This window comes from Mus musculus, chromosome 1 (genome assembly GCF_000001635.26).
Source record: "Mus musculus strain C57BL/6J chromosome 1, GRCm38.p6 C57BL/6J".
Taxonomy (NCBI): Eukaryota; Metazoa; Chordata; class Mammalia; order Rodentia; family Muridae; genus Mus; species Mus musculus.
Window position 1 is genome coordinate 29,326,020 of NC_000067.6, and position 144,179 is coordinate 29,470,198.

A 144,179-nucleotide genomic window follows, 5' to 3' on the forward strand; every position below is an offset into this window, starting at 1 on the left:
AAAGCTTTATTTTTATAGGAGGAAGGTCTTTTAAGGATTATCCTTTCGAATCTAGGCCCTCTTAAAATTAGATCGAAGCAAACTCTGGTCCGGTAGTATAATTCAGATACAATAAGTCACTGTTTGTTATCTGGGAACAACTACTTATCTTCAAGGATCCAAATGAATTGGGCAACTCCTTTTCTCTGGTTGTATGATTCAACGTACATAGTGCTTGCCTTTAGTGCTCAAACTGGTTAAATTACACATGGTCCGCTGTCCTTAGTTTTGCACCATGGTCCTGAAAAATCTATTATATTGGTTTCTATGAAATTGGGGCTGCACCTTCACCAGTGACCTTTCCTGGCCTTTCACAGTGAACTTCTTCAGCAATTCTTCATGGCTCCTTAATGCCTTCAAAAGCAGTGCTATATGTGGGACTCTTAGACATTGCCAATTTGGTTTTGACCTTGAGTAGCAGTATTGACCCCTTATATATCATAGGTTCTGTATACAGACACTAAAGATAATACTTTCCTGATGATTTGCCCTCAGGGATGCATGTGCTGATAACTTTTTGTCAACACAAGTCAAATTAGATTAATCTGGGAAAAGGAAATTTCATCCTACAATGTACCTCCATAAGATTGCTATGTAGTCTTGTCTATGAATAACTTTTCTTCATTAATGACCTGGGAGGTCCCAACCTGCCAATTATTGTGTCACTTCTGGGCATCATATATGGGCTCTCTAAACAACCAGGTTTAAATTCCTTCCTTGTGTTGGGTGTGAACAACGCACTTTCATGCTGGACTGCGATCTTGATATGCAAAGCAAATAAACCTTTTCCTCCCTAAGTTGCTTTTGTTTCTGGTTCTTCATCACAATGATAGAAAATCAAATTAGAACAATGTTGTTCTCTTTTTAATCACTGGCAACCATTCAACTCTCATGAGTCAGAGATCATTTTCCCTGTAAAGCACCAAGCTTTCCTTTCCACAATTTCAATTTAAATATATCAAATAAACTGTTACAACAGAATCTTTGAGAGATTTCCAATCCTCCTTTGGAATCTCCACAAGCAAGGCCTCCATGGCCTATATTTATCTCAGATTTTCTCTCTCAGGAATCTACAGAACAGCTCATTAAGCTTAAAGAACTTCCAGCACAAAGTTCCAAAGACTTTCTCTGTGAGACCATAACCCTATGTTAAAAATCAATCAGATACATCAAAGAAAAACTGTCCACTAGATGCCAATGTCTGTCTCGAGGTTGGTTTCTATTGCAATGACTTTGAGCAGAACAGGCTTATTTGGCTTACACTTACAGGTCACAATGTCATTGAGGAAAGTCAGAGCAGACAGCTGTAAAGAGGAGCTGAAGTAGATGTCACAAAGCAACTTTATATACTGGCTGATCAAGCTAACAGTTCTTGACTACAATAGGACACATCTACATAGGGATGGCACTGTTCTCACCAGGTTCAGCCCTATGATATTAATAAACAGTCAAAAAAATACCCAACAACTATAGACACAGGCCAATCTAAAGAGGCAAATATCTCAATTGAGATGTTTTTTTCTCCCTCAGAATGCTTGATTTTGTGCGAAGTTGACAAAACTAGATAGACAATATGTTTTAAGATATATTTCAGAATAAAACCATTACAAGTTATCGTGTTGGTTCATAGTTAGTAATATAAATGTTGAAGAAAACCTCCCATGCTTTTGTTTCCTTTAGAGGTGTAAGCATGTCTTCTGTCTACCTTAATTCCCAGGATATGTTCAGGTAAATAGAGCATTTATTAAGATCTTAGTACTTAAAAAAAAACACATTTAGGACTAGAAAATCATACTTTATCAGGACTTTGTCTCTCATACTTTTCATTAATATGATTAACTTTTGTTGCTATCTTAAAAATAGTTTATAATCCATCTGCATAGTTATATAATACATATGCTGAAATTTAATTTGAAGCTAATTGTTTGTGCTTGCCAGTATGTATTAGCATAAAAATTTGAAACATTATAATGATCTTATCTTAAAATATTATCTTGATTGATGATATTCCACAATGTTGTAATGGCTTCTAATGGCATATGACTTTAACTTAATTATCTTGTCATTTATAATGCCATCCAAACCATACAAAGAAGTATTAACTGAAATCAGTGTATCACATAAACTTATTTGCACATCTCTTACATATGCATTAACCTTTCATAGTCAGTGATGGTTTAAAATGGATGCAAGATGTAAAACTATAGTAAAATGGAGGAAAAAAATCTTACCTCAACTAGTATCAATCCTCTTGTCTCTTGTTGATAACTCTCTCACGGCATCCTTAGAAGATCTAGTTTCACATGGTGCATTTTCTTATGCCATCAGGAATCCAGAAGCTAGGTAAATTCCATACAATGCTTTGAAATGGTTTCCCAGGTATAAGCACCCAAGGAACGTCCTGAAAGACAATACAGACGTCCTGGGCTTGTGGAGTGGATCACTTGGTGAATTTTGGAATAGTGCAGAACCAGTAGGACTGAATACGGGGACACAAAGTTATATTTGTTCCATCATCCATTCACACTGTCAACTTCAATAACCATACTTTTTCCATCATTAATGTAAAAGCTATGCTTTTAGGAGTTTACAATGAAAAGTGAGAACTATTTGTAGGCAAATCTTAAGTAGTTGAGCACATTATAAGTTATATAACCAATGGGTTAACTCTTTTATTAAAAATAAAACTGTACCCCAACACTAACTAATATAAAAGAGACCTCTCCCTCACATGTACTGTCTAAAAGAGAGAGAGAAAGATCATTGACTATTGAACATTATCCATTGTTGATTTTTAAAATGTTACTGAGTGTCTATTATAATTATCCTAGTTTCAAATAGATGAAGTTTTTTGGGTTTTGTTTTGGTTTTTGTTTTTGTTTTTTGGTTTTTGTTTTGTTTTGTTTTGTTTTGTTTTGTTTTAAATTAAATGACAAATTGAGCATATGGTAGTTAGCTTCAATGTCAACTTGACACAACATATTCATTCTAAGAGTGTTTCAATTGAGGCTTGCCAAGATCAGGGTGACTTACCAGCATGTCAGTGGGGAGTTGTCTTCATTGTTGATTGATGTGGGAATTGCCTTGCCTACTGTGAATAGCACCATCCCTGGGCAAGTGGTCCCCAGCAGCATAAGAATGTATTAGCTGAAGTGCATTGGAGAATGGGCCAGCAAGCCTCATTCTTCCATTGTGTCTGGCATGCTTCCTTGGCTGTGAATTCATGTTCCCTTGATGATGAGCTCTGCCAGTAATTGTAAGTCAAAGAAATATTTCCCTTTCTTTCTCCAAGTTGCTGTTGGTTAGTATTTCACCAATGTTAATGAAAGGAAACTAGAATGTCATAATATTTATTTAAAATATTGTTTGATGCTATAATGTAAAATTAAATGTATGAATCCCCACTAAAGTTAAAAGAGAACTATACAATGATTATACCTATTATAAAGGTGATTTGCTTTATAGCAGTTATTATTTAAGAATATTTTTTCTAGTTTTCATTGTTTCCACTAGTTTCTAGCTTCTACTTCAGTCCAGGTGATGCTTAGGATGTTGATGACTGCATGCTTAACATCTAAAAAAATAAGCCTACTGGACATTTATCTTCTTATCATAGTTTAGAAAGAAATAGCATGACAAGAATCCTATAAACAAAGTGAATTTCTGGTAAACATGTGTAATAGTTAAAAAGCAGAAATTCAGGTAGCATAATGTAACAATATTTAGCTCCTCTATTCATCACTATGTAATTTAATATACATAATATATAGTCAGAATTTCAATGTGTGGCTGATCACACTCAGTGAAAATAAATTTATATGATATCATAAATTCTGAAAACATTTGAGTCTTCCAATGTTCTCTTCCTGTCCAGCTTCCATCACAATGTTCACATGCACACTTATGCCACTCACAAGCTTAACATGTACTTTGCTTTCTATCCCTGGATCTACACTCAATCATTCCTTGTCAGTCATCTGTGTTACTGGTACTTTTTCTGCACACAGCCATTTGTCACCGCTTCAGTCACATGCACGTGCCATTCTGTCTTAAATGGACTGTGACACAGTTGGCAAATCAATGGGATTCCCTCCGGCTCCTCATTTCTCAGAAAGCCTGACATAAAACATATCTACTCAAGGTGGACTCACTCACTGACTGCCTTCAGAAAATAAATGGCATGCAATTGAAAGCTACAGAAGTAGCCTTGGCTGATAGGTTGTTCATCATCAACAGAACTTATTTTTACAGAAGGTTCAGAAGTTAGAGTTTGGAAGCAAAGCTCTGTCAAACAGTTTGGTTTTTGTTTGTTTGTTTGTTTGTTTGTTTGTTTTTTGTTTTTTTTTCAGCATGTTTACCTCTAAGTCTTAAGCATTGTTCATTTGCATGGTGACGAAGTAAAATGCTGCATAGCTTTCCTCACAAGGAAGGAATATTCTTAAAATAATAATTTTCATTTGGACTTGAATGCTTGTGAGCATTCAAGAAACAGGAATTATCTGTAGCCCTTGTGCCTGTGCATGTGGTTGTTCAGTTACTTCTCATGTCTGGGTGTATACTAGACTTGCTCTGAAAGTCCTAAGATTCTCTCCTCCATCACTGCACCCCTTGTAGATACTTTCAGAATGAGTAGGTTATAATACACATCTCTTTGAAAGCTTTTTTTTTTTTTCCTGAAGGAAGCATTTCACCTGACTGAAGGTACTTGATGGTTCTATGAGCTCTTAACATTTAATAACTCAGTTTTAGACCAAGACCCCTTTGTTTAGACCTTGAAAGGAGAGTGAGATGCAACGGAATGAGGAAGAATTTGGAAGTAGTATAATTGAGAGATTAATGAAAATTTACCTTTGATCAAGTGATGATTCTACCTAAACTTTCTAGATGACTTCTCAACAGCAAAACCTAATTACACGAGGTCTGCCACAGCCTGTTTTAGAAAATGACCAGTCAAATGCCTTTTACTTGCAAAGAAATTGCACCATATGCCATATCTGTGTGATGGTATTTCACCTCAGCACTGATTCCGGCCATAACTTCCAGAACACTCCATCATAAGAAATAGCTATATACCCTGATCATGTGGTAACAATTCTAGAGCTGACCCCCCCTTTATTTCAGTGACACACAGAAAGCAGTCAGAACAGTCAGAGGCTGCACTTTACTCTCTGAATCATATTAAAATATATATAGAAGTAGAACATGTTCTTATGTTACACTGAGAAATGATCAATAAAAAATCTCTGGGGCTGGAGAAACGGGTTAAGAACACTGAGTGCTCTTCCAGAGGCTCTAAGTTCAATTCCCAACAACCACATGGTAGCTCATAGTGATGTGTAATGGGATCTGATGCCCTTTTCTGGTATGTCTGAAGAGAGCTACAGTGTACTCATATATATTAAATAAATATTTTTTTTAAAAAAGAATCTCTGCTGATTAACTTTAGCCTAGTTTCAGTTCATAAAATGTATGCACACAGACTATAATTATAATGGTTGAAAAAAATGAATAAGAGTTTTAGAAAGAAGTAAAATGTATTAAAACTCAACTGATTTCAATGATTAGATTGGCTATTATATATATATATATATATATATATATATATATATATATATATATTTACTATTTACTATCATTTACTATTGTAAAGTAGTTAAAAGCCAATGAATTGGTGGTATTTTTCCAAGAAGTCAGGCATGTAAATAATAGATTTATTCAAAATGTAAATAATTTTAAAATTATCATGTAAACTTTAGAAATCATATCAGAGGCCCTAACACTGCGGAGAACTCACATAATCTGCTCTCTCTTTTGTTACTACTTATCACATTGCAAAATATAGATTTACAGCAGAAAATGAAAAGACACAAGAAACTATGTCTTGACGAGATTTGGCACTACTCCTGCTGTTGAGGTGCATGGAAACCGTAAACTATATTTTCTCAGAAACCTTTTATACAGGATGACTAAGAGGGCGGTTTTGCCATAAAAACAAGCTGTGCTTTTAAAAATTTGTGTTATGAGTCACTCACAAAGGCTCACAACTGCATAATTAGCTTTAATTGACCAGCTTGCATCTTCCAGGGAAACAGCAAGGCCCACTGTCCCAGATATTAAACACACACCTGCAACCTAAAGTTAGCATAAACTTGAACAGCCTTGTTTTAAGGTCTTAGGTATCAAAGATATTATTGATGCTTTAAGGTCCAGGTATTATTTGCCAGGATTCAGTATAGGTTCAATTTGTTGTCTGTAATTTTTCAAATACAGTTTGGCAATATAAGTGATTATATACCATTAGAAAACAATATTACATGATGATGAACTGAAACAAGATGGTTTGCCAAACCATTGTATATTATATAAAACAATAAAAAGCTTAAATTGTGCATTGAAACTTGGAATATATCTCATAAATAAGTAGACCAAAGAAAGGCAAATTTGTGTTTCAAATTTGTTGTTTTTATCAATTCATTGTTTTTATTGTTTTTTGTGGTTTTTTTGTTTGTTTGTTTGTTTTATTGGTTATTTTCAAAAGTTATCTCCTTTCCTCATTTCCCCTCTGCAATCCCCCATTCCATTCCAGGGGAACCCTGTTTCTATGAGTCAGCTCTCTACACCCACCCACTCTGGCCTGTCTCTCCTAGCATTTCTCTACACTGGGGCATTGAGTTTCCACAGGACCTATGGCCTCTCTTCCCATTGATGCCAGATAAGGTCATTCTCTGCTACATAATCATCTGGAGCCATGAGTCTCTCCATGTGTACTCTTTGGTTGGTGGTTTAGAACAATTCATTGTGAAGGGCCCACACAGGATTCCCCACGGGATCCTAAGACCTCTGGTGAGTGGAACACAGCACCTGCCCCAATCCAATCACGAGGAACCTGAGACTGCGGCACATAGGGAAGCAGACTGCCTGGGCCTGACCCGGGACAAAAGCCCCTTCCTCTCCACTCCAGCCCAGGGCTTCCTGGCCAGCGGGGTTGCCTGACACCCGCAAGGGCCCACACAGGATTCCCCACGGGATCCTAAGACCTCTGGTGAGTGGAACACAACTTCTGCCAGGAGTCCGGTTCGAACACCAGATATCTGGGTACCTTCCCTGCAAGAAGAGAGCTTTCCTGCAGAGAATACTCTACCCACTAAAACCAAGGAGAGTGCTACCGTCCCAGGTCTGCTTATAGAGGCTAACAGAGTCACATGAAGTACAAGCTCTTAACAGAGACAACTATAACAGCTAGCTTCAGAGATTACCAGATGGCGAAAGGCAAACATAAGAATCCTACTAACAGAAATCAAGACCACTCACCATCATCAGAACACAGCACTCCCACCCCACCTAGTCCTGGGCACCCCAACACAACCGAAAATCTAGACCCAGATTTAAAAACATTTTTCATGATGATGATAGAGGACATCAAGAAGGACTTTCATAAGTCACTTAAAGAATTACAGGAGAGCACTGCTAAAGAGTTACAGGCCCTTAAAGAAAAGCAGGAAAACACAGCCAAACAGGTAGAAGTCCTTAAAGAAAAACAGGAAAACACATCCAAACAGGTAATGGAAATGAACAAAACCATACTAGAACTAAAAAGGGAAGTAGACACAGTAAAGAAAACCCAAAGCGAGGCAACGCTGGAGATAGAAACCCTAGGAAAGAGATCTGGAACCATAGATGCGAGCATCAGCAACAGAATACAAGAAATGGAAGAGAGAATCTCAGGTGCAGAAGATTCCATAGAGAACATCGACACAACAGTCAAAGAAAATACAAAATGCAAAAGGATCCTAACTCAAAACATCCAGGAAATCCAGGACACAATGAGAAGACCAAACCTACAGATAATAGGAATTGATGAGAATGAAGATTTTCAACTTAAAGGGCCAGCTAATATCTTCAACAAAATAATTGAAGAAAACTTCCCAAACATAAAGAAAGAGATGCCCATGATCATACAAGAAGCCTACAGAACTCCAAATAGACTGGACCAGAAAAGAAATTCCTCCCGACACATAATAATCAGAACAACAAATGCACTAAATAAAGATAGAATATTAAAAGCAGTAAGGGAGAAAGGTCAAGTAACATATAAAGGAAGGCCTATCAGAATTACACCAGACTTTTCACCAGAGACTATGAAAGCCAGAAGAGCCTGGACAGATGTTATACAGACACTAAGAGAACACAAATGCCAGCCCAGGCTACTATACTCGGCCAAACTCTCAATTACCATAGATGGAGAAACCAAAGTATTCCACGACAAAACCAAATTCACGCAATATCTTTCCACGAATCCAGCCCTTCAAAAGTTAATAACAGAAAAGAAGCAATATAAGGATGGAAATCATGCCCTAGAACAAGCAAGAAAGTAATCGCTCAACAAACCAAAAAGAAGACAGCCACAAGAACAGAATGCCAACTCTAACAACAAAAATAAAAGGAAGCAACAATTACTTTTCCTTAATATCTCTTAATATTAATGGACTCAATTCCCCAATAAAAAGACATAGACTAACAGAATGGCTACACAAACAGGACCCAACATTCTGCTGCTTACAGGAAACCCATCTCAGGGAAAAAGACAGACACTACCTCAGAGTGAAAGGCTGGAAAACAATTTTCCAAGCAAATGGTCTGAAGAAACAAGCTGGAGTAGCCATTCTAATATCGGATAAAATCAACTTCCAACCCAAAGTTATCAAAAAAGACAAGGAGGGACACTTCATACTCATCAAAGGTAAAATCCTCCAAGAGGAACTCTCAATTCTGAATATCTACGCTCCAAATGCAAGGGCAGCCACATTCATTAAAGACATTTTAGTAAAGCTCAAAGCACACATTGCACCTCACACAATAATAGTGGGAGACTTCAACACACTACTTTCATCAAAGGACAGATCGTGGAAACAGAAACTAAACAGGGACACAGTGAAACTAACAGAAGTTATGAAAAAAATGGACCTAACAGATATCTACAGAACATTTTATCCTAAAACAAAAGGATATACCTTCTTCTCAGCACCTCACGGGACCTTCTCCAAAATTGACCATATACTTGGTCACAAAACAGGCCTCAACAGATACAAAGATATTGAAATTGTCCCATGTATCCTATCGGACCACCATGGCCTAAGACTGATCTTCAATAACAACATAAATAATGGAAAGCCAACATTCACGTGGAAACTGAACAACACTCTTCTCAATGATACCTTGGTCAAGGAAGGAATAAAGAAAGAAATTAAAGACTTTTTAGAGTTTAATGAAAATGAAGCCACAACGTACCCAAACCTTTGGGACACAATGAAAGCATTTCTAAGAGGGAAACTCATAGCTCTGAGTGCCTCCAAGAAGAAACGGGAGAGAGCACATACTAGCAGCTTGACAACACATCTAAAAGCTCTAGAAAAAAAGGAAGCAAATTCACCCAAGAGGAGTAGACGGCAGGAAATAATCAAACTCAGGGGTGAAATCAACCAAGTGGAAACAAGAAGAACTATTCAAAGAATTAACCAAACGAGGAGTTGGTTCTTTGAGAAAATCAACAAGATAGATAAACCCTTAGCTAGACTTACTAAAGGGCACAGGGACAAAATCCTAATTAACAAAATCAGAAATGAAAAGGGAGACATAACAACAGATCCTGAAGAAATCCAAAACACCATCAGATCCTTCTACAAAAGGTTATACTCAACAAAACTGGAAAACCTGGACGAAATGGACAAATTTCTGGACAGATACCAGGTACCAAAGTTGAGTCAGGATCAAGTTGACCATCTGAACAGTCCCATATCACCTAAAGAAATAGAAGCAGTTATTAATAGTCTCTCAGCCAAAAAAAGCCCAGGACCAGACGGGTTTAGTGCAGAGTTCTATCAGACCTTCAAAGAAGATCTAATTCCAGTTCTGCACAAACTATTTCACAAAATAGAAGTTGAAGGTACTCTACCCAACTCATATTATGAAGCCACTATTACTCTGATACCTAAACCACAGAAAGATTCAACAAAGATAGAGTACTTCAGACCAATTTCTCTTATGAATATCGATGCAAAAATCCTCAATAAAATTCTTGCTAACCGAATCCAAGAACATATTAAAGCAATCATCCATCCTGACCAAGTAGGTTTTATTCCAGGAATGCAGGGATGGTTTAATATACGAAAATCCATCAATGTAATCCATTATATAAACAAACTCAAAGACAAAAACCACATGATCATCTCGTTAGATGCAGAAAAAGCATTTGACAAGATTCAACACCCATTCATGATAAAAGTTTTGGAAAGATCAGGAATTCAAGGCCCATACCTAAACATGATAAAAGCAATCTACAGCAAACCAGTAGCCAACATCAAAGTAAATGGTGAGAAGCTGGAAGCAATCCCACTAAAATCAGGGACTAGAAAAGGCTGCCCACTTTCTCCCTACCTTTTCAACATAGTACTTGAAGTATTAGCCAGAGCAATTCAACAACAAAAGGAGATCAAGGGGATACAAATTGGGAAAGAGGAAGTCAAAATATCACTTTTTGCAGATGATATGATAGTATATATAAGTGACCCTAAAAATTCTACCAGAGAACTCCTAAACCTGATAAGCAGCTTCGGTGAAGTAGCTGGATATAAAATAAACTCAAACAAGTCAATGGCCTTTCTCTACACAAAGAATAAACAGGCTGAGAAAGAAATTAGGGAAACAACACCCTTCTCAATAGTCACAAATAGTATAAAATATCTTGGCGTAACTCTAACTAAGGAAGTGAAAGATCTGTATGATAAAAACTTCAAATCTCTGAAGAAAGAAATTAAAGAAGATCTCAGAAGATGGAAAGATCTCCCATGCTCATGGATTGGCAGGATCAACATTGTAAAAATGGCTATCTTGCCAAAAGCAATCTACAGATTCAATGCAATCCCCATCAAAATTCCAACTCAATTCTTCAACGAATTAGAAGGAGCAATTTGCAAATTCATCTGGAATAACAAAAAACCTAGGATAGCAAAAACTCTTCTCAAGGATAAAGGAACCTCTGGTGGAATCACCATGCCTGACCTAAAGCTTTACTACAGAGCAATTGTGATAAAAACTGCATGGTACTGGTATAGAAACAGACAAGTAGACCAATGGAATAGAATTGAAGACCCAGAAATGAACCCACACACCTATGGTCACTTGATCTTCGACAAGGGAGCTAAAACCATCCAGTGGAAGAAAGACAGCATTTTCAACAATTGGTGCTGGCACAACTGGTTGTTATCATGTAGAAGAATGCGAATCAATCCATACTTATCTCCTTGTACTAAGGTCAAATCTAAGTGGATCAAAGAACTTCACATAAAACCAGAGACACTGAAACTTATAGAGGAGAAAGTGGGGAAAAGCCTTGAAGATATGGGCACAGGGGAAAAATTCCTGAACAGAACAGCAATGGCATGTGCTGCAAGATCGAGAATTGACAAATGGGACCTAATGAAACTCCAAAGTTTCTGCAAGGCAAAAGACACCGTCAATAAGACAAAAAGACCACCAACAGATTGGGAAAGTATCTTTACCTATCCTAAATAAGATAGGGGTGCTAATATCCAACATATATAAAGAACTCAAGAAGGTGGACTTCAGAAAATCGAACAACCCCATTAAAAAATGGGGCTCAGAACTGAACAAAGAATTCTCACCTGAGGAATACCGAATGGCAGAGAAGCACCTGAAAAAATGTTCAACATCCTTAATCATCAGGGAAATGCAAATCAAAACAACCCTGAGATTCCACCTCACACCAGTCAGAATGGCTAAGATCAAAAATTCCGGTGACAGCAGATGCTGGCGTGGATGTGGAGAAAGAGGAACACTCCTCCATTGTTGGTGGGATTGCAGGCTTGTACAACCACTCTGGAAATCAATCTGGCGGTTCCTCAGAATATTGGACATAGTACTACCGGAGGATTCAGCAATACCTCTCCTGGGCATTTATCCAGAAGATGCCCCAACTGGTAAGAAGGACACATGCTCCACTATGTTCATAGCAGCCCTATTTATAATAGCCAGAAGCTGGAAAGAACCCAGATGCCCTTCAACCGAGGAATGGATACAGAAAATGTGGTACATCTACACAATGGAGTACTACTCAGCTATTAAAAAGAATGAATTTATGAAATTCCTAGCCAAATGGATGGACCTGGAGGGCATCATCCTGAGTGAGGTAACCCATTCACAAAGGAACTCACACAATATGTACTCACTGATAAGTGGATATTAGCCCCAAACCTAGGATTTCCAAGATATAAGGTACAATTTGCTAAACACATGAAACTCAAGAAGAATGAAGACTGAAGTGTGGACACTATGCCACTCCTTAGAATTGGGAACAAAATACCCATGGAAGGAGTTACAGAGACAAAGTTTGGAGCTGAAATGAAAGGATGGACCATGTAGAGACTGCCATATCCAGGGATCCACCCCATAATCAGCATCCAAACGCTGATACCATTGCATACCCTAGCAAGATTTTATTGAAAGGACCCAGATGTAGCTATCTCTTGTGAGACTATGCAGGAGCCTAGCAAACACAGAAGTGGATACTCACAGTCAGCTAATGGATGGATCACAGTGCTCCCAATGGAGGAGCTAGAGAAAGAACCCAAGGAGCTAAAGGGATATGCAACCCTATAGGCGGAACAACATTATGAACTAACCAGTACCCCGTAGCTCTTGACTCTAGCTGCATATGTAACAAAAGATGGCCTAATCGGCCATCACTGGAAAGAGAGGCCCATTGGACACGTAAACTTTGTATGCCCCAGTACAGGGGAACGCCAGGGCCAAAAAGGGGGAGTGGGTGGGTAGGGGAGTGTGGGTGGGTGGGTATGGGGGACTTTTGGTATAGCATTGGAAATGTAAATGAGCTAAATACCTAATAAAAAATGGGGAAAAAAAGAACAATTCATTGTTAAAAGGGAAAAGAAAAACATGAAATGTTAATGGCTTTGAGAAAGGAAAAAAGAGTAAAGTATAGAATTGGGCTAACTCTACTGAATGATTAATCATCCTGTCAGATAAGATGGTCTCAATTTCTCAATGAAGCGTCACATCTATCTTGTTAGCAGTCTACTCATTTCATAGGAGATATCTCTAAACAAACCAGTATGGCACTTTCTCAGTCTGTCCTTGAACTTACTATGTCTATAACTTTAAATTACTTTTCAAAGTACTATATTTACTTCTGATTAATTTATAGCATTATGATGTTGAATACATACAAGAAAGCATCCAGTCAGGAGACTTTGCAAGTAAGCAAATATTTTGTAACCATAAGCCTGTTTTCTTCTATATATATATATATATATATCACTATTCCAAATTAAACAATGGGATTGATTTTGTATTTTCGTTTTTGAATAGTAAAATAGAAAATTAAGAGTGATAATTCCTGGCGATGGTAGCACACACCTTTAGAATAGTAGAATGAACCAATTTGTGTCAAGAACAGTTTTCATTCGTTTATAACTAAATAAAATTATGCATGTAATATTGGCATATGAGACATCTAAATTTTATCCAAAAAGAGGTTGCAAAAAAGGTTATTTTAAATGTATGCTAATATAAAAAGAATAGATCTGATTTTTCCCATTGAAAACTCAATGTCAGTGTTTGAGAACAACCAGTGCTCTCCCTCTTGATATTGTAAGCACTGTGAATTATTCATTTCAGAGTTACAATAATCTAATCCTTACAGTGTACATAGTGCAGCTTGCAACATCTAAAGCCCTTTTTTTCTGAAAGATACAGTGGTTACTGGTTTCAAAGTCTTGCTAATCTGCTAAACAACTTCAATTTTGCATGCCAGATTTGGCTCCCATGACTTTTGTACCCTTCCTCCTACAAGATGGATTATGCTCAGTGAGCAGCACTTAGCAGTCCCTGAAGTAAGGTGAGTTGAAAATTTAAAACTGTGAGGCTCTACTTTTTCTCCAGCTCCCAAGCCTCTGTCCATGTGGACTCAACCCAATTCCTCTCTGGCCTTCTTCTCATAAATATTACTGTAATCTCTGTCAATGGAAAATAACACAGTGATGCCTTCTCAGCTTTGACGTTCTTGAATGCTGGGATTATTCAGAATTCAAAGAACTTTCTCAATGTGCCCAGACAGAGAAAAGAAAATAATTCTATTGTGCAGCAAAGAACAAAAGAAACAAAAGACAACAGAAAAAATATTTCACAGTAAATACTCTGTCCACAGGGAATTTCAAATCTTTCACTATTTTGGTTTTCTAATATAGATGTTATTATAATTACATCACATATTAACATTGCTTGTAAGCCATGTGTATTAGTGAAATTTAGGATGAAATTTTAAGCTGGATAAAATGACATTATGCATGACTGTTCAAATTAATGTAGAGAAAGAACATGCATATTTTCCAGTGTGGATAAAATTCTATCTAATTTTCTCATGCTCATGTGACTTACTTAAACTGTAAAATGAGAAGCTGTTAAAATAGCCATTCAATCTCATAACTTAGAGGTTAACTCTACTCTATACAGCTTTATAGCTTATTTTAATATGTATGTGTTTATATATTTTATTTAATAGCAATTAATACACTGTTTTATTAATTTACCAGCTAAGTTAATAATTTGTAAGAACTGAACAAAACTTTTTTTTTTCAGCAGAGTTGCCTGAGTTAAAAACTTGTATGAAACTGAAAGATAAATGGCCCAGAGATATATTACTCTTACAGAGAAACAGACCACATACATGTACCCACACATGCACACACAAACACACACACATTCACACATATACATGCATGCACAAGGACACAGATGCACAATACATGCATGCATAAGCACACTCAATTAGAAATTTAAAAAAATCTTTAAAAATGTATGTACAAAGTTAAAGTTTTGAAACGAAGCTCAGTGGAAAAATCCACATGCACTCCCCTGAGTTCCAATCCTAACCCCATTAAAAAATTACAAGTAGAGGACTGCCTGGTCTGTCCTCAGTGAGAGAAGATTCATCTAACCTTCGAGAGACTCGAGGCCCCAGGGAGTGTGGAGATCTGGTGGGACAGGAGTGGGGTAGTGGGGATGTCCTCTGTCCTCTTGGAGACAGGGGAGGGACAATGAGATGGGGAAGACCAGAGGGCAGACCAGGAGTGGAATGGTGAGTGAACTGTGATAAAAGATTAAGCAACAATAATAACAATGATAACAATGATAATAATAATAATAATAACTTACAAAAATTACAAAAAAGTAGAAGGAAGGAAGGTTGGTGAGATGAAAGGAGTGGAGGAAGGAATCACGGAGAGAAAAAGGAAGAAAAGAAAAAAGGGTGGATCAAGGCTAATGTATCCACAAGGAAAACAACAGTATAAATGTGAACACACACACTTAGGAGACTAATTCAGTTCAAGAGTTACAAACCTGCATATTTTATCATTTGTGTTTCTGAGAATCAATGGACCACTCATCCAGGGAGTACTTAGTGGTATAAAAGGAATGCTAAAGGGAGAGGGCAGAGATTTCTATCTCCTCCGTTCTGGATTTAATCCCTGAAAAAGGAGTAAAGACAATCTGACAAGCTGGAAGATTTAAACCTCTGCATTTGTAGCAGCATGGCTTTTCCTTTTGTGGATCCTAGTCCTCTCCTCTGGGTTCTTCCATCTGTTTAAAGCTTTTGTGTGTAAGACAGAAAGAATGAATTATAATTTTTGCATTCCAGTCCCCACCCCGCTCTGAGAGAGATAATGGTGTATTGTTTGTTTCCTTGCTGCTTTAATAACTCAGTGAAGTCATGCTCCCTACCTATTGATAGTTGCTAATCAGAAAATCTGTGCATGAAATTAGGGCTTCACTTAGAGGCTGGGTGTAATATTTCAAATCAATTTAAAAGTATTAAAGGTAATCAATGATTGATTGATTTTAATTATATCTCAAAGGTTCGGTTAAATCTGTTGATTAAATCGATTCGTGGCAATGTCTTCAGCTCTGAGTACATAGCTAAAACTTTAAACTTGACATATTAGCTAGACATCAGGCAAACTCATTTAAAGATGCAGTGCACAGAATAGTAATGGAAAGTAAGTCCATTGTTTATGTTTTTTCTAAATAACCTACATTTGTTTTATTGAATAATCTCTACATATAATTTATTACTTAGATTTCAATATTCACAGATACTCTCACTTAAAATCTTATTAAGAATATTTGATGAAATATATTTATCTGTGATACATTACAGACTTATATTTCTTTTCTATAACACAACGATGTTGCTGAATAAAATGACACTAATCTAGATTTTAATTCATTTTTCTTGGCTTATAAAGTTAAATCATTGTGTTACATTAAATTGTCCATTTAAATAATTAATTCTAAAATTGCGTGAAGCAAATCTATTTGTTTCCTTGCAGTTATTATATTTTTAACATATGATAGCTTGGAAAAGGGTATTATTTTTAATCTATAATAGTTCTGGGTAACAAAATTAGGATGACATACAAAATGAGCACAACTTGAGAAAAGACTTGTTGATCCACACCAATAAGCAACTGCATTTGCTTTCATGTTTTAGCCTTTTGAAATGAATTTTGGAATTCAGTCACATTTTTCAATTTTTCTTATTCCAAGAATCATTGTAGAAAAGAGAGGTTTACAGATGGTTGATTTTTGAAGTTTAAGAAAATCCATGAAGCAGTATTGCATGTTATAAATGTTGTGTGAAAACACAAGAGAGCCTTCAGTGGATTTTTTCATTTTTGGTCCCTCTTAGGAAAAAAAAAATGGAGAGTTCCCAAAACAATTTTCAGCTTAAAAAAGACTTGCACCAGATTGAATATTGTTCTCATTGTTAACATTAGCCAAAGTACATAGATAAATTACTTTGATCATTTTCAAAGAATTGGAGATAAATGTAGAAGCTTTATTTTTTTAATAAACATAGAGCTTTCATGTCATTTGTTATTTTTTTACCTGTATATAAACACATGTTCATCTTTCATAGTTTATTCCTGAGAGATCACTGGACAGAAACAGCCTATATATGCAGGATGTTTTATCCAAAAAAATACTCTTATAGATGCAATTTAGTTTGTTAAATTTTCAAAGATTTTTTCTTAAAGTATTTAATTTTAACAAAGTAAGTTAATTTCTTTGTCAGTCTATTTATCCTTTGTGTAGAGAAAGGCCATTGATTTGCTGGAGTTAATTTTATATCAAGCTACTTCACTGAAGTTGTTTATCAGGTTTAGGAGTTCTTTGGTGGAATTTTGGGGTCACTTATGTATACTATCATATCTGTAAATAGTGATATGTTGACTTCTTCCTTTCCAATTTCTATCGCATTGATCTCCTTTGTTGGCTAATTGCTCTCACTAGGACTTCAAGTACTATATTGAATAGATAGGGAGAAAGTGGGTAGCCTTGTCTAGTCCCTGATTTTAGTGGGATTGCTTCAAGTAGTCTCTCCATTTAGTTTAATGTTGGCTACTGCTTTGCTTTTTCTTGCTTTGATTATGTTTAGTTATGGACTTTGAATACCTGACCTTTGCAAGACTTTTAGCATGAATAGGTGCTGGACTTTGTCAAATGCTTTCTCAGCATCTAATGAGGTGATCATGTGGCTTTTTTCTTTCAGTTTGTTTATATAGTGGATTGCATTGATGAATTTCTATATATTCCAACATATAATAAGGACAAATGCTTCACAATGTTCACAGCAGCCTTATTTATGATAGTCAGAAGTTGGAAAGAACCCAGATGTCCCTCAACAGCAGAATGGATACAGAAAATGTGGTACATTTACACGATTGAGTACTACACAGCTATTAAAAACAATGAATTTATGAAATTCTTAGACAAATGGATGGATCTAAAGGATATCATCCTGAGTGAAGTATTCCACTCTCACATGAACTCATATGATATGCACTCACAGATAAGTAAATATTAGCCCAGAAGCTTGGAATACCCAAGATACAATTCACAAAACACATGAAACTCAAGAAGAAGGAAGACCAAAGTGTGGATACTTCGATGCTTCTTAGAAGGGGGAACAAAATTCCCATGGAAGGAGTTACAGCGACAAAGTGTGAAGCAGAGACTGAAGGAATGACCATCCAGAGACTGCCCTACCTGGGATTCCGACCCATAAACAACCACCAAAACCAGACATTATTGTGTATGCCAACAAGAGCTTGCTGACAGGAGCCTAATATAGCTGTCTTTTGAGAGGATCTGCCATTACCTGACAAATACAGAAGTGAATGCTCACAGCCATCCATTGGATGGTACACAGGATCCACAAAGAAGGAGCTAGAGAAAGTACCTAAGGAGCTGAAGGCGTTTGCAGTCCCATAGGAGGAACAAAAATATGAACTAACCAGTACCTCCATAGCTCCCTGGGACTAAACCACCAACAAAAGTTCTACATGGTGAGACTCATGGCTTTAGTTGCAAATGTAGCAGAGGATGGCCTAGTCGGTCATCAATGGAAGGAGCATCCCTTGGTCCTGTGAAAGTTCTATGCCCCAGTACAGGGGAATGCCAAGACCAGGAATTGGGAGTGAGTGGGTTGGGGAGAAGTGGGAAGGTGTAGGGGATAGAGGTTTTCAGGAAAGAAATTAGAAAGGGGAATAACATTTGAAATGTAAATAAAGAAAATATCTAATATAAAAATTAAAAAAAGAAAGTAAGTTAATAATCACACATCTTCTATGCTTTAAATTATTTTGATAATTTTTATTATACTATAACATCAGTCAAATACAGTTGATATTTATCTCTATCAGCAGCACAACCCAATGTTCTAACGATTCATATCATCCTAAGGACCATTTCCTTGTGAAGATATGACATGAAGTGAGAAGTCTAAGCACACTTTGATTATGCAACAGATATGGATTCACACAAGCATATGCATATATCCATATATGTGAAAACTAGAAAAGAAATATGTGCTTCTGTTCTGGAGCTATTTATAAACATTCATAGTTAAACAAACAAAAAAAAAATGGGTGCTTTGCAAATACTGCCTGCAATTGCTTTAGACTGCAAGCATTTATGAAATATGTGTGTGAAGATAGAAATAATACCATCTTTTAAAACTAATAAAGATAGTGGGCTTGATATAAAATGGCCTAATGCCATTGTTTGGGTGATAATAATTTCAAATGTGTAATGCTCAATTCTATAACAATGCTTGTATGTATAAATGTTGAAGAAATCTTTTAGAAAATTGTTTGCTATCAGTAGCTGTCTTATCTCTAATAAAATAGTTAACCACAATTGCTCTTTCATATCAAGTTAACAAGGTATCTATGAATACCAGTAAATCAAAGACTTGTTTAAAAGATAAATGTAAAGTGTTTTATGAAGTTTGTTTCCTGTTAGATAGTGCTTAAGCCATTAAAAGCAAGTAGTAAAACATGCATCATGTTGGATGATAAGGCTCATGTTGAAGATGATTTAGCTGTTGTTGATATATTCTGTGTGCAGCTATAGCTATTATTTTGAATTTCCAAGGAAGGATATTTTTGTCAAGAACAGTGAACAAAACGGTAATAATAGTTTATTCACATTTTTTGTAAAAATAATTTATAATCACCGGTTTTCAATATAAATGTGTTCATTTCATTTTTATACTAAACATTATGTTGTGAATGTGTTATTCACTAAAACTTTGATGAAAATTAAAGACAAAATGTAGAAAGTAGAAAAACTATTCACTGTAAAACCACATTGTCACTATATGAATACCATATGATGGGAAGGGGTTTGCAAAATGGTAAACATGTTTCAATTTATTGTTTAAGTATTCTATCCTCAGGGACAAGTAGGGAACAGTCCCATAAGCTGATTTGATTTTCATTCAACCGTAAAGAGAATAAGAAGACAAAGAACTAGAGAAGAAAGAGAGGAGGGAGAAAAGGAAGGAAAGGAGGGCTGTGACTTATTTATATCTCTACTTTTAGATATTATCAAAAAGTAAAAATCTAGCATTTCTAGTCAGGCTAGTCCAGACATTTGCCAGATGTTGATATCTTCTGTTTGACAGGATCTCAGGCTCATGGGGACTTTGGGCCATTTTTTTTAACAACTTGCTGTAAGATAGCTACATTTCTGTTCAAATGTTCTACTTCTCACAGGCAAAAAGCAAAATCCCTCAGCCTGATCTTCTCTCTCCAGGTATCAAGCCTTTAATCTGGTTAACTGGCAAAAGCCTTATCAAGGACCAAGCCTTGCAGGTCAGTTCCCCTGATTTAAGTTTCTGGCCTTGTCTGCCCTTTTAGAACAAGAAAATCTCCCTGGGTCTAACTGCTGTGTGTAATACTAAGAATAAAACTATGCCCTCCATACTTGTATGAGCTTGAAACAAAAACTCACAAGAGACAAATGTGATCAGTATGAATATAAGTATGGATTTGTATACAGACATAATTGAATACAGATACAGAAAAGAAATATGGGGATAATGCTGGTGCTATGATTTTTTAAAAGTAGGTAATTTTAAGAAACTGGAGATGTCAGTTTATTCTCTGATGTCCAGTACAGCTTTTAAAGTTCACAAGTATATCATAGAAGACATGTTTAACAAAAGAAAACAGAGAGAGTCTCATGGGAAGGAAGGAGCTCTCTCATGGCCAGACAGAAATATAAGTAGACTCAAAATAAATGGCATGCTACCCACAGACTTACTTTCTGCTTGGCACCGTGCTGCATCTGGTGGAGAGTTATATAGGACGAGTTTGGGATGCTTAAACAAAGATAGCAAGAATAATTCATAATTCAGGGTCGTGTTTCAGAGGTTCTTAGCAAGATAAAATCAGCTATATAATTTCCAAATACAACTTTTTTGTTCACTCTGAGGACTCCGAATAATGGTAGGATGTTAAGTTGAGCCATCCTATTTATAAATTCTTGTACAGAGTACCACTAGGCAGAGACAAATTGCAGAAATATTAGAGTAATCGTATTCCCCACACAATACCGAGGAGGAGTGCATGAAAGAGTGTGTGACACACTCACTCAGCATCCACTGATACTAATCTACAGACAAGTTTGCACTGAGAGGAGGGGGAAAGAAAAGTTTGAGGAATGGGTTATCAATAGACATGATAAAAAATTGATATATTCGTTGAGAGACTCTGACATCATCAATAATTGCACCTTAAAGAGTGTTAAGCATTTATTCCTTCTGAAGTACAAACTTTAAAAAATGCAACTATTTTTCTCAGCCAAGTTTATTATGCAACCCCAACTGCTACAATTGTTATTCATGCCTGCTACATGATACAGATATGGAAAGTACACTAAGACCTATTTAAAGGTATCACTTTTTATGTAGATTGATTTAAATGCCTGTTAGAAAAATGTATGATTTAGTGGAATGGGTTTTAAAATATACAATATTAATTAAACAACAGTTTTAAGGAGGAGGATTTGTTATGGTATGTAGAGCACTTGCCCAGTATGTGGCATGAATTCAACAAACACTACAAAAAAAAAAAAAAAACCCACACATACACATACACACACACACACACACACACACACACACACACACACACAGAGAGAGAGAGAGAGAGAGAGAGAGAGAGACAGAGACAGAGACAGAGACAGAGACACAGAGACAGAGACACAGAGACAGAGACACAGAGACAGAGGTCGGGAGAGACCACAAAGATTTGTTGCATCACAGGGAATTTTAATATTATGAGGACCCATATTTGCTTCTCAGTGATTTTGGTTGGAAATTCAGGTGTAAAACACACACATATTAGATTTTGATGCTAACAGCATGCTGAGTCAAAGGATCTCAATTAAATATGGAACATCTACAACTGTAAAGGTAACATTAATGACTAATAGGAGGGATAGCAACTGCACATTCATCAGTGCAGTTGGAAGGAATCTAAGATATTCAGCAGTGAACAGCAATCCTGGAAATGTTTTCATGTAAGCATGCACCATCTAAGAGCAATTTTACCCTTCCAAATTTATATAGAAGAAACAACTGGGTGAATATAATTTTTAAGCCTTCCCAGACAAAATTTCAAAATTACCTAAAAAAAAAGTCATTCTGTTTTATCTGTAGAAATATAAGAGTCTCACAAGGAATATCATGAAACACAAAGAGTCTATAAATTAGACCTTCCATAGTTGAAGGCAAAGTCGAGGTCAGATTTTGAATTGAAGTTAATTTTGTATTATATGATCATTCTCCTTTAAGTGTACTATTTGGAGTTTACATAATAACTTATAACATAGCAAGCCACACATGTTAGATGAACATGTGTAGTCTGGCTATTAAAATGACTATCTTTTTACTTTTCCATATTCTCATTTAATTAGACTATTTTGCTCTCATCTAAAAAAAATTAATTGAACTATAGCTTAAAACTCTTCTGCTTTGTGTCTTGGTTTTCTGTAGATGTGACGAAATGCTCTAACAAAAGCAATTTGAAGGAAAATGACTTTAACTTGTGTCACAGTTTAATGTTGCAGTCTGTGATTGTTTGTAGCAGAATTTTAATCTAGTAACATGGCTGTTTGGATAAGGAATGACATCCAAAGAACTTCTAGGTCTTGAATACAGACATATGCTATGGCATCCCTTAGTAAACACCTTAAATCCCAAACAATGAAGGTAAATTTAGTTTCTAAAAGGAAGCAGGCATGAGTGTGTCTTTTTTTACTTTAGTATCCCCATTAAGATAAGTCCCCAAAGATGACAAATCAACCCCCCAGCTGACTCTAGATCTCATCAGTTGAGGATTGTGGTAAATTACCACATACTGACAATTTTAAGTAGAATAATTCTTTATTTTATTTAATATTGGGAAACCAATTACTCTTATTCAATATCCATCACTGATGCCTCTGTATCAATATGTAACTTTTGGTGACTATTGTCCTTTCCTTGATACACTGTCACTGTATCTATTCATATAAGGCTATTTTGTACCTGCTTGTTCATTAGTCAACAGATAACTTTCCATGCATCTCAACAAGCATACCCCAAATAAGCATATCATAAGGAACTACCAAGTACGTGTTGTTTAAAAATATTTATTTTTATTTATAAGTAGGAGAAAACATGTATAAACCATCTTGATTATTTGCAATTTCCACAAAATAGAAATAAATTTAGTTGCAGTGTAAACAGTTTGTTTTGCAACAATAGAAAAGCTCAAAGAATAAGCTGAGAATCCAACTTGGTTACAGGGATGGAATTCAGCTGGAAAATGCAGCAAAATGTCCTCAAAGAATGGATGAAGTTCAGACTTCAGTTTTGTTTAAAATATCATACAGATAACCACAGGTTAGTGTCTGCAAAAGTATGTAAGCTTCAGATTTTACTACATGTCATCTTATAATATGACATTTCTTTTATGTGTTTAGGTGAAGATTTTGAAGGCAGGCATTCCATAGAATGCATGTGGTGGTCAGAGAATAATATGTGAGTATTAGTCCATGCCTTCTTGTGTGTGGGTTTCAGGAAGCAAACTCTGTGGTCAATTTTTAGTTTCACATGCCCTTAGAGCTAATATACTTTACTACCTAAACCTTTTATTGTAATGATCCTTGGATACAAGATTGTTGTTTGTTTCTTTGTTTGCTGGCTTGCTTGCTTTTATTCATTCATTTATTTCAGTGCTCAAATAGTTCTATGACCTTATTTCCTTAAACTCTAGAATATGGTATTCTGTGTTCTCTTTTTCTTAACTTTGTAAAATTTAAAAAATAAAATTCATGCTCTCATTACAAAATTAGCTCATGTTCATTTTTAGTAGCACAAAAAAGAAAAGAAAAGAAAAGAAAAGAAAAGAGCAACAAAAACAGAATGACAAAAAATATTCCAAATCTTACTGAAAAATACTCACGAGTAAAGGTAGTGCATAACAAAATAATTAAGCAAAACTGTACTATATCTCACAGGTTTAAAATGGTAGCTTGAAATATGTTTCCCTTAGAAGGTGTGATGCCCAAGAACATAGCCAGTCTAGAGCAATGCTATCAGGTTGATCTTCTGGAACCACAGTGAGAGAACTATCCTCAAGAATTTGACTTGGTTGATATTTTCTCTCTCTCTCTCTCTCTCTCTCTCTCTCTCTCTCTCTCTCTCTCTCTCTCTCTCCTCCCTCCCTCCCTCCCTCCCTCCCTCCCTCCCTTCCTTCCTTCCTTCCTTCCTTCCTTCCTTCCTTCCTTCCTTCCTTCCTTTCTCTCTCTCATTCTCTCTTTTTCTCTTTCTTTCTTTCTTTCTTTCTTTCTTTCTTTCTTTCTTTCTTTCTTTCTTTCTTTCTTTCTTTCTTTCTTTCTCTTTCTTTGATTCTTTCTTTCTTTCCATCTGTCTTCCTTCCTTCTTTCCTTCCTAGCTTCCTTCATTTCTTCCTTCTTTCCTTTTTTCCTTTCTTTCTAAGGATGAGTTTTTTTCCTCTTTAAAAATGTATTTATGTATGCTCTAATTTCCTGTATACCTCCAGGCCAGAAAAGGGCATGCGATCCCATTATAGATGCTTGTGAGCCACCAAATGGTTGCTGGGAGATGAATTTGTATCCCATGGCAGTACTCTGAATCTCTAAACCCCACTCAAGCCCCAATATTGTTTTTCTACAATGGTTTTTAGTTCACTTTTCCCCAAATTCATATGTGACAAATTCTAAATGATATTTAGGAGTTTATTTATTTATTTATTTATTTATTTTTGCAGTGGATCTGAAAACGCTAGGAAATATTCTCTACAGACAAAATCTCCACAGTTGAACAGTTTCTACCTGTTTAGACAGACTTGCTCCATTGCTTCTTCCACATTTTGGTAGATATTGAGGCCCAATGATCAATGCCCAAAATACTGATGACTACATATCATTAGGCAATGCAAATGTATGCTAAACATAGTCCCCAGTCATATGATTTTATGGGCTCTCTGTTTAAAGTCTGGGGTACAGGTTTCAGGTCATTGCTAACTTCATTTATCCATGACCTGTGAATAAAAGTTGTGGTGCATTCAAAAATATATGTGGTCATTTCAACATGTTCTGTAGGATAACCCAGAGCAATGAAAATGAACATTGCATTGGATTGTTCCATTCTGCAGTCTTTCAGGTGTTATATATCAAATACTTATGGATCTTGTTTTATTTGCCTATATGTATATATTTCAGAATATTCTAGGGCCTGAAAATTCTATTTGCTACTTTCAGTGCTCTTTAGTGTTAGTCACTCCCCCCTCTATTCTTTTTTTTTAATTATTATTAGATATTTTCTTTATTTACATTTCAAATATTTTCCCCTTTTCTAGATTCCCCTCCAAAAATCCCCTATCCCCTCTCCCCTCCCCCAGCTCCCCAACCTACCCACTTCCATTCCTGGTCCTGGCATTCCCCTATACTGGGGCATAGAGCCTTCATAGGACCAAGGGCCTCTCCTCCCATTGATGAATGACTGGGCCATCCTCTGCTACATATATAGCTAGAGCCACAAGTTCCACCATGTCCTTTCTTTGATTGGTAGTATAGTTCCAAGGAGCTCTGGAGTTACTGGTTAGTTCATATTGATGTTCCTCCTATGAGGCTTCAGTCCCCTTCAGCTCCCTGGGTACTTCTCTGACTCCTTCATTGGGGACCCTGTTCTCTGTCCAATGGATGACTGTGAGCATCTAATTCTGTATTTGCCAGGCACTGGCAGATCCTCTCAGGAGACAGCCATATCTGACTCCTGTCATCAGGATCTTGTTGGCATCTGCCTAGTGACTGGGTTGGTGGTTGTTTATGCTGTGGATCCCCAAGTGCAGCAGTCTATTTGCCATTTGCCATTTTCAGTGATCTTTAGCGTTAGTCACTTCTCCCAGTATTCTTTCTACTTCTTTGACTTTACATCCCTTGCCACATTCAACCAACATCAAAGAAGATTCCTTTCTGTAGTAGATGAAAATCAATACAGTAACCCACCATCATCAATACATAGAAAATAAGAGCCAGGGAGTACTCAGGAAGTAATGGGCTATCCATATACTACTTTCCTCCAAGGCATAGTGATTATCAGAAAGATTGTTAGAGTCAGAGGTAGAGTATGTTTGCAGGATTTGCATGATCTGCCAGCACTGTTGCACACACAAATTCATAGAAGCTGTAACTATATGAGATTTGAAGAGGACCATAGTAGCCCAAAGCACCCATGGAAATTTGAATGCTTGCGATCTCTAACTTCTAGCTGAGGAGGGCTTGGCAAGTGGGAACTGCTGGCTGGGAACAACTGAGTTTTCTTCAGGGATGTACACACTGTGAGGTGACCCATGCTCCAATAGATGGGCCCACACTCATGCACATACAGACAACATTAAATGTATTTAATGAGAAAATAAAAGAAAATGAAAATGCACGTAAAATTGTCAGGGAAATATTGATAATGATGGAGAGGTATTTGAGGGTAAGTATACTTGCTACAAACATGTTATGTTCGTTTACAATTATTAAATAAAATAATATATAAAAGAAGCTGACCTGAAATTGAGTAAAACTGTTTTAAAAAAGTGATTTTTTTTAACCTTGTAGAGACCTAGCAGGTTGACTTTAACAATACTTAAACAAATTGCAAAATAAATCCTGAAGTTTTCAATTAAAGATTTAAACATTTAGTAATAATACTTCTGTGTTTTCTGTTAAAGTTTGTCTGTTTCTGATTATAAACATTTAGATGCAATTCTCCTTGTGGTTTTGCTTCTGAAGATAAAGATTCAAATGAGACAGTCTTTAAATATTCATTATGTCTTTACCCTGACAATGATATCTCAAACGCATCCTCATTTCTTATAATCACATTGAACTAAGAAGAGATTAATTGACATAATGCTTGTATCTATCATTTTTATGCCTTCAATAGATAAAACATTCACTTTCCTGAGCTCTACAGTTTCAGTTAATTAAATCATTCTTTTTCTCATTGTACACACTATTCTGTCTGGGCAGCAAAATAATCATGTTCACAATTTGCCAGGAGATGACCTCTTTCAAAGCTTATTACTATTCAGTTGTTCACTGTAAGCACTGTAAGTAAATATCATTATGTGTGAAATGTTAACAATTGATCATGTTTTTTAGGGTAAAGGAAAATAATTAAGAAGAAAATTAAAATTGACATAAATGCAGCATTACAAAATGGAACTATGTAATCTAGGATTTCTATGTATTTCATAGATTTATGTTTCAAACCCATTTCTCTGCCATTCATAAGCTGTGTAAAAATTATGTTTTCATTATTTAGATGCCATTACTAGAGTCATAAAGAATATTTTCTTTAGATAAACCACAACAGATTGTTATTTCTAGTAGATATGTTCTTTTAATATAAAGTTATATTATAAAACATATTAAGGACATAGGCAACCCAATAAAATAATCACTAAATTTATATATTTTTTGTATCTAGTCTTATTTCAACATGCTATGCTGTATTGGGTCTATATTAAATTATTACAATGACGTCTATTACTATGTACAATTTGTATGTTCTAATAAATAACTCACCAAGTTCATTTTAAAGTGATGTATATGCCTAGATTTTAAATATATCATTTATACAAGTAGCCATTATAACTTGAGACAAATCTATTCCAGGCAACTATTAATTAAAAGATTTAATAACAGATTCCAAACTTCTTTTATTTTTAAGCCTTATCAATAGAAAATTATGCCTATATATTTCAAAGAGTATGTATTTCTGTAAATTATACCTGTGAGTAGTGAGTTCAAATGTTTGGCATTTTTACAATTAATACATCTGATTTATGAATGCAATAAAATTATTTTTGCATGGCTTTATCCATACTGACTAAAAAGTTTAGTTTCAACTTCATATTGGTTTTGAGACTTGATTGATAGGACTGATCAACATGAAAAATATACCTGGATGGGATTACTTGTGTTTAACTTAATATTCAGTTTTTTTTCTGTCATATCAATTCTATATAGTAGTGATCAAAATTTGGTATATAAAAAGGCAGGCACTACTTCAAGCTTACTCTTTTCTGTGGTTCCTTTTTTATGCCACAAGTGCTTCTATCCCCTGCTTCTACAGAATTTTATTGTTCTTCGGGATAAAAATATCACTTTATGCCTTGAAGTACTTACCTATATTTTTGACAATGAATATTTTTGAAATATCTAGAAGAAATTACTGGTAGTCTACTATATTAGTCCATTTTTACTGAGGTTATAAAATGTTCATGTCTGAATACTTTATAAAGAAAAGAAAAATAGTAATTTTTGACAGTTCTTCAGGTACAACATGGATCTAGAATTTTGGTAATGTACCCATTGCTGTAGAATTTTGTTTTGTTTTGTTTTGTTTTGTTTTCAGAAATACAAAGGAAAATGACATCTTATATAAGGAACCAGACACTTAATGAGTTCACATGCAAAACATTTTTTCTTTATTACAAAACCAACCAACCAACCAAAACCAACCAACCAACCAACCAACCAACCAAACAAACAAACAAACAAACAAACATATAATCACTATCTGGGCTTTAGTTTCTTTCTCCAGGTTCATGCAGTGAGTCTCCGCATTGAGCATTGTGAATGATAGACAGGAAATTAAAGGCACCTTTCCTCCCCAAAATATTTTAGCTCATGCTGTTTGTCACAGCAACAGAGAAGGAAACAAGGAGAGGTTATAAATATCAAATAGGTAAGATCTGAAGCAATGCTACTATAATTAAACTGTAACTGATCAATATATTGAAAAGTTTTGATAGAGAAAGCAATGATTCTTCAGAAAAACTTAGCCAATACTTTTCAAATATCTGAAGAAAAATGACTGGTGAAGGCTAGAGTGTGGATTTCCTGTGGGAAGTCAAAGGGAAGGTGGAGCCATCATCGTGGACAAGGTCCTTGAGACATATTCTTGGCAATGCAAGAGACAGGCACAGAAATGGAAGTGACTTGTTGGATAAGAGTGAACTTGGTCAGCAACACAGGGTGAAATGAAAAGGGTAGATATAAGAGAGCATTAAAATTTTGTTTTAAGTCAAGAGGAAATAAATCACTGTGGCATGAAGGGACAACATAGGACTCGTATGTTTCTTTGGGTTAAGTTCCTGCTATGCTCTGACACATTTCACTCTTAGTCAGCCTGTTGCCATGCCCTTGGCCCAGTGTACATATTTGAGGATCAGGGCCATGTACTTTTTCCCTCTGAATTTATAAATCCTCTTCTAACCATGGACCAAGGAAAAGAATTAGCAAGGTAATTCCTGGGAGAACATTTGAGAACACTGGAATGAACTTCAGCTGATGAGAAATTGTCCCATTTGCTTGAATGGATTTGTGATGTAAGATAAGCTCTGTGAATATTTATCTGTTCTGCATATTATCTTTGAGTGTTCAAAATGTAACAAGTTCCGAAGGCCTTGTGACTGAGACATTTTCCTGTTTGCTAGGATACAAGTAAAGTTTTACTCTAGTCTCAGACAGATCGTTCTAAATAAAGGATAATGTGAGCCTCAAGGAATTTTATTTTCTTAACTTGGTCCAATAGACAATTTCCTGAGCATTTTCTAATGAAAGTGAGGAGGATAAACTACCTTCAAACTATTAAAGCCTTAGAGCTATGGAGAAATCATTAGTTTTATAAAGCTATAAAATGCTTCCTTTGCTTCCTACCTTTCAGCCTGACATTGCTAATGATCTAGAATCAATTTTCTACATACCTTTTCATTGTTCAATTCATAAAACCAAACACAGCATACATAACATATAAAACTTCATCACATTTCAACACAGAGAAACATGAAAATATGTGAGTTCATGCAGCACTCTTATATCCATTTTGTTTGTGGATATCAGACTTACTGTATATGAATTCCAGCACTAATTATTAAAGTATGCATTAAATAATTCATGTTTCATTAATAATGTACCATAAAAACAGCATATAAAGTAATATGTGGTATATTTATTGTGGCACTCGAGAGACTTATCTCCAGGCTACAGGCTAATTTAAAATATGATATTTCTTATCGTATATTCTGGCCTATTTCCTGAAAACAGCTTTATATTCTATTCATGACCTAGCTTTAACTTGGCTCCTCTGAATTTTTTCTGTTCTTTCTTAACGCCTTAAGGGAGTATGGAGCGATATACACAGAGATCATTTCTGCATAATCATTGCACATTATTAAGGCATGTTGAAATAATAAAATTTAGCATTTTTTTATATGAAGGGAAAAAAGGCATCCTGCATCTTTTCTGCCATTTCCAATTTCAGACTGGAAAACCTCCCTTCTAGTTCTTTTTACTTTTTAAAAATTTTAACAATGAAATTTGAACAGAGTGTGTTGTACATTTCAGTTGCAGAAATTGAGAGGCTTGTGTGTTCTCTAGGCATTTGAGGTTCCTCTTCAACATACACTGGGCTTTCCTTTGACCTGCCTTCACCATACCCTCAAGACATGGTCTCATAGTCACACTAGAGTATATCACACACAGGCATTCTGGACTGTATGCTGCCAGCAGGACATAAGCTGCCGACTCAGCACTATCGTATTCCAGCAATCTAGATGACCTGTAAGTTTAGCTTTCCCTAAGATGCCAAATGACCTCTGCTGAAAAATCAATTTCCTCTCAATCTTCTCCAAGACAAACAAAATCCTTGTTTCCTTAACTCTCATTCTTACATTTTTAACACCAATATATTTCAAAAAATAGTCCAAACCACTTCACCTCTCTATTAGAATTGTTATATAGGATATGTTTAGAAAATTCATTGTGATTTCTCTGAGAGAGAGAGAGAGAGAGAGAGAGAGAGAGAGAGAGAGAGAGAGAGAGAGAGCTCTTTCTACAATAGTCTCGACATGTTTATTGCAATCTTGAAACACACAAAATATAGTAGCATAAATGACAAACTATTATGTTAGATATTTTATTCCCATATTAAGGATAAGTGGTTTCATCTCTTCTATGTTATGTTTATAAATTAGTTTTTCTACATATCCCAAACTATACTCAAACTTGTTAAATAAATACCTACAGTTGCTGGGAATACAGAAATTCACAATGAATCCCCGCTATCATTGATATCCAAGAGTGTGAGAAGCACAAATCTCTAGTCCTCTACCTAACTGTAGGTAGATTTTGTAATAGACGCTAAATATTGGATGTTGATGAAAATATTTGATATGGTCCCAGTAGAACCTTCTAAAATTCATACATTCAAGTTTCAGCCTCCAAGTTACTTCTTTTGGAAGGAAAATAATTGGGAAGTAAGATAGTCATATGGTCACTGAACACTTCCTGAATGTGTTCAGTGCCCTAATAAATGGCAACAGAGGGATAGTGTTCATCCCTCCTGCCATGTGAGCTTGTACTAAAAACCTAGCCACCTATAAAATGGGAGGTTGATTTACAAAGATTTTTCAAATATGCCAATACCTTTAACTTTGACTCTTGGACATTGAAAACTGGATAAGATCAATCTCATTGATACAGAGAGCATACAAACCTTGTTTAAATGAAAAAAGGAAGATTTGTTAAAAGTTGATGCCATAAAGCCTTAGAAGTATGCATACACACTTATAAGCAGGGAACTTTACTTCAGATATATATTTTTTCAATTATTTCAGAGAGAAGATACATTTTTTCAGCCTGGAATTGTTTTATTTTATATTTATCGTTATTCTCTTTAAATATAAAGAAATTTTGTTGGTTTTGTTCAATCAAATAATAAAGGTAAGCATTATCTGAAACAAAATCATCCAAAATCATCCTGGCTGTATGTTATTTGATAAGTACTACACATTTAATCAGCCTCAGAAACTCTCAGATGAAGGGATGAACATCTAAATGATATTACTGTATGTACAACCCCTGACCTAGACAATCTCTAATGAAATTTCAGAAAAATAAAAAGGATTTGGAACTTAGTATATTTTATTAAAATATATTAGAAGAAAAATCATTGATTTTTGACTTTTATTATTAGGGAAATTGTCGTTTCTAGTAAGCTTTACTCTGAGTGTCTTTTATTCTTTCTTTTACATAAAATGGACCAAAATCCATTAGGTTTGATTTTAATGATTTGAAGCTAAACACACACACACACACACACACAAACACACACACACACACACACACACACACACACACACACACACCACACACACACAGACTCTATTTAATATATAATTCTTACCAGTTATTGTATTGCTTTTGGAATTATTTAATACAGAACTGGGGTTTCTAGCCCACCTTTGACCATTTAGTTCCCAGATAAAAAGATATACACAATATTTATATTTACAATAAGCTTTAAAGAGAACAAGAGCTGGGAAGATACCTATGGTATTAGAAATTACCTTCCTATCCATAACCCCAATTTATTACTTATAATGTTTTATCTGAGCTGTGCCTCATTCTAATTGGCCAATCCTCATGGCCGTGTTTACGTGGTTCACCTAACTCATGGTGGCTTCTCCTTACTTCATCATCGTCTCTCCTTGTGGTGCTCCTCCAACCCCCAAACCTGGGAATCTTAAATCTCACCATTGTCTCTTCTTCTCAGCTATTGGCTGTTGGCATCTTTATTTACCATTCAGAAATAGCTTGGTGGCAGTGTCAAATAGTGTCACTTGGGTCTGTGTGAAGCCTCCAGGTCTTAGGAGCCCACACTTGGCATTACAATAGAAAGGAAGACTAAACCTCAACTCATGACCCATTAGTGTATTATACAATAACAAATTAAGTCAACTCAGTTATTTTAAAGACTCATATATTAAAGAACTTTTGTAGTATGGAATATGTAGATATATATGTTTTCACTGGATATTAGGGTAACTTGCAGATTATTGTAAATGGAAGTAAACATCCTATGCATTCTCTAAAATAGACTAAGAATCCAGCTATATTATTATAAGCCAAACAACTAGATTGGGCAGGTGTGGAGAAAGTCTAACTTATTTTCCAATCATAATGCTTCCTTTTACTTGATATTCCAATGGTCCATCTCCCCTCATAGTGACCTCCTCCCCCTCTGTTTCGTTTCTTCTGCCCTCTTCCCTGAACCTGCAAACCCTCTCATTCAATCTTCACATTCACCTTTCTCCCTCTGCTACCCAATCACACACTCTCGCCTTTTATTGAATTAAATTGGCAGCAAGATTTACACAGCATCACTTAGTGTATGTGAGAATCTGCTAATGAGGCAACTAGATACTGAAAACCAGTACTTAGCATTAGAAAAAAGCAGCATCAACCCAACCCATTGCAGGTTATAATGAAACTATTTCAAGAATGGCCATCTCTTTATACATATTTCAAGAAACCAGTAGTTATTTAGTCCACAAGGCTGGATATCTCAGCACATTTTAACTATATGCGTGAATACTGAAGAAGTAGAGTAAGATCAGAGAAGGAATGAATTTGCCAGTGGCTGTGAAAGAAAGTATGCAAATAGTAATCATTTCCTTATTCCATGTCTTCTTTATAAGACCACACCAGAAGTTGTGATTCACATTTAAGGTTGATGATTCCATTTCGAAAGTCCTGGACGTAGGTTGACTCATCCCACTTCATATAATTCAATTAAGAATAATTCCTCCCAGGAATACTTGTGTTTAAGTAATTCAGGATGTAGTCAAGTTGGCAACTAAGAATAGCCACAACAAGTCTACTCCTTGTCAACTTGTCACATATCTTACATGTTTAATTTCCAAGAACAAACAATCACCAATTGACAATTATGCCCAATGTGATTTGCCTATCCCATGTGCAGCCACATATGCATTATGTCATTTAGAAAAGGTGGAAATATTCTTTAATAGATATTATTTTCTCAAAATTGAAAATAGAACCATACTGATGTTATGTTGTATGATAAAGAAATTGTAAAATGAAAACCTGAATATATGAACAAACTAATTTTTAACAAATTCTGACAGAAACACTCATGTTGATTATAATTCTCATTTCTACAACTGGTATATGTGACCTTAATTGATATTTATAACTAGCATGCACAACACCTCATTCTGTATGTCTAGCCTCAACAAGCAGTTCAGAAGGTCTTTTTCTTTTCCCAGAGGAGAGTCCCATACCTCTATTCCTAATAAGCTTTAGTCCTTTGTCAATCTGCCTAGATTACACTGGTGTAATTTGTTATTGAATTTAATCACAGGATATGACATGAAGAGACCTGGAAAGAATCTCCTGTGTTCCAGACACAATTTTTCTTGTATCTATTGTTGAGAAGCAATACTCTGCTTGGTAGTCTAGCACCCTTCCTAATACTGTTATGCCTTTCTTTTATTAAACTGTTTCATTAGGTATTTTCTTTACTTACATTTCAAATGTTATCCCCTTTCTTAGTTTCCCCTCTGAAAAGCCCCTATCCCCTATCCCTTCCCCCCTCCCCCTGCTCCCCAGCCCACCCACTCTCATTCCTGGTCCTGGCATTCCTCTATACTGGGGCATAGAGCCTTCTGTTATCCCTTTCTTAACCTGTTTTCTTAATTGGTATCAAGAACCTGAAGCAACCAGGAAAAGTCTGAACTTCCAGTTTATTAGAATGCTTGCTGTGTCTCCTAGCATGAACACTAGAACTCTGAAACCAAAATTTCTGAGCCAGAAGACATTATGCTCACAGAATCAAGAATAAAAAAAATTTCCCAGTGGATCAATGGGGATGATAGGGAGGAAGACCATTCTCTTTTCCATTACTTGATTCCTGAACCTATGGATATTGGTTGCAGGAGAAAATATGGAATATGTTTGACACCGATTCAAAACCATAAACCCTCTTTTAGAGAACCATACACCACCCTCCAGGCTACTGCCACCTAACTGGTACTGTAATCATTTCATAAACATGATATCCCATCATTCTATCAGGTAAGCTGCTTCAAGATAGTGAAGAACTTGGTAGGATCAGTGCATCATATGACCATGAGCCAAATTTTGCAGTTCTTTAGCTGTGAAGTTAGTGCGTTTGTCAGCAACAATACTTCGGAATATCAGGAGAGTGGATAAAGCATTCTGTAATCCTACATGTGAAAGTTTTGACAGAACCATTAAATGAAGGAAAGACAAGAACCATTTGACATCAGATTTGGTTATACAGTATTCAGAGTTTTCATTTCTGGGTTTCCATCGTTGCTTTGTGAAGGTAATACCATAATATACCCTTGCTGCTTCTCTTTTGGAACAGTAGTGTGTGTGTGTGTGTGTGTGTGTGTGTGTGTGTGTGTGTGTGTGTGCATATAGTAATATGCACACATAACCATAAACACACAATGGAGAAAAGCATGGGGGAAAGCAGACAAGCAAGATGCTGAAGGGGTAGCTGAGAGATTTATATCTGATTCACAGGCAACAGAGAGAAAAAGAGAGTCAGACAGAGACAGAGACAGAGTGACAGCGAGGGAGAGAGTTGCATTTATGTGTGAGAGGGTGTGGGAGAAAAAGAGAAAGTGTGTGTGAGTGTGTATGAAAGAGAGTGAGAGAAAGTGAAAGATACAGAGGATTGGCATTGTAAAGGCTTTTGAAATGCCTATGATACACACACGCACACACACACACACACACACACACACACACATACACAAACTCTCTCTCTCTCTCACACACACACACACACACACACACGTGTGCGCGCACACACACACACATACACACACACACGCACAGAGTGTAATTTATGTTTGAAGTATGTGATCTGTTCTTTGTTCTTGCTTTTAAATGGGAAACCAATTAAGAGACTGCCTTGAGACTAAAAGAGACATAGTCTTTGAAGTAGCCTTGAAACTATCAAAGACTATAGAGACTTTTGAAGTTGATCTAAATGCATTTTGTGTTGTGAAACGTTTAGAATCCAGTAAGTGCCAGGGAGTGGAACATGGTCATTTAAATGAGAGTGGAACACATAGGCTCATGCATTTAAAAGTTAAGTTACTGCTTAGTAGACCTGCTTGGAAATAATTGTGATGTGTGGCTTTATACAAAGACTTGTAGCAATTTTGGTGGATGTGTACAGCTGGAAGTGGGATTTGAAGGTTCAAAAACCCATGAAAGGCCTAGTCTGTCTTCTCTCTCTCTCTCTCTCTCTCTCTCTCTCACACACACACACACACACACACACACACACACACACACACACACACACATACACACAATCTGTCTCTTTCTATGCCTGTAGCCCATGATTCCCATATCAGATATAAACCTCACAGCTACTGCTTCAGTATCATGCTTGTTTGCTTTATGCCCTGATGATCATACATTCTCTTAAGTTATAAATGAGTCCACAATTAAGTCTTATTTTATAAGAGTTGCCTTTATCAAAGAGACACCACACAGCAATTGAAGAGGAACTAAGATGTGTGTGTACATATAGATGATATATATCTCATATAGTGATAAATACATCATATGTACATGTATATCTTAAGATATGTGTATAATATTTAGAGATAATATATCTGATTTTTTATCATAATGTGTGTTTTTGCTATACTTTCCAAAAATAATTGCAATTTTAAAGGATTCTCTATCTCTTGTATTTATCAGTGTAAAGTTCCCAGGAGAAAGAACATTTTAAGTATTCCCAGGATGGTTAGGCTTTTAATAGGTACATGACTTGACCACATCTTGAATTATCCCAACACTATCATTAACTTGTGACGTTTTCCTTCTGAAAAGAAGAGCAAAAGGTAATGCTACACATGATGACCGTATAGATCATGTCCCAGACCACTTATCTAGCTTTAAAATGTTTAACAAATCTCCCTAGCAAACTTTCTAATAAGTTAGAACATTTTCCTAAATATTCTTCTACAAAATACTGAAAGCAAAAAGGTAAATGTACTGAAAACTCATGGACTGCAGTACCATGGTAGCAATCACTTATATGATATTTGACTTTCACTGATGTCTTAAGGTTAAGCTTTTTCACAAAGCAACAATTGAATATGAACTGGAAATTGGAATGAGTTGCATGACACCAGACAAGAGAGTTTCCAAAGAAGACTATAATTTATTAATAGTATACCTTATATCTACAGTTAGACAACAACATCTATGAGCAGGGTCTAGGCAATAAAGCACAGGTTTCCACAACAGACTAAGATGCTAAACAGCAACAACACAAACAGTGACCAAGCTAATTAATCTTAAACCCATACAGTTTTAAAAAACAAAATATGCAGTTTTATTAATATGTTTAATTTGCTTTCTGAAGTAAAATATGCTGTTTTAAATCTCAGTAAAATGTAATTCTGTGTAAAAATAATAAAAGGATATATCTGAGACACTGTGATTGAAGATATAGAATTTTTAAATCAAAGGAAGTAATAAGCATATTTCTGTTCTTAATAGGTGAATAGCAATATATCTAAATATATTGTGATACAATAATATGCATTTGCTTTAGCAATATAATTATTTAATATTAATACTGTTATGTTATTAGTTGTTTTGCTGTGACAGGGCATAATACAGTTTCAGTTTTCAGCATCTAAGGCTGTAAGTAACGGCAAGGTTTGTCAAGCTCTTCACTAGGAATTTGCAAATTCCAGTCAAGCAATTGTGGGGCTGAGTACAGATTTTCACAGATGTTTTCTATATATTTTGGCTGTCTCTGAAAGGACTAAGGAGTAAGACATACCACTTTCTATAGAAGAAATACAAGCAAATATCAGGTTAGAGCAAGGGATATTTTGAGGCAGAGATAGAGCATAAGGTAAAGTGGAAACCTTGGAGGGGAAAGAATTCATTATTTGCATGATTATTATGCCTATCATTTGTACTGCTTGCTGCTGATGGCCTCACACATCTAAGTGAGGAAATTACATTTGTGCTGTGTCTTTCTCTTGCAAGTTCCAGGTTCAGGGGCTAGAAAAAGGAACTACACACAACACCTCCCACAGATTCAAATGTACAGGGGAGGGAGCAGTTATTTTTAAACTAAGGGCACACACAATATAAATAAAATACGAAGGAACTGTGGAAATGCAAGAGATTAGTCACCATATCTTCCTTATTGCAAGAAGGGAGAATTTGGATGATTAAATTTACTCTAAGTTCTTGAGGTGTTCCAAAGAGCAAACAGGAAGTAGTTCTAGAAGATGAATTTGCAGAGTAATGAAAACTGTTAGTACAATTGCAATATATTGTGTACTAGAGTATATGGGTGTTAGAAGTTAAAAGTATATTTTGTCTTGGTACTAGAATAAAACAATTATGCAAAATATAACACCTTGTAGTTATGGGTGACAGTGTAGTAAAAGAACTGAGCATCTATGCCTTCCACAAGAGTATTCCATACTCTCTTTTCTCTACAAAAAGTAACTCTGGCTGTGCTAAGTAACAATGAATTAGTGCAAGGGAATCTTTTATAATATAGATTCATTAATCAGGGCTAAATATATAGACGCATAGTAAGGCAATGTTGCCTAAATAGAAGGAAAACACTAAAAAAAATAAAATATACATTTAAAATCGAATAAAATTTAAGGATTCAACAGTTTTTAAGTTGGATGAGAACTAAACTGTACAATTCATAAAAAAATTACTTAATGGACTTTTCACATGGGAGTAAGTTATTTTTCCAGGATATGATAAAATTAGTCTGTTAGATTTTACCATAATCATAGTCATCACAGGCCGAAGAATGCAGACACCTTTGAAAACAAAGAAGGTATTTGCAATACTGAATAATGATAGATTGTTTAACTAAATATGAAGCAAGAGGAAGTTATGAAGCATGTACCACCAGAAGAAATCCTAGGAGGTGGATGAAGGAAGAAAATAGGTTTCTCGCCAAGAGCTCCTTCTAAAAGGTGTCTTGTGGTACCTATTGACTTTCCCAGCATTGATTGCAAGACATAACTGCATCCTCTCATCAATAGGTATTTGATATCATATCTTAAAATCTCTCATCAATCGTATTAATTTTATAGCCCAGCAGCTTAATCAGCAGCTACTCTACTTCACTCTGAAATAAACTCAGAACTGCTAGGTGCTGGTGGTATATAATCTTTTTATATGAGTAAATTTTATTGTCATTTATATTTTTATTTTTGTTTCCTCTGATTTTATTTATGCTTTTTTTTTAGCTTGAGAATTTTATACAGACACATGATATGCTATAATCAAACACTCCATCATTTCTTCCCCATCAATTTCTTTGCTTTCACAATCACTACTTTCCATGCCAATTCCATGTATTTTGTTTGTTTGTTCATTTTAACTCATTGAGCCTTCTTTGTTACTTTGTTCCCTAAATTCATGGTTGTAAGATTGTCCACTTGAGTGTAAGTAGCTGCAAGGGGCCTTGTTCCTCAAGAAAACCCATTGTGCTTTCCCCAGTGGCGACCAATTGACAATCACTTCTTCACTTCTCTGATAGACAGGCAACTTCCTAATCTTCTTTCCCATCCATGCTGGAATTTTGGCTAGCATTATTTTGCATAGGTCTTATCATGAAATCACAATTGTCATGATTTCACATGCAGAGTGATGTTGTCTGAGCCCCAAATAACTATTTTACAAAAGACTCTCACTACTTTTATAGATAAATACATCTATACATGGATAGATAGATGATAGGTAGTTAGGTAGATAGATAGATAGATAGATAGATAGATAGATAGATAGATAGAAAAAAATATAGAGGTAGATGCTAGATAGATATATGTAGATAGATAGATAGATAGATAGATAGGTAGGTAGGTAGGTAGGTAGTAGATATATGATAGGTAAATGAGAGAAGAGAAGCCAAAACTATAAAAGCTGAAAATTTCTATTGTATAAACCAGCAATTCCTCCCCTGGGTATTTATTAAATTCTTGATGAAAACATATCACAGAGACACTTCCATGGGTATTTACATTGCAGCACTCTTCACAAGAGATTTGTGTGGTTAAAAACAACTTAAGCTTTAAATAAGCTATGGGTGAATGAAGAAGAATAGACAGATAATAGACATCTTCCAATAAAGAAGTTGAAGCAGCTGGAGATGGTTATTAAGTATATTAAATGGAGTCTTAGAAAAATAATTTACATTATTTCCTTCATGGTTATTAGATTTTACTTATGCATACATGTATATTTATATGACTTGAATAGAAAAGCAAATCTGAGCTGGGCGGTGGTGGCGCATGCCTTTAATCCCAGCACTTGGGAGGCAGAGGCAGGCGGATCTCTGATTTCAAGGCCAGCCTGGTCTACAAAGTGAGTTCCAGGACAGCCAGGATTATACAGAGAAACCCTGTCTTGAAAAAACAAAAAACAAAAAAAAACAAAAAAAAAAACAAAAACAAAAACAAAAAAACAAAAAACAAAAAAAAAAAACAAAAAAACAAAAAAACAAACAAACAAACAAACAAAAAGCAAATCTGTGTATGGAAACCAAGTAGACTAATGAAGAGTAGAATGTGAAAAAAAGAAAGGTGTCTAGGACATTGAGAATATGTTCAATCTACAATATAGTCTTGAATGAAAATTTTCTTACATAAAACAGTGCAATATGCAATAAAAGTACACCAGGGCATTTCTTACAAATCATTTGCAAACTTAAATTCAAAGACAAGAACATTATTGACTCTGCTTCCTCATCTACAATTACAATGGCCACTGATTGTGTTCAATGGGAAGACATTAAGATGAATCTTAGTGGTTAGTGCATAACATTTAATCGGTATGACATTGTAAGGTTAATTTATCTCTGCATGGCCCTCATAGGTTATTGTGCTTGGAACATCAGCCAAACCTTATAAAGTTACTTTTAAAAGACAGAGTGTAGGCTTCAACCAATTACATGTTGACAGCTGTAAATTCAGAACAGTATTTTCTTAGTTAAGAACTTTAAAAATCAGTGCAAATGCTTCAGAATATAGAGGGAATGTGTTTGACAGTAGTCAGATAGCTATCGAAAACAGTTGGCTCTTATAGGAAAAAAAAAACAAATAATAAATTCAGTCATTTTAAAATAGAAACATTAGAATAGTATACTGTTGCAGTCTTCGAAGTCGTTTTTTGTGTCTGCTTGCTCGTATATTTTTATACAGGTTCATGTTATGTAGCTCAATGTGGCCTCAAACTCATAATCCTTTTGTATTACTTTCTGGAATATTTAGGCTACAAATGTGTTCTTTAAAACCCAATTTATATTTGGTGATCTTAAGTTAAAATTGCCTACTCATAGGCTGGAAATATGGATAACTCCTTAAGAGCACCTGCTGCTTTTCTTGGAGAACAGAGATTGATTCCCTGGGTCCATCTGAGGTGGCTGAAAACTGCCAAAAATCCCAAGTATGAGTGATCTAACACAATCTTCTGGTATCTATGGACACCAACACTCATGCAGATCCTCAGAGGATACAATGTGTTGTTGTAAGGAAGGGATAAAATACAATAAAAACAACAAGAAGAAACTATATTGTATTAGATGCATTCCAGAAAACTGCTATAAAAGCTTTGCATATTCTCTTATGTATGCTTGTTTTCTAAAAGTCACTGTGTAGAAAAAAGAGTTGTGGACTTGTGTTTTAGAATATGTGTGTCGTCATTGTCATCTCCATTATAAAGATGAGAAAATCTATTGGTCACTCTATGATTGTAACAGAGTGATGATAATCTACCAACTTTGTGGTTTACAGGGTATGAATATGTAGTTTTACACTTTAAAGTATCATATACTTTGTAATTGCCTCTTTATATCCATTTGGTCTACCTTAATAGAGATCCAATAATATCAGTAACAGAAGTATATGGAAATTAAAAATTTTGAACATCATTAAAACAACAAGAGCAAAACCATATCCTTCATGGTACTAGGGAAGCTAGTTCTTATATAGGAGGTTGTCTAGTTAGTTACAGCTCATGGACTCTTCTTTCAAAATTGCATGGTGACTTCATATATAACTACAACTTTAACAAACTAGCATTATCTAATTCCTAACAATATTCTAAATAGATATTGTTATATCCACAGACAGATGGCTTCTTCACTCCTCTTTAAGGAAATTTTCCTTTGTAACAGATGAAGATAATTTTAGAAAATTGTGATTGATCAAAATACCGAGGTTATGAAGCTCAGTCCAAATGGATGATCAATAAAGCACTCCAATTTCCAAGGCTCAGGGAACATTGTATAAAGAAGGTAGAGACTCGAGCCCCGGGCTTCCTTGCCAGCAGAGTCTTGCCCAACACCCGCAAGGGCCCACACGGGACTCCCCACGGGATCCTAAGACCGATGGTGAGTGGAACACAGCGCCTGCCCCAATCCAATTGCGCGGAACTTGAGACTGCGGTACATAGGGAAGCAGGCTACCCGGGCCTGATCTGGGGCACAAGTCCCTTCCGCTTTACTCGAGCCCCGGGCTTCCTTGCCAGCAGAATCTTGCCCAACACCCGCAAGGGCCCACACGGGACTCCCCACGGGAACCTAAGACCTCTGGTGAGTGGAACACAGCGCCTGCCCCAATCCAATCGCGCGGAACTTGAGACTGCGGTACATAGGGAAACAGGCTACCCGGGCCTGATCTGGGGCACAAGTCCCTTCCGCTCAACTCGAGACTCGAGCCCCGGGCTACCTTGCTAGCAGAGTCTTGCCCAACACCCGCAAGGGCCCACACGGGACTCCCCACGGGACCCTAAGACCTCCGGTGAGTGGAACACAGCGCCTGCCCCAATCCAATCGCGCTGAACTTGAGACTGCGGTACATAGGGAAGCAGGCTACCCGGGCTTGATCTGGGGCACAAACCCCTTCCACTCCACTCGAGCCCCGGGCTACCTTGCCAGCTGAGTCGCCTGACACCCGCAAGGGCCCACACAGGATTCCACACGGGATACTAAGACCTCTAGTGAGTGGAACACAACTTCTGCCAGGAGTCTGGTTCGAACACCAGATATCTGGGTACCTGCCTTGCAAGAAGAGAGCTTGCCTGCAGAGAATACTCTGCCCACTGAAACTAAGGAGAGTGCTACCCTCCAGGTCTGCTCATAGAGGCTAACAGAGTCACCTGAAGAACAAGCTCTTAACAGTGACAACTAAAACAGCTAGCTTCAGAGATTACCAGATGGCGAAAGGCAAACGTAAGAATCCTACTAACAGAAATCAAGACCACTCACCATCATCAGAACGCAGCACTCCCACCCCACCTAGTCCTGGGCACCCCAACACAACCGAAAATCTAGACCCAGACTTAAAAACATTTCTCATGATGATGATGGAGGACATCAAGAAGGACTTTCATAAGTCACTTAAACAATTACAGGAGAGCACTGCTAAAGAGTTACAGGCCCTTAAAGAAAAGCAGGAAAACACAGCCAAACAGGTAGAAATCATTAAAGAAAAACAGGAAAACACATCCAAACAGGTGATGGAAATGAACAAAACCATACTAGAACTACAAGGGGAAGTAGACACAATAAAGAAAACCCAAAGCGAGGCAACGCTGGAGATAGAAACCCTAGGAAAGAGATCTGGAACCATAGATGCGAGCATCAGCAACAGAATACAAGAAATGGAAGAGAGAATCTCAGGTGCAGAAGATTCCATAGAGAACATCGACACAACAGTCAAAGAAAATACAAAATGCAAAAGGATCCTAACTCAAAACATCCAGGTAATCCAGGACACAATGAGAAGACCAAACCTACGGATAATAGGAATTGATGAGAATGAAGATTTTCAACTTAAAGGGCCAGCTAATATCTTCAACAAAATAATAGAAGAAAACTTCCCAAACATAAAAAAAGAGATGCCCATGATCATACAAGAAGCCTACAGAACTCCAAATAGACTGGACCAGAAAAGAAATTCCTCCCGACACATAATAATCAGAACAACAAATGCACTAAATAAAGATAGAATATTAAAAGCAGTAAGGGAGAAAGTCAAGTAACATATAAAGGAAGGCCTATCAGAATTACACCAGACTTTTCACCAGAGACTATGAAAGCCAGAAGAGCCTGGACAGATGTTATACAGACACTAAGAGAACACAAATGCCAGCCCAGGCTACTATACCCGGCCAAACTCTCAATTACCATAGATGGAGAAACCAAAGTATTCCACGACAAAACCAAATTCACACAATATCTTTCCACGAATCCAGCCCTTCAAAGGATAATAACAGAAAAGAAGCAATACAAGGACGGAAATCACGCCCTAGAACAACTAAGAAAGTAATCATTCAACAAACCAAAAAGAAGACAGCCACAAGAACAGAATGCCAACTCTAACAACAAAAATAAAAGGAAGCAACAATTACTTTTCCTTAATATCTCTTAATATCAATGGACTCAATTCCCCAATAAAAAGACATAGACTAACAGACTGGCTACACAAACAGGACCCAACATTCTGCTGATTACAGGAAACCCATCTCAGGGAAAAAGACAGACACTACCTCAGAGTGAAAGGCTGGAAAACAATTTTCCAAGCAAATGGACTGAAGAAACAAGCTGGAGTAGCCATTTTAATATCGGATAAAATCGACTTCCAACCCAAAGTTATCAAAAAAGACAAGGAGGGACACTTCATACTCATCAAAGGTAAAATCCTCCAAGAGGAACTCTCAATTCTGAATATCTACGCACCAAATGCAAGGGCAGCCACATTCATTAGAGACACTTTAGTAAAGCTCAAAGCATACATTGCACCTCACACAATAATAGTGGGAGACTTCAACACACCACTTTCTTCACAGGACAGATCGTGGAAACAGAAACTAAACAGGGACACAGTGAAACTAACAGAAGTTATGAAACAAATGGACCTGACAGATATCTACAGAACATTTTATCCTAAAACAAAAGGATATACCTTCTTCTCAGCACCTCACGGGACCTTCTCCAAAATTGACCATATAATTGGTCACAAAACAGGCCTCAACAGATACAAAGATATTGAAATTGTCCCATGTATCCTATCGGACCACCATGGCCTAAGACTGATCTTCAATAACAACATAAATAATGGAAAGCCAACATTCACGTGGAAACTGAACAACACTCTTCTCAATGATACCTTGGTCAAGGAAGGAATAAAGAAAGAAATTAAAGACTTTTTAGAGTTTAATGAAAATGAAGCCACAACGTACCCAAACCTATGGGACACAATGAAAGCATTTCTAAGAGGGAAACTCATAGCTCTGAGTGCCTCCAAGAAGAAACGGGAGACAGCACATACTAGCAGCTTGACAACACATCTAAAAGCCCTAGAAAAAAAGGAAGCAAATTCACCCAAGAGGAGTAGACGGCAGGAAATAATCAAACTCAGGGGTGAAATCAACCAAGTGGAAACAAGAAGAACTATTCAAAGAATTAACCAAACGAGGAGTTGGTTCTTTGAGAAAATCAACAAGATAGATAAACCCTTAGCTAGACTCACTAAAGGGCACAGGGACAAAATCCTAATTAACAAAATCAGAAATGAAAAGGGAGACATAACAACAGATCCTGAAGAAATCCAAAACACCATCAGATCCTTCTACAAAAGGCTATACTCAACAAAACTGGAAAACCTGGATGAAATGGATAAATTTCTGGACAGATACCAGGTACCAAAGTTGAATCAGGATCAAGTTGACCATCTAAACAGTCCCATATCACCTAAAGAAATAGAAGCAGTTATTAATAGTCTCCCAACCAAAAAAAGCCCAGGACCAGATGGGTTTAGTGCAGAGTTCTATCAGACCTTCAAAGAAGATCTAATTCCAATTCTGCACAAACTATTTCACAAAATAGAAGTAGAAGGTACTCTACCCAACTCATTTTATGAAGCCACTATTACTCTGATACCTAAACCACAGAAAGATCCAACAAAGATAGAGAACTTCAGACCAATTTCTCTTATGAATATCGATGCAAAAATCCTCAATAAAATTCTCGCTAACCGAATCCAAGAACACATTAAAGCAATCATCCATCCTGACCAAGTAGGTTTTATTCCAGGGATGCAGGGATGGTTTAATATACGAAAATCCATCAATGTAATCCATTATATAAACAAACTCAAAGACAAAAACCACATGATCATCTCGTTAGATGCAGAAAAAGCATTTGACAAGATCCAACACCCATTCATGATAAGAGTTTTGGAAAGATCAGGAATTCAAGGCCCATACCTAAACATGATAAAAGCAATCTACAGCAAACCAGTAGCCAACATCAAAGTAAATGGAGAGAAGCTGGAAGCAATCCCACTAAAATCAGGGACTAGACAAGGCTGCCCACTTTCTCCCTACCTTTTCAACATAGTACTTGAAGTATTAGCCAGAGCAATTCGACAACAAAAGGAGATCAAGGGGATACAAATTGGAAAAGAGGAAGTCAAAATATCACTTTTTGCAGATGATATGATAGTATATATAAGTGACCCTAAAAATTCTACCAAAGAACTCCTAAACCTGATAAACAGCTTCGGTGAAGTAGCTGGATATAAAATAAACTCAAACAAGTCAATGGCCTTTCTCTATACAAAGAATAAACAGGCTGAGAAAGAAATTAGGGAAACAACACCTTTCTCAATAGTCACAAATAATATAAAATATCTTGGCGTGACTCTAACTAAGGAAGTGAAAGATCTGTATGATAAAAACTTCAAATCTCTGAAGAAAGAAATTAAGGAAGATCTCAGAAGATGGAAAGATCTCCCATGCTCATGGATTGGCAGGATCAACATTGTAAAAATGGCTATCTTGCCAAAAGCAATTTACAGATTCAATGCAATCCCCATCAAAATTCCAACTCAATTCTTCAACGAATTGGAAGGAGCAATTTGCAAATTTGTCTGGAATAACAAAAAACCTAGGATAGCAAAATGTCTTCTCAAGGATAAAAGAACTTCTGGCAGAATCACCATGCCAGACCTAAAGCTTTACTACAGAGCAATTGTGATAAAAACTGAATGGTACTGGTATAGAGACAGACAAGTAGACCAATGGAATAGAATTGAAGACCCAGAAATGAACCCACACACCTATGGTTACTTGATCTTCGACAAGGGAGCTAAAACCATCCAGTGGAAGAAAGACAGCATTTTCAACAATTGGTGCTGGCACAACTGGTTGTCATCGTGTAGAAGAATGCGAATCGATCCATACTTATCTCCTTGTACTAAGGTCAAATCTAAGTGGATCAAGGAACTTCACATAAAACCAGAGACACTAAAACTTATAGAGGAGAAAGTGGGGAAAAGCCTTGAAGATATGGGCACAGGGGAAAAATTCCTGAACAGAACAGCAATGGCTTGTGCTGTAAGATCGAGAATTGACAAATGGGACCTAATGAAACTCCAAAGTTTCTGCAAGGCAAAAGACACCGTCAATAAGACAAAAAGACCACCAACAGATTGGGAAAGGATCTTTACCTATCCTAAATCAGATAGGGGACTAATATCCAACATATATAAAGAACTCAAGAAGGTGGACTTCAGAAAATCAAATAACCCCATTAAAAAATGGGGCTCAGAACTGAACAAAGAATTCTCACCTGAGGAATACCGAATGGCAGAGAAGCACTTGAAAAAATGTTCAACATCCTTAATCATCAGGGAAATGCAAATCAAAACAACCCTGAGATTCCACCTCACACCAGTCAGAATGGCTAAGATCAAAAATTCAGGTGACAGCAGATGCTGGCGTGGATGTGGAGAAAGAGGAACACTCCTCCATTGTTGGTGGGAGTGCAGGCTTATACAACCCCTCTGGAAATCAGTCTGGCGGTTCCTCAGAAAACTGGACATAGTACTACCGGAGGATCCAGCAATACCTCTCCTGGGCATATATCCAGAAGATGCCCCAACATGTAAGAAGGACACATGCTCCACTATGTTCATAGCAGCCTTATTTATAATAGCCAGAAGCTGGAAAGAACCTAGATGCCCCTCAACCGAGGAATGGATACAGAAAATGTGGTACATCTACACAATGGAGTACTACTCAGCTATTAAAAAGAATGAATTTATGAAGTTCCTAGCCAAATGGATGGACCTGGAGGGCATCATCCTGAGTGAGGTAACACATTCACAAAGAAACTCACACAATATGTATTCACTGATAAGTGGATATTAGCCCCAAACCTAGGATACCCAAGATATAAGATATAATTTGTTAAACACATGAAACTCAAGAAGAATGAAGACTGAAGTGTGGACACTATGCCCCTCCTTAGATTTGGGAACAAAACACCCATGGAAGGAGTTACAGAGCCAAAGTTTGGAGCTGAGATGAAAGGATGGACCATGTAGAGACTGCCATATCCAGGGATCCACCCCATAATCAGCATCCAAACGCTGACACCATTGCATACACTAGCAAGATTTTATTGAAAGGACCCAGATGTAGCTGTCTCTTGTGAGACTATGCCGGGTCCTAGCAAACACAGAAGTGGATGCTCACAGTCAGCTAATGGATGGATCATAGGGCTCCCAATGGAGGAGCTAGAGAAAGTAGCCAAGGAGCTAAAGGGATCTGCAACCCTATAGGTGGAACAACATTATGAACTAACCAGTACCCCGGAGCTCTTGACTCTAGCTGCATATATATCAAAAGATGGCCTAGTAGGCCATCACTGGAAAGAGAGGCCCATTGGACTTGCAAACTTTATATGCCCCAGTACAAGGGAACACCAGTGCCAAAAAGGGGGAGTGGGTGGGCAGGGGAGTGGGGGTGGGTGGATATGGGGGACTTTTTGTATAGCATTGGAAATGTAAATGAGTTAAATACCTAATAAAAAATGGAAAAAAAATAAAAAAAAAAGAAGGTAGAAAGATGGTAAGAGTCAGAATATTGGGGAATTTGATGTGTGATTGTGTCTCCTCAAAATATGAAATGTTATACCAATTAAAACCTCCCCATCTTGACTGAATAAACATAAGTTTAACAAAAATAATGCCAATAGACATACTAAGAAGGAAAGACTACATATTTTCAACTCTACCCAAAGAGCTATATGCAACAAGGAATGCTGAGAGAAGGAAAAATGTTTTCTACAAGGATTACACATCAACGCTTTATCAAATGGTAAGTTCTGAAAACATGTATCATATGTGTTTCTATACACACACACACAAACATGCACACACACACACGAGCATTTTGAAAGACTGCAAAAACAAGGTATATACAAAGATTTGGAGTGAGAAAAAGGGAGGGATAAAGTATGTAATTCTATAATATTTATGTAACATAAACGATAAATCAAATAAAAAACACAAGCTTTTCTGTACTCAAGCACCACAATATTTACATTGAAATTATATATACAAATAGACTTTTATAGTCTCCTGCCATCCTACAAAGTTATTGTCCCTGCTAATGAGTCATTTAAACATCATACAACAAAATTCTTTCTCTTCTAGTAGTGTATAGCTAAACCAACATATAGTCTTAGAATTAGGAAGGTACAAATATTTTTCTATAAAATTTTCTAAGCAACGTTATGACTATTTGCATAACACTTACGGTTAAACAGGTATGACTGGTAAATGGTTAATTATTTGAAATATGAAGGAAATGCATAGACAGTTATGCTAATCTCATGTTATTTTATGTAAGGTATCTGAGCATCAAAAATTTTAGTACCCACCAGTGATCCAAAACCTAATCTCTACATGATCACAATGGACAATTGCTCATTGCTAAAAATGACTATAACAAAATTGTCATCTTTTCTATATGTTATTAGAAAAACGTTATTTTTTGTCAATTTATGAAATCAACAAATGACTTAATACTTAAAGCTGCATTGAAGAATATTGTACAGATAATTAAAAGAAGGCTGTTTGCTTCCTGTGGTTTTCATCATAGGAACTTTTCTTTATAACACAACATTTAGTCATATAAGCAGTGAATGTTTATTTAAAAACTACCCACTTGAAATGAAGATATAAAGCCCATCAATGAAATGATATAATGTCAAGGTGCTTTAAAGTAACGAAGAAAGCAAAGTAAATTTATGTGTAATAACATGCTAAGAAATAAAATTTGGGAAAGAGTCTAGGTATCACCCACCTATAATGTAGTTTTGAAAAAGAATGGTGGTGAATTGGAAAAGTAACTTTAATTCACCCGATGTAATTGTCATCTTGGAGGCTTACTGCTGAATAAGCTTACCTGTTGAATCTCTTCCTGAATTCTGGCTGGGACAACTAAGCTGTTCTGTCCCAATCTTGTCTCCAAATTGACTAATTCAAACCGGCTTCTCTCAACTTCTGACTGAATTTCTCTGCTTGGCATTAAACGGACTTTAGGTTCAGTTTAAATCTTCTGGATCTTTCTCAGTCTTTGGTTAATTCTGTCTCCTCTTGTGTCTAGGTTGTTCTCTTTGCAACTTATCTATAAAACCGACTTGGTGAAAAATGCCTCCTATTCCTGTCTTTCTCTGTGCTGCCTCTTTAAGTCTCCTTCCTCTATTTCATGTTTTGTTCTCTTGTGAGTTCGATATATCTTATCTGTGACTCCTTCTTCCTGATCTTTTCTGATTTGACACTTTGCCTCCCCATCAGTTAGACTTCACTTTCAAACATGACTGCTTTCTTCTACAAGCTGACTTTACCTGCATTGTTAAGGATTAAGTATGTATTCCAACCAGATCATACTGTCATCCAGGGCTTGTCTGCATTCCAGCTGGATTATACCTTTATGATATATTATGATAGCTTGCCAGAGCAGCTGTGATGCTGGATTAAAAATCTTCTACAGGAAACATGTGACTTTGTTCCATTATATATGTGCATTAACATTTTTTGGCTTGCTGACAAAAAAAAATGGTAATGAACCCCATCATCCCATCTATCTGTTACAAAATAACACTATTATTTGGACAACTTTAGGTTTAAGATATCACTGAAAGTACATTTTTAGTATTCTTAAATAGTGTATGTAGCCTAGGGATAAGACTTCTCAAACTAAACTAGATTCTTAATTGAAAAATTACATCATTATAGAGGAAAGTATTCAAGATCCATAAATGTGTTTGAATGCCATAGTGCAATTACTGATAGATATTGGTGTTTGAACTAGCTTTATATGATTTCTTTCTGTTTTGAAAACAAAACGTTGTATAATTGAAGGGGATGCTTTAAAAAGAATTATATATACACCAATGATTGATGAAGATAGTCATTCCCATAAGAGAACTGAAGTAATGAAAAAATAATATTGTCAAAAGAAATTACAAGTCCAGACAGCACATAGGAAAAATACCTGATGTAATTTTAACAATTTAATAAAATTTTGATAAGAAATTAAATAGAATTTATTAGATAAAGCAAGTGAACATTGGCACTTAATTCTACTTTTCCATTTTGGATTTTATGCACTAAAATGCTAACTAGTTCTTTGTAGTACTACAGTACAATCACAATATCTATGTTAATTATACATCTATTTTCCACTTCAGAAAAACGTGTCTCTAAAGACCAGCATAATTTGATCTTTAATATCTGCACCTATGATGGTTTTCAATATTAAAATATTTCTATTTTTCCAAAGATAAATTCTAATTCTCAAGTTTTTCTCTTGAATGTGTCATTTATTTTAAAAGTTGGCTTGTTCAAACTATGTACAATTTCAGCATGTATAACATTTGCAGAATTGGTTTTTACTACTCCATTCACTTTCTGTCAGAATAATATACATTATTTCACTTGGATTTCTAGAGTACCAAGAAAAATAATTTTCTCTGGTTGAGTCAAATCTTATTTACAAGATTTCATTTGCTTGTAAGAATAAAAATAACTGCATTTATGTTTAATCTGAGAACCATTTTTTGATATCTTGAAATCATTGTGCTTATTGCCAGATCATTGAGGCTTGACTAGATTACAAATAAATTCTGGAATAACTCTTATCAAAGCACTTACTCAATATGCAGAGTCTCATATTCTTACAATGGTTGAACTCATTATAGCCTTTAATTTAAATTTTATTTTATTAAGTAAAAAGGAAATATGTTCTTCCTATTCCTATATCAATAATGAGTCAGCAAGAATAACAGTTTAAAAACTTGTTTCAATATTTACACATGTACCTAGTGTTTTAGGAACTTACAGAAAGCAAGCCATATCACTTAAATATCAGCACTTGGCAGATGGAGTCAGGAAGTTCCTGTGTTCAAGTACAATACTAGCCAAATAGTACATTCAGATACAGTCAGGCACAAAAAATAAATAATAATAATAATCACAATCATAATCAGAACTTAACATATTTTAGTAAGATGAGGAAAATTAATTAAAATAATGTACAAAATATCTAATTATTTTTAAAGGCTTGATAATTCTGATTTTCTCTTCTTTTCATCAAGGTTTTAGTCTTCTTTTATTGAACTGTTGATTGTAATAGTGTTAAAGAAATTCTGGGGGGTACTGGTTAGTTTATATTGTTGTTCCACCTATAGGGTTGCAGATCCCTTTAGCTCCTTGGGTACTTTCTCTAGCTCCATCTTTGGAAAGAGAGGCCCATTGATCTTTCAAACTTTAGATGCTTCAGTACAGGGGAATGCTAAGGCCAAAAAGTGCGAGTGGGTGGGTGGGTAGGGGAGTTGGGGGGGAGGGAATCGGGGACTTTTGGGATAGTATTGGAAATGTAAATGAGGAAAATACCTAATATAAAAATAAAAAGAAAGAAATTCCGAAGTATGTTTTTATTGGCATGAAAATTAACTAAACAGCTAACATTTAGCAAAAAAGATAAATAAATAAAATACTGCCAATGATTTTGATATTACCAATTGACAATGAAATAATATTAATATCAACTAAGCTAACTGTAGAAGTTTCCAGATACTATTTAGATTCTTGTCATTTCTACTTCGTACATCAGTGAGAAAATGCATAATGAAAGGACTATTTTCAAGGCCGTCATTACTAAGCAGAAAATAGCCTAATGTGTTAAACAAGTTTTAGGTCAGTAGTGACATTTAAAGTATAAGAAAAGATAATATGGCATATGCAATAAAGTATCCATGAAAAGTAAGAAGGTGTCAGGTAAAAGGTGGCATTGGTACTGACCTTTAATCATAGATAAAGTTGTAGCAGGTTGGAGAGGATTTCAGGGGTGCAGGTTGGAAGGAAGGAAGGTGATCTAGGTGAGACAATGAGGTGGGAGAAGGAATAAGAAGTACTGCATATGCTTCTGAGCCCAGTGGAGGCTGCTAAGGGCTACAGAGTGTTCTCCACACCACAGGACCTTGGGATCACATGTGAGTGGAACACAACATCACCTCCAAAGACTCAAGGAGGGTCTTGTGCCAGCCGGAGCAGGGACAAAGAAAGCCCAATCAACCAGAGGCTGGGATTCATTCAGATCTGGGCCAGCCTCTCCATTTTCTGTGTGATCTTCTATGTGAACCCAGCCTTGGGCATCTAGGGAATCAGAGGACTCTCAAAGCCATAGGACCCCTAGCACAACCAGGACCTCCTGATCAGCTGAGAGCATGTGGGTGATAGAAGCAACAGAACTTCTTAGTCAGGGTCCCATCAGGCCATCTTCCTCAGCAAGGAGGCAGAGCTGAGACCCAGGTCCATGGGCACATTCCTTGCCTGAGGAGAGTCTGCCTATAGGGAGGGTTCTGATCCCAGAACTCAGGAGGTGGATCAGAGCTTCAGACTGCTGGACACCTGCCCTGCAAGAGGAGAGCTTGCCTGCAGAGAGTGCTCTGACCACTGGAACTCAGGTGAGAGTTGGACTCCCAGGAGTGCTGACAAAGGCTAACAGAATCACAGGAAGATGGAGCTCCAACCAAAGACAACTTGAATATTAACACCAGAAATGTCTAGATAGCGAAAGGCAAACATAAGAGTCCTAACAGAAACCAAGAACAAAAAACTCCTAATTACCATAGATGGAGAAATCAAAGAATTCCATGACCAAACCAAATTCGCACAATATCTTTCCACAAATCCAGCCCTTCAAAGGATAATAAAGGAAAACACCAACACAGAGATCCAACTATACCATAGAAAAAGCAAGAAATTAATCCTCTAACAAAACTAGAAGAGAGCCACAAGAACAGATTTTCAACTCTAACAACAAAATAACAAGAAGGAACAATTACTCTTCTTTGATTTCTCTTAACATCAATGGACTCAATTCCCCAATAAAAAGATATAGACTAACAGACAGGCTTCACAAATAGAACCCAATATTTTGATGCTTACAGGAAACCCACCTCAGGGATAAGGACAGACACTACCTCAGAGTAAAAGGCTGGAAAACAATTTTACAAGCAAATGGTCTGAAGAAAAAAGCTGGCGTAGCCATTCTAATATCGAATAAAATTGACTTCCATCCTAAAGTTATGAAAAAAGACAAGGAGGAGCACTTCATATGCAACAAAGGTAAAATCTACCAAGATGAACTCTCAATTTTAAATACCTATGCTCCAAATGTAAGGGCAGCCACACTCATTAAAGAAACTTTAGTAAAGCTCAAAACACACATTGCACCTCACACAATAATAGTGGGGGATTTCAATAATCCACTCTCAACAATGGACAAATCCTGGAAACAGAAAATAAACAGAGACACATGGACACTCACAGAAGTTATGAAACAAATGGATTTAACAGATATCTACAAAACATTTTATCTTAAAACAAAAGGATATATCTTCCTCTCAACACCTCATGGTACCTTCTCCAAAACAGACCATTTAATAGGTCATAAAACAGGCCTCAACAGATACAAAATATTGAAATTATCCTATGCATCCTATCAGATCACCACAGACTAAGGCTGATCTTCAATAACAGCATGAATAATAGAAAGCCAACATTCACAAGGAAACTGAACAACACTCTACTCAATGATAGCTTGGTCAAGGATGAAATAAAGAAAGAAATTAATGACATTTTAGAGTTTAATAAAAATGAAGCCACAACATACCCAAACTTATGGGACACAATGAAAGCAGTCCTAAGAGGAAAACTCATAGCTCTGAGTGCCTCCAAAAAGAAACTAGAGAGAACATACACTAGCAGTATGACAGCATACCTAGAAGCTCTAGAACTAAAGGAAGCAAATTCACTCAAGAGGAGTAGACAGCAGGAAACAATCAAACTCAAGGCTGAAATTAACCAAGTAAAAACAAAAGGAACTATTCAAAGAATCAACCAAAACAGGAGCTGGTTCTTTGAGAAAATCAACAATATAGATAAACCCTTAGTAAGACTAACTAGAGGGCACAGGGACAGTATCCTAATTAACAAAATCAGAAATGAAAAAGGAGACATAACAACAGATCCTGAGGAAATTCAAAACATCATCAAATCCTACTACCAAAGGCTATACTCAACAAAACTGGAAAGCCTGGATGAAATGGACAACTTCCTAGACAGATACCAGGTACAAAATTTAAATCAGGATCAAACTAATGATCTTAACTGTCCTATCTCCCCTAAAGAAATAGAAGGAGTCATTAGTAGTTTAAAAAAAAAAGCAAAAAAAAAAAAAAAAAACAAAAACAAAAAAAAAACAAAAAAACAAAAAACAACCCCCCCCAAAAAAAAACAAAAAACAAAAAAAAAACAAACATAAAAACAAACAAACAAACAAACAAAAAAAACCACCAGGACCAGATGGATTTAGTGAAGATTTCTATCACACCTTCAAAGAAGCTATAATTCCAACCTTCCTCAAACTATTCCACAAAATAGAAACAGAAGGTACTCTAACCAATTCTTTCTATGAAGCCGCAATTACTCTGATACCTAAACCACACAAAGACCCAACAAAGGAAGAAATCTTCAGATCAATTTCCCCTATATTTCCGTGCAAAACTATTCAATAAAATTCTCACAAAACGGAACCAAAAACACATCTAAATGATCATCCATCATGACAAATTAGGCTTCATCCCAGGGATGCAAGGATGGTTTAATATACAGAAATCCATCAATGTAATCCACTATATAAACAAACTGAAAGACAAAAACCACATAATCATCTTGATAGATGCAGAGAAAGCATTTGACAAAATCCAACACACATTCACGATAAAAGTCATGGAAAAATCAAGAATTCAAGGTGCATGCCTAAACATAATAAAAGCAATATACAGCAAACCAGTAGCCAACTTCACAGTAAATGAAGAGAAGCTGGAAGCAATCCCACTAAAATCAGGGACTAGACAAGGCTGCCAACTTTCTTCTTACCTATTTAATGTAGTACTTGAAGTCCTAGCCAGAGCAATTTGACAACAAAAGGAGATCAAGGGGATACAAATTGGAAAGAAAGAAGTCAAAATATCACTTTTTGCAGATGATATGATAGTATATATAAGTGACCCTAAAAATTCCACCAGAGAACTTCTAAACCTGATAAACAGCTTCAGTGCACTAGCTGTATATAAAATTAACTCAAACAAATCAGTGGCCTTTCTCTACACAAAGGATAAAGAGGATGAGAAAGAAATTAGAGAAACAACACCCTTCACAATAGTAATAGATAATATAAAAAACCTTGGTGCAACTCAAACTAAGGTAGTAAAAGAGCTGTACGACAAGAACTTCAAGTCTATGAAGAACAAAATTGAAGAAGACATCAGAAGATGGAAAGATCTCCCATGCTCATGGATTATCAGGATTAATATAGTAAAAATGGATATCCTACTGAAAGCAATCTATAGATTCAATGCAATCCCCATCAAAATTCCAACTTAATTCTTCACTGAGTTAGAAAGGGCAATTTGCAAATTCATCTGGAATAACAAAAATCCTAGGATAGCAAAAATTATTCTCAACAATAAAAAAACCTCTGGGGGAATCACTATGCCTGACCTCAAGCTGTACTACAGAGCAATTTTGATAAAAACTGCATGGTACTGGTATAGAGACAGACAAGTAGACCAATGGAATAGAATTGAAGACCCAGAAATGAACCCACACTCCTATGGTCACCTGATCTTTGACAAGGGAGCTAAAACCATCTGGTAGGACACAAACAAACAAACAGACAAACAAACAAACATGACAGCATTTTCAACAAGTGGTTCTGCCACAACTGGCAATTATCATTTAGAAAAATGTGAATTGATCCATTCTTATCTTCTTGTACAAAGCTCAAGTCTAAGTGGATTAAAGAACTCCACATTAAACCAGAGACACTGAAATTTATAGAGGAGAAAGTGGGGAAAACCCTCGAAGATATGGGCACAGTGAAAAAATTCCTAAACAGAACAGCATTGGCCTGTGCTATAAAATCAAGAATAGACAAATGGGACCTCATAAAATTGCCAAGCTTCTGTAGGGCAAAGATACTGTCAATAAGACAAAAAGGCCACCAACAGCTTCAGAGTTTTTACCAATCCTAAATCTGATAGGGGACTAATATACAATATATGCAAAGAGCTCAAGAAGCTGAACTCCAGAAATTCAAATAACCCATTAAAAAGTGGGGTACATGGCTAAACAAAGAATTCTCAACTGAGGAATATCGAAGAGCTGAGAAGTACTAGAGAAAATGTTCAACATCCTTAATCATCAGGGAAATGTAAATCAAATCAACCCCGAGATTCCACCTCACACCAGTCAGAATGACTAAGATCAAAAATTCAGGTGACAGCAGATGCTGGCAAGGATTTGGAGAAAGACGATCACTTCTCCATTGCTGGTGGGATTTCAAGCTGATACAACCACCTGGAAATCAGTCTGATGCTTCCTCAGGAAACTGTATATAGTACTACTTCTAGATCCAGCAAAACCTCTGCTGGGCGTATACCCAGAAGTTGTTCCAACTGGTAGTAAGGACACATGCTCTACTATGTTTATAGCAGACCTATTTATAATATCCAGAAGCTGAAAAGAATCCAGATGTCCCTCAACAGAGGAATGGATACAGAAAATGTGGTACATTTACACAATTGAGTACTACTCACCTATTAAAAACAATGAATTTATTAAATTTTGGGGAAAATGGATGTATCTGTAGGGTATCATCCTGAGTTAGGTAACCCAATCAGAAAAGAATTCACTTGATATGCACTCACTGATAAATGGATATTAGCCCAGAAACCTAGAACACCTAAGATACAATTTCCAAAAACAAGAAAATCAAGAAGGAAGACCAACTCCTGGATACTTCATTCCTCCTAGAATAGGGAAGAAAATATTCATGGCAGGAGTTGGAGAAACAAAGTTTGGAGCTACGATGAAAGGATGGACCATCCAAAGACTGCCCCACCTGGGGATCCATCCCATAATCAGCCACCAAATGCAGACACTATTGCATATGCCAGCAAGATTTTGCTGAAAGGACCCTGATATAGCTGTCTCCGGTGAGGCTTTGCCAGTGCCTAGCAAATACAGAAGTGGATGCTCACATTCATCTACAGGATGGAACACGGGGCCCCCAATGTAGGAGCTAGAGAAAGTACCCAAAGCTGAAGGGGTCTGAAACCCTATAGATGGAACAACAATATGAACTAATCAGTACCCCCAGAACTCTAGCTGCATATGTAGCAGAAGATGGCCTAGTCGGCCATCATTGGGAAGAGAGGCCCCTTGGTCTAGCAAACTTTATATGCCCCAGTACAGGGGAACACCAGGGCCAAAAAGTGGGAGTGATTGGGTAGGGGAGCATGGTGGGGGGAGGGTATAGGGGACTTTTGGGATAGCATTTGAAATGTAAATGAAGAAAATACCTAATAAAATTTTTTTTAAAAATTAGTCATGTAGTCCACTCTTATGTAACCTTTTAGCTTTTCTGGGTTATCGTGAAGGGATAACTCTTTTTGGGTACACATTTCTTACATAAACTATAATGAGTGTTGATATTTCCCCCTAAGAGGGACTGTGTATTTATGACATGGTATCTCCACATACAGATAAGCAACCAAAGCCTTACAGAACTAAATCATCTTAATCAATAGGGGTGACCACATAAAAAGAATTTTAAAACTATGAAGGAGAATTCATATTTGTGATATCTTGTAAATTATACACATGAAAGCAAAAAAAGTTCTGCATACAATGAGATATCACAGAACATCAAAATATTTCAATGAAAATTTACTTATGTTTTATCCAGATATGATAATAATTTCTACAGTGAGTGCAACAATCTTTGCATTTTCATTTGAAATGCACCATTATTTCTCAAGTTTGTAAAGTAAATAATTCTTTTTCCTGAATGCATAGACTGCCACTATGGGGTAGACTGAAGTAAATTATCTAGTATTATGACTATGACTATCTATTTACATTCTTTCATGTAGGTGAAGTGTTTTTTCATCTGGGTAGAGACTTTAAGGATAGCAGATATTTCCTTTCCCTAGGTTAATGATTCTCAACCTTCCTAAATTATGACCTTTTAATATAGTTCCTCAGGTTGTGGAGAACCCAACCTTTAAGGTTATCTCAGTGCCTTTTTCCAGTTGTAATTTTAATAGCTATGAATTAAAAATGTAAATCTCTGATATGCAGGTTATCTGATATGTAACCTCTACACAGAGGTCATTTGACAACTAAAAGAGGTCCTGTCCCACAGGTTGAGAACTACTACTCTACTGAAGGACATCAACTTATAGTAATAGTATTAAGTTAGATTGATGATGTTGTGTATTTGAGCCCAAGGTCAGCTCCCCATCATGATGCTAGAAATATCTGCTGGAAGATGCCTTTTCCTTATTGTAGCCAGGAATTAAAAAAGAAGAAGCAAGAGAGATGGTAGGGAGAGAGAGGGATAGAAAGTGTACTTCGGAGATCAAGCATGCCCTGTAAGGACATGTTCTCAATTATGTACTTCCTGTTGAATTCATTTTCTATTGCTCTAAGCACATTCCGGTGTTATCAATTGGAGAACCAGCTATCAATACAGGATTTAGGGAATCTGTTAGATCAAACTATAGATCACCAAGTAAAATGTATGACCATTCCACAATGCACGATATATTCACATACTTTCCAAGAATCCCCATCATCATAGTCATCCAATCTCAGTTTCCTCTGTAATTGAAGTAAATCTAAGGAGGCTACATGGCTCTCAGAGAAGGACGCACTATTTTGGGGTGCAGCTGTGGTAGGAAGGAAGGAGCAGATATTAGGATGTAAAGTCAGTACATACATACATACATACATACATACATACATACATACATACATACATACACATATAAATGCAAAAAAGCTAAAATCAACTATAAATTGTGAACTTGTAACTTAACATTAACTTTAAGGACGAATATTTAGTTAGATTGATGATATATATTTGAGCCTAAGGTCAGGAGGCCTCATTCCATACTGACCAGGGTGAAGCTTACCACCATGGTGCTAGAAACACTTGCAGGGTAAATCTTTTAATCTAACAGGACAGGACCACCAAATATGGACTGAATCAAAGTGAGGTAGAGTTTACTTTTTTTTTTTTTAAATTGGAATTTACAATTTTTGTAGAATGTGGAAGCGGGACAGATTTTCCTCCCAAAACTTGGACAGTTTGAGCAGGCACAAGGCCTTGGCAAAGCAGTTGTAAGTGGCACTCTCGAGTCTTCATCTAGTCTGGTGGTAAACAGATGTTAACTGCTCTCAGAGTAAGGTCTTAGCCTGGAAGACTTGACAGCTTTCTGTAGTTTCTGGTCAACAAACGGCCCTGAGGCTTTACACATTATAATCCTTAGTTTGAACAATCTGCATTCTTCCCTCCTCTCTCCTCTCTTTCAGTCTTGTTCTTGTCTGTCTCTCCCTTTCCCTTCCTCTCTTCTCCCTGGCTGTATCTCCTATAACTGTAGCACAGATGATTCAATTCTGTCTTCTGTTATCCTTTGGAAACTGTATATAAGTGCATATACCCCTGCCCCCCCCCCCCATGTACACCCTCCACAGACACACACACAAACACACACAATTAAAAAAATTAACAAACAAGAAAAGAATTAGAGATTTAGAACTAAGTCACCTTAGATTTTGTGAGCCACCTACAATCCTACTACAGCTAATTATGGAACTTCACATAGTTTAACAATATCCCCTCATTTTTGTCCAAAGAATAATTTCCAACTAACACTTCCTCATATAATATTGATATTGTTATCATGTGTCAACATACTAGATCCTACTTTTTCATATTTCTCCAGCTGTGCTATCTTTATTTGTTCTAAGAGGCTTAATTGGCTTATAAAGTTAAAGAGTACATAGAAGTCTAATTGTATATCATTTGTTTTATTCTCTGTCAGCAATTTTTATTGTTAACATGCTGCAAGAACATCTGCAAATAATGGTGGCTGCCAATCTCTGAAACTTCTCACCCTTAACATGCTGTGGCATTTGCCATATTCAGTGCTACTAATAAGGTCTTCTCAGAAAGCAAATTAAAATGCAAATAACTTGAGAAGCTTCCCCAGAACTGAGTAGACTTAGAAAGAATTACAATATGATCCCAAGGATTACAGTCTGCTGACTCATGCATCTAATAAAAATCTCCTAATGACTGTTTGTGACGTAAAATATTCCTTAGGTTTTTATATATTTTAAATTTTTTTATCTATTTTATTAGAAATTATCTTTATTTACATTTCAAATGTTACCCCTTTCCTGGTTTTCCCTCTGAAGACCCCCTATTCCATTCCCCTCCCCCTGCTCCTATAAGGTTGTTCCCCAACTCACCCACCCTGTCCAAATTCCCTGTCTTGGCATTCACCTACACTGAGGCATCAAGTATTCACAGGACTAAGGACCTCTCCTCCCACTGATGTCATCACAATGCTATCCTTTTCTACATAAGTGGCTGGAGCCATGGGTCACTCCACACATAATCTTTGATTGGTGGTTTAGTCCCTGGGAGCTCTGGCAGGTCTGGTTGGTTGATATTGCCCCTCCTATTGGGCTACAAATAACTTCAGCTGCTTCAATCCTTTCTCTGGCTCTTCCATTGGGATCCCTGTGCTCAGTCCAATGATTGCCTGTGAGCATCTGCCTCTGTATTTGACAGGCTCTGGCAGAGCCTCTCAGGAGACAGCAATACCAGGCTCAAGTCAGCAAGTAATTCTCATCATTCACAATAATATGTGTTTGGTAACTATATATGGGATGGATCCCCAGGTGGGGCAGTCTCTGTATTGGTTTTCATTCTGTATCTGCTCCACAGTTTGTCTCTGTATCTCCTCCCATGGGTATTTTGTTCCCCCTTCTAAGAAGGGCTGAAATATCCACACTTAATTCTTCCTTCTTCTTGAGTCTGTGAATTGTATATTGTGTATTCTGAGCTTTTGGGCTAATATCTACTTATCAGTGAGTGCATACCATATGTGTTCTTTTGTGACTGGGTTACCTCACTCAGGATGATATTTTCCAGTTTCTTCAAGTTGCTTAAGAATTTCATGAAGTCCTTGTTTTTAATAGCTGAATAGTACTTCATTGTAAAAATGTACCACATTTTCTGTACCTATTCCTCTATTGAAGGGCATCTGGGTTCTTTCCAGCTTCTGGCTATTATAAATAAGGCTGCTATGAACATAGTGGAACATATGTCCTTGTTATATGTTGGAGCATATTTGGTTATATGCTGAGCAGTTGTATAGTGGTGTTCTCAATTAGGACTATGTCCCAATTTTTTGAGGAACTGCCAAACTGATTTCCAGACTGGTTATTCCAGCTTGCAATCCAAGCAGCAATGGAGGAGTGATCCTCTTTCTCCACATCCTTGCCAGCATCTGCTGTCACCTGAGTTTTTGATCTTAGCCATTCTGACTGGTGTGAAGAGGTAGTTTTCATTTGCATTTCCCTAATGACTAAGGATGTTGAACATTTCTTTAGGTGATTCTAATCCATGTGATATTCCTCAGTTGAGAATTCTTTGTTTAGCTCTGTTTCCCAATTTTAACAGAGTTATTTGATTCTCTGGAGTCTAATTCCTTGAGTTATTTGAATATATTGGATAGTAGCCCTCTTTCAGATGTAGGGTGGGTAAAGATCTTTCCCAAATCTGTTTGTTGCTGTTTTGTCCTATTCAAAGTGTCCTTACAGAAGTTTGTAATTTTATGACGTCCCATTTGTCAGTTCTTGATCTGCAGCATAAGCTATTGTTTCGGGAAATTTTTCCCTGTGCCCATGTGCCTGAGGTTCTTCCCCACGTTCTCTTCTATTAGTTTCAGTGTATCTGGTTTATGTGGACGTCCTTGATCCACTTAGACTTAACAAGAGGAAAAGAAAGGATCAGTTTTCATTCTTCTACATGCTGACCACCACTTGAACCAACACCATTTGTTGAAAATGCCATCTTTTTTCAGCTCAATGGTTTTAGCTCCTTTGTCAAAGAACAAGTGACCATAGGTGTGTGGGTTCATTTCTGGTTCTTCAATTCTGTTCCATTGATCTACCTGCCTTTCTCTGTATCAATACCATGCAGTTTTTCTCACTATTGCTCTGTAGTACAGCTTGAGGTCAGGGATGTTGATTCCCCTAAAAGTTCTTTTATTGCTGAGAATAGTTTTCATTATCCTGTTTGTTTGTTTGTTTTATTCTAAATGAATTTGTGAGTTACTCATTTGAACAATTTGAAGAATTGTTTTTGAATTTTGATGGGAATAGAATTGAATCTGTAGATTGCATTTAGCAGGATAGCCACTTTTACTATATCAATTCTGCCAATCAATGAGAATGGAAGATTTTTCCATCTTCTGAGAACTTTTTTGATTTCTTTCTTTAGAAACTTGAAGTTCTTGTCATACAGATCTTTCACTCGCTTGGCTAGAGTCACACAAAGTTACTTTATATTATTTGTGTCTGTTGCCCATGGTGTCTTTTCCCTACTTTCTTTCTCAGCTTTTTTATCCTTTGAGTAGAGGAAGGCTACTGATTTGTTTGAGTTAATTTTATATCCAGCCACTTAGCTGAAATTGTTTATCAGGTTTAGTAGTTCTCTGGTGTAATTTTGGGGGTCACTTAATTATGCTATCATGTCATCTACAATAGCGATATTTTTGCCTCTTCCTTTCCAACTTACATCAATTTATTGCTCTGGCTAGATCTTTGAGTACTATATTGAATAGATAGGGAGAAAGAAGGCAGCATTGTCTAGTCCCTGATTTTAGTGGGATTGCTTCAAGTTTCTCTCCATTTAGTTTGATGTTGGCTACTGGTTTGCTGTATATGCTTTTATTATGTTTAGCTATGGACCTTGAATTCTTGATCTTTCCAGACTTTTGCCATGAAGGGGTGTTGCATTTTGTCAAATTCTTTCTCAGCATCTAATGAGATGATCATGTGATTTTTGTCTTTGAGTTTGCTTATATAGTGGATTATGTTGATGCATTTCTGTATATTAAACCATCCCTGCATCCCTGGGATGAAGCCTATTTTGCCATGTTGGATGACGGTTTTGATGTCTCCTTGGATTTGGTGTGTGAGAATCTTATTGAGTATTTTAGCATTGATATTCATAAGGGAAACTGGTCTGAAGTTCTCTTTCTTTGGTGGGTCTTTGTGTGGTTTAGGTATAAGTGTAATTGCACCTTCATAAAACAAATTGTGTTTCTTCTGTTTCTATTTTGAGGAATAGTTTGAAGAGTACTGGTATTATGTCTGGTCCTGGGCTTTTTTTTTTTTTTTTTTTTTTTTTTGTTGTTGGAAGACTTTTAAAAGACTGCTTATATTTATTTAGGAGTTATAAGACACTATAGATGTATAGATGATTTATCTGATCCTGTTTAACTTTGGTACCCAGAATCTGTCTAGAAAAATGACTGTTTCATCCAGATTTTAGCTTTGGTTGAGTATAGGCTTTTGTGGGAGGATCTGAGGAGTTTTGGATTTCCTTATTTTCTGTTGTTATGTCTCCCCTTTCAAGTCTGTTTTTGTTATTTTCCTCAGTGTCTGTGTGCTGTCTGGTTAGTTTGGCTAACTGTTTATCTATCTTTTTGATTTTCTCAAAGAACCACCTCCTGGTTTCATTGATTCTTTGTATGGTTCTTTTTGTTTCTACTTGGTTGATTTCAGCCCTGAGTTTGATTATTTCTTGCAGTCTACTCTTCTTGTGTATATTGTCTTATTTTTGTTCTAGAGCATTTAAACATACTGTCAAGCTCTTAGTGTATGCTCTATATGGATTATTTTGAAGGCCCTCAGAGCTATGAGTTTTCCTCTTTGCACTGGTTTCATTGTGTCCCAGAAATTTGGATATGTTGTGCCTTCATTTTTATTGAATTCTAAAAAAATCTTTAATTTCTTTATTTCTATCTTGACAAAGTTATCATTGAATAAAGTGTTGTTCAGTTTCCATGTGTATGTGACCTTTCTATTGTTTTTATTGTTATTGAAGACCACCCTTAATCCATGTTGATCTAATAGGATGTATGTGATTATTTTAACTTTCTTATATCTATTAAGGCCTATTTTGTGACAAATTATATGGTCAGTTGTGGAGAACATACCCTGATGTGCTGAGAAGAAGGTATGTTCTTTTGTTTTAGGGTAAAATGTCCTGTAGATATTTGTTAAATCCTTTTGGTTCATAACTTATGTTAGTTTCAGTGTGCCTCTGTTTAGTTTCTGTTTCTAGGATCTTTCTGTTGATGAGAGTGGGGTGTTGAAGTCTCCCACTATTATTGTGTGAAGCATAATGTGTCTTTGAGCCTTAGTAAAGTTTCTTTTATGAATATGGGTGCCTTTGCATTTGAAGCACTGATGTTCAGAATTGAGAGCACATCATGGTACATTTTTCTTTTGATGGGTATGAAGTGTTTTTCCTTATCTTTTTTGATAACTTTTGGTTGAAAGTCAATTTTATTCTACATGAGAATGTCTACTCCAGCTTGTTTTTTAGGACCATTTGCTTGGAAAATTGTTTTCCAGCCTTTTACTCTGAGGTACTATCTGTCTTTGTCACTGAAATGTGTTTCCTGTATGCAGCAAAATGTTGGGTTCTTTTTACCTATCCATTCTCATAGTCTATGTTTTTTTATTGGGGAATTAAGTCCATTGATATTAAGAGATATTAAGTAAAAGTGTCTATTGCATCGTGGTATTTTTGTTGTTAGAGGTTAAATTATGCTTATGTGGCTATCTTCTTTTTGGTTTGTTAAAAGAAGGTTACTTTCTTGTTTTTTCTAGGGTGTAGTTTCACTCCTTGAGTTTTCCATCCATCATCCTTTGTAGAGCTGGATTTGTGGAAAGATATTTTGTACATTTGTTTTTGTCATGGAATATCTTGGTTTCTCCATCTAAGGTAACTGAGACTTTTACTGGGTATAGTCACCTGGGCAGGCATTTATGTTCTTTTACAGTCTGTATTATATCTTCCCAAGATCTTCTGGCTTTTATAGTCTCTGCTGCGAAGTCTGGAATAATTCTGATAGGTCTGCCTTTGTATGTTACTTGATCATTTTCCCTTAGTGCTTTTAATATTTTTTCTTTATTTTGTGCATTTGTTATTTTGATTATTATATGAAGGGATGAATTTCTTTTCCAGTCCATTCGATTTGGAGTTCTCTAGCCTTCTTTTATTTTTATGGCCATCTGTCTTTTTAGGTTAGGGAAGTTTTTCTCTATACTTTTGTTGAAGATATTAATTGGCCCTTTAAATTAGAAATCTTCACTGTCTTCTTAGGCTTTTACTTCCAGTGTGTGTAACATCACTAGGAAAGATTCCATTGCAGATGTAATTAATCCCCACACTGATTTACTTTGATTTAATCAATTAGGAGTTTACAATACCCATTTTTGTAGAAGAAGGACATGGACCTTGTTATGTTTTGTATATGCTCAGCACAGGGAGTGGCACTATTAGAATGTATGGCCCTGTTTGAACAGTGGTGGCCTTATTGGAGTAGGTGTGTCACTGTCAGTTTGGGCTTTAAGACCCTCATGCTAGCTGCCTGGAAGCCAGTACTCTGCTAGTAGCCTCCAGATGAAGATGTAGAACTCTAAGCTTCTCCTGCACCATGCCTTCCTGGATGCTGCCATGTTCCTGCCATTATGATAATGGACTGAACCTGTAAGCCAGCCCCAATTAAATGTTGTCTTTTATAAGACTTGCCTTGGTCATGGTGTCTGTTCACAACAGTAAAAGGCTAACTAAGACAGCCCTCTACACTACACAAGAGAAGGAGAAAAGAGCCCAAGAACTGTTCCTAACCTCTAAATGTCACCAAACTCTGACACCTACATGACATAAAGAATGAGGAGTGTTGCCCCGATATTGTATATGGAGTCTCATATGAATTTACAACCCATCAACTGTGATATCAACCTGTTCATACCTAAACAAAAGCTTTAAACAACTCAATATCACACACACACCTACACACACACACACACACACACACACACACACACACACACGCACAAAATAGACAGGAAATTGATCTGGTTTTAAACCACCAAATATGTGGCGATTCATTATGTAGCAAAAAAGATGTCTACTATACAATGTGAGATGTTCAAGATTAAATGGGACACTTAAACGTACACATGCAGAACTCTGATTTGTTTCTGATTTTAGGACTAAAATTTAAAGTGTTTGCCTATATGCAACTGGACATGTTATGAAATCCATTGATTTATTACCAGAAAACTGCATGCTCTGTATTTTCTCAATGAAATATGTGATATTAGACATTATTCACTTTTATTACCTTAATCCTCCTAAATTACATAGCTTTAAGCTGATAGAAGTCTTTTCTTTGTGTTTTGCAGCAAAAATAATGCTACCTTTTGCTCTGAAAAAAAATGGCGAGTGTCCCATTTAAAATATATGCAAATTGGTTTAATAAACAAAATTTAAATATCTATTTCTCTTTACCAAAAGAAATATAAATGTTATAATTTCATTAATTTGCACAACGGGTTTAAGAGTTTATTTTACTTTAAAAAAACTATTTAAAATACTAGAATTAATTTTTCATGTCTGAGTAGAGGACTTTTTTGTAGAAATCATTTATAAATTGAGATATGTGCTGTCTATTCTTGGTTGTCAATTTAACTGAAAGTCCATGCATCTGAACACATTTATGTGGTGTTTTTCATTGACTGCATCATTGAAGTAGAAAGACACACCCTAAGTCTGGTCCACACTTTTGCTGCAGCCCATATATTGAGCGTGGAAGAAAAAAGCTTTTGCTGTTTGCCTACTTGTCTCCTCTCTCACTGACAAGGTCATAGAGAGCTGCCGACGCATTCCTTCACTGGTATTACAACCTATTTCTTCTAAATTATCAGATATCCTCCAATCCAGTCAATATATCCAGCCTCTTGGACTGAACAACTATTGCATTCTTAAACTTTCCTCTATGAACAGATATCATAAGACTAGTCTGTAAGTCATAATAAACTCCATATATAAGGAGAGAAAGGGGGAGACAGAGGAGAGAGAGAGAGAGAGAGCATCTCTGTATTTTTTCTTGTTTCCTCAGAGAACCCTAATAGAATATGGAGGAAATTAAATCTTTGTTATTTCTAGTTAGTGCTCATTTCTATTTACTTCAACTGTTATATTCCAATGTTTACAAGATGTCAAAGACTCTGATTTTGTCATTATTTCATGCTTCATTTTGTATAAACATTATCCCATCCAGAGGTCACGGCTCTGGTAACTCATACTTTGATGGTAATTATTTCTTCAAATTGATGATATGTTCAACTGATTATTCAATCAAGAGTAGAACTAATATTTACTTTTAAAGATACACAACTTTTATTATTGTGGCTTACAGACTGTAGCCCAGGTAGCACAATACTGGTTGCCAAAATGAAAAGTCAAAGAATCCAATGCTTGTTCATTTCAAGAAGTAATAAAAGGAAATTAATTTTTATGCACTTCAATGTATTACATGTACATAAAAATTTAACAAAAGTGGTGTGTTATATTTATATCTTTATAGAAATTTTAACTTCTTAAGAATTGAAATTTCAGTTCAAATATAACCAAAAGGGAACCCGTAACTTGCCCACAGATGGCAGGCCTCTGAATACATCAGATTCTGATGTCTTTTACATGACCTAGTTGAGGTTTTCTTCACACTCAATGGCAAAATTTTCTGTTTTATTGTATATAATTTCCCATTTAATTACAACATTTAATTTAAAGAAATAAATATCTTCATACCTAATTTTATGTGCCCCAAATTATTGTCCATCCAAACAGAAAAGTAAGCATAAAATAATTCATTGAAAAAGCAAACAATTCTACACGAGTAGATATATTTAACAATGTATGAAACCCAGTTGTAGTGGCTTATCTTGGTTGTCAACATTATGCACCTAGAAAGTGGCAAATTTACTGAAAGAACTGGATCCATCAAATTTGCCTGTGGGAAAGGTTGTAGAGCAATTCCTTGTTATTTAATGGATGGGTGAGGCCTCAGCATATGGTAGATGGTAACATCTCTGGGATGGGTCTCATAAGAAGCAAGATAGGGGTAGAGTGTCACTAAGAAGTGTTCCTTTCTACTCACTGCTTCCATTTTGGCCTCCAAGTTTCTTCTTGAGTTTCTGTCCTGTCTTTCCTTCAGTGAATTTCATCCTAAGAGTTGTAGAATGAAATGCATGCTTTTCTCATCAAGTTGAGAGTGACCACGCAGCATCAGCAGGGAACTGCATAGTAGTGCTTCATGGATGGGACTCTACTGCAGAAAAGCCTATGGAAACCCCTTTCTCACTTGAAAGGTCCTATGGTGAATTTTGGTGGCCTCTATGCTTATAACCTAGATCAGGTGTGCTACAAACTCTCCTTGCTTTCACTATGATGTTTATACTCATATCAATATTTGGTTTCACTTTGTTTGTTACAGGCAAGGCCAGTATCATGTAGGCTGAAAGCCCTGTGGATGATTCTATTTTTCTCAATAGTCTTTAAAGGGGTAACACCCTTCTCCTTTCTCTTTGCCACCATCAATCATCCAGATGTGACCACTAATCCTGATTCATTGGGGACACATAATTATGTCTCTAGAGAAACAGATACAGCCTCACTGTAAACCTGTGGCAGTTGTTGAGACCAGTGGGTCCTGCTTGTGTAACTCTACTGGGGAAGCTATCTCTGATCAACAAATGATAGTTGGAAAGTTAGTATCAAAGATTGATAAGGTAGGTTTGCTTGGTACAATGGGCATGCCTCAGTCTGCAATGAAAAAAAAAATTATTAAGACAAAGGGGTTCTATTTGATGGCTGGGCTTGCACACACAAATGGTTACTCTGTCTCTCACCTTGCACAACTTTATAACTGCATGCATGACCAGCTGGTTATATTCTCATGTCCAGAAGACATACCTGAATAGACATTTATTTTTTTGCTTACTGAAATTAAAATTTGTAGTGCAAAATAAGTTTGAGTGGTCCTTGGCTCAGTGGGAGAGGGAGGAAGGCAAACTCTTGGGAGCTTTTACAGTGACAGAGCTTTTATAATGCTGGGGAGCAGTATTTGGATGGTATAAAGAGGGCTTGAGCTATTTAGGGCTTATCCATCAACAGGTGGTCAGTGTCTCACTTTCGTTGACACCACACTTGTGTCCAAATGTTCCAGTACCCTGCTAATGATGGTCATCAGCATGTTGGTCATGCTGTATATCCCAGCAACAAAAGGAAGTGAAAGAAACAATTCATGAGAACATTGCATTAGAAATTAAGAAACATCAGGTACCATTGTTCAGTAAAATGAGTAGAAAATGTGAATGAATCTGTGGTACAGCTATGGTCTTCCTGTCTCAGCATTTCATATGCTTATGAGCCAGTGAAAACCAACCGCCCCTGTTAGGTTAAAGCAGGATTACATGTGCAAACCCCATAGCTTTGAATGCTCAAATTTTAAGTGTAGTGAGAGAAAAGCTATATATTTTGTAGGTTTTTCTTTTGGTGGGTACAATTTCCTCAGTATATTTAAAAGCACTGTAATGTTCTGAAAATAGACATCCATAGGTAACAGATACATATATTGAAAAGAGAAATTTTTCAAGTAATGTTTAATACAAATTTTACCTTCTTTTTATTTTTCAGCACAATGTATCTACATTCTGTAAATTCTAGTTTTTGCCAAAAACCTCATTCTTAAAAAGTTTTCATATGGTAACCATTAATGCTCTGTAATTAGTGAGTTTTTGTTTGATCATCAAAAACATGAAAAGCAAAAATGTTATGTAAATATTTTGAAAAATATTACTATATATCAATTAGGATAGAAAATGTGTAAGTAGCGACAATCTTAGTGGTTAAAACAGATTTTCCATCTTACTTGAAACAACATAGGATATTCAGTTCTTAATTCAGTTGGCCAGTTATTTTCTTAAGGTGTGAGTTAAATCCTGGATTAAGTATCGATTTTATGTTTGACCTTCTTCACCAATAATTAATTTACTAATATGATATTTATATTTAAAAGAATTTAACAAGAATATTAGCTCTATATTGTAAACACAATACCCCATTTATAAGTTAGATACCAAATAACACAGGCCTATTTCTAAAATTTAAGGAGTCACTTTAAAAAACAATTGACATTGTATAAAAATTGGAAAAGGGCCATAAATTGACAGTGAACTCAAACTATTCAGAAGGAAAATCAGAATTACAGGGATGAGCCTGAAATGTGGATGTTCTGTAGATGTTACCAGTGTATGCTCTTGTCTGGCTGTGAAGGAGTTTGTGTGACCAAGAATCAATGCCCACAAAAGAAAACCTTGTGAGGACAGTTCCACATGATCTGAACTGAAAAATCTATCTGTGAGTCATATGCTCATTCTCCTCAAGAAATTGCATAGGCTGCTAAATGCCCTTGGAAAACACCCAATATTTACATTTTATATCAACTTAATTAAATGACCTTGAAGATAATTAATAGTCATATCTGGTCATTAAAATTTCTGTTTCTCTTGGCATTTTAAAGTAACACGTTGAGACAGCAAGTAAGCAAAAAAAAAAAACTTAACATAGAAACAATTTTCTATTTCATATGTGCATTTATTATGATGGGCATGCTTTTACTTTTGGATTTGAGCCATCTTAGTGCATGTATATGAAGTGAGATAAACTACCATAAGGCAAGATAGACATTAGTTCATCAAATTAATCCTTTCTTATATGTTTTTATTGATTATTTGGAAAACTCATGACACACTCATTTTCCACTTTTCTCAAGTCTTCTACATCGTCCCCCCAAAAAGAAAAGAGAGAAAACCACAAGTCTAATCTTTGTTCCACACATACTCACTGGAACCTGGTCAAACTCCCAGTGCCCCACCCCTTAAAGTGAGTTTTTCTCTACCTACATCTCTGCTAGGAGACATCGGTTGTTGAGGGATATACTTCAGCATGTATAATACTTTTCACCTTTTACATAGAACAGGTGAAAATCGATTATTTTAGTGCAATTGTTGATAGCTTTTACAACCTACAGAGATAATGACAATAAACAGACATTGGACTAGCTACATTTAGAATAGAAGCTGTAGAAACTTGAAATAGAAATTATCCATCAAAAGCAATATCAATCTGCAACTGCTATACAGGCATATAGAACTTCTATTTAATATTATCTCTTGACTATATAGCACATTATAAGTATATAGCACACTTCTCAGGAGGATACAAATTCACACATATGTGTAGGCTTATATTTTTCAACACCTACTTCACAAGTGTAACTTAAAAGCATTAAACTCCCTTGTAGCTCACCACCCACCAGAGGTAGTAGAAAGGAAAGTTTAATAGGGCAAGAAGAATATGGAACTGTTTAGAAATTGTTCTTTAGGTTAAATCCAATCTGTATTGTGAAGATATCAGTAGTTCAGTTCACATTAATCAGTAATGGTAGTTTGATCCACTCACAAAAACCATGTACAAATCAGCAACAGCAGTTCAATCAAGAAGAGACTATGAGGCTCTGCCAATCACAGTAGGTCTGTGGAAGTGGCAAGAAGCCTCCAGAACACTACCAGAAGTTCTTTAGTGTCTTCCTCTCTACAAAGGCAGGAGAAGTGATGATCAGCAAATAGTAACAAGGTGACCCAATACCAAAGAGCTTCATCATCATTGTCCTTGCCTTTGTCTTTACTGAAGATCAGTTTCAGCAAAGCCTAATGAAGACCAGCAAAGGCTGGAAAGGACAACCAATACCACAGAATGTTGTTCACTCTCTGTTGGGTTATATTTATATCCTTTCCAAACATCATTCTTTCTTAAGTGTCTGCTCTAGCAGACATCCAGAAAAAACACTGTAAGTCTGTTCTCAGCAAAACATCCTCCCCTGTCTTCTTCAGCACAAACATCTCCCCATAAGAGCGTTTCTAGAAAAATATCTTATGACACAGTTGAGTCTCCAAAGAAACCAGTAATTTCCACTTCAAGTATATCAGAACCAAAGTATTTCTCTTCTTGCTATAAATGCAGAGTATTGAAATTGTATACTGCAAAATAACTCATATATTTCTCTTTCCTTTGTACTTATAGCTGAGCATTATGTGAGGATTTTGATATATGAGACAGACAGACAGACAGACAGACAGACAGACAGACAGACAGAGAAAGAGAGCTGGAGTCCAAAAGGACCAGAAGCTTGACACTTACGCTAGTCTGACTAGACAGTAAAGTCCCTGCATGTGTCTGTCTTCTCCTCGGTGCTGTGGATGCAAACATGTACCACTGTCCTTTTTTATGTCAGTTCTGGGGGTTAAACTGAGTCTGGGATTTTCTTTGTCTGTAATTGTTGTTATTAAGCACTTAGTTTCCTATAACCTACCACTGAATATTATGGTATTTGTTTAACTTATCAGACTCTTGCCTGAAGTATTGACCTCTGTTTGATGAAAGTAATTAGATCCTCTGAACCTGTAAGGAAAAAAGGAAAAAAGAAAAAGAAAAAGAAAAAGAAAAAGAAAAAGAAAAAGAAAAAGGTACACCTTAGCATGAATGGCACTAATATGAATGGAACTTCGATGGCATGAATAAATTATTCATAATTTTGTAACAAAGTTTTCAATAAATTAGATCATATTAAGTTAATGTGTACAGAACACTCATGTTTTTTACATTAATCATTAAGGTTACTGCTATCTTAGATTCTACCTATATATTGACAGCATTTTTAAAGATTTTCAGCAAAATAGGGTTGTCTATATTTTATGTTTTCTTAAGTGATTTTCTAAATTATATTCTTGTCCATTATCTTTGCATAATATGGCCAAATACCTAATAGAATCCTCATAGAATTGAGCATTTTTCTTGTTGTTTTTGGTTTCAGTAGGTTCAGTTCATGCTCACAGAGAAGCCATGACAGCAGTTCAAGATAAGACAAGTATGAAACTGTAAGGAAACATAGGAGAGGTCAATGGAAGATACAGTCCATAAGAACATACCATCATTAGTCAATTCTGCCAGCTACACCCTAGTTCTCACCCTTCACTGCTTCCCAATAATGTAATCATATTATGACTATACTATGGATTAATCCATTCATCATGTCAGACCCTTATACTCAAATAATCTATGCAAATGCTATCAAAAATATTTCCTGCTTCTCAATCTAATCTAATAGACCATAAATATTAGTCATAATGATTTTGATAAATTAAATTTCTGAATCTCCCTGGTTAATATAGCTGATCTACACATTTTTGACACTTTGGTTTTAATTCCTATCATTTTGTGCATCTGTGAACTAAGTGTTACTGTTGTCAGCAACAGTCTGGGGACTGGTAAAGCTGAGCTTAGCATTCACTGAAATGAGAAAGCTGGGATACAAACTCAAAGTTCTCTAGAATGGAAGCATATGAACCTGTGATGTGTCTTTGTATGGGTCTTAAGGAAAAATGATTGAATCTGGGCATGTCTTCTTATAATGTGTGTACAATGTTGTGCCTTCTTCATAGGAAATTGTATCCAGAAACATGGGATAAACCTTTCTCAAAAGACAGTCATTTGAGTTACTATACATTTTCATGCTTTTTATAATTCCTTATATTTTTTATAGATCACTGACTATTCCCATCATATTCTACATTACCGTTTGGGAGTTTTAAATGCAAACACTGGATATGCAGAAATGGGTCAGTTGTTAAGAGTACATACTGCTGTTGCAAATGACCCTGCTTTGGTTCCTAATACTCACATAGGGTATCAAACAGCTCAGAAACTCCTATGATCCCAGCTCCAGCGGATCTGATGCTCTTTTATTGATTCTGTGGGCACTGTACTCATCTTTACACACACACACAAACACAGAGAGAGAGAGAGAGAGAGAGAGAGAGAGAGAGAGAGAGAGAGAGAGAGAGAGAGAGAGAGAGAGGGAGGGAGAGAGAGAATCTAAGAAAATGTAAATAACCACCATTGTAGAGTTTCTGGTTGTTTTTTCTTTATTGTCTTAATGATCATCATAATACCAACATTATACTCACAAGATTGTACTAAAATATAAATATTCTTTAAATATCCTTTTGCTTTCATGTTACATGCATTAGGCAGAAGTATGCTAGCTAATTATTTATGGTTTCCTAAATTATAATACTTCATAAAAACCTGGCTTAGTTCACACAAACCATCTAGTTCATATTTTATTGTTCGTTGTTGTTGTTATTTGTTTGGTTTTGTTTGTTTGTTTGTTTTATGTTTTTAGTTTTTTGAAGACAGGGTTTCTCTGTGTAGCCCTGGCTGTTCTGGAACTCACTCTGTAGACCTGGCTGGCCTCGAACTCAGAAATCTGCCTGCCTCTGCCTCCTGAGTGCTGGGATTAAAGGCATGGGCCACCACACCCAGCTAATTCATACTTTTATATCACATAGTTTTTAGCAGACCCACAGAAGGTAACTACCAACACAATAATTTTGGAATATTTTAACATTCTACAAGAGATTCATACACATTAGAAATTACTGGATTTTTTTTCCTTTCCTCTAAGTCCCTTGGTACTACCAATGTATCTATTGACTATATGGCCAAAAAAAAAAAAAAAAAAAAAAAGAATATTTCTTTATGTCCTCCATAAGTATTTTCTATGAGTTTTTGTAATTTCCTCATATTGAATTTGTACATCTTCCATATCTTATCTATAAATATTGCCTATTTGGCAAAAGGTCGATACTATTTTTATTTACATACAGTTGCTATTTGCTTTTGAATACATTTTTTACTGTGTTAAATAAATTTATCTTTCCAAATTGCTCAAATAATCTTCTTTCTCCATAAGAAGTTGCTATTATACATTTATATCCTATGCATGATCTTACTGTTGTGGATTTTATGGCTAGTTTTGTTACTTGAAACATATATCATATAATGTAGAAAATACGTAAGTCAGATGATCATCCATCTTAATTATTGTTTTTCTGTGTTGTTAATTGTATTACTTGTTTTTTTTTTTTCTAGGACAATTGTCAAATGAAATTAACAAGTTTTCTCAAAGACTGTTTTTTAAAAAGCTGAAGAATGATTGTACAAATATTTTTGTAAACTCGCTGAACTTCTATTTCTTGTAGTATTTCTTTACACAACCCCCAGTGTGCATGTGTATGTGCGTGTGACCACATGTGTGTGTGTGTTTGTGTTGAGTATGTATACGAGGCATACATATAATTCTTTATCAATTCACTTACAACACTACTCTAACTTTATTTACTGAAGAGACCTATTATTTTGGCAGATACCAAAACCTCATCACTCTTCTCACAATTTGTTGATGTGTACATAGATGTACATGTTCTGATAACTGGTGATGTCCAGTAAGTATCTGAGATTTCAAAGATCTCTAAGCACATTCATTTCCCTAGTAGTTATCCTAAAGTGTATTGGTCACCATTTAATTACTTTTGTCTGGAATTATTTGCTCAATTAGCTATGTACAATTTTAACTACTATCCCAAGCTATTTTAAAAATCATTTCTCTATACAATTATATGACTGAAGTCCCCCTTCTTTTTCCTACCAAAATAGAGCTTGTGAGTAGGCAATGAAAGATATTTCCACCGGGCAAGTCCCAAGCTCTTGAATACTCCAGACCAGGTGCTTAAACGATAAGCCCCATGCAATTATAGCTCTAAGCCCACAGATCTACATCCCTGGTTCTTGGCTTTAGAAACCAGAGACATGACTCTGGGTCATCAGGTTGGAGACCTCATGTTCTGGGCTTTAACTTCCATCAGACTTGGCTGCTGCAAGCCCTGAAACATTATGCACCAGACAGCACAGATCTGAGGCAGAGCCTCCAGCAGCCACCATGTTGCAAACCCAGGGTGTCTTTTACATTCTAGGAAACAGGGCACTCTGTCTTCAACCACCATCTGCATCATTGTTATCCTGAAATTATTTTATTTATTTATTTATTTTATTTTTATTATTATGTTTTTGAGACAGGGTTTCTCTGTGTATCCCTGGCTGTCATTCTGTAGACCAGGTTGGCCGCGAACTCAGAAACCCACCTGCCTCTGCCTCCCATTAAAGGTGTGCACCACCACTGCCCTGCCTTATTTATCTATTTTTATTGGTTATTTTATTTATTTACATTTCAAAGGTTATTGCCTTCCCAGTTTCCCCTCCCCAAACCTCCTATCCCATCCCCCCTTACCCTGCTTCTATGAGGGAGCTTGCCCCACCCCCAACCCCTCAAGCTCATCCTCTCCTTCCTCACCACTCTAGAGTTTCCCTACACTGGGCCATCAATCCTACCAAGAGCTTTTCCTCTCAGTGATGCTCAACAAGGCTGTCGTCTGCTACATATGTGGCTGGAGCCATAGGTCCCTCTATGTGTACTCCTTGGTTAGTGGTTTAGTCCCTGAGAGCTCTGGTGTGTGTGTGTGTGTGGGGGGGTCTGTTTGGTTGATACTATTGTTTGTCTTATAGAGTTGCAAACCCCTTTGGCTACTTCAGTCCTTCCCCTAACTCCTCCATTAGTGTCCCTGTGCTCAGTGCAGAGATTGGATGTGAGCATCCACAAATGTATTGGTCAGGCTCTGGCAGAGCCTCTCAGTGGACAGCCCTACCAGGCTTCTGTCAGCAAGAACTTCTTGGCATCCACAATAGTTTCTGGGTTTAGTGTCTGCAGATGAGATGGATCTCTAGGTGTGGCAGTCTCTAGATTGTGTTTCCTTCTAACTAGCATCCCCCCTAGTAACACCACCCTCACCATGCCAATATTATGCTGCTGCTTTTTTTGCAGAAGTTCACTCACTTCTACTAACTGTGAAGAGGACTTGATGAGAAACCCGTAGAAACCCTTTTTATGAGCCTATAGTGGACTGCAGTAAGAATAGGAGGAAGAGTGGTTGAAGGATCTATTTGTATGCTGGTCACAGTCTCGTTTGTGTGGAGTGTGTTTGCAGCATCACATGCTTTCTGCTGGATCACCGGGGTGAGCATTGTCCCACGCTGTCTTGTGTGGGACTAATTGCACAGTAGGTAGAATCATTCGGGTTTACTTAGCATACTGTACTGTTTTCTAGTGCCGTCTGGAGTAGTTGTAGTGTGAATGTCTCTTGTGCCATAACTGAGTGATTTTCTGAATCCTTTAGGCTTCCTGGGAGTAATTACAGTATCAAGAACAGCAATGTGTTGAGCTCATCTACATTGCCCATAGTCAGTTACTGGTCAATTGCCAGGAAAGAGGCAGTCTGACTGACAGTTCTATATTCACAGAATGGGCATGGGGCACGGAGCTTGTCAAAGGAAGCAACCTTGAGGTTTTGAGTCATTCACAGAAAGCACTACCTTGTATATGCAATTCAAGTTTAAGAAAAGCTCAAAACCTATGTTTACCAGTGTTCTTTATAGAAACAAATATTTGCAGGCACCTTTCATTGCTTTAATGGAAATAATGACAAAGTAGAATTTTATAAAATATGGGAGAGAGAAGAAAGAAAATGAGCATGTGAGGAATGGGGAAAGGGCTGTACACTTAGTGTCTGGTTATTGACTATGACTGAAATGAACCTAGGTAGGAAAGTGTGTCCTAAACTTACAAGCTTCTAAAATAATCATATAGGAAATACTACTAATAATGCTCATAACAGAGGTCATATAGAATGCTCAGCAACTAGGGGTATTATTGACAATCCAAAAAACCCATGCTTCGCTCACAGCCCCCACATAACAATGTACAAACATCTGTGATTCAGTTCCAGGAGATCCAACACCATTTTCTGTCCTCTAGAGGTACCAGGAATGCAGGTAGTCCATAGAAATATATGGGAGAAAAACATCTATATGCATAAAATGAAAACAATAAAAATTTTAAAAATATAGTTACAGTTAAAAGGGTTATAATTGAAACACATTCCATGTGTGAAGCATTTAATTTGGTTTTGATACATACTATATTCTAAAATCAAGACCTTTTTATTATTATAATATTTAAATATTTCTTAATATTACATATATATTAACAAACTAAAATGGCATAAATAATTTTTTATTTGCACAGTCAATTCAACTTTTACTTACACACTCATTCAGAATCAAATAAAAACTCTTAAGGAACATTACTTACATGTTTCTAACTAAGAAAAATAACTATTAATTACTTTTCAGCATTATATTTAATTCTTACACCACTTTTTTCTCATCAAATATTTTAAAAGTGTAACTGAGTATAAACTAAATACCACTTCTAATTTTGCAAAGTCTTACTGTAAAGAAATAATATTACAACTTCAAAGTAGATTCTTAAATTTTTAGTTGAAAACAATTTTTTCCCTAAATTTCATTTATTTTTCATGTGTTTAAATTGAGATGAAAATAAAAAGGATGTGAATATTTGTTGGAATATCCTTACTCTCCAGTTGAACTGTGCCTTAAGATACTGAGCCTATGTGTACTCATCTTTCTAAACAACTGGAGTTAGCATAGTTTAGTGTTTACACAGTTTCGAGGCATTAAAACACAAATTGGACTTAGGATGTAATTTGCATGCTGACTGCAACCTACCTTCTGCTATTCCTGGCACGATGTGGAATTTAACTGCCTTCTTTATTTCTGATTTTTCTTCCCCCAAAGCAGACTCAACAGCTTTAGCTGCAGATGGGGCTCGGTATGGCAGTTATTGGCCCCAGATGCTGCACTCTGGAGCACGTTTAGCCAACAGCATCTGGCTCCTTCTCTGCCTGTGCAATTGACATTCATGTTGACGTTTGGCCTGAACTTCTTATGGACTCTAAGAAGTAGATATACAGATAAAATGTAGGTTAACTCCCTGATGACATTAACTTTGGTGTATTTTCTTTTTTCTCAGTATATGCTTCGTAAGAATTATGAAATACATGCAGTGGAATGCCACACATTTAATAAAAATATGGTTAAAATTTTGAATGGATCACTGAAATGGTCTAAAACTCATGAGTACAAAATTGTATGGTAGTGGCTGAAGAGGTGACTCCATGCTCACATACTCTGGCTCCTCTAGGTACACCATTATTGTGCCTCAGCAACCACATGGTCTCTCACAACCTTCCTTAACTTCAGTTCCAGGGACCATATGCCCTCCTGTAACTCAAGCAACAGGCATGTAAATAGTTCACAGACATAAATCTTATACCCATTAAAGAAGAATATATATATATATATATATATATATATATATATATATATATATATAAATTGTGAGAAGTATGAATTTTTTGTTTTAAATCTAGTTTTTATTTCAACAAATTGTGTTTAAATCATGTATACAAGCACTAAGATTTGAATAAATTCATATTAAAATATCACCAATCAACAACATGTGAAAGATTTCATTGTATCCACGCAAGCAAATAATGGAGCTACGTGTAACAGATATGTGTTTATGCTACAATGAATGTCTCACTGACATTTTAATGATGCACATTCAATAAACGAGGGAATAAAGGGTTAGATATATTCAGTAACATCTTCAGAAATCACATGACTCCGACTCTCAGAACAAGGCCAGCAAGGATTCCCAAACCATGGGTTCAGATAATCACGAAGCTAAAGCTGCTCTTTTAATAAAAGGTGAATATGTTGCTACTGACCATCACTCAGTTTTTTTTTTTTTCATTTTTTTTTAGGTATTTAGCTCATTTACATTTCCAATGCTATACCAAAAGTTCCCCATACCCACCCACACCCACTCCCCTACCCACCCACTCCCCCTTTTTGGCCCTGGCGTTCCCCTGTACTGGGGCATATAAAGTTTGCGTGTCCAATGGGCCTCTCTTTCCAGTGATGGCCAACTAGGCCATCTTTTGATACATATGCAGCTAGAGTCAAGAGCTCCGGGGTACTGGTTAGTTCATAATGTTGTTCCACCTATAGGGTTGCAGATCCCTTTAGCTCCTTGGGTACTTTCTCTAGCTCCTCCATTGAGAGCCCTGTGATCCATCCATTAGCTGACTGTGAGCATCCACTTCTGTGTTTGCTAGGCCCCGGCATAGTCTCACAAGAGACAGCTACATCTGGGTCCTTTCGATAAAATCTTGATAGTGAATGCAATGGTGTCAGCGTTTGGATGCAGATTATGGGGTGGATCCCTGGATATGACAGTCTCGACATTGTCCATCCTTTCATCTCAGCTCCAAACTTTGTCTCTGTAACTCCTTCCATGGGTGTTTTGTTCCTACTTCTAAGGAGGGGCATAGTGTCCACACTTCAGTCTTCATTTTTCTTGAGTTTCATGTGTTTAGCAAATTGTATCTTATATATTGGGTATCCTAGGTTTTGGGCTAATATCCACTTATCAGTGAGTACATATTGTGTGAGTTCCTTTGTGAATGTGTTACCTCACTCAGGATGATGCCCTCCAGGTCCATCCATTTGGCTAGGAATTTCATAAATTCATTCTTTTTAATAGCTGAGTAGTACTCCATTGTGTAGATGTACCACATTTTCTGTATCCATTCCTCTGTTGGGTTCTTTCCAGCCTCTGGCTATTATAAATATGGCTGCTATGAACATAGTGGAGCATGTGTCCTTCTTACCAGTTGGGGCATCTTCAGGATACATGCCCAGGAGAAATATTGCTGGATCCTCCGGTAGTACTATGTCCAATTTTCTGAGGAACCGACAGACTGATTTCCAGAGTGGTTGTACAAGCCTGCAATCCCACTAACAATGGAGGAGTGTTCCTCTTTCTCCACATCCATGCCAGCATCTGCTGTCACCTGAATTTTTGATCTTAGCCATTCTGACTGGTGTGAGGTGGAATCTCAGGGTTTTTTTGATTTGCATTTCCCTGATGATTAAGGATGTTGAACATTTTTTCAGGTGCTTCTCTGCCATTCGGTATTCCTCAGGTGAGAATTCTTTGTTCAGTACTGAGCCCCATTTTTTAATGGGGTTATTTGATTTTCTGAAGTCCACCTTCTTGTGTTCTTTATATATGTTGGATATTAGTCCCCTATCTGATTTAGGATAGGTAAAGATCCTTTCCCAATCTGTTGGTGGTCTTTTTGTCTTATTGAAGGTGTCTTTTGCCTTGCAGAAACTTTGGAGTTTCATTAGGTCCCATTTGTCAATTCTCGATCTTACAGCACATGCCATTGCTGTTCTGTTCAGGAATTTTTCCCCTGTGCCCATATCTTCAAGGCTTTTCCCCACTTTCTCCTCTATAAGTTTCAGTGTCTCTGGTTTTATGTGAAGTTCTTTGATCCACTTAGATTTGACCTTAGTACAAGGAGATAAGTATGGATCGATTCGCATTCTTCTACATGATAACAACCAGTTGTGCCAGCACCAATTGTTGAAAATGCTGTCTTTCTTCCACTGGATGGTTTTAGCTCCCTTGTTGAAGATCAAGTGATCATAGGTGTGTGGGTTCATTTCTGGGTCTTCAATTCTATTCCATTGGTCTACTTGTCTGTCATTATAACAGTCCCATGCAGTTTTTATCACAATTGCTCTGTAGTAAAGCTTTAGGTCAGGCATGGTGATTCCACCAGAGGTTCTTTTATCCTTAAGAAGAGTTTTTGCTATCCTAGGTTTTTTGTTATTCCAGATGAATTTGCAAATTGCTCCTTCTAATTCGTTGAAGAATTGAGTTGGAATTTTGATGGGGATTGCATTGAATCTGTAGATTGCTTTTGGCAAGATAGCCATTTTTACAATGTTGATCCTGCCAATCCATGAACATGGGAGATCTTTCCATCTTCTGAGATCTTCTTTAATTTCTTTCTTCAGAGACTTGAAGTTTTTATCATACAGATCTTTCACTTCCTAAGTTAGAGTCACACCGAGATATTTTATATTATTTGTGACTATTGAGAGGGGTGTTGTTTCCCAAATTTCTTTCTCAGCCTGTTTATTCTTTGTATAGAGAAAGGCCATTGACTTGTTTGAGTTTATTTTATATCCAGTTACTTCACCGAAGCTGTGTATCAGGTTTAGGAGTTCTCTGGTGGAATTTTTAGGGTCACTTATATATACTATCATACCATCTGCAAAAAGTGATATTTTGACTTCCTCTTTTCCAATTTGTATCCTCTTGATCTCCTATTGTTGTCGATTTGCTCTGGCTAATACTTCAAGTACTGTGTTGAAAAGGTAGGGAGAAAGTGGGCAGCCTTGTCTAGTCCCTGATTTTAGTGGGATTGCTTCCAGCTTCTCTCCATTTACTTTGACGTTGGCTACTGTTTTGCTGTAGATTGCTTTTATCATGTTTAGGTATGGGCCTTGAATTCCTGATCTTTCCAAAACTTTTATCATGAATGGGTGTTGGATCTTGTCAAATGCTTTTTCTGCATCTAACGAGATGATCATGTGGTTTTTGTCTTTGAGTTTGTTTATATAATGGATTACATTGATGGATTTTCGTATATTAAACCATCCCTGCATCCCTGGAATAAAACCTACTTGGTCAGGATGGATGATTGCTTTAATGTGTTCTTGGATTCGGTTACCAAGAATTTTATTGAGGATTTTTGCATCGATATTCATAAGAGAAATTGGTCTGAAGTTCTCTATTTTTGTTGAATCTTTCTGTGATTTAAGTATCAGAATAATAGTGGCTTCATAAAATGAGTTGGGTAGAGTACCTTCTACTTCTATTTTGTGAAATAGTTTGTGCAGAACTGGAATTAGATCTTCTTTGAAGGTCTGATAGAACTCTGCACTAAACCCGTCTTGTCCTGGGCTTTTTTGGCTGGGAGACTATTAATAACTGCTTCTATTTCTTTAGAGGATATGGGACTGTTTAGATGGTCAACTTGATCCTAATTCAACTTTGGTACCTGGTATCTGTCCAGAAATTTGTCCATTTCACAGCTTCGGTGAAGTAACTGGATATAAAATAAACTCAAACAAGTCAATGGCCTTTCTCTATACAAAGAATAAACAGGCTGAGAAAGAAATTAGGGAAACAACACCCTTCTCAATAGTCACAAATAATATAAAATATCTTGGCGTGACTCTAACTAAGGAAGTGAAAGATCTGTATGATAAAATCTTCAAATCTCTGAAGAAAGAAATTAAAGAAGATCTCAGTAGATGGAAAGATCTCCCATGCTCATGGATTGGCAGGATCAACATTGTAAAAATGGCTATCTTGCCAAAAGCAATCTACAGATTCAATGCAATCCCATCAAAATTCCAACTCAATTCTTCAACGAATTAAAGGAGCAATTTGCAAATTCATCTCAAATAACAAAAAACCTAGAATAGCAAAAAGTCTTCTCAAGGATAAAAGAACCTCTGGTGGAATCACCATGCCTGATCTAAATCTTTACTACAGAGCAATTGTGATAAAAACTGCATGGTACTGGTATAGAGACAGACCAGTAGACCAATGGAATAGAATTGAAGACCCAGAAATGAACCCACACACCTATGGTCACTTGATCTTCGACAAGTGAGCTAAAACCATCCAGTGGAAGAAAGACAGCATTTTCAACAATTGGTGCTGGCACAACTGGTTGTTATCATGTAGAAGAATGCGAATCGATCCATACTTATCTTCGTGTACTAAGGTCAAATCTAAGTGGATCAAGGAACTTCATATAAAACCAGAGACACTGAAACTTATAGTGGCTTCATTTTTATTTAAACTCTATAAAGTCTTTAATTTCTTTCTTTATTCCTTCCTTGACCAAGGTATCATTGAGAAGAGTGTTGTTCAGTTTCCACGTGAATGTTGGCTTTCCATTATTTATGTTGTTATTGAAGATCAGTCTTAGGCCATGGTGGTCTGATAGGATACATGGGACAATTTCAATATTTTTGTATCTGTTGAGGCCTGTTTTGTGACCAATTATATGGTCAATTTTGGAGAAGGTACCGTGAGGTGCTGAGAAGAAGGTATATCCTTTTGTTTTAGGATAAAATATTCTGTAGATATCTGTCAGGTCCATTTGTTTCATAACTTCTGTTAGTTTCAATGTGTCTCTGTTTAGTTTCTGTTTCCACGATCTGCCATTGATGAAAGCAGTGTGTTGAAGTCTCCCACTATTATTGTGTGAGGTGCAATGTGTGCTTTGAGCTTTACTAAAGTGTCTTTAATGAATGTGGCTGCCCTTGCATTTGGAGCGTAGATATTCAGAATTGAGAGTTCCTCTTGGAGAATTTTACCTTTGATGAGTATGAAGTGTCCCTCCTTGTCTCTTTTGATAACTTTGGGTTGGAAGTTGATTTTATCTGATATTAGAATGGCTACTCCAGCTTGTTTCTTCAGACCATTTGCTTGGAAAATTGTTTTCCAGCCTTTCAATCTGAGGTAGTGTCTGTCTTTTTCCCTGAGATGGGTTTCCTGTAAGCAGCAGAATGTTGGGTCCTGTTTGTGTAGGCAGTCTGTTAGTCTATGTCTTTTTATTGGGGAATTGAGTCCATTGATATTAAGAGATATTAAGGAAAAGTAATTGTTGCTTCCTTTTTTTTGTTGTTAGAGTTGGCATTCTGTTCTTGTGGCTGTCTTCTTTTTTGTTTGTTGATGGATTACTTTCTTGGTTGTTCTAGGGCGTGATTTCCGTCCTTGTATTGCTTCTTTTCTGTTATCATCCTCTGAAGGGCTGGATTCGTGGAAAGATATTGTGTGAATTTGGTTTTGTCGTGGAATACTTTGGTTTCTCCATCTATGGTAATTGAGAGTTTGGCCGGGTATAGTAGCCTGGGCTGGAATTTGTGTTCTCTTAGTGTCTGTATAACATCTGTCCAGGCTCTTCTGGCTTTCATAGTCTCTGGTGAAAAGTCTGGTGTAATTCTGATAGGCCTTCCTTTATATGTTACTTGACCTTTCTCCCTTATTGCTTTTAATATTCCATCTTTATTTAGTGCATTTGTTGTTCTGATTATTATGTGCGGGAGGAATTTCTTTTCTGGTCTAGTCTATTTGGAGTTCTGTAGGCTTCTTGTACGATCATGGGCATCCCTTTCTTTATGTTTGGCAAATTTTCTTCTATTATTTTGTTGAAGATATTAGCTGGCCCTTTAAGTTGAAAATCTTCATTCTCATCAATTCCTATTATCAGTAGGTTTGGTCTTCTCATTGTGTCCTGGATTTCCTGGATGTTTTGAGTTAGGATCATTTTGCATTTTGTATTTTCTTTTTCTGTTGTGTCGATGTTCTCTATGGAATCTTCTGCACCTGAGATTCTCTCTTCCATTTCTTGTATTCTGTTGCTGATGCTCGCATCTATGATTCCAGATCTCTTTCCTAGGGTTTCTATCTCCAGCGTTGCCTCGGTTTGGGTTTTCTTTATTGTGCCTACTTCCCTTTTTAGTTCTAGTATGGTTTTGTTCATTTCCATCACCTGTTTGGATGTATTTTCCTGTTTTTCTTTAAGGACTTCCACCTGTTTAGTTGTGTTTTCCTGCTTTTCTTTAAGGGCCTGTAACTCTTTAGCAGTGCTCTCCTGTAATTCTTTAAGTGACTTATGAAAGTCCTTCTTGATGTCCTCTATCATCATCATGAGAAATGTTTTTAAATCTGGGTCTAGATTTTCCGTTGTGTTGGGGTGCCCAGGACTAGGTGGGGTGGGAGTGCTGCGTTCTGATGATGGTGAGTGGTCTTGATTTCTGTTAGTAGGATTCTTACGTTTGCCTTTCGCCATCTGGTAATCTCTGAAGCTAGCTGTTATAGTTGTCTCTGTTAAGAGCTTGTTCTTCAGGTGACTCTGTTAGCCTCTATAAGCAGACCTGAGAGGGTAGCACTCTCCTTAGTTTCAGTGGGCAAAGTATTCTCTGCAGGCAAGCTCTCTTCTTGCAGGGAAGGTACCCAGATATCTGGTGTTCTAACCGTCCTCCTGGCAGAAGTTGTGTTCCACTCACTAGAGGTCTTAGGATCCCGTGTGGAATCCTGTGTGGGCCCTTGCTTGTGTCAGGCGACTCCGCTGGCAAGGTACCCTGGTGCTCGAGTGGAGCAGAAGGGACTTGTGCCCCAGGTCAGGCCCGGGTAGTCTGCTTCCCTATTTACAGCAGTCTCAGTTTCTTCACGATTGGATTGGGGTAGGCACTGTGTTCCACTCACCAGAGGTCTTAGGATCCCGTGGGGAATCCTGTGTGGGCCCTTGCGGGTGTTGGGCGACTCTGCTGGCAAGGTATCCTGGGGCTCGAGTCTATCACTCAGTTTTAATAAAAGGTGAATATGTTGCTACTGACCATCACTCAGTTTTTAAGATGAACGATAGCTTATTCCTTTTCTTTTGGCTTCTTTTATTATTGCATGCTAATTATATGTAAATAAATTTGAGTGTAATATTTCTTAGTTGTATGTCATAGATGTCATACACCTTGATCCTCTCCCTGTCTACATTGCCCTCCTACTCACTTCCTGCCCATGCTATTCGCCACTTCCTCCTTTCCATTTTCTTTTCTGTGCCTTTAAACCATTAATATTTTCCCCTAAATTTCATGTGTGAGAGATGGGCTACTTCTCTTTCTGAATCCAGCTTATTTCTGTTACAATGATGGTGGTCTCAATTTCTGTCACTTTTCTGACACATCATATTTATTTTCCTTTATATCTAAACCTTATTCCATTATATGCACATAGCCCATTTCACTCATTCATTTTTCACTAAACAGACATCTAGGCTTATTTGAAATTTTGACCATTGTGACTATCCCATTAATAACATGTGTATGATGGCATTGCTGTTTACTATGATTTCCATTCCTTTGTGGGAAATACATGAAAGTGATGGAGCTATATCTTAGGAGAGATCTAGTTGTAGTTTTCTGAGGCAATTTCTTTATTACTTCCACTACATCTATACCAATTCACATTATTAATCGTGTTATATGCAGATTCCTTTCTCATTTGACATTCTTGACAGCATCTGTCTTTTTATGTATGTGTGTGCGTATTTATGTGTGTGTGTTTATTTGTACACATACACACATACGTTAGTTGTGTGTGTGTATAAGTGTGAGTGTGTGTGTGTGTGTGTGTGTGTGTCTGTGTGTGTATTCTTGATGATATCTATGCTGACTGGAATGACACAAAACATCATTGATGGGCATTTTTCTGTTGGATAGAGAAGTGTACTTTTCACATAATTGTTAAAATTTCAGACATTTTAAAAGCGTGTTTATTTCATTGGTTAGCTTGATTAGTATTTTGGTGTTTAATTCTTGTGTATGTGCTTGTATGTGTTTATATATGTATACAATTTAGTGATCAAAGAACTTTATAGACTATCTTCATCACTTTCTTAAATCAGGGTCTCTCACTAAATCTGAAGCTTAACAATTTGTCTAGACTGTGCACCAAGCAAGTCCCAAGGATGCAGCTTTATCCACCTCTCCAGTACTGGAATGGCATATATGTATGGGTGATTTTTACATAAGTGTTGGAATCAGGTCCTCTAACTTGTGGGACAAAAACCTTGAAAGTGATTCCACATCATGATATTTGGTAGTTTTAATTATTCATATACTATGCATACATCAGAGGAGGTGCTAGAAAGATTTCCACCTATTATTTGAACTAGCTCTTTCCCTGAAGATGCTTTTTTCTCCAATGTGATTTAGTTCTTCAATTGTACTTATGTTTACTAGGCTGCTGGAGTCTTTTTATGAATGTCTTTATCTGATACTATATCTTGAGGAGTTTTAGTTTTCTGACAGCAATTTTAGAGTTTCAAAAGTATTTGATGCATTGAGAATTTATTTTTGGAAACTGATTCAGTTTCATTCTTCTACATCTAAGAGTATAGTTTTTTGTAGATATCTCTTAAGTCCATTTGTTTCAAAACTTTTGTGAGTTTCACTCTGTCCCTGTTTAGTTTCTGTTTCCATGATCTGTCCATTGATGAAAGTGGTATGTTGAACTCTCCCACTGTAATTGTGTGAGGTAAAATGTGTGCTTTATACTTTACTAAAGTTTCTTTAATGAATGTGGCTGCCCTTGCATTTGGAGCATAGATATTCAGAATTGAGAGTTCCTCTTGGAAGATTTTACCTTTGACAGAAAATTTTATCCTAAAACAAAAGGATATACCTTCTTCTCAGCACCTCATGGTACCGTCTCCAAAATTAACCATATAATTGGTCACAAAACAGGCCTCAAGAGATACAAAAATATTGAAATTGTCCCATGCATCCTAACAGATCACCATGGACTAAGGCTGATCTTCAATAACAACAGAAATAATAGAAAGCCAACATTCACATGGAAACTGAACAACACTCCTCTCAATGATAAAGGAAGGAATAAAGAAAGAAATTAAAGACTTTTTAGAGTTTAATGAAAATGAAGCCACAACATACCCAAACTTATGGGAAACAATGAAAGCATTTCTAAGAGGAAAACTCATACCTCTGAGTGCCTCCAAAAAGAAACTAGAGAGAGCACTCACTAGCAGCTTGACAACACACATAAAATCTCTAGAACAAAAGGAAGTAAATTCACCCAAGTGGAGTAGACAGAAGGAAATAATCAAACTCAGGGGCGAAATCAACTAAATGGAAACAAGAAGAACTATTCAAAGAATCAAACAAACGAGGAGCTGGTTCTTTGAGAAAATAAAAAGGATAGATAAACCCTTAACCAGACTCACTAGAGGACACAGGGAAAGCATCCTAATTAACAAAATCAGAAATGAAAAGGGAGACATAAAAACATATCCTGAAGAAATCCAAAACACCATTAGATCCTTCTACAAAAGGCTATACTAAACAAAAGTGGAAAACCTGGATGAAATGGAAAATTTCTAGCCAGAAACCAGGTACCAATGTTAAATCAGGATCAGGTTAATGATATAAACAGTCCTGTATCCCCTAAAGAAATAGAAGCAGTCATTAATAATCTCCCAAACAAACAAACAAACAAACAAAAAAAACAACCCAGGACCAGATGGGTTTAGTTCAGAGTTCTATCAGACCTTCAAAGAAGATCTAATTCCAGTTCTTCACAAACTATTCCACAAAATAGAAGCAGAAGGTACTCTACCCAATTCATTCTATGAAGCCACAATTACTCTGATACCTAAACCACAGAAAGACCCAACAAAGATAGAGAACTTCAGACCAATTTCCCTTATGAATACCAATGCAAAAATACTCAATAATATTTGTGCTAGTCGAATCCAAGAACACATGAAAACAATCATCCATCCTGACCAAGTAGGTTTCATCCCAGGGATGCAGGGATGGTTCAATATACAGAAATCCATCAACGTAATCCACTATATAAACAAACTCAAAGACAAAAACCAAATGATCATCTCATTAGGTATAGAGAAAGCATTTGACGGAATCCAACACCCATTCATGATAAAAGTGTTGGAAAGATCAGGAATTCGAGTACCAACATAAATATGATAAAAGCAATCTACAGTAAACCAGTAGCCAACATCAAAGTAAATAGAGAAAAGCTAAAAGCAATCCCACTAAAATCAGGGATTAGACAAGGCTACCCAATTTCTCCATACCTATTCAACATAGTATTTGAATTCCTAGACAGAGCAATTTGACAAAAGGATATCAAGGGGATACAAATTGCAAAGGAAAAAGTCAAAATATCACTGTTTGTAGATGATATAATAGTATATATAAGTGATCATAAAAATTCCACCAGAGAACTTCTAAACCTGATAAACAGCTTCAGTGCAGTAGCTAGATATAAAATTAACTTAAACAAATCATTGTCCTTTATCTACAGAAAGGATAAATAGGCTGAGAAAGAAATTAAGAAACAACATGCTTTATAATAGTCACAAATAATATAAAATACCTTGGCATGACTCTAACTAAGGAAGTAAAAGATCTGTATGATAAGAACTTCAGGTCTCTGAAGAAAGAAATTGAAGAAGATCTCAGAAGATGGAAAGATCTCCCATGCTCATGGATCGGCAGGATCAATATAGTAAAAATGGCTATCTTGCCAAAAGCAATCTACATTCAATGCAATCCCCATCAAAATTCCAACTCAATTCTTCAATGAAGTAGAAAGGGCAATCTGCAAATTCATCTGGAATAATAAAATACCTAGGATAGCAAAAACTATTTTCAAGGATAAAAGAATCTCTGTTGGTATCACCATGCCTGAACTAAAGCTGTACTACAGAGCAATTGTGATAATAATAATGATAATAATAATAATAATAATAATAATAATAATAATAATAACAACCTGCATGGTACTGGTATAGTGACAGACTAGTAGATCAATGGAATAGAATTGAAGACCCAGAAATGAACCCACACACCTATGGTCACTTGATCTTTGACAAGGGAGATAAAACCATCCAGAGAAAAAAGTCAGCATTTTCAACAAATGATGCTGGCATAACTGGCAGTTAATATCTAGAAGAATGCGAATTGATCCATTCCTATTTCCTTGTACTAAGGTCAAATCTAAGTGGATTAAGGAACTCCACATAAAATCAGAGACAGTAAAACTTATATAGGAGAAAGTGGGGAAAAGCCTTGAAGATATGGGCAGAGGGGGAAAAATTCCTGAATAGAACTGCAATGGCTTGTGCTGTAAAACTGAGAATCTACAAATGGGATCTCATAAAATTTCAAAGCTTCTGTAAGGCAAAAGACACCGTCAATAAGACAAAAAAGGCCACCAACAAATTGGGAAAGGATCTTTACCTATCCTAAATCAGATAGGGAACTAACATCCATTATGTATAAAGAAATCAAGAAGGTGGACTCCAGAAAATCAAATAACCCCATTAAAATTGGGGATCAGAGCTAAACATAGAATTCTCAACTGAGGAATACTGATGGCGGAGAAGGACCTGAAAAAAAAATTTAGCATCCTTAATCATCAGGGAAATGCAAATCTAAGCAAATCTGAGATTCCACCTCAAACCAGTTAGAATGGCTAAGATAAAAAATTCAGGTGACAGCAGACTGGCAAGGATGTGGAGAAAGAGGAACACTCCTCCATTGTTGGTGGTCTTCCAAGCTTGTACAACCACTCTGGAAATCATTCTGGAGGTTCCTCAGAAAATTGGACATAGTACTACCGGAGGATCCCGCAATACCTCTCCTGGACATATATCCAGAAGTTGTCCCAACCGGTAAGAAGGACACATGTTCCATTATGTTAATAGCAGCCTTATTTATAATAGCCAGAAGCTGGAGAGAACCCAGATGCCCCTCAACAGAGGAATGGATACAGAAAATGTGGTAAATTTACACAATGGAGTACTAATCAGCTATTAATAAAAATGAATTTATGAAATTCCTAGGCAAATGGATGGACCTGGAGGGCATCATCCTAAGTGAGGTAACCCAATCACAAAACAACTCACATAATATATACTCACTTATAAGTGGATATTAGCCCCGAAACTTAGAATACCCAAGATACAAGATACATTTTGCAAAACACATGAAACTCAAGAAGAACGAAGACCAAAGTGTGGACACTTTACCCCTTCTTAGAATTGGGAACAAAATACCCATGGAAGGAGTTACAGAGACAAATTTTGGAGCTGAGATGAAAGGATGGTCCATCTAGAGACTGCTATACCTTGGGATCCATCCCATAATCAGCCTCCAATCCCTGACATCATTGCATACACTAGCAAGATTTTGCTGAAAGGACCCAGATAAAGCTGTCTCTTGTGAGAATATGCTGGGGCCTAGCAAACACAGAAGTGGATGCTCACAGTCAGCTATTGGATGAATCACAGGGCCCCCAATAGAGGAGCTAGAGAAAGTACCCAAGGTGCTAAAGGGATCTGCAACCTTATAGGTGGAACAAAAATATGAACTTACCAGTACCCCGGAGCTCCTGTCTCTAGCTGCATATGTATCAGAAGATGGCCTAGTTGGCCATCAGTGGAAAAGAGACCCATTGGTCATGTAAACTTTATATGCCTCAGTACAAGAGAACACCAGGGCCAAGAACTAGGAGTGCGTGGGTAGGGGAGTGGTGGGGGAGGGTATGGGGGACTTGAAATGTAAATGAAGAAAATACCTAATTTCAAAAAAAAAAGATTAACATGAAAAAAATTTTCTACTGTATTTTCTTAGTGAGTTTTACAGTTGGATTGTCCACCTTGTTGTAGGTGGTGCCAACCTTAAGTAGATGGACTTATGTATACAAGAAATCATGTGAGTACCCATGTGAGAGCAAGACCACACACAACATGTATCCATGGCTTCTGTTTCTTGTCATTCCGCCAGGTTTCTGCCTTGGCTTATTAAACAATGGGGTTTGACCCCAGAATTGTAAGCAGAAATAAATATTTCTTCCCCAAGCTGTTCTTGCTCATATTATTTTATCATAGCAGTAGAAACCCTAAGGAGGACAGTCCTATAATGAATAGTAACAGCAATTGATGTTACCCCATCTCATTCATAAACTCACAAAACAGAGTTCTGATGAATCTAGAGGAACAAGCACAGAGAATAGGAGTCACATACTCTTTAGTCAGCATCAAAATTGCTGGAGCTATCAGAAGGACACTACTAATGGATGTCCTTTACAGAATGAATCTCACAGATAAGAAAGTTCTGGATTCCTCCCCCAGTTCCCAGCACAGTATACAGATTCAACCATGACCAACCACATAAAATATTATACAAACATTGTCATAAATTAAATAAAAAGTAGACGAACATGCCAGGGTCATTACCATAAAAAATTATCCCTAATGTAGTCACAATATTGTTATAATATAGGAAATGTACAAATATCATGACAGAAATACAAAAACATGAATGCACATGGTAACATGGTTGAACCTGGTGTTTATAAATCCCCACTAGAGAACATTAATGTTGTTGGTATAGATGAAGTACCTGATATAGATCAATAACATACTTGAGTGAAAAGAAAGACTGCAGAGGGTATTAATGAGGCATTAAGATAGAAAAATTTAAAATGACCAATAGATATGAAAATATAGAACTCAAAAGGCCGAGTTTAAAACTCTTTTATGGTTTTAGTATAGATGTGAAAAAAATTCAGAGAATGAAGAAAAAGCTCTTGAAGTGTCATGTTCAGTGAATAGTTTAGAAAAATATGAGAATAACCCAAAAGATCAAGATGTGTGCATGATAATAAAGCTTGGGATAATAGGTCAAGAGGAAGGAGAGCAGGAACAAGGCTAAAGTAATAAGGCATATTTTGATATATAGAACAGTTTTCAAATATTAAAAATGCTATAGCATTCCAAGAACAGAAGACATTTGTACCCTCGGTATTCATGAGGAGAAATTAATTACCTTTACTAGACTTTAGTTAAATATGTAACCATATAGAAAGGAATATCAAATGCTGTAAGACAGAAGTGACCAATTTCTTATAAGAACTAACTCATGAAAATAACAGCATCCTTTTCCGGAGAAATTTGGCACCACATGAGGGCATGAAATGGTGTGCTTCAAGCTCCAAAATAAAAGAACTGCCAAACACTGTTACATTTATAAAGATGATGTGGATGATCAAATAATTATCTTTTCCTCAGTGGAAAGGCTAGAACCTCTTATAGTTTCAGTGTCACAAGAGAAAGTAGCTCAAATCTATAGCATCTTCTCTTGAATATTAACCAAGATGATTTACAACTTTATAAATAAGCCTTAGCTTTCACTGGTTCCCATTTAATTTCAATATTCAATGCTGAAAATGAAACACAGTAGCCAACGCCACATTTTATGTTCTTCCTCCTATGGTTTTATGTGGAATTTTTATGTTATTGAATAAGTGGAAGTTAATTTAAAATTAAAAGAAAATATTTTGAATGATTAAATGGACTTTCTGAACTCACTAAAGCTGGGTTAAGAGTAAGGAGGAAGGAGAAGCATTCAACCATGATAGTTTTCTGAAGACAGTTGATGTGGTTTGCCCCCTCAGTGATAACACTGCACTGCTTCAGGGACTGCCTTTGGCCTTCAAGGGTTTCAGGCACATCTTACTGCTTTCAGTTTTTGTTTTCAGACAGCTACATATATATCTCACTGGATTCAGATTTCCCAATATATCAGGCATTGTGACCCACCACAATAGATTCACTTTGATTTGATTAACATTTTCATAACTTTTTTTTCTTTTAAAAATCAAAGTGAAATGTGCTGCAAACTCAAATTTTTCAACTTTGGATCAGGGGAGGAGGATTCCCCCCACCCCCTTGTTCCTTGCTCAAGGACGAGGACTACACAGACTTCGATGGAGCCTGAGTGGACAGATCTCCAGAGAGGATCCGCTATCATGCAACTGTGGCAAGTCAGCAGCAATCTGGTCTTTGAGGATTCTTTTAAATGGTCTGCAGACACAGTTCCTTTGAGAATGACGAAGTCATCCGGGTCCGAATGATCTTCAGGAAAAGGATCTTATTAGATGGTGACCAATTCTGAGAAAAACAAATTGGTTATCATTTTGGTGAATACAGAAACATACATGGATGTAGAATGCTCTGCTGCCATAGGTAACTACAGAGATACATCTGCTCAGCATATATAACAGATCCCAAGCCAAAGTGGCCTCTCTCTTACACACTCCAGGAAGGGAGAGGTTCTGATTCTAGCTTCTAGCAGGAACTGGCTGGATAGAGGAATAGCCATCATAATTCATTCCAGACTCCAGGTGAAGCAGACTCCCATAGGAAAAAGCAACTCTGCTCCAAGTATCACAGGACATCTATTTCCCCCAAAGATGATCTCAAGGTATATAGTGTTGATAGGCTCCTCAGAATCCTGGATAAGATGGAGGTGGGTGTGAGTGTGTCAGAACACTGACTTTAAACTTCAGTTACCATAGAGACTGTGGTCACAAAGACAAGCCTAAGGAGAAAACAAGGGGAATTGGATAAGAGGAACACTGTATTAAGCCCCTGTCACCTCTTCCAATCCCTTTGAATGTCTTCTGTGTGGACTCAGGCTGTACTGGGAGAAATACTTTAACTTGCCTCTTATCTGCTGCTTCTCAGAATCAGCCTGGGTTTGCTTCACTACTCTTTTCTCCTTTTCCATCCTCCCACTTCACACAAAAGATGCCTTTAATCCCAGGACAGGGAGTCAGAGGCAGACGGATTTCTAAGTTCAAGGCCAGCTTGGTCTACAAAGTGAGTTTCAGGAGAGCCAGGAGCCAGGGCTGTACAGAGAAACCCTGTCTTGAAAAAACAAAACAAAACAAACAAACAAACAAACAAACAAACAAATGATGCTGTGTAAGAGGCCAACTGCTGAGCCACCTGCCCTTTTTCTTTCTACCTTAGTAAACCTTCTAAATTCTAGTCTTCCCTTTTGGCTTTGACTTAACTGTTTCAAAGGCAAAACTCACACAGAATGTGCCATCATTGCAACAACCAGAAAAGCTGTAAATATGTGCACAGTTACCATTGTGGCTTGTACAAAGATTGTAGCTGACACAATAAACGTGTGTGTATGTGTTACTTTGTGTTAGTTTATTTGTATGTTGCTGTCCTTTTCTTTTATCTTTTTTTTTTTTTTGCTTTTAAAAGATGGCGTATTCTAGCCTGAAAGTCAATGTTAATTGGTTTGTGTGGTTGGAATGCCTTCCTTTTCCAAGCTTCTATTCTGGTTATAGAATTTTGTTGTTCTGTTTCTGTTTGTTTTGTTTTGTTTTGTTTAGGGATGTGTTTATTTGTTTGTTTGTTTGTTTTATTCCTCCTGATTTGCTTAGGGAACTCCCCTGGGAGAGCTACTGTAGCTTCCTTAAATGGGGCCTCTTGCCTGTTTGCTGACCTGAATCTGGGTTCTCTTTAGGGTAGGTTTTTGTGACTGCTAACAGAAAACTGAAAATAATTTGTCATCCTGTACACTCTGGATCCTTTCTTGAGCTGCACTTTGAGCAGCATATAGTCTGTTGGTTGTGTCTGAGTGAAATGCTATACAAGGGAATAAGAGTTGATTTTTCTTTCCAATACTTGGCATTTTAAATGAAACCTTTTGTCTTAAATATATTTTATTAGCTATTATTTTAATTGTTCGATTTTTTGAATCACAGTGTGAAAATGTATACATATATATAATCAATGGTTCATGACCAAGTCAGGATTTTTAGTATCTATTTCCTTAAACATTCAAATATTTAACTAACTAAATAATTATACTTATTGACAGAAGATACTGTATTATTACAATATGTGTATATAGTGCTTTTTGATTAAGTCCGGAAGGTAATGACTCAATCTCTTCGTCACAACTTTTCTGTCTGGACTGTCTATACTATATTCTAATTATGCATGCAAGCATTAGTGGTTATAACTACAGTCATACTCTGAGCAACAAAATTAGGACTTACTGGTTTTAAATCTGCTTCAGTATGTGTTATATTTTTCTAGTTTGAACATGGTCATATTTTGAGATATTGTAGTGTAAGACTTTAGGATCATTTTGGAAGGGAAAAACAAAAATCAGTGATACATTTTGAGTGGAGAAACAAATATTTCTTGCACCATAGTATCCCCAAATTTTATTTTTAGTACAAACATACATTAAATGACTTAAATGTCTTAAATTCAAAATTTAAAAATGTATAGGAACATATTAAAATATTATTTTATATGTTAGACATGTATAAAAATAATATTAAACCACCTAATTTAATGTAGTATTTTTGAGAGTAACTACAAGTTAAAGGTATGATTGACTGATTAAAATTAAAAATAAATAGCAGTAAAATAAATTTAAATGTTACTGGTATGTCATAAAAGAAAATATTTTCATGGAATATTCTTTAATGTTTGCTTTAAAAGATGGCATGTGTTTATGAAAGGCCCTGAAATTGTTAACTTTAAACAAAATGAAAAATATCTATCATATAAACAACAAAAAAAATGACCCAGACAGTTTCAGAAATGGTTCATTAGAAATGAATTGAAAACCATCCATCTTTGTTGGCTCCAGATTTGATGTTGCTTATGAGGGCAATAACTATTACCGTGACAACCACAAAACTTAAAAATTGGAATGAAAGGATTTTCTAGAGAAAAAAATTATAACCATTTATAAGAAAATGCAGCAGGAGAAAGTATAAAATGATAATATTCTGCCCTAAAAGTCTAGATTCTCTTTTTATATAGTGATTAATAAAAATTAATAATGCATCCCTTAAAAAGACAATAAAGTCAAATATAAGAGGCATCTGTTGCTTCGTGTCTCTAGGTAGCTCTTTGACTCTCTTCGTTTTTTTCCTTATAGGGAAAGCTCAAAGTTAAAAGAAAAAGACCATCTCATAAATCAAGCAATTGGTTTAAAAGTGTGTGTGTGAATGTGTATACAATAGGTTTAATTGTGTTATATATGTCTCACATATATAATATATGCATATATTGTATAAATGTAGACTTTATATATATATATATAACAAAATTTTGCATTTATTATTACAGGAACCTTTTAAACTGTACCAAAACTTAAATGTCCACTATCAAAGTACTTATTGCCCTTCATAGTTCATTAGCATCTATCTTCCAGGTGTCACATGACATTGTTCTGATTGTTATAATTAATTGCAAGTAAAAATTCACAAAACCCATTAAGTTCAATTTTAAAACACACACATACTCAACATATAAACAAAAGATTCAGAGAAGAGTTTAATTTGACATTTATTGCAATTATACACAGATGATATATTGCTTTTCTTTGTACTTCATAGATGTCAATGTAAAACTAGAGAGAGAGTAGTACCTCTTGCAATGAGACACCACTAACTAAAGCTATATAGAAATCAGGATGTCCTCTAGAATTTTTAAGACCAGCCATAACTTTCACTTATTACCTGCCACTTTTAAACAACTTCGTGATGAAATAACTTCTAAATGTTTTGCTTTTCTCTATTCTAGGGAGTCTTGAGACAATTTTAATGGGAAAATCTTTGCATTTACCTGTATTATATTAGTTGTTTCAGTCTATGCTGACATTTATCATGGAAGTAAGTCAGCAACATTTATGACTGTATTTCTGAGTAACAGAGTTTTTATTTGTTTAAAATTGCTTTTTAATAGAACTTAACTTAGGTAAATATTTTAGCTATCAAGACAATGTTGTTCATCTGCACAATGCATGGATGCTTTGGTAAATGTATATTTGTTAATATAAGAAGACAAGCATTACATTATATGTTAACATATTTTAGGATGATAGTAATGTCTCTAAAATATATGTTCTCTGTTGTCTGAGAGTACATTGAAATACCTATGATTTCTTAGGTATATTGATATATCAAGTCATTTACATCTTTTCTGCATATTTTTATATATTTCAAAGGTATACAGTAGATCCATCAGGGTCCAAAAGGATAAGCTAGATGATATGCAAAAATCTCCAAATGAAGAAATCGGATAGGCACCTCTTTATGTGGAGCTCTTTATGTAGGATATAACCTTGCCACAAAACCTTTGACCAATAGCAGTGTTTTGTCTTTAAGATATGCTTGGGTAATGATGGTACAAAACTTTTGGGATTTCTCAACTAATGACTGGTGCAATGCCCACAACAACAGAGGGAGCCCATACTAAAACTTTCTGGATGACAAGGAACCTGAAGCTGGATAGCCCCTTATAGATCCACTGTCAAAAACTAGGTGATATTTTCTAGTTCCATCCATTTGCATAAGAATTTCATAAACTCATTGTTTTTTAATAGCTGAGTAATACTCCACTGTGTAAATGTATCCCACTTTCTGTATTGATTCCTCTGTTGAAGGACATCTGGGTTCTTTCCAGCTTCTGGCTATTATAAATAAGGCTGCTGTGAACATAGTGGTGCATGTATCCTTGTTATAAGTTGGAACACCTTTTGTGTATATGCCCAGGAGTGGTATAACTGGGTCCTTAGGTAATACTATGTCTAACTTTCTGAGGAACCACCAGCATTATTTCCATAGTGGTTGTACCAACTTCCAATCCTACCAACAATGGAGGAGTGTTCCTCTTTCTCCACATCCTTGCCTACATCTGCTCTCACCTGAGTTTTTGATCTTAGACAGTCTGGTTGGTGTGAGGTAGAATCTCAGGGTCATTTTGATTTGCATTTCCCAGATCATTAAGGATGTTGAGTATTTCTTTAGGTGCTTCTTGGCCATTTGCTATTACTAAGTTGAAAATCTTTGATTGGCTATATACTCAATTTTTTTCATAGGGTTATTTGATTCTCTGGAATCTAACTTCTTGAATATATATTGGGTATTAGCTCTATTGAGGTTACCCGATTACAAAAGAAAACACATGGTATGTCCTTACTGACAAGTGAATAATAGCCTCAAAGCTCAGAATACCCAAGATACATTTCACAGACTACATGAAACTCAAAAAGAAGGAAGACCAAAGTGTAGGTGTTTAGGTGTTTCATAGAAAGGGGAATAAAATACTCACATGAGCAATTAAGGAGACAAAGTGTGGATCAGAGACTGAAGGAAAGGCCATTCAGAGACTTCCCCACCTGAGGATCCATCCCATATACAGTCACCAAAACCAGATACTATTGTGGATGCCAAGAAGTGCATGCTGACATGAACCTGATATAGCTGTCTCCTGAGAAGTTCTGCCAGATCCTGATAAAGAGGTAGATGCTCACAGCCAACCATTGGACTGAGCATGCAGTCCTCAATGGTGTTACCAAAGGAGGAGTTAGAGAAAGGACTGAAGGAGCTGGAGGGTTTTGCAACCCCATAGAAAGAACAACAATGTCAGCCAACCAGAACCCCCAGAGCTCCCAGGGACTAAGTCACCAACCAAGGAGTACACATGGCTCCAGCTGCATTTGTAGCAGAGGATGACCTTGTCAGGCATCAATGAGGGAAAGACCTTGGTCTTGTGGAGGCTAGATGCCCTAGTGTAGGGGAATTTGGGGGTGGGGAAGCACTAGTGGATGGGTGTAAGAATACACTCATAAAAGCAGGAGAAGGGGGGTGGGATAGGGAGCTTCTGGTAGGGGGTGGGCTGGGAAAGGGGATAACATTTGAAATGTAATTAAATACTTAAAGAAAAAAGGGGAGGAACTGAAAAAAATCACTACGTGAAGCCAGGGAATCCCCACAGAATGTAGGGAGAAAGGAGTGTAGGAGTCAGAGAGGTCAAGAACAGCAGGAGAGTACAGCCCTTAGAATCAACTAGGCAGAACTCATGGGGTTTCGAGAGCCTGAAAGAACAATCATGTGTAAGTCTCAGCTTTGTCCTCTGCATATATGTATGGGTTATGTAGCTTGGTGTTTTTGTTGGACTACTAATAGTGAGGATTGGAGAACAGGGGAGGTCTTACTCTTTTGCCTGCTCTTGGGATCCTTTTTCTTACTGAGTCACCTTGTTCAACCTTGATATGAGGGTTTGTGTCTAGTCTCATTGTAACTTGTTATGACATTTTTCTTTGATAGCCCTTCTTTCTTTGATAGTCCTTCTTTCTTTTGAAGGAAAATGGAGGTATAGGTATGAGTGAGACAGAGGTTGGAGGGATGGGTGGGAGGAGTGAATGGAAGAAAGCTTGTAGCTAGGACGTAATGTATGAAAAAGCAATAAACAAATAGTAATAATAAATAATAATAATCATCATAATAATAATAAAATAATAAACCTATAAGTCCCTCAGACATCTTGCTGATTCTGTACTATGACCATGTTTGAACTGGCATTATAAAGATCTAGTTTCATACTTTTCTATTGCAACTCATATAATACTTACAGAAAATAGATTTCTGGACATTTGTTATTATCTATATTTAGCTTTGTAAGAAACAGTCAGGTATTTGTGTTTTTCCTAAAAAGTGTTATTACATACCTACAGCTTATGAAAGAGTGTTCTAGTTACCTTGATGCTCAACACCATTGACCACTTGGATATTTGAAACTTAAGTTTTACTGCATATGCTATCTTATGTTGTCATATTTAAAATTCTCAAGAATATTTGAACCAGGCCTTTATTCTGAAGACTGTCACTTGTATGTTCCATTTATATAAATATAATTTGCATGTATCGTCCATTTTTATATAGAGTGATTGTCCTTGTGCCTTATGTATTTTCTTGACTATTTTTGGCTTCTTTCCTAGTAATTCCTAAGTTTGACAGTTTAGATTTAGATCTATGAACCACTTTGAATAATGGGTTACTTAGTACTTTGTGTGTTTGTTTCATATTTTAGATATTTGCATTATCAGATTTTTCAGCAACACTTACTTGCCCTTGGAAGTTTATCTCATCAGATAGATTAAAATCAGTGATTATCATTTTTAATACTACATTTTTAATAACACATATATAGTATCAAATATTTTTAGGTGAAATAATTTATAGTTGCTTTTGGTGACATGTCTGTGCTTTTTTATATCTTTAGGTTGCATTGAATCTAGTCTCACATTCATTCTGCCAAAACAAACCAACAAACAAACTTCTGTAGTGATGTATAGAGTAATCAATTGCTTTGTTAAAACAGTTTCACTACATTAGTTGAACTATTCAAATACTCTTTCATTAATACACATTTATGTGATTCAATCCATACATGAAACCAATAATAATACAGCAAATACAACTCACATCATAGCATTAAACATTTTTCATAATTTCAGGAATTTATTCATGCATATTAGACCAATAAACATAAAATTTATGAATATGAAATTAAACTTTAATTGTAATGAAATATTATAAAATCTGCTTCATTTATGGCAATATGATATGAGCACACAAAACAAGACTATAGTAGTACATTGAACCTCAGGAGATATAAGTTCATTGGCTTTACCATGTCCTATGTACTGGGTGTGCCAAAAAATTCACACTGGTAATTGAAATGAGCTCTCTGAGCTTTACACTGGAAGCTTATGACATCAAATATGATGAAGCGTGACTCACTAATGAAAAAGAGTATTTCCCACAAGGTCTAAATGAACATCATAGCTCTGACCCAAAGACAACAATGATCAAGCCATTCCATTCTACTGAGTTCAGCTTTCCTTAACATACACTGCGGGAATATGAATAATATTGAATATCTTTTATAATAACTTATAAAGTAAAATGACAAGACTTTGGTTCTACCCTAAAGTATCTAGACTTTATCTATTTTAGGGTACATTCTGAGCTTCAGAACCTTAATAACATAATATAGTATTTAAATATACATCCAAAGTTTTAGGTATTAGAATATTAAAATATGCATCTGACATTAATTCATATTTATCTCTGGTGTGGGAGTAAGTATAAGACTGAATAGGTGAAACAGACAGTAGAATGTTTATCACAGTGTGTAATAGCAACCACAATCCATTTCACATATGTACAATGAACTTATAATCTGAAATTTGAGAAACCACTATGGAAAAATTAAGTTATTTTGTTTCTTAGAGCTTAAGAGGATACAGATAAACACAACAACATATTAAACCAGGCTCTAAAATGTATTGATTTATCAATGAAATAAGTAAAACAAGCAAGCATACAAAGAAACCCATAAAAGTTTCCTATTTTTGTTTTTTCTATTTATGACAGCTTTATAGGGTGAATAAAATTGGAAAATGAGTAAATAGCATATGTAGTAAAAAATAGAGAATTTGTCTATTTCTATTGAAATTAACATATTGCCTGATGATGGAACTGTCATCATCCCCAATGATATTAGCATATTGTCTGTTTGTAATACCTAATTTGGCGGCATAGAGACATCAACTGATTTTTAATAAAATAAGAAACAAGCAGAAGGTAAACATTATATTTCCCTCATTATTTATTTAATATTTTTATTAGGTATTTTCCTCATTTACATTTCCAATGCTATCCCAAAAGTCCCCCATAACATGCCGCCCACTCCCCTAATCACCCACTCCTACTTTTTGGCACTGGCGTTCCCCTGTACTGGGGGATATAAAGTTTGCAAGTCCAATGGGACTCTTTCCAGTGATGGCCGACTAGGACATCTTTTGATACATATGCAGCTATAGTCAAGAGCTCTAAGGTACTGGTTAGTTCATAATGTTTTTCCACCATTAGGGTTGCAGATCCCTTTAGCTCCTTGGGTACTTTCTCTAGCTCCTCCATTGGGGGCCCTGTGATCCATCCAATAGCTGACTGTGAGCATCCACTTCTGTATTTGCTAGGCCCCGGCATAGTTTCACAAGAGACAGCTATATCTGGGTCCTTTCAGCAAAATCTTGCTAGTGTATACAATGGTGTCAGCGTTTGGAAGCTGATTATGGGATGGATCCCCGGAAATGGCAATCACTAGATGGTACATCCTTTCGTCACAGCTCCAAACTTTGTCTCTGTAACTCGTTCCATGGGTGTTTTATTCCCAATTCTAAGGAGGGGCCCAGTGTCGACACTTTGGTCTTCATTCTTCTTGAGTTTCATGTGTTTTGCAGATTGTATCTTGGGTATTCCAAATTTCTGGGCTAATATCCACTTATCAGTGAGTACATATTATGTGAGGTCCTTTGTGATTGGGTTACCTCACTCAGGTTGATATGCTCCAGGTCCATCCATTTGCCTAGGAATTTCATAAATTCATTCTTTTTAATAGCTGAGTAGCACTCCATTGTGTAAACGCACCACATTTTCTGTATGCATTCCTCTGTTGAGGGGCATCTGGGTACTTTCTAGCTTCTGGCTATTATAAATAAGGCTGGGGTTATTTGATTTTCTGGAGTCCACCTTCTTGAGTTCTTTTATATATTGCTCACAGTCAGCTATTGGATGGATCACAGGGTCCCCAATGGAGGATCTAGAAAAAGTACCCAAGGAGCTAAAGGGATCTGCAACCCTATAGGTGGAACAATAATATGAACTAACCAGTAAACCCCAGAGCTCGTGTCTCTAGCTGCATATGAATCAGAAGATGGCCTAGTCGGCCATCAGTGAAAAGAGAGTCCCATTGGTCTTGCAAACTACGCCCCAGTACAGGGGAATACCAGGGCCACCCAGTGGGAGTGGGTGGGTAGGGGAGATGGAGTGGAAGGGTATGGGGGACTTTTGGGATAGCATTGGAAATATAAATGAAGAAAATACCTAATTAAAAAAGAAAGAAAAAAATGGACATTGTACTACCTGAGGACCCATCTATTCCAGTCCTGATCATATACCCCAAAGATGCTCCAACATGTAATAAGGACACATGCTTCACTGCGTTCATAGCAAACTTATTTATAACTATCCAGAAGCTGGAAAGAAACCGGATGTCCCTCAACAGAAGAATGGATACAGAAAATGTGGTACATTTATACAATGGAGTACTACTCATCTATTAAAACCAATGGATGCATGAAATTTTTAGGCAAATGGATGGAACTAGAAAATAACATCCTGAGTGAGGTAACCCAATCACAATAGAACACAGGTGCCATATATTCACTTTTAAATGGATATTAGCCAAGAAATTCAGACTACCCAAAATACAAATCACAGACCACATGAAACTCAAGAAGAAGGAAGACCAAAGTGTGGATATTTTGGTCCTTCTTAGAGGGGTATCTATCTGGAAAATGCAGAAGTGGATGCTCACAGTCAGCTATTGGATGGATCACAGGGCCCCCAATGGAGGAGCTAGAGAAAGTACTCAAGGAGCTGAAGGGGTCTGCAATCGTATAGGTGGAACAACAATATGATCTAACCAATACCCCCCTGGAGCTCGTGTCTCTAGCTGCATATGAATCAGAAGATGGCCTAGTTGTTTCTCAATACAGTTGGCCTACAATACTAAAGGACTGGTTTTGCTTCTCTTTGTCGTAGTTCTAATGAGTAATTTTTTCTCTATTCTGTGTCATTTTACTTGATGTTTATGAAGTGATTCTCTGGTTTAATTCCTATTTTAGTCAAATCAACATATAGATTTTGCATATATTACCAATAAATCTCTAAACTGACTGACTTGATCACATCTGCTTTGCCTTTTCCCCCTGCTCATTGTGAAATTACACCATATAGTAATGTAGATAATTGTTATGAATTTGTAGTCTTAAAATTACAAAAAGCACTATATAATTAGCTCTATTTAAAGTATTTCTAATCACATGAGCAGTGTGGAACACTTATTGAAGAAAACTTTGCTTTTCTCAAAAACTTCCAAAAACATATTTATAAAGAATGAGGCTATATTGTAAAGATTTTGTAGAATGACATTACTGTGTGTGCCAAGGGAGCAGGGGTGGGGGGGCAGTGGGGACTGTTCCTCCACTTTTGCCTTGAGATGTAAGATCAAATAAATGCCAAGCCAAGGTCACTAGTCAGAATATAAACCTCCTGCATTGGGAAAAACAGACCATATCTTGAGAAACATGATATTGAAGCCTGGAAAAATGACCAAATCAAGTTGCGAGAAGATCATTTTGCTCCCCAATCTTGATTGTAAATAAATAAAATCAAATTACTTTTTAGTGTTTTGTTTGGCATCCTAGACATGCATATAGCTACAATCAATAAAAACCTGTTCATATTATTCCAGAAAACTAATGTGACTCCAGTCTTCAATAATGCATTTTAAGGCTTAAGGTTCCTCCCCTCCGGGAAAAAAAAGAGAGAGAAATCACATAAAGCAAAATACAAATGATAGCTGTATTTATATCTATATTATTTGTGGTGTTAAAATGGAAAACATTTGCGAGTTGGTTTAATTACTCCTAGGCACATATACTTACAGATAGTATTACTGAAGTGCAAACTTCCTTATCTACTCCCCCCAATCAGTTGACTAAGTTTTTATATAATCATCTGGCAGACCAGTAAGCATAATATCTCATCTGGAAATTTCATGTTTTATTTCCTTACCTGCAAGTTATATCTTACTTCATCCTATTTCCTTAGTAATTCATTAAACATACTACTGAAAAGCTATTTTTAATAATGAGGGAAATAGATCTTGGTTCCAGGACTCCACCGAACATAGCCTGCACAAGGGAGAGTGTGCACTACAGAAGCTAACAGCTTCTGGGAAAGGTGGGAGCAACAGAGCTTTTGAGGTAGCACCCTTTTCGGGCTCCAGACATACAGCCACCTTCCAGGCCCGAGGAAAGGTGTCTGCCCTGCCTGGGAGGACTTTGCTTCAGGATCGGCAGAGGACATCTTGGTTCCAAGACTCTGCAGAAAGTAGTCTGCACAGGTGAGAGTGTGCACTACAGAAGCTAACAGCTTCTGGGACAGGCCAAAGCAACAGAGCTTCTGGGAGAGGTCCTGTTTTGGGCCTTCATCTTAAGCCAGGAGGAGGTCCAAATGCCAGATATCTGTGCACCTTCCATGTAAGAGGAGAGCTTGCCTGCAGAGAGTGCTCTGACCAATGAAATTCAGAGGAGAGAGCTAGTCTCCCAGGTCTGCTAATAGAGGGTAACAAAATCACGAGAGGAAAAATCTCTAACCAGAGACAACTATAACAACTAAATCCAGAGATTATCAGATGGTGAAAGGTAAATATAAGAATCTTACTAACAGAAACCAAGACCACTCAGCATCATCAGAGCCCAGCACTCAAACTTCGCCCAGTCCAGGGCACCCCAACACACCTGAAAACCTAGACCTAGATTTAAAAGCATATCTCATGATGATGGTAGAGGACATCAAGAAGGACGTTAATAACTCACTTAAAGAAATACAGGAGAACACTGCTAAACAGGTAGAAGACCATAAAGAGGAAGCACAAAAATCCCTTAAAGAATTGCAGGAAAACACAACCAAATAGGTGATAGAATTGAATAAAAAAACCAAGACCTAAAAGGGGAAATAGACACAATAAAGAAAACCCAAAGTGAGGCAACACTGGAGATAGAAACCCTAGGAAAAAAATCTGGAACCATAGATGCGAGCATCAGCAACAGAATACAAGAGATGGAAGAGAGAATCTCAGGTGCAGAAGATACCATAGAGAACATTGGCACAACAATCAAAGAAAATGGAAAATTCAAAAAGGTCCTAACTCAAAACATCCAGGAAATCCAGGACACAATGAGAACACCAAACCTACGGATAATAGGAGTAGATGAGAATGAAGATTTTCAACTTAAAGGACCAGCAATTGTCTTCAACAAAATTATAGAAGAAAACTACCTATACCTAAAGAAAGAGATGGCAATGAACATACAAGAAGCCTACAGAACTCCAAATAGACTGGACCAGAAAAGAAATTCCTCCCGACACATAATAATCAGAACAACAAATGCACTAAATAAAGAGAATACTAAAAGCAGTAAGGAAAAATGGTCAAGTAACATATAAAGGCAAGCCTATCAGAATTACACCAGATTTTTCACCAGAGACTACGAAATCCAGAAGAGTCTGGACAGATGTTATACAGACACTAAGAGAACACAAATTCCAGCCCAGGCTACTATACCCAGCCAAACTCTACATTACCATAGATAGAGAAACCAAAGTATTCGACAACAAAACCAAATTCACACATTATCTTTCCACGAATCCAGCCCTTCAAATTATAATAATAGAATAGAACCAATACAAGGACAGAAACCATGTCCTAGAAAAAGCAAGAGGGTAATCCCTCAACAAACCTAAAAGAAGACAGCCACAAGAACTGAATGCCAACTTTAACAACAAAAATAATAGGAGGCGACAATTACTTTTGCTTAATATCTTTTAATATCAATGAACTCAACTCCCAAATAAAAAGACATAGACTAACAGACTGGCTACACAAACAGGACCCAACATTTTGCTGCTTACAGGAAATTCTTCTCAGAGAAAATGATAGACACTTAATCAGAATGAAAGGCTGGAAAACAATTTTCCAAGCAAATGGTCTGAAGAAACAAGATGGAGTAGCCATTCTAATATCGAATAAAATTGACTTCCAAGCCAAAGTCATTAAAAAAGACAAGGAGGGGCACTTCATACTCATCAAAGGTAAAATCCTCCAAGAGGAACTCTCAATTCTGAATATCTATGCTCCAAATACAAGGGCAGCCAGATTCATTAAAGAAACTTTAGTAAAGCTCAAAGCACACATTGCACCTCACACAATAATAGTGGGAGACTTCAACACACCACTTTCACCAATGGACAGATCATGGAAACAGAAACTAAACAGGGACACAGTGAAACTAACAGAAGTTAGGAAACAAATGGATCTGACAGATATCTACAGAACATTTTATCCTAAAACAAAAGGATATACATACTTCTCAGCACCACATGGTACCTTGTCCAAAACTGACGACATAATTGGTCACAAAACAAGCCTCAACATATACAAAAATATTGAAATTGTCCCATGCATCCTATCAGATCACCATGGACAAAGGCTGATCTTCAATAACAAAATAAATAATAGAAATTTAACATTCACAAGGAAACTGAACAACACTCTTCTCAATGACAGTATGGTCAAGGAAAAAAGATAGAGAACTTCAGACCAATGTTCCTTATGAATATCGATGCAAAAATCCTCAATAAAGTTCTCGCTAACCGAATCCAAGAACACATCAAAACAATCATCCATCCTGACCAATGATGAAACCTACTTGTAGGTTTCATCCCAGGAATGCAGGGATGGCTCAATATACAGAAATCCATCAATGTAATCCAGTATATAAACAAACTCAAAGACAAAAACCGCATGATCATCTCGTTAGATATAGACAAAGCATTTGACAAATCCAACACCCATTCATGATAAAAGTCTTGGAAAGATCAGGAACTCAAGGCCCATACCTAACCATGATAAAAGCAATCTACAGCAAACCAGTAGCCAATGTCAAAGTAAATGGTGAGAAGCTGGAAGCAATCCCACTAAAATAGGAACTAAACAAGTCTGTCCACTCTCTCCCTACCTATTCAACATAGTACTTGAAGTATTAGCCAGAGCAATTCGACAACAAGAGGAGATCAAGGGGATACAAATTGGAAGGAAGAAGTCAAAATATTACTTTTTGCAGATGATATGATAGTATATATAAGTGACCCTAAAAACTCCACCAGAGAACTCCTAAACCTGATAAACAGCTTCAGTGAAATAGCTGGATATAAAATTAACTCAAACAAGTCAATGGCCTTTCTGTACACAAAGGATAAACTGGCTGAGAAAGAAATTAGGGAAACAACACCCTTCTTAATAGTCACAAATAATATAAAATAACTTGGCGAGACTCTAACTAAGAAAGTGAAAGATCTTTATGATAAGAACTTCAAGTCTCTGATGAAAGAAATTAAAGAAGATCTCAGAAGATGGAAAGATCTCCCATGCTCATGGATTGGCAGGACCAATATAGTAAAAATGGCTTTCTTGCCAAAAGCAATCTACAAATTCAATGCAATCCCCATCAAAATTCCAACACAATTCTTCAACGAATTAGAAGGAACAATTTGCAAATTCATCTGGAATAACAAAAAACCTAGGATAGCAAAAACTCTTCTCAAGGATAAAAGAACCTCCGGTGGAATCACCATGCCTGACCTAAAGCTGTATTATAGAGCAATTGTGATAAAAACTGCATGGTACTGGTATAATGACAGACAAGTAGACAAATGGAACAGAATTGAAGACCCAGAGATGAACCTACACACCTATGGTCACCTGCTTTTTGACAAGGGAGCTAAAACCATCCAGTGGAAAAAAGACAGCATTTTCAAAAAATGGTGCTGGCACAACTGGCGGTTATCACTTAGAAGAATGCAAATAGATCCATTCCTATCTACTTGTACTAAGGTCAAATCAATGTGCATTAAGGAACTCCACATAAAACCAGAGACAGTGAAACTTATAGAGGAGAAAGTAGGGAAAACCTCGAACATATGCATACAGGGGAAAAATTCCTGAATAGAACAGCAATGGCTTGTGCTGTAAGATCAAGAATCAATAAATGGGACCTCATACAGTTGCAAAGTTTCTGCAAGGCAAAAGACACCATCAATAAGACAAAAAGACGACTAGCAGATTGGGAAAGGATCTTTACCTACCCTAAATCTGATAGGGGACTAATATCCAATGTATATAAAGAACTCAAGAAGGTGGACTCCAGAAAATCAAATAACCCCATTAAAAAAATCAGGCTCAGAGCTGAACAAAGAATTCTCACCTGAGGAATCCTGAATGGCACAGAAGCACCTGAAAAAATGTTCAATATTCTTAATCATCAGGGAAATGCAAATCAAAACAACCCTGAGATTCCACCTCACACCAGTCAGAATGGCTAAGGTCAAAAATTCAGGTGACAGCAGATGCTGTCGAGGATGTGGAGAAAGAGGAGCACTCCTCCATTGTTGGTGGGATTGCAAGCTTGTGCAACCACTCTGGAAATCAGTCTGGCAGTTTCTCAGAAAATTGGACATAGTACTACCGGAGGATCCCGCAATACCTCTCCTGGGCATATATCCAGAAGATATACCAAGTAGTAAGAAGGACACATGCTCCACTATGTTCATAGCAGCCTTATTTATAAGAGCCAGAAGCTAGAAAGTACCCAGATGCCCCTCAACAGAGAAATGGATACAGAAAATGTGGTACATTTCCACAATGGAATACTACTCAGCTATTGAAAAGAATGAATTTATGAAATTCCTAGGCAAATGGATGGACCCGGAAGGCATCATTCTGAATGAGGTAAACCAATCATAAAAGAACTCACACAATATGTACTTCCTGATAAGTGGATATTAGCCAAGAAACTTAGAATACTTAGAAACTTAGATATAAGATACAATTTGCAAAACACATAAAACTCAAGAAGAATGAAGAACGAAGTGTGGACACTTTGCCCCTTCTTAGAATTGGGAACAAAACACCCATGGAAGGAGTTACAGAGACAAAGTTTAGAGCTGAGATGAAAGGATGTGCCATCTAGAAACTGCCATATCCAGGGATCCATCCCATAATCTGCTTCCAAACCCTGACACCATTGCATTGCATACACTAGCAAGATTTTGCTGAAAGGACCCTGATATAGCTGTCTCTTGTGAGACTATGCTGGGGCCTAGCAAACACAGAAGTGGATGCTCACAGTCAGCTATTGGATGGATCACAGGGCCCCCAGTGGAGGAGCTAGAGAAAGTAACCAAGGAGCTAAAGGGATCTGAAATCCTTTAGGTGGAACATCATTATGAACTAACCAATCCCCCCCGGAGCTCGTGTCTCTAGCTGCATATGAATCAGAAGATGGCCTATTAGGCCATCAGTGGAAAGAGAGGCCCATTGTCTTGCAAACTTTATATGCCTCAGTACAAGGGAATGCCAGGGCCAAGATGTGGGAGTGGGAGGATGGGGGAGTGGGTGGGGGTGAATGTGGGGGACTTTTGGGATAGCATTGGAAATGTAAATGATATAAATACCTAATTTAAAAAAGAGCCTGAAAAAAATGAGTTGCTCAATTGAGTTAGTTCTCTGATTAGAATGGCCTATGCACATGTCTGTGGGAGACTGTCTTGCTTGTTACTTACTGTTGGATGGCCCAGTCCACTGTGGACTGTACCATTCCCTAGGCAGGTGGTCCTATAGAAGAAATTTAGTTAAGCATGATCTTAAGGGTGAATCAGCAAGCAGGATTTGTTCTTACCCACTTCAATTTTCTGTCTGATTTCCTTACTTAATTTTCTCCAATGATGGTCTGTAATCTATAAACTGAAAGAAACCTGTCACTCCCTTTAATTGCTTTTAGCTGTGATATTTATAACAGAGTGAAACCAGGACACATGGGGGGACTGTCCATCTTGACTGCCAATGTCACTGTGCTTAGACTCAGGAAGGAAAAAAACCTCTAGGCATATCTGTCACCACTCACCTTGGGGGCAGCATTGTTCTATAGGCTGGAGTCTAAGACTGAATAAGATGGAGAGAGAAAGCTGTGCACCATCATCCATTGCTCCCTGCTTCGTGACTGTGAATGGGATGTGACTGTCCATCTAACATTCTTACCAGCTACCATGGATTCTTAGACTGTGAGCCCAAATAAACTCTTTCTTCAATAACTTGTCATGTATTTGGTCACATCAACAGGAAAAGAAAGTAACACAGCAAACATATAGAGAAGTAAGTCTGTTGCTGCAATAAATCTTAGGACTTTGGAATTGGTTTGTGGGAGGAGTGGAGGAATTCAGAGCTACAGGAAGGAGCCCTAGAACAGTATATACAGAGCTTAATGTAGCACTCTAGGTGCAGTGTGGATGCTCATTATTTGGATTGAACTGAAAACCGTAGAGGTGCAGCTCATAAGGGGAATGAAATTCTTTCAGGAACTGCCTGGAGACCACCCATACCATATTTTGGCAAAGAATTTGGCAGGATTCTTCCAGTGTCTTGAAAAATTATTTAAAGATAAATTAAAAAGTAATGAACTAAAAAAAAAAAGTACTCACATGATAAGTCCAATTTTTTGAGGAACCACCAGAGATCTTTCCATTTTCTGTGATATTCTTTGATTTCTTTCTTCAGAGACTTGAAGTTCTTGTCATACATATAATTCACTTGCTTATTTAGAGTCACACTAAGATATTTTATATTATTTGTGGCTATTGTGAAAGGTGTTGCTTCCACAATTTCTTTCTCTGCCTGTTTATTCTTTGCATAGAGGAAGGGCACTGATTTGAGTTAATTCTGTATCCAGCCACTTTGCTAAAGTTTTTTGTTTTGTTTTGTTTTGTTTTGTTTTGTTTTGTTTTGTTTTATCAGTTTAGGTGTTATGTGCTCAAAATCACTTACATATGTGATCATATCATCTGCAAATAGTGATTTTGACATCCTTCTTTCCCATTTGTATTCTTTTGACCTTCTTTTGTTGTTTAATTATTCTGGCTAGGACTTTGAGTACTATATTGAACAAGTAGTGAGAGAGTAGGCAGTTTTGTCCAGTCCCTGATTTTAGTGGGATTCTTTCAAGTTTCTCTCAATTTAGTTTGATGTTGGCCACTGATTTGCTGTATATTGCTTTTACTATATTTAGGTATAAGCCTTGCATTCCTGATAGTTCAAAAACTTTCATCAGGAGTTGGTATTAGATTTTGTCAAATGCTTTTGTAGCATCTAATGAAAAGTCCATGTGTTTTTTTTTTTTCTTTAACTTTTTTCTTTAAGTTTGTGGATTACTTTGATGGATTTCTGTATACTGAATTATCCCTGCATCCTTGGGATGAAGCCTACTTGATCATGATGGATGATCTTTTTGATGTGTTTTGCTTTTGGGGAATGAACTTTATTGAGTATCTTTGTATCGATATTCATAAATGGTCTGAAGTTCTCTTTGTTTATTGGGTCTTTGTGTTGTTTAGGTATCAGAGTAATTGGAACTTCATAGGATGAACTGGGTAGTCTTTCTTCTGTTTCTATTTTGTGGAATAATTTTAAGAGTATTGGTAATAGGTCTTACTTGAAGGTCGATAAAACTCTGTAGTAAATCCATATGATCCTGCACATTTTTTGGTTGGGAGACTAGTAATGACTGCTTCTATTTCTTTATGAATTATGGGACTGTTTAGATCATTAATCTGATCCTGATTTAACTTTGGTACCAGTCATCTGTTCAGAAAATTGTCCATTTCATTCAGACTTTCCAGTTTTGTTGAGTATAGACTTTTCTAGTGGGATCTGATGATTTTTTTGGATTTCCTCAGTTTACATTGTTATGTCTCCCTTCTCATTCTGATTTGTTGATTTGGATACTGTCTCTGTGCCCTCTCATTAGTTTAGCTAAGTGTTTATCTACCTGGTTGAATTTCTTAAAGAACCAGCTCCTGGGTTGTTTGATTCTTTGTACTGTTCTTTTTGTTTCTACTTGGTTGACTTCAGCCCTGAGTTTGATCATTTCCTGCCTTCTACTCCTCTTGGATTTATTTGCTTCTTCTTCTTTGTTTTTTTTTCCCTAGAGCTTTCAGTTGTGCTGTCAAGCTGCTAGTGTGGTCTCTCTCTGATTTCTTTTTGGAGGCACTCAGAGCTATGAGTTTTCCTCTTCCCACTGCTTTCATTGTGTCCCACAAACGTTGGTATGCTGTGTCTTCATTTTCATTAAATTCTAAAAAGGCTTTAATTTCTATCTTTATTCCTTCTTTGACCAAGTTATCATTGAATAGAGTGTTCTTCAGCTTCCAAATGTGTGTGGGCTTTCTATTACTTTTGTTATTATTGAAAACTCGCCTTAGTCCATGATGATCTGATAGGATTCATGAGATTCTTACAATCTTCTTGAATCTGTTGAGGCCTGTTTTTTGACCAATTATGTGGTCAGTTTTGGAGAAGGGACGGTGAGGTGCTGAGAAGAAGGTATACTTTTTTGGTTTAGTAGGAAATGTTCTATCAATATCTGTTAAAACCATTTGGTTCAGAACTTCTGTTAGTTTCACTGTGTCTCTGTTTACTTTCTGTTTGTGAAGAACAATGTGTGTTTTGTGTTTTAGCAAAGTTTCTTTTATGAAAGTGGATGCCCTTGCATTTGGAGCATAGATGTTCAGATTTGAGAGTTCATCTTGGTACGATTTTTACTTTTGATGAATATAAAGTGTTCCTCCTTATCTTTTTTTATAACTTAAATTGGAAAACAATTTTATTCAATATTAGAATGGATATTCCAGCTTGTTTCTTTGGACTATTTACTTAGAGAATTGTTTTCTGACTTATACTCTAAGTTAGTATTTGTCTTTGTCCCTGATGTGGGTTTCCTGTATGCAACAAAATGTTGGCTCCTTTTTGCCTATCCAGTCTGTTAGTCTATCTTTTTTATTGGATAATTGAGTCCATTGATATTAAGAGATATTAAGGAAAAGTAATTGTTGCTTCTTGTTATTTTTGTTGTTTGAGTTGCAATTATGTTTATGAGGTTATCTTCTTTTGGGTTTGTTAAATGAAGATTATTTTCTTGTGACTTCTAGGGTGTAGTTTCACTCCTTGTTTTGGAGTTTTCCATTTATTATCCTTTGAAGGGCTAGATTTGGGGAAAGATATTGGTTAATTTTGTTTTTGTCATGGCATACCTTGGTTTTTCCATCTATGGAAATTGAGAGTTTTGCTGGGTATAGTAGTCTGTGCTGGTGTTTTTGATCTCTTCAATTCTGTATGACATCTTCCTAGGATCTCTGGCTTTCATAGTCTCTGGTGAGAAGTCTGGTGTAATTCTGTTATGTCTGCCTTTTTATGTTACTTGACCTTTTTTTGCCACAGACCCTCTTCGGTGCCTGTCTACATTGAACAGGTCTCTGGTTGCAGGTAGACAAGGAGTCAGCGAATGAATGACAGACACGACACATGAGATTGTGTATAATCTGAATGTAGTTTTTCAAATTGAGCATCAAACTTTTTATACAGAAGAAAATAGGGAAGTTAGGTGTCACAGCGGGAAGGTACAAATGAGGTTACCAGATGCTTAATGACTCTTACACAAAACAGAGGAATGTAAACACAAAGACTGGCAGGCTCTGGGCAATAAAACAATGGAGACAAAGTCAGCTCTATCTAAGGTCTGCTATAGTCTTAGAAGTCAGGTGTGAGGTCTTTACACTCCTAGGGCAAGGGCTTTCACACCCAAGTCATGGTTCTAATTAGGGAGTTCCCCTCTAGCTAACCATCTCGTGAATAAAGCAATACTCTAAAACCACAGCCTGATCTACTTCCTCAACCATTGTAAATTCCTGTATATGGGAGTGACTTAGCTTTTATTGTCAGTGATAGTGTAATACTAGAGGCAATTCTAAATGTCATGGAATAGGCAACATTCTTACTGAATTTAAGCCCATGATCAGCTCAAGGACTTTCTAGGACATTGGAACACTGGGGAAGGCTTAGCTATGTCAGAATTCAATCTTTAAAGGCATTTATAATAAAATAATACTAAAAGAGAGCACATTGATCCATACACCAGACTAACGTAGGGATAGGGTATGAGTATAAGGGTTATGAGAATGCCAAGGTTCCAGGAGGTTGAGTTTCTCTTGAACCTCTTTGCCTCGTTAGTGCTTCCAGACTTCTCAACCTGTTAAGCAGACTACACTGGAGAATAAGTAGCATTCTCCCCCTTTTGTTTTATTTTTCAGCCAAAGTTCAAGAATGTCACACTTTTTGTAGCTACAGATCTCAGAAGTACTCTAAAGATGAGTGGAAACACAATTACTAATAAAATAATGCCAATAATAATAGCAAGTAGGATTATACATTGAACCAATCCAATGGACTCAATGCACTCAGGTTATTTTTAAATCTCTGGCCAATTCATCAATGTTCCAAGTGTCCAAGTGACTTTTGTTAATATCTGAAATTTCTGCCTTTCTAGCCTTAATATTTGCTATATCCTACCCTATTGCTATGACTACTACTTCTAAGACATTATCCTTTGCCTCCAATTTTTTATCTATAATATGTTGCTCTGACAAAGCTATGGAAATATTCCTGTGCTTATCACTAACAAAATGAGCAGTATGCAGCTGCTGAACTAAGGCTTTGGTAGATACCTTTTCAAAGTTTTCATTCCAAGATTTGTAATCCAAGGATCATTTCCTAACTCTATAGGCAGCAAAACAAAAGCAGATCTCTTTAACAAATTCATAACAGCAGATTCTTTATCTAAATTAGGATCTACACAATTCGTTAATTGACAAAAATTACAATGAATATGAAAAGACTTGTCAAAAAAAAAAAGAAAAGACTTGTCAAGATTCATGATCTTAACTCTTAAAATTATCTAACAATATAGCATATAGGTAAGGTACAAAAGCTTTCACAGCCATAGGGGAGTTGGCCTGAATGGGCAAAAACTGTGTCTCTGATGAAATCTTGTCAAATACTCTGAAGCAGTCCCTCTGCCTCATAAGTCATCTTTTTTAGTTGTTTTTATTTTAAGTTGGTACCAGGTCTGTTCTCTTTGCTGTATCCCATGGCGGACATAGGAAGAGTTTCTTCATCTTGCTTGCAAGTGCCTGCTCTCCCGGATTCCTCTTTTCCTGTGCACTCAATACTGCTCTCCTGTCACCACTGTCAGGGCACTCAGGAAGTCACAGGTCAGCCTGTCACAGGAATCATTCTGGAAGCTAGCATGCTCCTGCAGCATTCTGTGGAAAAAACAGAAACATTCCCTCTCTCCCCCGTATTAACTTTCTGTTCAGGATCATGCCATGTGCCAATAAGTGGATCTTTTTCATCTCACCTAGACATGATTATGTCTAGTTCTATGATTCTATGAGGCATTTAGTAAGTTCTTTGACATCCAAATTTTAATTTTTTAAAAAAATAAAGTGTGATTTAAATAATGTGCACAGGGATATAATTCCTCCCCTTCTTTGTTTTTTTTTTTTTAAGAAGATAGAGTTTATAAAGTTCTACAATACCTTGTCTTTGAGAATTATTAAATTGTTGACAAAACATCTCAAATACTTGAGTGTTATAGTCAGTTTTAATATCTGTTTTAATCTGATTTGGAACACCAAGTCTATTTAAAAAATTAACACAGGCAGTGAATAATTGCACTTTCAGTTGTTTCTCTGGTAGAGCAGTTGTAACTAGAAAGCCTGGAAAGGTATTAAATAGTCACATGTGCATATTTTATTTAATTATATATTTATTTAATCAGAGATAAGAGTATCCACTTGCAATAATTAAATATAAGTCCTCAAGAATTAACACCATTATGTGGAAACAGGTAGAAACTGAGGACAATTTGACATGCACATTTTTTTAAATACTAAAGTATTATCTTAAGCCATTACTACTTTGATGATGTAAAGAACAAGTTTATATGGCCAATTATTTTTGTGTAAGGCCTATAATCTGCCTGGGATTAAAGCTAGCGTGGCCTTGCCTTAAGAGGTCTTGTCCAAGCAATCTAGAGCAAATGCTTAAATGTCTAAAGACAGTCTTCTTAAAAGAACAGCATTTTTTCTTACAAGTTGTAGATGCATAAACAATTGAAATATTGGGAATTCATATTCCTAGTATCTGAAGGACGAACAATTTTTAAGCAATTGAAAGCTCTGAGTGCTCTCTCTCTCTCTCTCTCTCTCTCTCTCTCTCTCCTATTAATATACAAATTAAAGCTTGATTAATCAACATTTTAAAACACTGTCTAGAGCACAGAATTTACTTATCTGTGCTGAAGCAGGTGGAAACTCAAAAGAATAAACATGTGATCCAATCACATATACTTCTCTCCCATAGAAGTGTTTATAAATATAGTAGATGTATTCTTTATGGAATACTTTGAGGAGAGACCTTTGGAATGCCACTAGGCAGGAATCTGACATTGGCCAAGGACAAAGAAACAAGCCTCAATCTTTAGGCTGTAATAGGGAAGGAGGCCAAGACAGGAACTCCAATCTCTAAGTGATAGTGTAATGTTAGAGGCAATTCTGAATGTCGTGGAATAGGCAACATTCTTACTGAATTCCAAGCCCATGGTCAGCTCAAGGACTTTCTAGGACGTTGGAACACTGGAGAAGGCTTAGCTATGTCAGAATTCAATCCTTAAAGGCACTTATAATAAAATAATACTAAAAGAGAGCACATGGATCCATACACCAGACTAACGCAGGGATAGGGTATGAGTATAAGGGTTATGAGAATGCCAAGGTTCCAGGAGGTTGAGTTTCTCTTGAAACTCTTTGCCTCATGACTGCTTCTAGATTTCACGGCCTTTTAAGCAGACTACACTGGACTGTGTGTAGCACTTTTTCCCTTACTGATTTTAAAATTCTTTCTTTGTTTTGTGCATTTGGTATTTTGAATATTATGTGATGGGAGGAATATCTTTTCTGGGCCAATCTATTTGGAGTTCTTTATGCTTCTTGTATGTTCATGGGCATCTCTTTCTTTATGTTAGGGAGCTTTTCTTCTATGATTTTTTTTTGAAGATATTTTCTGGCCCTTTAAGTTGGGGATCTTTGCTCTCTTTCTATACCTATTTTCCTTAGGTTTGGTCTTCTCATTGTGTCCTGGATTTCCTGGATATTTTCAGTTAGGAGTTTTTTGCATTTTACATTTTCTTTGACTGTTGTGTCAATGTTTTCTATGGTATCTTCTGCACTTGAGATTCTCTCTTCTATCTCTTATATACTATTGGTGATGTTCACATCTACAACTTCTGGTCTCTTTCCTAGGTTTTGTATCTACAGGGTTGTCTCCTTTTGTGATTTTTTTTTATTGTTTCTACTTCCATTTTTAGATCCTGAATGGTTTTGTTCAATTCTTTTACCTGTTCAATTGTGTTTTCCTGTAGTTTTTAAGGTTTTTTTTTGTGTGTGTGTGTGTGTGTGTGTGTGTGTGTGTGTGTGTGTGTGTGTGTGCACGCACAATTCTTCTTTTAGAGCTTCTACCTGCATTCTCCTGTATTTCTTTAAGGGAGTTATTTATGCCCTCTTAAAGTCCTCTATCAGCAGCATGAGATATGATTTTAAATCCAAAGCTTGCTTTTCTGGTGTGTTGGGGTATCCAGAACATGGTGTTGTGGGAGAACTGGGATCAGGTGATGACATGCAGCCTTGGTTTCTGTTGGTAACATTCTTGTGCTTGCCTTTCACCATCTGGTTATCTCTAGAGTTAGTTGGTCTTGCTGTCGCTGGCTTGAGCTTGTCCCTCCTGTGGATCTGTGTCAGCACTCCTGGGAGTCCAGCTTTCCCTTGTAAGGACTCATGCAGAGAGGATTGTGGACCAGCCCCTGGGTGCAGATGGAAGCTGGAATGATCCTTTCCTTGCTATTCCACTGCTCCTGAGCCCTGTGTTCTCCTGGCTAGTCCAGTCTTAGTCACCAGAGAGTAAATCAAGTATTAGCTTATGTGAGAAAGATATTTTATTTAGTGTTCTTATTTGTAAGGACTCAGAAGGAACCTTTTCAGATTAATTCAGACAATATATGATACAGAGAATTTGAATCCAGAATACCTGATCAAAATTTCCCATCATACTTCTTACTATCTTTGTGTGAACACACACACACACACACACACACACAGGAAATGATCACTTAGTTGGAATAAAATGCTTACATATTTTATATATTATATGGTAGCCTTATTGATTATTATATTTCTAAATCATATGCCACTTATTTAAATTATTGTGAATGTGGTAGGTAATCTCTGCTTATTTTTCATCTGTCACCATAGCAAGTTATAAAGCCCTATACAACACATATTTTGGACCGTTGGATATGTACATTCTTTGGAGTTGAATAGCATTTGGCATTTATTCTTGGTGAATGAATTATAGCTTGAAGTCACTAGAATTCTAAGTATGACATGGAGATTGCTATCCTGTGACTTTATTGTAAAGGTCTCTTGATAACTGTATAGTGCTTTTATTGATCACTTATATTTCAATACTTGATGTTTAAAATGTCTCTATCCTCCCTCCCCCCATCCACCCACAGTATCTATTCTGTTTCTGAGCATAGCAATTTTTATTTTTTAGGTCTGACATGTTTCTGAGGTTTAGGTCATTTTTGTCATAGCAGGAAGCAAACATAAAGCAGGAAGAGAGATTGCCACTGAGTGTACCTTGGATATTTTGAACCACAAAGCCCATGCTCAGTGATACATTTCCTCCAAAAAGACTATACCTACTCGAGCAATGCCCAAATCTCTTAATGTTACTCCCTAAGTATTCAAATACTAGTTTATGGCTGATATTGTTGTTACCACTACATTCACTTGTTTACATTTATCAGCAGTTAAACAATCTCAACGAAATGGTCAATAATATTGAATTTCAGAGCTGTCAGCCACCACATTCTCAGACTTTGGAGAAACTTCAGTTCAATGCTGAAAGGCAGGGCACCAGAACCATGTTTTCTGGTTTCTACAATTGTTCCTGTCTAAAGGAAATGCAGGGGCAAAGAGTGAAGCAGAGAGTGAAGGAAAAGCAATCCAGAGACTGCCCCAACTGGGGATCCATTCCACCGGAAGATACCAAACCCAGACACTATTGCTGATCATAAAAAGTGCTTACTAACAGGAGCCCAGTATAGCTGTCCCCAGAGAGGCTTTGCCAGAACCTGACCAATACATTTGGGGAACTTATAGCCAGCCATTGGACTGAATACAAGCACCACAATGGAAGAGTCAGAGGAAGGACTGAAGGAGCTGAAGGGGTTTGCAACTCTACAGGAAGAACCACAATATCCACCAACCAGACTCCCAGAGCTCCCAGGGATGAAACTATCAAGAAAAGTGTACACATGGAAGGCACCATGGCTCCAGCTGACTATGTAGCAAAGGATGGCCTTGTTGGACATCATTAGGAGGGGCAACCCTTGATCCTATGGAGGCTCCATGTCCCTATGTAGTTGAATTCTAGGGAATGAGGCAGGAGTGGGTGGTGGGTGGGTGGGGGTTGCTCCCTCATGAAAGCAGAGGAAGGGGGATTAGGGAGTTTTCAGAAGGAGAAACCAGGAAGGGGGATAACATTTGAAATGTAAATCTTTGAAATAACCCATAAAAAAGACAGTACTTTATATGATTGTTGTGGGATGCCTGCCACTCAAATAATTTTATGTGGTTCATCAGTAGGATGAGACATATAGTTGTACTGTGTAGCTAATGTTGAGGAAAGAAATGATAAAGTAAATTTTCCTATCTATTAGTAATTTTAAATCATATTTATCACTCATCATCCAAGATCCAGCCTTGCTCTAATTCTACAGATCTATATACCCACCCCCCCACCCCACTGATGGAGTTACCATAAATTCATAAGGCCATTTTCTATCACTGGTATCAGAAATGCCTTTGTTATAGGGAACTGTCCCCTCAGCCAAACTGTTAACATCTTCAGAAGTTTTGCTGGGGCTTCTCAAATAATGTTATAACAGTTCAACAGCTCGACCTCTTGACTATTTACTTTCATTCATAGAAGGAGGGCATAGAAGGGGGTCATGGGTCACTCATCCAGGTATTTAGCCATCCTTCACAACCACTTATAAGTAATCATATCCCCATTTCTTGTGATCAGGTGATAGGAGCTAGTGCATATAGGTAGGACTGATGATTGGGGAGGGAGAAGGATAACAGCCACACAACCACAGGAAGCTATCATCCCTGCACTCTGCAGAACTTTCAGATTACTCAGTTAAGTCAACTTCTTATCTTCTCTCTAACATTTCACCCATTGCTAGGTGAGGAAGTACAATACACTCAAGAGTTACACAGGTGTAATTCAGTGGATTCATACTATGGCTTGTTATTGGAACCTCAAGAGGGGAAATAGACATTATTTAAATCTCTCCCAGAGAAGAAATTTTAGCAGCAGCTAAAGGCTCATTATGCATACTACAAGTCTATTGAAAGCTGATATCAAACCTATGTTTCTGGGGCTTAATTTCAAACTGCCAAGCTGTCATAGTTCTGTTATTTAGTTTTTGGAGATATAACTTTCTTCCTTGCATTTTAGTGAAGTGAGATATAAGGCACACCATTTTGTCTTAAATTTGAATGAGACATTGAAGCTTTTATAGAATAATGAGTATATTCCAATGAACCTCCTTTAGTAAAGAATTCTTATGAATTAATTCCAACAATGACAAGGCATTCAGCATACTTATATGATCCAGTTGGGTTAACACACAATCATCATGAGTGAGCAAACATAATCATCTCACTTCCAAGACAAATTTGTTACTGTGAAAATATCTTACAGCATAAAGTGAGAGACAAAATCTTGTTTTAGTGGTAAGAAATAAAATATACACTGTGTTTGGTTCTAAAAGAGGCTATACTACTCCAGAACCTCTTGTAGGAAAGAATGGTGAAACCTTTCTTCATTTTTATCCCTACAATATATATTAGGAGCACTGTGAAGGTGTTGATTAAATAGTCCATATGAGTCACAGAAAGAACTAATCCTCAGCTTGAGATTTGTATGGTCATCTTTAAGATAGTATTTCATCCTAGGTAGATTCAGTGAGATAATTAATACATTTCTAAACTATCCTCCTAGAATCTTCCATTTGGAGTAGATGGTGCTTAACACAGAAAGTCATGCTTGTCCAAGGTCCAAAAAATAAGCAGCAGTAGAGCTAATACTTAAAGAGAATATCCAATAGTACCTCTCCCAAGACTCAGAATAATTGCAGAGGAGAGGGGTGGAATTGTACAAGAAAAACAATAGGTATTTGATCACTTCAAAGAGATATCTTCTTCATAGTCCAAGACAGCCACATACATGAAACTACAGCAGTTGTGACATACACAACCTAAGACCTGTCCAAGTTAAAGCAAGACATGATAACAACACAGAGGAAAACATGAACTCTGACCCACATCCAAGGACTTATTAGTACCTGAAATATGGTTCTAAAAGGAAAGTCTGTTTTATCTCAGAGTGTAACTCCTGGTAAATTTACCTTGCTCCATTTTCCACATTCAGGTATATGAGTTGTATAACTCATAGGATGGATGAAATTTTAAAAGGGAGGGGGAAGATATATTACAAGTAGGGAAGGTTAGCAAGACATATGCCTATGGGAAAATGAGAGTGAATATGACTATGCTGTAAGAATTCCTTGAAGATGAGAATGTACACAATAAGGGGATATGGTAGATTCTTCCTGTGTGACTTACTTTCCAATAATATGATGTTACCTAACCAAAATTATGCAACATTTTATGATCACTTGTATTACATACTTATAGCCACGGGCCTATGAGGAATTTGAGTACATATTTCTGATACATATTACAGCAAAGGTGTTTGCAATAAACACAGCTTTTAGTATATCCCAATTCAAAAAAATGATTTCTTAGCTCACTCTAATAAATTCTTAAATATATAAAGCTGTTTGAGTTTTTATAGGCACATCTAATTTTCTTTTATAATCTAAAGCTTAAGTTGGAAAAGGTTCTTCTAATAAAACACCTGATATAGTGCAGATTTATAAATTATTTTGTAAAATGTTTAGAAATTTAAGTCCTAGTGCTTTCTTTAAGAGATAATTAAAAAAACAGGAAATATAAATTAGGGAAATTCCTCTATTATATTGGACCCTATGCCTTTTTGTGGTTATTAAGGATTTTCTTGGTTGAAGTGGTTGGGCCCAGATCCCTGTGGCCAGTTCCATTGCTAGGATGGTAGTTCTGGATTTGTATTATGAAAAAGCAACCTGAGGGATCCATCAAAAAGCAAGGCAGCATCATGTACTGTCTTTAGGTGCCTGCTTAAGTTCCTGCCCTGATGAACATCTATGATAAACTAATTTGTAAGCCAAATAAACCCATTTCTACTGAAAGTGGCTTTGGCCGTTATCTTAGTTAGAGCTACAATTGCTATAATAAAAGATCATGAACCAAACATAGTCGGGAAGGAACTGTTTTAAAGAGCTGTTAAAAAATATTTAATTCTGTTCTCTGAGCAACATATGACTTGCTTCCTTCCAATATAGTAGGGTATGGCATGTGGCGTTTCCTCAAGGTCCAACTTATTGTCTCAGATATTTTATTTATGTTTTAATATGACACAAGTGAAAGCTTAATTTGATACATTTCTGATTTTGCTGGCTACCATGCTAGCTCTTATCTATGACATAAAGGATATGCTTTACCAAAGACCAGTGTAAGATTATTGACTTTGTAAAAGAATATTCATCAGTTGCATATTTACATATAAGGGAAGACAAAATATATATATAATAATCAGAAAAGCATAGATAATTTTACAGGAGTTATATTATGAAAGTTTATAAATATTTTAATTCAAAATGCAAACTACTGAAATTTAGTATCTGATGATATTTATTATACTGATAATTTATTATCAGACTAAACAAAACTTTTAGTTATTCTGTAATTTATCAACTTCTCTGTTCCATAAAGTATATTTGTGTTACTTTTTGAGTAATAGGAGAGTAATAGGAGAAACAACAACCTTACAAAAAGTAAGATTACCTGGATACTTTACTGTTTTTTTTTTTCATCATATATATTATTTCCTAAATTCTTCATAACCTTGTCTTGATGTTATTTTTTTTTTCTGTTTTGTTTTAAATATGACTGATGCTTATCTCCTATGGCATATGCAAACTTGTTTATAGTTTCTTTTGATTTTGAGATTAAAATTTAATTGCATAATATTCTGCTTTCATTTCCTCTATCCAAACATATTCTGATATCTCTTCTTGTTCTCTTTTATGTGCATGGCTTTGTTTTTTATTAATTGCTACCACATGCATATATATATGTGTATATGTGTGGGGGGTGTATTTTCATAAATATAACCTGTTCAGTGTGTATCATGGTAGTCATATGTATGTTTTCATGACTGATCACTTGGTACTGGAAAACAAGTTGGTGTGCTCTTCCCTGGAGAAGCCTACTTCCCCACTCTCAGCATCCCTTAATTCCATGCATATTTTGCTGTCAATTTCAGGTGATCTCCAACTTTTAATTCCACCTGCAACAATATTTTGAAATGCTTTTACATCTTAACATAGCAACACTGGTCTTTAGACATATTCTTTTATTAACAGTCACTGAAATTAACATTTATAAATTTATCAGTTTCAATAATATAAAGGTTTCCCACTCTTTTCCAAAAGGGATTAGGGGATTAAATATAGTAGTAAGCTACTAATAATTCATTTTTAATCAGTTTCACTTAGTGGGATGCTTGTTACTATGACTAAACTGATCATCTAATATAGATCAAATAATAGATTTAATTATCAAGTATGAAAACCCCTAGCTTTGCTTATTTCTTTTGGCATGTTTTCAAAAATTTAAATATTACAATGAAAATAATACTACTAAATTACTCACAATTATTTTTAAATTTTTTTTCCTATCTGATTTATTTGGAATTTCCATTTCATATAATATAATAACTATAAGAAATAATTAATGAACTAAGTATTCCAATTAGTAAGCTTTTTGTATGTTTATGGTAATGTATGGAGGTTAGAAATGACTAAATAAGAATAATTAACACTAGCTCACACAATTTATGCTTTTTCAGAATAATACCTAAAATTACCTTATTAGCAATTCTCAGGCATACATATTTTGTTACTCATTATAGTAACTCATTATGTACAATGCATGTTGACCACTAGACCTAATACCTCATACTTGAAAGTTTTAACCCTTTGACTAACATTTTATCTACTCCCTTACCTCGCAGCCTCTGAAAATAATGTGCTATTGTCTGTATTTGCAAGTAGTGTACTGTTATCATAAAACTATTTTAATGGTTTTTGTTATATATGTATTAGTCTTGTAGATAAGACGGACTATATTTTTATTACACAAAACTGTTTAAAATCAATCACATCTATATCTACACTGACATATAGAGTGGTTATTATTTGAAAACTGCATTACAATGATTCTTAAATAAAATAAATATAGCTTTATTCCAATCATAATGAACAATCCATAATTTATATTTTATTCTTTGCATTAGTTCTCTAAGTAGCCAACCACAATCTGAAAATTTCATATGCTTATTTCACTCAGGTTTACACAAATGAATTTGTCTTTCTCACTATGGTATAATATATCAATTTACCAATTTAACTTCAAGTATACCTAATTCATTTTCAAGTGTTCACTGATAGAAATGTAAACTAGAGAAATTATACTCTAGTGTTTCATACTTTTTCTTTTACCATCTAAGTTTGCTTCAAGAATTATGTTGTAAAGTCTTGTCAGATCACAATGAATCATTTAGTTTATGGTGAAAACTTTAGGACATTCTGGAGCTTTCCTGAGAAATCTACTTCTCCATCCTTCAACAAGTGGTTTCTCTGCCTTATAGAAAAGCACATCTGCAGTGGGCGCCAGGGGATAAAGGAGAATGTGAGAAAACCCGCCAGAGTTCCAGTGCTCTAGGTAGGCAGGCACTGAAAGACTGCCACATGCTTTCCATGTGGCACGGGTGGGTGTCTGGCTGTGTGAAGCCACTGAATCGCAGCTCGGCAAGGTGTGGAAAAGGGGCAGTCCTAGATAACAGGTTCTCAGTCTTCAGAATCCCACGGTGGATACTGCAGAGGAGCTGAGAACAAATGTGGGCGACCAGGGTAGCTCATAAGCCTTGGGACCAAAGTGGGGAAAGGGCAGGGAAAGGAGGCACTGTGTCATTCCTACAGGGGTGAGAGTCCTTGGTCCAGTCTGTGGGTGGAGCACAGAAAGGCCTTCCAGCAGGAGGTTAGAAGCAGCTCTTTTGGGGGAAAGCCTATCCCATCATTCAAGCACAGAGGGCCTTGATGAACAAAGACGGTCTATGGTTTTAGAGCTTTATTTTAGAAAGGCAGGGGGAAAGAGAGAAGGTAGAAAGAGAGAGAGGCCGGCCATGGCCATGTGGAGAGATGACGAAGGGAGAGAAAGGAGGTCCATAGAGTAAGAAAGGTGAAAGCTTAAAGAGAGCAAGGAGGGGCCAAGCATCTCCTTTTATAGTGGGCTGGGCTATCAGGTAACTGTGGGGAGGAACATACCTGACTATAGTCAGGTAACTGTGGGGGACGAATCTAGCCAGAATGCCAGAAGCTTGGAACATTGTCTGTATGACTTATAATCACAGAATCATGGAGTTGGGCCCTCTGTGGTGTCAGGCACCTGACTTTGAGAAAGTGGCTTGCTTTTTCATCACTTGTAGAGCTTTCTACTGGGTTGCCAGAGCAATCCTCATTCAACCAAAATAGGCTGCCTATCACAGTCCCACATACATTCATGTACATGAACCCACAAACATGACTAATATTCACTATTGGTTACTTTGTCCCTTAGAACTTTGTTTAGTACAGAATATCCATCTGTCTCCAAAAGACTCAGCTTTGGCTTTATAAGTCCCATTAAAGCCAAATGCTTGTCCAAGTGCTGCATCTAAAAGGCAAAATCATTGGAAGCCTGGGTTGATCTGTTTCTGAAAGTAAAAATAAAGCCTTAACATATATTCAAAATATAATCAAGAGTAAATTATTCCAGGTTGTACTACATCTTTAGCATAGGTGATTATGACGTAGAAGGAGCATGATTTAAGAAAGAATTATTTTTAAAACTTTTATCCTCATAAAGTTTCAGTAGTATATTAATGATATCTATGATTTGAATAACTTGATATATTTATAGTGGTGGCTATTTTTCACATTAAATGTGCTGTAGTAATTTTACTGGAACTTGGTAATAACTTATATTTTCACAAACTGTTAAACCACTTGGTTTTACATTTGGAAGTTGAAATAAATAAAATTATGGGCTTAGGGATTTTAGAAAAGAGGTATGACTCCATGCTTCTGTTTGATAGATACATAATGCTAGATGAATAAGTTTATCCTTGGCACTTACAATTACCTCATATATAAAGTATGTTATAAAGGTAAGACTTCTACATATTTTGAAGAAGTTTTAAAAGGTACCAATAGACAGAGAGTGTAAATTATGCAAGTTGACAAACATTAATTGCCACTAAGAATAAAGTTATTAATCATCATTAATGTCCATACTGTATTTAGGCAAATAGAGCAATAATGCATTTTTTAAAATTATGGGCCTGCAGATAGTAATGAAAATGCCAAGACAGTGATGACACTAAATTCCTGTAAACCTGACATTGGTTTATCTTCACAATACTCCGAGATTATCAATTTTATTATATGATAATTTCTCAAATGAAATTATTTGGAGGTACTAGATCTCAAATATATATCCTGTTTTCATTAAAGTGGTATTCATTAAAATTGTTTTTGAAAACCACAATGCACTATGCACTTGATTGTATTATATTATATGATATCAACACTGAATCCAAGTATTTTTGTTTCTAGTTCATGATCTCTTTACGTTTTTATCATGGAAAGAGTAACAGATCAAAAATATTTCAAGGGAACTGGAGAGATGGCTCAGCGGTTAAAAGCACTGACTGTTCGTACAAAGGTCCTGAGTTCAAATCCCAGCAACCACATGGTGGCTAACAAGCATCCATAATGAGATCTGACACCCTCTTCTGGGGTGTCTAAAGGCAGCTACAGTGTACTTATGTATAATAATGAATAAATCTTTTAAAAAATATTTCAAATGTCATAACTAATAAGCATGCAAAACTGAAGTCAGAAGCATGCTTAATACAAAGACTACTTTGTTAAATGTCTTGTTAACTAAAAGAACCATACATTTCTAATGAAGTTGCAAGAAAAGTCACCTCATATTTGAAAACATTGATATCTGTAAGGCAAACTTTCATTAAGGAAAGAATGTGGAAATCTTGTTTACAGTGATTCAGTACAATTCCTAAAGTCTGATATCTCAGCAGCCTACAATCACTATGAGTTTCACAAAATACATACAAAATCTGAATTTAGTCACTACAGACAGCATTGCCTAACTTCAGGAAATTAGGTATAAAATAAATTCAATTATGTGCATTTCATTAGTCCTGCTCTAATGTAAATATCCTGATATTATATTGCAATGAAATAATTTCATTAAAATCCAAGGGAAAAGCATAAAAAGCATTGTTATTTTTTCAAATTTATTGTAGTTGTGAATGCCAATCAGGATTTATAGAAAGAAAGAGCAATGAAGAAATAAATGAATTTGTCTTTACTCCATGCATTATTTTCTATCTTGAGTATTATTCTCTATCTTGAGTTTCCTACCTTTGGGCAATTCATATCTCTGAGCCTGTTCTTCCACACTAGGGTTTTGTCATCAGTACTATAACCCCTGTGATCTGTTCAATGAGCCTTGCAAAAACAAGTCAGCATGCTTGATGCTAGCAGATGGAAGCCATTATTTTGTTTGTAGAGAAGGTAAGGACTTATATTTGTTTTACTGTTTCTTTGCTATTCTCCCGATGAGATGATGGGCAATTAATGATGATTGAGAAATCTCTCTATACATTGATCATTAGGAGAGTTCCTGATTTGAAGTTCAAGTTTAAAAGAGTATTCTGAATTTGAGAGATGATCCATTGTATGAAATACATACCAAGAATCTTGCTGACCCAAGTTCAGATCTCCAGAACACTTATTAAGTCAGAAGTTACACAATACATCAATAATTCCAGTACTCCTTTAGTAAAATGGGAGGAGGAGACAAGAATAATTGAAACCTTATGGGCTAGCTACCACGTTGTTTTCAGTTATGTTCAGTGGCAAACAAACACAAACAAACAAAATCCCTGTTATATATATATATATACATATATATATATATATATATATATATTGAAAAAAATATTTTAAAAATCGATTAGAAGGAACATTTCTCCATTTTTGGTGGGATTGCAAGTTGGTACAACCACTCTGAAAATCAGGTCTGGCTATTCCTCAGAAATTGGACATAGTATTACCTGAGGACCCAGCTATACCACTTTTGGGCATACATTCAAAAGATTCTCCAACATATTACAAGGACATTCATTGCAGTCTTATGTATAATAGACAGAACCTGGAAAGAACGCAGATGTCCTTCAACAGAGAAATGAATACAGAAAATGTGCTACATTTACACAATGGAGTACTACTCAGCTATTAAAAACAATGATTTCAGCCAGCAGTGGTGGCACATGCCTTTAATCTCAGCACTTGAGAGGCAGAGGCAGGCAGATTTCAGAGTTCAAGACCAGCCTGGTCTACAGAGTGAGTTCCAGGGCAGCCAGGGATATACAGAAAAACCCTGTCTCAAAAAAACAAAATAAGTAAGTAAATAAATAAATAAATAAATAAATACCACAAACACAACGAATTCATCAGACCCTTAGGCAAATGGATGAAACTAGAAAATATCATTCTGAGTGACATAACCAGTCACAAAAGAGCACACACATGGTATGTACTCTTTGATAAGTGGATATTAAAAAGCTTGGAATACCCCAGATACAATTCACAGACCATATGAAGCTCAAGAAGAAGGAAGACCAAAATGTGGGTACATCAGTCCTTCTTAGAAAGGGGAACAAAATACTCACTGGAGCACAGAGAGAGACCAAGTGTGGAGCAACGACTGAAGGAAAGGCCATCCAAAGACTTCCACACATGTATGAGGGATCTATCCCTTATACAGTCACCAAACCCAGACATTATTGTGGATGCCAAGAAGTGCATACTGACAGGAGCCTGATATAGCTGTCTCCTGAAAGGCTTAGCCAGAGCCTGACAAATACAGAGGCAAATGCTCACAGCCAACCACTGGGCTGAGCATTGGGTCTCCCAGGGAAGAGTTAGAGAACTTACTGAAAGCTTAAGGGTTTCCCAACCCCATAGGAAGAACAAAAATATCAACCACCCAGACCCCCCAGAGCTCCCAGGGATAAAATCGCCAACAAGGGAATACACATGGAGGGACCCATGGCTCCAGTTGCATATGTAGTAGAGGATGGTCTTGTCAGGCATCAGTGGAAGTTAAGGCCCTTGGTCATGTGAAGACTTGATGCCCCAATGTAGGGAAATTCGAGGGCAGTAAGGCAGGAGTGCATGGATGGCGTAACACTCTCATAGAAGCAGGGGGATGGGAGAAGGGATATAGGGTTTCAATATCCAAGAGAGAGAGAGAGGGAGAGAGAGAGAGAGAGAGAGAGAGAGAGAGAGAGAGAGAGAGAGAGAGCAAAAGAAGGAAAAACAGTATTCTTACATTATCCTGATTATTCGGGATTAAAATGTGTTGATGAACATTCTAATATAAAGTTGCTAATGTCCTTTCTAGGAGAAAATCAATGTATAGAGAAAATCAATGTGTAGAGACAGGAAAAAATGCAGACTGCAGAGACTGACACTTAAGGTTTTCCTGTGACCCCCCTAAGTAAGTCATAACACATGAGCATCCTAATTCACACAGCGAAACACACAGTATTTTAAAACAGGATATTCAGCAAAAGGTGCTGATGAAATCAGATGGCCATATCTCAAAAAATGGCTCTTTGTTTTTGTTGCTGCAAGAAATGCAACATCATATGGATCTAGGGCCAATTCGTAGCCAATTATGCTGAATCTGGTAGAGGAGAGAATGGAGAATGATCTTGATATCATAGGCAAAGAAAACGTCTTCCTAACATGGTACAGGCTATGATATCAACAAATAGTAGAAAGCGAAAGGCTTCTATATGGTAAAGGACACTATCATTACTTAAAAGTGGCATGATACAGAAAAGAAAAAAAATCTTTCTTTTGTTCTGTTATTTATTTCTTTCTCTCAATTAGGTATCTAGTAGAGGGCTAATATTCAAAATATATAAAGAGCTCAAAAACTGCATATCAAAGACACAAAACAAATAACCCATTTAAAAATGGGCTACATATGTAAACAGCAAATTATGAAAAGAAGAAACACAAATAACTGAGTGACACTTAAAAGAATTGTTTAAAAAAATACAATGTGTCATCCTGGAAATGCAAAATCAAAAACACTTTGAGGTTTTACTCTATGCCCATCTGAATAGCTAAGATCAATTAAAAAAAAAAAAAAAAAAAAAAAAAAAAAAAAAAAAAGAATGACAGCCCAAGTACCCAAGGACATGAAGGACAAGGAATACTCCTCCACTGCTGATGGGATTGCAAATTTGTACAGCCACAAATGAAACCAGCAATAGTTCCTCCGAAAGAAGAAAGTAAAGCTACCTCAGATCCAACTATACCATTCTTAGGCATATAACAAAAGGAGTCTACATCCTACTACATAGTGATACTGGCTTATTGATTTCATTGCTGTCATTCATAATAGCCAGAAAGAACAAACAGCCTAGATCATTGTCAACTGATAAATGGGTAAAGAAAAATGTCCATTTGTGAGATGGAATATTATTCAGATGATAAAACCAAAACTAAGCCATAAAAACAGCAATAGTCACAGGTAAATGGATGGACCTTCAAAAAATCGTCCTGAGTGAAGTAACACAGGCCTCATAATAAAAATATGGTATATATTCTCCTATATATGATGTTCACATTTAAGCCATTGATAGGATATAGGGAGGAGAAGAAAACCTAGCAAAGAATGGGCCACCAAATATATAGCTATGGACAGACATGGAGGATATTAGAGCTGGAAAATTGAAGAGGAAGAAGGAGAGTAAAGAGGGATAATAGACAGAGCATGAAAATGGGCAACTAATTCTTAGGGCTATTTGAAGGCTCATAGAAGATCAAAGTCTACTGCTGTAGAAGCTTCTGAAAGTATATGCTCCAGATGGAGTCATCAAATAGTGGGGGAGAAAATGACCCAATAGACATCTTTCACTGAGAAGTGAAATTTCTAGTTGCAGAAATGTGTTCAATTATTGAGTTTTTAGCCAAAGGGGGCACAATGGTGTTATTGTGGTACTCTGAACATTGGGAGCTGGTATTTCTCTGAATCTTTTGGCTGTTCTTGAGTATCTTTCTTCTACTGAGTTGCCTTATGTATCCTTGACAGTAGACTTTTTGTCTTTTCTTTTTATATCTTGTTTTGCCCTGTTTGGCTGTTACTTCTTTAAGGCCGGCTCTTTTCTGAAGGGAGATGGAGTTGGAGTGGATTTGGGAGGGGGCATAGAGGGGCATGGGAGAATTGGAGGGAGTATAAACTATGGTTGGGGTGTACTGTATGAGAGAAATATCCATTTTCAACAAAGATGCTTTGTATTCATAAATTTCTAAATGTTAGTAGCTCAAAGTATGGTTTCAGTTATATTGCTATTATAGAAATGTTTATTTAAATTACATTTACAAATTCAGTCTTCGTAGCTGTATATTTGTGGTGACAGTTTTCATGACAAATTGATAAAAATGTAGTCATCTAGTAGGAGGTAACTTAACTGAGAGCATGCCTTCTTAAGATCAGGCTGTAGGATAGTCCTAAAAGCAGTCACTTAGTTATTGGTAATTGATTGAGGAAGGTCAGTGTATTGTGGGTGATGCCAATCCTGGGCTGGTGGTCCTAGCTTCTAAGAGAAAGCAGGATAAGTAAACCATAAAGGCAGATTTCTGAGTTCGAGGCCAGCCTGGTCACAGAGTGAATTCCAGGACAGCCAGGGCTAACCAGAGAAACCCTGTCTTGAAAAACTCAAAAAAACAAACAAACAAACAAACAAACAAACAAACAAACAAAAAGGCAACCAGTAATCAGTATTCCTCCATGTCCTCAACTTCTGCCTTCAGGATCCCACTCCATTTGAGTTCCTCTCCTGATTTCCTTCAGTGATAGACTATGGATGTGAAAGAATAAGCCAAATGAATGCTTTGTCCTCCAACTTGCTTTTGGTCACTGTTTCATGACAACAATGGTAGCCCTAGTCAGTACAATATCAAAACTAAAGAGGCCATTTATCCTACGTCATGTTTAGGCAACCGCATTGGTGAGATTTCATCGGTATAGCTTCTGACATTTCAGAGAAGCACAATCTCATGAAAACTTTCTGCTCCTTTGCCCTGTTATGATCTCCATGCCACAAAGACAGCATCGCTGTTTTGCTGGATGTCACTGTAAGGGTCAGTGTTCCCAGGTGAGTAAATATGAAGTCAAGGGAGGAGTGAGTGCAAAACATTAAGAGCAAATCTCTGAATTATTGTGCAGGGTGTTACATTGCCTTATCCAGTCTCCCACCACTTAAATATGAGTAAAAGCAAAATGCCCGAGATGATTAACAAAGAAACTACCTTCCTGGACAATGTAAGTGATACTCTTGTTCACCTTGGGGACCAGCAAGTACACTTTCTTTGGATTGCTGCCTAGCTTATTCATCAGAGCACGCATAAACTATTTTGATTAGAATGATTGCCAGTTTCAGAGAACATAATATAATCCATTTTGATGCAATGTAAGCTACTAATAATCACAGAAATAACTAAGTACCAGTCAAATTGTGTTCATGGTTTGGAAAACAAAGTAAGCCAATCTGCTTTCCTTTTTATTTGAACATAGATAATTTCATTTTCTCTGTATAAATATCAAATATTAGTGAGCAGAACATAGACAGAAAAAAAGATGCCCATAACCATAATAATCTAATACAAGTCTGTTTTCTATATAACCTTATTTGTTTGAGGACATTTCTGTGATTGCAAGAAATCATGGCTCTACAAAAGAAAAATAGTGCATAGTAAAGCACACAGTTTCCTGAAAGCAAATGAGTTTTATTTATTTAGTGTAAAATAAGTTTATGCATCTAAAGTTTTATTTTATAGTCCTTATAATTTCTCATGCCACTAAAACTATGCTTTGTATATACACACACACACACACACACACACACACACACACACACACACACACACACACCTGCCCTGCTGCAGTTGCACATTGGGAAAAGACAACACCACCCTGAAATTATATTTTATATTAAGTCACTCAAAATCACTTTCTACCCACTAACATTTGATATTTATATAGGGAAAATTAAATTACCTATTTTCTAATAAAAGACATTAACACAGTTGGGTTGGTGCTTATATATTTCATATATCAGTTTGCATGGTGATGTTTCTTTCAATTTTAAATATGTTCCCCAAATGGGATCTTGAAAAGTTCATTAGATAAATTCTCTATGTCTCTCTCTTTGTGTCTCTCTGTCTCTCTCTCTCTGCCTCTCTGTCTCTCTCTCTCTCTGTCTCTCTCTCTCTCTTTCCCTTTGTGTGAGTGTATGTGTGTGTGTTTCTCTTTCTCTTTGTCTTTGTATCTTTCTCTGACACACACATGCACATGGACAGGTGCACACACATGTACACACAGTATCCATTTTTTATTCCTTATTTGTATATATAAATATCACCTTGCTAAGGGCTAATTCAGTTGAAAGACTTACCCATGTAGTAGATTTCTCATCTTCCATAAGTATAAAATCATCTCTCTTTTTCATAAAGTAGATTATCTTGTGTATTATGTGACATTAGCAAAAGACATCCTATTAAATTTCCCACTATTTCCATGAGTTTCTCCTTCATCTTGAAATGTATTTTGTCATAATGAAGCCCTGCTCATTAAACCACTTTTCTCTCACATATTGCCTTGTGTATAAGTGAATAATCACAATTAATTCTTGGAAGAAACCAATATACGGCGTACAGTAACCCCCGCCCTTCTGAATACTGTGGTTCATCAATGTTTGGTCATGTGACTGGAAGAATGGAATTCTTTGGAATTGAACTGAAAAAAAACTTTTCTTTATGTTATGATTATAGATTTAGTATAGTCATCCACCATGTCCACTTTCCACAACAAAGATTTGTAAGCAGAAAAAAAATGTTTTAAAAAGAAGTCACAGCATAATTAAAACTTGCTCTTTCTTTCCTCCAACTCCTATTGTGTCCCGCTAATCTTTCTACAACTTTTGGTCTCATTCTTTAGTGTTGTTTTGTATAACTATACTACCAAGACTGAAAATCAGATATTAGTCTATAATATAATCTATAATATACATTGGGCTTTCTGTATTTATATCTGTAATTATATCTGTTACATAAAATATCTTTAATGAGCGATGGGAGCTACACTTATCTATGATATAAGGATAAGTTAAACACTTATCCTTTAACAAATCTCTTTGTGGTAATACTAGCTTAGTTAAAAAAGAAGCATTATGTTCTTCTGAAGGTACTGTTTTCTCTGTAGGTTCAGGTTAAACTGAAGGCAGGTATTCCTTGAAACTAAGGTCTTAAGTCTAAGGATTACCCCCCACCCCCTGCGCCGCCCGAGATTTGAGTACCTCTATTGCTCCTTTAGGAATGTGTTGTTCTTCTGGTGATAGTTGCAGTTCACAGGCATTACAGCTCATCAGAGTCATTTATTGTTTTTCTCTCTTGACAGCTTGCATATGTTCTTCAGGTAGTATGAAATGTGTCTCCAGGGAAAGAAACTTCTGTATCAGATCTAGCTCTATTCTTTTAAATCCTGTCTCTGAAGTCTTTTATAACCTTAGAAATAAGGTTTTACAAGGGTAATGGCAAGAATCTCTATTGTTTGTGTTTTGAACTAACTTCCGCAACAAATCACATGACTGATACATAGGTATTTTGAATTCATGTTTTTTTTTTCATTATTTGGTTTTCAGTTGTTGTTTGCTCAGTCATGTAAAATTCTGATATTCCTCCCAGCACTCTGACAATAGGACAAAAAAGCTGCCAACAGATTAAGCAAAAATCTTTACCAATCCTACATACAATAGAGGGTTAATATCCAATATATACAAAACCTCAAGAAATTAGACTCGAAAGAACCAAATAACCCTATTCAAAATGAGGTATATAGTTAACAAACAATTTTCAACTGAGGAATACGAAATGGCTCAGAAGCACCTAGAGAAATGTTCAACACCCATAGTCTTCAGGGAAATGCAAATAAAAACAAACCTGGGATCCCACCTCACACCAGTCAGAATAGCTAAGATCAAAACTCAGGTGAGTGCAGATGATGGGGAAGATGTGGTGAAAGAGGAACACTCTCCATTGCTGGTGGGATTGCAAGATGGTACAACCACTCTGGAAATCATTCTGGTGGTTCCTCAGAAAATTGGATATAGTACTACTGGAAGATCCAGGAATACCTCTCCTGGGCATATACCCAGAAGATGTTCCAACTTGTAATAAGGAAACATGCTCTACTATGTTCATAACAGCCTTATTTATAATATCAAGAAACTGGAATAAAACCCAGATGTCCCACAACAGAGGAATGGATACAGAAAATATGGTACATTTACACAATGGAGTACGACTCAGCAAGTAAAAACAATGAATTTATGAAAATTTTATGCAAATGGAGGGATCTGGAGGATATCATCCTGAGTGAGGTAACCCTATTACAAAAGAACACACATGATATGCACTCGCTAATTAGTGGATTTTAAACCAGAAACTTACACTACCCAAGATTTGCAAAACACATGAAACCCAAGAAGAAGAAAGACCAAAGTGTGGATACTTCGTTACTTCTTAGAATGGGAAACAAAATACCCATGGAAGGAATTACACAGAGACAAAGTTCAGAGCTGAGACAGAAGAAAGAACCACCCAGAGACTGCCCTATCCAGGGATCCAGTCTATATACAACCACCAAAACCAGACGCTATTGCATATGCCAGCAAGATTTTGCTGACAGGACCCTGATATAGCTATCTCTTGTGAGGTTATATGCCAGTGCCTGACAAATACAAAAGTGGATGCTCACAGCCATCTATTGGATGGAACACAGGGCCCATAAAAAAGGATCTAGAGAAAATACCCAAGGAGCTAAAGGGGTCTGCAACCCTATAGGAGGAACAACATTATGAACTAACCAATAACCCCCAAAACTGTGTCTCTAGTTGCATATGTAACAGAGGATGGCCTAGCCGGCCATCAATGGGAGGAGAGGCCCTTGGTCTTGTGAAGATCATATGCTCCAGTACAGGAGAATTTCAGGGCCAGGAAATGGAATTGGGTGGGTTAGGGAGCAGTGCTGGGGAGGGTATAGGCAAATTTTTGGATGGCATTTGAAATGTAAATGAAGAAAATATTTAATGAAAAATGGGAAAAAGAACATAACTGGAAAAATCTTTAGTATCCCTAACCAACAGCATTAAAAAGTAGCAAAAATATGGAGATTCTGACCAGGCAAATTGCAGCAGAAGTAAGAAACACTGATCATGCAAACTACAGTAGGAGAAACGTGTTCTGAATATTGAGGTACACATAGGCTGCATAGAAAGGTCCAATGTTGATTATTTCCTGGAGTTATCACCTATGGTGGGTTTTCAGGTGATATTTCCCTCACTGATATTCTGGTTAATAAGTTCAATAAAAAAACACAATTGGTGTTCTATTCAGAAATTTTCCCCCTGTGGCCATATCTTCGATGCTTATCCCTACTTTCTCCTCTATAAGTTTCAGTGTCCCCGGTTTTATATGGAGTTCCTTAATCCACTTAGATTTGACCTTAGTACAAGGAGATAGGAATGGATCAATTTGCATTCTTCTACATGATAATCACCAGTTGTGCCAGCACCATTTGTTGAAAATGATGTCTTTTTCCCACTGGATGGTTTTAGCTCCCTTGTCGAAGATCAAGTGACCATAGGTGTGTGGCTTCATTTCTTGGTCTTCAATTCTATTCCATTGTTCTACTTGTCTGTTGCTATACCAGTACCATGCAGTTTTTATCATAATTACTCTGTAGTACACTTTAAGGTCAGGAATGGTAATTCCTCCAGAGGTAGTACAGCTTGAGGTAAAGCATGGTGATTCCACCAGAGGTTTTTTTTACCCTTGAGAAGAGTTTTTGCTATCCTAGGTTTTTTGTTATTCCAGATGAATTTGCAAATTGTCCTTTCAAATCCGTTGAAGAATTGAGTTGGGATTTTGATGGGGATTGCATTGAATCTGTAGATTGCTTTTGGCAAGATAGCCATTTTTACTATATTGATCCTGCCAATCCATGAGCATGGGAGATCTTTCCATCTTACGAAATACATGGAACTCAAGAAGAGTGACAACCAAAGTGTGGACACTTTGCCCCTTCTTAGAATTGGGAACAAAACACCCATGGAAGGAGTTACAGAGAAAAAGTTTGGAGCTGAGACAAAAGGATGGACCATTTAGAGACTGCCATATCCGGATATCCATCCCATAATCATCTTCCAAAAGCTGACACCATTGCATACACTAGCAAGACTTTGCTGTGAGTACCCAGATATAGCTGTCTCTTGTGAGACTATGCCGGGGCTTAGCACACACATAAGTGGATGCTCACAGTCAGCTATTGGATGGATCACAGGGCCCCCAATGGAGGAACTAGAGAAAGTACCCAAGGAGCTGAAGGGGTCTGCAATCCTATCGGTGGAACAACATTATGAACTAACCAGTACCCCCAGAGCTCGTGTCTGTAGCTGCATATGTATCAGAAGATGGCCTTGTCGGCCATCAGTGGAAAGAGGCCCATTGGCCGTGCAAACTTTATATGCCTCAGTACAGGGGAATGCTAGGGCCAAGAAGTGGGAGTGGGTGGGTGAGGGAGTGGGGGGAGCGTGTGTGGGACTTTTGGGATAGCATTGGAAGTGTAAATGAAATAAATACCTAATTAAAAAAAAAACACTGTTTCCCAAAGTAAACACTGGTATAATATTTACTTTCTGTCCTTTTCTCCTTTATGGGGTGAAGTATCATATATCTCTATCTATCTATCTATCTATCTATCTATCTATCTATCTATCTATCTATCTATCTGTCTGTCTGTCTGTCTGTCTGTCTGTCTGTCTGTCTGTCTGTCTATCTATTCATTTATCTATTTATCTATCTATTTATCTGTATTTGCTCTTTCCAGGAAAAGTCTGTCACATAACACACTTACACACACCTAATTATAAACAAACATAATTTTAATAACACTCAATTGTTTATATATAAATTTCCCTTTTTGTATTTAAAATATTTTTCTCATATTAATTTTGATCATAATCATTCTCTCTCAACTCCTCTGAGATCCATCACACTTCTTTTCCCAAACATCATGATATTCTCTCCCCGCTCCACCCTTCTCCCTGTTTCAAAAAGAAAAACAAAATAAGCAGAAGAAGACAAATTCTCAATAAGCAAATATATATCAAGCTAAACCAAAACATAACAAAAAGGAATCAAAGACAAACAAACAAACAAAAATATGGAGTCTGTTTGTTTGTTACCCAACTATACCTGGATTTAGAGCTTGCCCTGAAGTTCTAGTGCAACATATCCTCCTCCTCCTCCTCCTCCTCCTCCTCCTCCTCCTCCTCCTCCTCCTCCTCCTCCTCCTCCTCCTCCTCCTCGTATCCCTCCTCTTCCTCCTCATCCTCCTCCTCTTCTTCCACCTCCTCCTCTTACTCCTTCTCCTCCTCCTCATCCATTCGCTCATTCTCCTCCCCCTTGTCCTCCTCCTCGTCCTTCTCTTTCTTATTTCTACTCCTTCCACTTTCCCTTCCCCATCCTTTCCCCTTCTGCTTCTTCTCCTCTCCTTCTTCCTTTTCCTCCTCCTTTTCCTACTTCTCCTCCTGTTCCTCTTGTCCTTCTCTTTTTCCTCTTCTTCCTCCTCTTCTTCTTCCTCTTACTACTTCTTTCCCTTCCCATTTTCCTTCCCTTCTACTTCCCCTCCCTCTTCTCCTCTTTTCTTCCTCCTTCTCCTCTTCCTTCTTCTCCTTCTTCTCTTCCCATCCTCCTCCTCCATTTTCCTCTTTATACCTTCTTCTCTTTCTATTTCTCTCTCTCTCTCTCTCTCTCTCTCTCTCTCTCTCTCTCTCTCTCTCTCTCTCTCTCTCTCTCTCTCATGAATTTGGTGGGTGGCTTTCCTAAATCCTAATCACATTCCCCAACAAATCTTGCTCCATTGTAGCTTTCCATTACATATACACTTTACATCCTTATCTCACTTGCCCCTCCCTCCTCTACTCCCAGTCCCACTCTCATGTACCCTTCACTTTCCCTTCTCCATTGAAAAGGAAAGGCCTCCCCATGGGTACTAACCTACTTCAGCACCTCATGAACAGGACTAGGTATATCTTCTCTCACTAAGGCCAGGCAAGAGAGCTCAGCTAGGAGAAAGTGGTTCAAAGAAGGCAACAGAATCAGAGTCATCACTCATTCTAGGGAACACACATGGAAACATCCTGCACATCTTCTACATATGTGTCATGGTCTATGAAAAGCCTAAACATAATTTTTGGTTAGTGGTTCAGTTTCTGTGAACCCCAAGGATCCAGGTTATTTGACTGTAGAACTTCTTGCATCCTTGACCCCTTCAGACTCTCCTCCACCCCACTGGCCCAATTTGAGACACAATCCCTGACACTACTAATGATACTCTGTTATGCTTGCAGACAGGAGAACAGAATAATTGTCTTCTGGAAGGCTTCATCCAGAAGCTGATGGAAATAGATGCAGAAACCCACAGCCAAACATTAAGCAGAGCTTGAAGAGTCTTGTGGAAGAGTAGGAGGGAGGATTGATGGGGTCACATTTTCTTTCTTTTTTATAATTCTTTTTTTTTCTTTTTCCTTAGATGTTTTCTTTATTTACATTTCTAATGTTATCCCCTTTCCTAGTTTTCCTCAGAAAATCCCCTATCCTCTCCTCCCTCACGCTGATCCCCAGTCCACCTACTCCCACTTTCTAGCCCAGACATTTCCCTCTACTGGGGTATAGAACCTTCACAGGACCAAGGTCCTATCCTCCCATTGATGACTGACTAGGCCATCCTCAGCTGCATATGTAGCTAGAGCCATGAGTCTCTCCATGTGTTTTCTTTGATTGGTGATTTAGTCCCAGGGAGCTCTGGGGTTACTGGTTAATTCATATTGTAATTCTTCCTAGGGCGCTGTAAACCCCTTCAGCTCCTTTGGTACTTTCTCTAGCTCATTCATTGGGGACTCTGCATGCCATTTAACGGATGACCATGAGTCTCCAATTCTGTATTAGTCAGGCACTAGCAGAGCCTCTCAGGAGACAGCTATATCAGTCTCCTGTCAGCAAGCTCTAGTTGGCATTGCAATAATGTCTGGGTTTGGTGGTTCTTTATGGGATGGATCCTGATGGGGGGCAGCCTCTGGATGGTCCTTCCTTCAGTCTCTGCTTTGAACATTGTCTCTGTAACTCCTTACATGGGAACTTTGTTCCACCTTCTAAGAAGAATCGAAGTGTCCACACTTTGGTCTTCCTTCTTCTTGAGTTTCATGTGTTTTGCAAATTGTATCTTGGATATTCTGAGCTTCTGGGCTGATATCCAATTATAAGTGAGTGCCTATCATATGGGTTCTTTTGTGATTGGGCTATCTCACTTAGGATAATACCCTCCAGACACATCTATTTGTCTAAGAATTTCGTGAATTATTGTTTTTAATAGCTGATTAGTACTCCATTGTGTAAATGTACCACATTTTCTGTGATCATTCCTCTGTTGAGGAACATCTGGGTTATTTCTGGTTTCTGGGCATTATAAATACAGCTGCTATGAACATGGTAGAATATGTCCTTACTACACGTTGGAGGATCTTCTGGGTAAATGTCCAGGAGCTGTATAGCTGGGTCTTCAGAGTGCACTATGTCCAGTTTTCTAAGGAACCACCAAACTGATTTCCAGAGTGGTTTTATTGGCTTGTACTCATACCAGCAATGGCAGAGTGTTCCTCTTT

At 36.7% G+C, this 144,179-nt stretch overlaps 1 non-coding gene across 1 annotated transcript; it reads left to right on the forward strand.

Annotated features, from left to right (window-relative positions):
• Positions 1-95,468: 95,468 nt before the first annotated feature.
• Positions 95,469-95,593, forward strand: Mir6342 (microRNA 6342). The gene has a single exon (NR_105760.1). It is a non-coding gene; the product is annotated as a microRNA 6342 (primary transcript).
• The last annotated feature ends 48,586 nt before the right edge of the window (positions 95,594-144,179 follow it).